The 133381-nt window shown below is 47.5% G+C and overlaps 3 protein-coding genes across 30 annotated transcripts; 1 reads left to right on the top strand and 2 right to left on the bottom strand.

Moving 5' to 3' along the window:
* Window positions 1-16266: 16266 nt before the first annotated feature.
* Olr36 (olfactory receptor 36) lies at window positions 16267-17247 on the bottom strand. The gene has a single exon (NM_001000935.1). It carries the CDS (start codon window positions 17245-17247, stop codon window positions 16267-16269), a length of 981 nt encoding a protein of 326 aa, NP_001000935.1.
* A 9480-nt stretch (window positions 17248-26727) lies between these two features.
* Olr35 (olfactory receptor 35) lies at window positions 26728-75531 on the bottom strand. 18 transcript variants are annotated; one of them, XM_063285076.1, is made up of 7 exons: window positions 59819-60164; window positions 50860-51021; window positions 32761-48752; window positions 31669-31748; window positions 30593-30675; window positions 28442-28643; window positions 26728-28075 (listed from the first exon to the last, which is right to left on the bottom strand). In XM_063285076.1, the coding sequence occupies exons 6-7, from the start codon at window positions 28503-28505 to the stop codon at window positions 27081-27083; spliced, it is 1059 nt and encodes a 352-aa protein (XP_063141146.1). In that variant the 5' UTR covers window positions 28506-28643; window positions 30593-30675; window positions 31669-31748; window positions 32761-48752; window positions 50860-51021; window positions 59819-60164; the 3' UTR covers window positions 26728-27080. The 18 variants fall into 18 exon arrangements, with proteins under 18 accessions (XP_063141146.1, XP_038961998.1, XP_063141184.1 ...); XM_039106070.2 differs by having other exon boundaries at window positions 28442-30675; window positions 31669-32979; window positions 47353-48752; window positions 59819-60177; XM_063285114.1 differs by having other exon boundaries at window positions 28442-30675; window positions 31669-32976; window positions 47353-48752; window positions 59819-60177.
* Window positions 62714-110716, top strand: Slco2b1 (solute carrier organic anion transporter family, member 2b1). 11 transcript variants are annotated; one of them, XM_063270894.1, is made up of 14 exons: window positions 62714-63061; window positions 77732-77868; window positions 79163-79300; window positions 80710-80872; window positions 83472-83702; window positions 84020-84118; window positions 86704-86894; window positions 98211-98304; window positions 101922-102279; window positions 104202-104367; window positions 106539-106702; window positions 107551-107615; window positions 107907-108027; window positions 108920-110716. In XM_063270894.1, the coding sequence occupies exons 1-14, from the start codon at window positions 63046-63048 to the stop codon at window positions 109053-109055; spliced, it is 2079 nt and encodes a 692-aa protein (XP_063126964.1). In that variant the 5' UTR covers window positions 62714-63045; the 3' UTR covers window positions 109056-110716. The 11 variants fall into 11 exon arrangements, 9 of the variants coding, with proteins under 9 accessions (XP_063126964.1, XP_006229783.1, XP_063127021.1 ...); XM_006229721.5 differs by having other exon boundaries at window positions 83469-83702; NM_080786.2 differs by lacking the exon at window positions 62714-63061 and adding an exon at window positions 74061-74382.
* The last annotated feature ends 22665 nt before the right edge of the window (window positions 110717-133381 follow it).

The following is a 133381-nucleotide window of genomic DNA, read 5'->3' as shown; positions in this document are numbered from 1 at the left end:
AGAGAGCATGCACTAGCAGCTTGACAGCACACCTGAAAGCTCTAGAACAAAAAGAAGCAAATACATGCAAGAGGAGTAGAAGGGAGGAAATAAACTCTGGGCTGAAATCAACCAAGTAGAAACAAAAAGAACTATACAAAGAATCAACAAAACCAGGAACTGGTTTTTGAGAAAATCAACAAAATAGATAAGCCCTTAACCAGACTAACCAGAGGGCACAGAAAGAACATCCAAATTAATGAAATCAGAAATGAAAAGGGAGACATAACAGCTGAATCTGCGGAAATTTTAAAAAATTATCAAATTCTACTATAAAAGCCTATACTCAAGAAAACTGGAAAATCTGGATGAAATGGACAATTTTCTAGACAGATATCAGGTACCAAAGTTAAATTATGATCATATAAACCATCTAAACAATCCCATAACTCCTAAAGAAATCATTTTAAATGACTCCTAGAAGCAGTCATTTAAAAGTCTCCCATCCAAAAAAAGCCTAGGACTAGATGGGTTTAGTGCAGAATTCTATCAGACCTTCATAGAAGACTAACACCATTACTGTCCAAAGTATTCTACAAAATAGAAACAGAAGAAACACTACCCAATTCCTTTTATGAAACCACAATTGTGCTTATACTTAAACCTCACAAAGACCCAACAAAGAAAGAGAACTTCAGACCAATTTCCCTAATGAATATGGATGCAAAAATACTCAATAAAATTCCCCAATAAAAAGACATAGAGTGACAGATTCGATTTCACAAACCGAATCCAAGAACACATCAAAATAATCATCTATCATGGTCAATAGGCTTTATCCAAGGGATTCAGGAATGGTTCAATATATGGAAATCCATCAGTGTAATCCACTATGTAAACAAACTCAAAGAGAAAAACCACATGATCATCTCATTAGATGCTGAGAAAGCATTTGTTAAAATTCAATACCCATTCATGTTAAGTCTTGTAAAGATCAAGAATTCAAGACCCATACCTAAACATAGTAAAAGCCATATACAGCAAAGCAGTAGCCAACATCAAACTAAATGGAGAGAAACTTGAAGCAATCCCACTAAAATCAGGGACTAGACAAGGCTGCCCTCTCTTATTCAATATAGTACTCGAAGTCCTAGCCAGAGCAATTAGACGACAAAAAGAGGTCAAAGGTATACAAATTGGAAAGGAAAAAGTCAAAATATCACTATTTGCAGATGATATAATAATATAATTAAGTGACCCCAAAAATTCCACCAGAGAACTCCTACAGCTGATAACTTCAGCAAAGTGGCTGGATATAAAATTAACTCAAACAAATCAGTAGCCTTCCTCTACTCAAAGGCTAAACATGCTGAGAAAGAAATTAGGGAAACTACACCCTTCACAGTAGTCACAAATAATATAAAATACCTTGGTGTGACTCTAATCAAGCAAGTGAAAGATCTGTATGACAAGAACTTCAAGTTTCTGAAGAAAGAAACTGATGATCTTAGAAGATGGAAAGATCCCTCATGCTCATGGATTGGCAGGATTATTATAGTAAAAATGGCCATTTTGTCGAAAGCAATCTACAGATTCAATGCAATCCCCATCAAAATCCCAACTCAATTCTTCATAGAGTTAGAAAGAGCAATTTGCTAATTCATTTTGGAATAACAACCACAACCACAACCACAACAACAACAACACAACAACAGAATTGAAGACCCAGAAATGAACCCACACACCCATGGTCACTTGATCTTTGACAAAGGAGCTAAAACCATCCAGTGAAAAAAAGACAGCATTTTCAACAAATGGTGCTGGTTCAACTGATGGTCAGCATGTAAAAGAATACAAATAGATCCATTCTTTTTTTTTTTTTATTAACTTGAGTGTTTCTTATTTACATTTTGAGTGTTATTCCCTTTCCCGGTTTCTGGGCAAACATCCCCCTAATCCCTCCCCCTCCCCTTCTTTATGGGTGTTCCCCTCCCCATCCTCCCCCCATTGCCGCCCTCCCCCCAACAATCTAATTCACTGGGGGTTCAGTCTTAGCAGGACCAAGGGCTTCCCCTTCCACTGGTGATCTTACTAGAATATTCATTGCTACCTATGAGGTCAGAGTCCAGGGTCAGTCCATGTATAGTCCTTAGGTAGTGGCTTAGTCCCTGGAAGCTCTGGTTGCTTGGCATTGTTGTTCATAAGGGGTCTCGAGCTCCTTCAAGCTCTTCCAGTTCTTTCTCTGATTCCTTCAACGGGGGTCCCGTTCTCAGTTCAGTGGTTTGCTGCTGGCATTCGCCTCTGTATTTGCTGTATTCTGGCTGTGTCTCTCAGAAGCGATCTACATCCGCCTTCTGTCGGCCTGCACTTCTTTGCTTCATCCATCTTGTCTAATTGGATGGCTGTATATGTATGGGCCACATGTGGGGCAGGCTCTGAATGTGTGTTCCTTCTGTGTCTGTTTTAATCTTTGCCTCTCTATTCCCTGCCAAGGGTATTCTTGTTCCCCTTTTAAAGAAGGAGTAAAGCATTCACATTTTGATCATCCGTCTTGAGTTTCATTTGTAAATAGATTCATTCTTATCTCCCTGTTCAAAGTTCAAGTCCAAGTGGATCAAGGACCTCAAGATAGAACCAGATACACTGAAACTAATAGAAGATAAATTGGAGAAGAATCTCAGAAACATGAGCCCATGGGAAAATCTCCTGAACAGAACAACAAAGGCTTATGCTGTAAGACCAAGAACCAACAAATAGGACCTCATAAACTTGCAGAGCTTCTGTAAGGCAAAGGACACTATCATTAAGACAAAATGGCAACTAAGAGGTTGAGAAAAGATCTTTACCAATCCTACATCTGATAACTAATATCCAATATATACAAAGAACTCAAGAAGTTAGACTCTAGAGAATCAAATAACCCTATTTTTAAAATGGGGTACAGAGCTAAACAACAATTCTCAACTGAGGAATATTGAATGGCTGAGAAGTACCTAAAGAAATGTTCAGCATCCTTAGTCATCAGGGAAATGCAAATCAAAACAACCCTGAGATTCCACCTCACACCAGTCAGAATGTCTAAGATAAATAACTTGGGTGACAACAGATGCTGGGGAGGACGTGGAGAAAGAGGAACACTTCTTCATTGTTGGTGGGACAGCAAGGGGTACAACCACTCTGGAAATCAACCTGGCGGTACCTCAGAAAATTGGACATAGTACTACCTAAGGACCCAGTTATACCACTCCTGGTCATATACCCAAAAGATGCTCCAACATTTAACAAAGCCACATGCTTCACTATGTTCATAGCAGCCTTATTTATAGTAGCCAGAAGCTGGAAAGAACATAGATGTCTTTTAACAGAGGAATGGATACAGAAAATGTACATTTACACAATGGAATACTACTCAGGTATTAAAAACAATGACTTCATGAAATTCTTAGGCAAATGGATAGAACTTGAAAATAACTTCCTGAATAAGGTAACCAAATCACAAAAGAACACATACAGTATGCACATATGGTATAAATGGATATTAGCCCAAAAACTTGGAATAGCCAAGATACAATCCACAGACCATATGAAGTTCAAGAAAAAGGAAGACCCAAGTGTGGATGCTTCAGTCCTTCTTAGAAGGAAGAACAAAAATACTCACAGGAGAAAATATGGAGACAAGTTGTGGAGCAGGGACTGAAGGAAAGGGACGCCCCAGCATCCAGAGACTGCCCCTCCTTGGAGATCCATCCCATATACAGTCACTGAACCCAGATAATATTGCAGATGCCAAGATGTGCAAGCTGACAGAAGCCTGATATAGCTGTCTCCTGAAAGGCTCTGCCAGAGCATGACAATTACAGAGGCAGATGCTCATACCCAACCATTGAACTGATAAGGGGGTCTCCAAATGGAGGAGTTAGAGAAAGGACTGGAGAAGTTGAAGGAATTGCAACCCCATAAGAACAACAATATTATCCAACCAGACCCCCGAGAGCTCTCGGGGACTAAACCACCATACCAAGAGAACACAGGGATGAAACTATGGCTTCATCTGCATATTTAGCAGAGGATGGCTTTGTCTGTCATAAATGGGAGGAGAGGCCCTTGGTCCTCTGAGGGCTCAATGCCCCAGTGTGAGGGAATGTCAGGGAGGGGAGGTGGGAGACAGTAGGTGGGTGGATAGGGGAGGACCCTCATAGAAGCAGAGGGAGATAGTGGGTTTCTAGAGCAGAAACCGGGAAAGAGGATAACGTTTGAAGTATAAATTAAAAAATAATCCAATAAAATAAAAAGTCTCAAAAAAGTAAAAAATGGCAGATGAAAATACCTGGCATACAATTTACTAAGCAAAAATCAATTTTGAAAAAGAGTTTGAGGGCCTACATTATATAACTACATATATTATATAGGTAGACTTGTTATAAAGCTACAGTAATCAAGATACTATGATATTTGCAGAAGAATCAATGCAACAGGAAAGAAAACTCAGAAATAAACCCACAATAATAGGCTTCAGTAATTTTGAAAAAGTACAAATGTGATTCAAAGCAGAAAAGACAGTCTTTTCAACAAATTGGACCTCCCCAAGTCCACAAAGTATATTCTAATAGTACCTCCAAATGTATCATGGATTTAAATCCAATATGGAAAACTTAGAAAAATTATTCAAGAAGAATTTTCAGGAGTTAAGTGCTTAATATTCAACTCAAAAGCAAAATTTCACAAGAAAAAAAAAGTATTGGACTTCATCAAAATTAAAACTCTCTATTCTGCAAAAAAATTAAGAGCAAACCATGTAATAACTGATCAGTGAAAAGGATTTGCTTAAGACTTAAAAATGAGCAATACCAGTAGAAAATGAAAAGAGACATAAACACTCACTACCGAGGGTATGTAGCTGACAAGTAATTATGTGAATATATATTGAATTCCATAGAGTGTCATACACTTATCAGGACTGCTATAAACATAGTGAAAATACCAAATGCTGTTGAGAATGCAAACTAGATTTCTCATACACCAATGACAGGAAAGCAAAAAGTACAGCTACTGGGTAGAAGAGTTTGGAAATTTTTAAAAGTTAAACATACACTTAACATGACCTACCCAGACATACTGTCTTGGCTCAAAAACTTTTACAAAAGTTTTCTTGGCAGCTTTACCTGTGATAGCTGCAAATGAGAAACGACCCAAATTTTCTACAGTGAGTGATTGGCTAAACAAACCATTCTTACTATGGAATACTAGTATGTAGTAGAAAAGAACATAGCGCTAATAGTTTGATCCTTGGGCTATTATAGTAAACGACAAAATGCTGGTCTTGAAAGATCACTTACTGTGTGGTTGCATTTCTAGAGCATTGTTTAAATATCAGAAAGTGATAAGAACAGATTAACGATTTCCAGAGTCAGGGAATAGACATTGTATAGCATATGTATTTTTACTACAGTGTGACATAAAAGTTAATTTAGGCTGATGAAACAGTTTTGTACCTTAAATTTAGTGTTTGGTATATAAGTCTGTTCCTGTATATTATATACATATAAATCAATACCTGTAAAAATCTAGACATGAGCAGGAAGTAAGATTCCATTTTATGATATAGTTAAAGTGATGCAGGGGCCACATGCCTGCAATCCCAGTGCTCAGGAGGCTGAGGCAGGGACATTACAATTAGAGCCATCCTGAGGTATATAGTTCCCAGCAGGTTGGGCTACAGTGTGAGACCTTGCTTCAGAAAAAAATGTTCAGGGAGGGTAGATGATAAAAAGAAAACATGGGAAAAGGGATAAAATGCTTTGAGTATTCTAATAGGCCAACTATGAATACAAGTCTGGGCTTCACTTTCATGAATAAAATGAGATTATAGTAGATGACTGTCTTATTCGGGGTTTTACTGCTACGGACAGACACCAGGACCAAGGCAGCTCTTTTAAGGACAGCATTTAATTGGAGCTGGCTTACAGGTTCAGAGGTTCAGGCCATTAGCATCAAGGTCAGAGCATGGCGGCATGTAGGATGATGTCATCACGCAGGTGTAGGCAGGTACAAGATAGAATGAGGTCTGTCGTTGGATGAGAAGGAAGGGTGGATGGGAAAAAAGTTTTAGAGAGAGGAGACTGGAGGAGTAAGGCAGAGAAGCAGCAGAGAGAACATGGAGGCTGCTGTTAAGATTCCTCTCTGCACATTTACAGGTTGTTATGAATGTTCTTAAGGGATCGATGTGTACAGGGCTTTGTGTGTTTATGTGGGTTCTTCCATATGGGGACTCAAGTTCAAGAGAGTTTGTGGCAGCCGGAGACACTAGGCTGCCTTGGAATTGGGATGTGTATTTCTGGCATGGCGGCGACCTACCTTGGGAACTAGATGGGTAGAGAGATTGTTGCCAGGCTCAGAAAAAAGCCATCGGCAGTGTGATATGGGATGGAGCAGAGCGGGTGAGACGCTTTGCTGACTGAGATGAAGGTACCTACCAGATATCTTGGGGCACTGTGGCGTCAGATCTAGTGCAGGATAAAAGACAGCGTTTTTTAAAAAATAAATGTATAGCAACAGCAGCATCCAGGCAGGCGTGATGCAGGAGTAGCTGAGAGTTCTGCATCTTTATCTGAAGGCTGCTAGTGGAAGACTGATTTCCAGGTAGCTAGGGGGAGGGTCTTAAGGCCACACCCACAGTGACACACCCACTCTAACAAGGCCACACCTCCAAATAGCACCGCTCCCTGGGCCAAGCATATTCAAACTGTGACACTGACCATCAAGTATACCATTTAAAAATGTTGATTGTCAGAAAGAACAGTGGTGGGCTGGAGAGATGGCTCAGCGGTTAAGAGCACTAACTGCTCTTCCAGAGAGCCTGAGTTCAGTTCCTAGCAACCACATGGTGGTTCACAACCATCTGTAATGTCTGAAGACAGCAACAGTGTTCTCATATATGTAAAATAAATAAATCTTTAAAAAAAGAAAAAAATCAGAGGGTAAATAATGATCTTCCAAGAGGAGCAATAGCCAACCATGAAAACAGCATTGCAAAAAAAAAAAAAATACTTAAAGGAATCCTGATTTCAGAAGAAGAAGAGGAAGAGGAGGAGGAGGAGGAAAAGGAAGAAGAGGAGGAGGAGGAAGAGGAGGAGGAGGAGGAAAAGGAAGAAGAGGAGGAGGAGGAAGAGGAGGAGGAGAGGAGGAGGAGGAGAGGAGGAGGAGAGGAGGAGGAGAGGAGGAGGAGGAGAGGAGGAGGAGGAGAGGAAGAGGAGAGGAGGAGGAGAGGAGAGGAGGAGGAGAGGAGGAGGAGAGGAGGAGGAGGAGAGGAGGAGGAGGAGAGGAGGAGAGGAGGAGGAGAGGAGGAGGATAATCGTAATTACAAAAGCATGAAAAATTTAAAAATTCACACCAGAAGAGTAGATGATCAAATGATAAGCAGGAGAGAATCAATCACTATTAATTCAGTAAACCTCCAAGATGAATAATGGAGAAAGAAATGGACAGAGACTCCTCAAAGCAGCCAGATAAAAACTGACCTGACTTCAGGAACTTGTCCATTCATTCGACAACAACGCTGAATGCCAATGGCCTTAATTATCCAATTAAAGATCGGACTGATTGAATTAGCCAACAAGATTTAACAATTTGCTTCCTGCAGGAAGTTTATCTCCCCAGTCAAGATGTGGCTATTATCGTGTGTTAAAAAAAGAACCAAACCAGATTTCATGCTAAAATCAGAAGAGATTAAGGTCACAATGCACCAATGAAAGAACAATCCACTAAGAAGAGTGCTGAATACTGAACAACCCAATCCTTTAAGGCAGATAGCCCTGGATTTAAGATAAAAATAGGCTCCCAAGATAATACTAAAAGGTAGTTTCAACTCCCTACTCTCATCAATAAAGATCAACAAAGAAATATTAGCATTAAGTTACTCTATAGATCAAATTAATTTAGCAGACGTTTCATTAAAAAATTTCACCTCAAAGTGGCATAATACACAATCTTCATATGAGTACATGCAACTTTTCTAAAAAGAGTCATATTAGTGTAAGCCTAAATTTTTCAAACCCTATTTTTAATAATGGTTCTTAAACGCTTTCACCTCTCTTCTAGCCCACCACCCACCAGAAGTAGTATTAGAGAAAGTTTATTAAGATACAAGGGAAGTGGACCTGTTTAGAACTTGTCCTTTAGAGCAAATCCCATCTGCATTGTCAGGAAATCAGCAGTTCAGTCCACATGATTCAGCAGAGGCAGCTCGATGCACTCACAAACACTCCACACATACACCAGCAATCCATCCAGTTCATAGGTCAGCAGTGGTGGCAGAACTTAGCAGGAACAGCCAGGCCTCAGCTGAATCAGCCTGGGTCAGCAGGAGGAAGCAGGACCAACAGGGACATCAGAAATTCTTTGCCATGCCTCTCTCAACTAAGTGAAGGAGAGTTGCAAAGCTAGCTCTGCAAGCCCCTGTCACTGTCTGTTGAGTCCTATTTATACTCCCTCCAAACATCATGTGTCCCATGAGGCCCATGCCTCACCATGTGTCTTGCCTTAGCACATGAGTCTTTCTTAGCAAAACTCCACATGAGTCTCCAGCTGACATCACTCTGCCAAGTGGCCTGAATCCAAGGAAATGGCAAGAAGCTGCAGAAACGTATCAAAACAATTTTTTGATGTGTTTCTCTCTATGGAGTCACGACAAATGGAGCTCAACAACACATGTTAAGGCAGACCGGTACATGCATGTCATTAGGGAAGAATCCTTCATCACGTGTCCTTTCATGTGTTTGCTTTAGCAGAACATCCTTTCTTCTGTGTCTGCTTTAGAAAAGTATCCTTTCACTTGTGTCCTCTTCAGGAAAACACTCCTTCACATATCTGCCCCAGCAAAACACAATCCAGCACAACAGCTTTTCAAAAGAAACCTTGTTTCCACTTCATACTTTAATCCATAAAATAAGTCTTAGCAGATATAAAAAAAGTGAAATAATGTCTTTCATTATGCCAGGCTCAATTCACATAAAGCATGAAGTTAACAGCAGGAGAAACTGTAGAAACTATACAAACACATGAAGACTAAATTGTGTACCATTGGATAAATAGTGTGTTGCTGGAGAAATTAAAGTGTTCACAGAGTCAAATGAAGATTCTATCCCTGCACAGCAGAATCTGTAGGGTATGACAAATGTGATGGGCATCTACATTAAAAAAACAAACAAGCAGAGAAGTCTCAAATGAATAGCTTAATGAAACAAGAGCAAACCAAACTCTAAGTTAGTGGAAGGGAGAAACAATAAAGAACAAAGGGAAAGAACTGTAATGCAGACTAGAAGTACAATACAAGAGAACAGTGAAACAAAGACTGTTCTTTCAAATATAAACAGAATTGATGCCCTTGGCCAGATTAACTAGAAGAAACATAGAAAGGACTCACAAGTAGAGAGGAAGGGGGGCATTACAACAGATACTACAGAAATTGAGATGATCATTAGGAAAGATTTTTATAACGATAGTACAATAAACCAGAAAACTTGAAAGAAATACATAACCTACCAAAATTATAAGAATATAAGAAATCTAAATATATCAGAAACAAACAATGAGACTGAAGAGGTAATTTTTTAAAAATTCCCTTGACGGGTTGGGGATTTAGCTCAGTGGTAGAGCGCTTGCCTAGCAAGCGCAAGGCCCTGGGTTCGGTCCCCAGCTCCGAAAAAAAGAAAAAAAATTCCCTTGACAAAGGATAGTGTATGACTAGCTTATTCACCGTTGAATTTTACTATGCATTCAATGAAAAATTAATACTGATGTTCCTCAAACTATTCCACAAAATAGAAATAAATGAACCCTTCCAAATACATTCTATGAATCCAAAATTATTCTGCTACCAAAAGGACTCTTCTACTAGATAGATTTCTGGCTTACCCATACTCTTTGCTGCTCTATTCACAGTATCTTGGGAATGGAATCAGCCCACTTGTCATCAACCGATGAAAGGAAAGTGAAAATATGATACATATACAGATGAAGTGTCATTCAACTAGGAAGAAAAATAAAATTTGCAAGAAAATGAGTGGAACTTGAAAATATATTGAATGAGATAGACTAGGTCCCTATAGACAAACCCATATGTCCTAACAGATCCTAACAATGAATCTTTAGATTTGTGTGTTTAATTTGAACTGCCTATAGTGGTCAGAAAGCTAGAAAAGACATACAGTGGGGGTATCCTTTAAGCAGAGGAAGGGAATATTAGAACACATGAAATATTAAAATAGAATGGGGAGTACTAGGGATGGGGAAAAATGGCAGCTGTAAGAGTTAATCCAAACAAAAGATATATGAAAAATGATTATACACATTTTGTATATGAAATTCATGTGGAAACCCACTCCTTTGTAAGTTAATTCAAACATGATTTTAAAAGTAGTTTCAATGCTGCTAGGGATTGGTAATAAATTTAAACAGACAACCAAAAACCCAATGCCATATCTGAGATACCTCCCTATGAGTTTTTAGTCAGGGACGTGCCTGAGACCCCAAAATATGATAGTCTATTGCCCTTGAGTTGTCCATTAAACTAGATAGTAAGACATTATTGCTGAAGACATCATAGATTTTGGTTGCATGGCAGAGAGAAATCAAGCTGAGACCTACTGGATATGTCCTCAGTGCTGGCTAGCCTTCAAGTGCTGTGAGATACTATGCAGGCTTCTTGAACAGAAAGTTATCAATGGTTTTACCTTATGGTCCCCTGCATGTCATAATTTAAACCTTTCATATTGCTTATTAGTGCAACAGTGGCACAATTGTTATAGAATTGTTTAAATTCAGCCTGAATTCAAAGCCTGTTCCACAGAAGGGAATTCATGCCTGGTGTTGGGAACATAGTCAAAAGTCCAAGACTGGGCTGAAGAGATGGCTCAGCTGTTAAAGGCCAGGCTCACGACCAAAAGCCCAAGACTGGGGAGGTCTTGGACACTATGAGGAACCTACTATTTTTGTTCTGCTAAATGGAAAAGTTTTCAAACTACATTTTGAATACTTATATTTGTTCCAGGTATTAATGTTTCTTTCAACCATGGTCAGAAAACCTTTTCGCAGTGGGAGTAGTGAATACAGAGACTTAACTGGTCAAAATGCTGAGAAGAAATGAGTGATGAGTATACGTGGCTCCTACATCACTACCACCCCCTTAGAGGTCAGGAAACATTGTAGAAGAGCTGACTAAAAAATAATTAAGAGCCAGAAATTGGGGAAAGTGCTACAAACTGCCATTTTCTGGTCATGAAATGTCCATTTCACTCATGAATTTATAGAAGCTATAGTTAGCTGCACAAGACCAGTCCACATTTCAGTGTGAATGGGAAAATTGCTGGTAAGACCTCTCCTACTAGCTGCAGAATTAACTAATGACTGCTAGGGCAGATATAACCCTACATACATACTCATGAAAGCAACTCTTATTAAGTTCAGTAGATCATAAAAATGTGAAAGTAGGAGTAGATTTTATTTAGGAGTATAATTTTCAAAACATTTGAACATGCACATACAAGAATAAGATATGATGGGACTGGAGAGATGGCTCAGCGGTTAAGAGCACCTGACTACTCTTCCAGAAGTCCTGAGTTCAATTCCCAGCAACCACATGGTGGCTCACAACCATCTGTAAGGAGATCCAATGCCCTCTTCTGGTGTATCTGGAGACAGCTACAGTGTACTTATATATAATAAATGAATAAATCTTAAAAAAAGAATAAGATATGATGAAGCCTAATGGACACATGAGAAGATAGTAAATGCTATCACTAAACACAGGAGTGCAAAAATCAAGCCACAGTGAAGCCGGGCACAAGGGGCTCAAACCTGCAACTCCTGTATTCAGGAGGCAGAAGCAAGAGAGTCCCAGGCTCTACATAACTTATCTCAAAAGCCAAAGCCAAACCAAATGAAGTCAGCACAAAGCTACTATGAGCTGTTACTCTGCAATCAATAGAATGGCTACAAGTCTGAGACGACACCAAGTACTGGGTATATGAAGTGACTGGAGCAACGCATTGTTTCTGGGAGTGAGGCACACTGGGAAGCTTTTGCAACATTGGTTTTAGATTAAACATACATTTACCACATGACCTACAACTTCCACTCTGAACTTATTTCCCAATAGAAATGAAGGTACATATTTACACATGTGTAAAACTGTCCTCAAAAGCTTTATTTCTAAAGCCAAGTATACCAAATAACCATAAACTTCAGAGTGAACAACTTCTCAGGCAACCCAGTGCACTTTGGAGTCACGCTCTTTTCAAGAGTGGACCTTTCAGTCAAGTTTATTCTTTCACACCCTAGAAACTGCAGTTGGTGGGGTCTGTACATTTTTTAAGATGAATTGAATGCATCTTTGCTATTGTTGAGACAGAACTCAATGTAGTCTACCCAGATCTGGAGCTTACCACATAGCTCAGGATAACCTTGAACTTACATTCTTCCCCTCTACTTCTGCCTGAGGGCCGAGATTTCTTTTAATACTGTTAAATCCTTTAGAAAGAATGCCTCCATTAACCTATTTTAGAGGGAATTTTCTGATCAAACTGCAAGCTTATCAAGTCTTTCTGCCGAGCTCCCTATTTCACTGTAAATCTGACTAAAACAAGCTATAACAACCATACCACAGCTTGAATTCTGGACTGCCTTGAAATTTCCTACTCCAGATTAATTCACCCATCATCTCTGAACTCAACCTCACAAAAAGTCTTAGACCATGAACAAAATCCAGAGAAAATCTGCCAGAATAGGACATGAATAATATCTAGAGTCCGGATCAATTGTGAAGAGACACCCCACTTGCAACCTCCTGAACACAGACTTTACCATCATCTACACTTCCATCCGGTTCTCCCATTAAACCCCTTTGCTGCATTTGAGCCTCTCCACAGCATGCTTCTCTGTGTTACCCCTTAATTAATCCTCTCTGAAACTGCCCTTACAGACATAATCAGGAGTTTACTAAAATCTTATAGCCCTCTCAGAGCAATCAACTTGTCAATTATTACTATCAAAAACAGCCAAAAGAAATGATAACATAGAGTCATACATTTAAAAATCTGGGGACTGGAGAGATGGCTTAGTGGTTAAGAACGTTGGCTGCTCTTCCTGTGGATCCAGGTTTGATTTCCAGTACCTACATGACAACTCAATCTTCTGGAACTCTACTCCTAAGGGATCCAATGTCCTCTTTTTGTCTCCACAGGCATTTCATGTGTGTGGTAATAGACATACATGTAGGTAAAACATGCCTATATGATAAAACAATGCATACACACAAAATTTTAAAAATTAGTAATATAAGAGAAGAGAGAAAAAGAAAATAAAAAAAAAACAGATTGACTAGGAAAAAACAGCTAGTAAGATGATGGACTGTAATCGGTAATTAGATTAATTGCCTCAACATACCAGTTAAAATGGAATGTTAGATTGGATAAAGAAGCAAGACCTAACTATATTCTTTGTGTAAGAAATCATTTTAATAGCCAGACGAGGTAGCATGCACTTTTTAATCCCAGCACTTGGGAGACAGAAACAGGCAGATCTCTGTGAGGTCTGGCCTACATATCAAGTTTCAGAATGGCCAAGTTTCAGAGTGAGACCTTGTCTAAAAAGCCACAAAAACAAAATCCCTTCAGGGCTAAGATAACATTGGATGCAGAGATGTAAAAATATTTATCATGTTGCAATAGGTGTATTAATGACAGAATAAAAACTATTTTCATAACCAAGGAAACTACCAGGCATTAAGAACGTGCCCTAAGTGAGCCCCTGAACATACAGGAAAAAAAACTGCAGAACTGAAGGAAAAGTGGGCAAATCTCTGATTAGGATTGGAGACTTTAAAACCCCTCTCTCAATAATTGCCAGCACAAGCTGACAGGAAATCACCTGAGGAACAGAAGGCACAGCATGAGTAGATGAGTAGATCTGAGTGAACGCTCCACAGAACAACAGCAGGACACATGTCCAAGCCACACAAACTGCCACGGGCAAACTGCTGCCAAGAGGGGCGGTACTTGGGGCTATTAAACAGAAGCATATTTTAAAAGTAGAAGGAAATTTTAAATGAGTATAAGACTAAGTTTATTATTCTCAAAGCACAATGGAATTCAGCTAGAAAACGCTAAGACATGGGGATGGAGATTGTAAAAGTATTCTAAACAAAACAGTCTTAAATAACCATGAACCAATTTGGAAATGTCAAGGAAAATTAAAAATCAGTTATGATGTGTGTGCATGTATGTTCATATGTGCATGTGTTTGCATGGGTGTGCATGTTTGTGTGTTTATATGCATGTGTGCGCATGTATTTACATGTGCCTGTGCATGTGTGTGTGTGTGTGTGTGTGTGTGTGTGTTATTTGTGTGCATATCTGTGTACAGGTTTTGAAGGCCAAAAGTCAGTGTCAGATTCCTTCATTCATTTCACCCTGTCTTTTGAGACAGATTCTCCCACTGCTGGATTTATTAAGTTTTCATCACCAAACCAAAGTTGCTTCCCTATGGAAAATAGTATGTTTCCAGAAATTTTTTTAGTTTTACATTTCCCATTTCAGTCTAATTTTGGATAAGATGTAAAGTTTGAGATTTTTTTTTTGCATATGGACATCCAATTGTTTTGTGGTCCAAAGTCTACTCTTTACTATTAAATGCCCTCAATTTTCTTAAATATCAATGTCAACTAATATTTGTTTGTATCTATTTATGAACTCTACTCAATTTTACTGATGTATATTTTCTCGGGTTTCTTAGTGCTAGGATTAAACTTTGTTAGACAGAAGGATCCCTGACATTTGTGGGTCAGTCAGTGTAGCGTACTCTGTAAGCTCTAGGCCAGTGAGAGGCCCTGACTCAAATCTGAGGTGGTTTGTGACTGGGAAGGACATTGAGGTTGACCTTTGGCCTCCTGTCTCTCTCTCACATACACACAAGCACACACACACACACACACACACACACACACACGCCTGCACCCACATGACATGAACATTCACGTACATGAGCACACCACACAAAATACAAAGATGAGTCACTGACTAGAAGAACCCTCTTGTTAATCCCATGTCTGAAAAGGGGCTTGTACATAGCACATGTAGAGAACTCTTAAAATTTAACATGAAAACAGGAAACCCAAAAGTTGAGAAGAGCCCTCACCAAACAGGAGAAGTGGACAAAAAAAAAAAAAATGAGCATGTGAAAAAATCAATCTCTTAACAATGTTTAAGAGTTCAGACACCATTTTTGTTTGTTTGAGACAGGCTCTCTCTCACTGAGTAGCTCTGACTGGTCTTGAGTTTACAGAGATCTGCCTGCTTCTGCTTTGTGAGGAACGGGATTAAAGTCCACAGTACCAGGCCAAAATCTCCTCCAATTTATTTCTCACCCATATGAATCTAATCTATATAGTCTCTTGCTTTAGGGATAAGAGTTGTCTAGAAACTAACTTTAGCACTACACATACCAAGAGAGTAACTCGGTGAGAGTCTCGGCAATGTCTGTGCTGGTTACAACCATGAGAGGCCATTGCATAGTTGTCAGACGTTCTAAAGTAAAAGACCACCAACAAGAGGGAAGGAAGGTGAGAATTCATCAGGCACACTCATTGCTAGTGGGAATACATACTCAGATGACCCCTCTCAAAGGCAGTCGGATGGCTTCTCCTTAAGCCAAACGCTAACAACACAACCAGTGTCACCACAGCCTTGGTGACTAGAGCAGATGGGTATCACTTCCACTCTGCTATGGCATGGTGAAACATCACCTACATAGATCTCTTCTATGGCACACGTCCACAGATGAGAAAATTACAAACTAAAGAATGCTAGACAAGACAGCCACTACTCTTAAATCAGCAAACTTTATGTTTCCATCAGTTTTAAGTTCACATCAAAATTAAGTTCTCATATGCAATCGATCTCCTCAGAAACATACCCCTCGCCACCCACTGCAGGCATCCGGTACCAGTGGATGGATTCTTTTGGTTACCTGTACTTATTGTCAGAATCTGCACAGTGCTGGTCTGTCTTTCTGTCCCAACACCCTACCACTTCCTTCCCCTTGTTGGTTTATAAGTTGAAGGGAGGATTTTTTCCAGAAATTTTAGGAAAACCTACTGCTTTTCCTAGGAAAATATATCTGCAGTTTGTTCTTAGTTAACAGAGACCAAGAATATTATCAACTTAGACGTTCAACAATATTTAATGAGTTTCTAGTCTGTGCTAAGCACCCCTGGTCAGTGTTCTGGGAATAGAACTAACTTGATTTAAAGGTTAATATCCCTATCACAGCCTGAATCTTGATATATATGATTTTAGTGATGGCTGCCTTGACATCTTTGTTCCTCAGGGTGTAGATGATAGGGTTGAGAACAGGTGTGAGAATGGCAAACACCACATTGCCCACAATGTGGAAGTCCAGGGCCAGGTCAGCCCTGTAGGCCACATAGGCTATGGCAATGGATGAGTAGTAGGTGCCCACCACCAGGAGGTGGGAGCTGCAGGTGGAGAAGGCTTTGGAACGCCCTTCCTTGGAGTTGATCCGAAGCACTGAGATCAGGATTCGCACATAGGAGAGGAGCACCAGGATGAGGGGGAGGAAGGACACCACCATGGCAATGCAGAAGCCCATGAGCGTCTGGGGACTGGTGTCTGAGCAGGAAGCCTGGACCACGGCCAGGTGGTCACAGAAGCAGTGGTAGATGTAGGCGATGTTGTCAAATGCCATGTGGGAAGTCTGTACCACTGCTGGGATGGGCAGGAGGAGGGCGGTGATCCAGGCACTGGCTGCCAGTGCAGTGTTTGTCTGTGGGGTCATGTGGACGGGGTAGTGCAGAGGGCAGCAGATAGCCACATAGCGGTCATAGGCCATGACCACCAGGATGAAAGCTTCTGAGCAGTTGAAACCATGGAACAGATACATCTGCAGGAAGCATGCTGGGAAACTGAGGAAGTGGTCTTCCAGCAAGAACAGAGCCAGCAACTTGGGGACAGTGGTTGTAGTTGAGAAGATGTCTAGAGCTGAGAGGTTGATTAGGAAGAAGTACATGGGCTTGTGGAGGCTGGGCTCGGCCACCACAGCCACCAGGATCAGGGTGTTCCCCACCAGGATGAGCAGGTAGAGGAGGAGAAAGATGAAGAAGACAGGAAGGAAGAGGGATTTTTGCAGAGAGGGGATGCCTATAAGGTAGAAGCTGGTCTGAGAGTCCCCTGACCCATTACAGGCTATGTTCTCCATGCTGTGTTAAAGCCAGATGCTCAGGCTGTAGAGAGCAGACATTGTGAAATCACACCCATCTGTAAACAGAAGGAGCAGAAATTCTGGCGTGAGAATTGCATAACAATCAGATCATTATTTAATAATTATATTAATAATAATATTACTATTACTATTTACTACCATTTCTAGTCCCTCAGTGGGTAGAAGCCCTACCCCAGCTCTCTAAAGGCTGGTTCTTTAAAGCCAGTATCACCTAGACCTGGTCAGCCCCCTAGAGCTGGAGCAAGAGAATCAGGAGTTAGAAATTGTCCCCAAATTCTTTCTCTGGCACCAAAATACACTCTTTGCTTTTAGAATCAAGTATAGACAAACTATCTGCACCACTAAGTGTGTGTGATGTTTTCGAGGGCATGTTCTATTATTCTGAAGTCTTAATGGTAAAGAAAGCCATTACCCAACCTGTCACATGACCATCTCACTATGTCGTGGAACTTAGGGTGGTTGTTTTCATGTATCATATGATGATGGGGGGGGCATTAAATCCCCTACGCCAGGACTCTTTTTCTTCTCTTCTGACAATACTTCAAGATTTTTTAAGAGACTGACACCCTTGTCACCATCTGCTTGTGGGAACCAGATGTTTCTGAGGTTTGCTAGAACACACTGCCTCCCATCGCAATCGCTAACCTGGGACTGACTTCTTTCTCTCTTGTTTGTCTGCTTCTAAGCTAAAACATCTACATTCTGACCCTGGGGTCCCTGTATCCGGCTCTAAGTCAGTGAGTGGGGGCACTCTGTCATTGTGACAGGGCAACGGTGACTCTGAGGATGTTCAGAACAGGGAAGAATCATTCTCGATGGTGCTCCTGATGACGGTCCTCATTGTCCACAATTCCTCAGGAAGAAAAAAGAAATCTTAGCAGCCTCACTGACTGATCCTGTCTGGAGGCTATCTCAGATCAGCAGGTTCTCTGACTGAACACTGTCCCCCACCTAGAAGAACTCTTGAACCCTACTCAGGGATGCCAGGATACCCTGGGATGGTTCGTGGGCACTGGGACATACAATGGTTCCAATTAAAAAGGAACTTCTCAAAGGAATCAGAAGCCAATTAGCCTCAAATTTGGAGATACTGAGATGAAGACAAAATAATGACTTATTCTCAATGTTGGGCTCATCTTTTGGATGAAATAGCTGTCCCCCTACCTGGTGATTTGCGAGTACAGTATTCTTACCTGCTTTAGAGCCAACCCAATTTCCCATTCATCTAAGGAAACATCTCTCACCCTTAAACCACTAATGCAATAACTGGAAAGCTTTTTTATAATTTTAAGCTGCCCACATAGGGCAGTGACTGTGCACACAGGACAGAGGTTTCCCAGATGCCACCACCAGCTAGCTGCTCCTGCAGGACGCCTCTGCTGTGCCTGTGACTCCTGGGAAAAGGCTCATTCATTCACTTGTCCTTCCCAGCAAACCTAGGTGGTCAAATTTCCAAAGTCTGTCTGTCTCTCTGTCTCACTCTCTCTCTCTCTCCCTCTCCCGCTCCTTCTCCCTCTCCCTCCCCCCTCCCTCTCTCTCGATAATACCAGATAAGACCAATTCTTCTGATATCTGAATGGTAGACAGTTAATTTGTGTCTGTCTCTTATGCTCATTTTCAGTTGAGGTTGTTTTATCCTGAAGTAAATGCTAAGCCTGAATCCTGGGCTTAGACCAGCAGGCCCTGCCCTAGAAGATCTTCCAGACAGTGGCTGCCTAGTTACCTGTTCCAGTGTTGGTGGGGAAAGAAGAACCATGCATCGGTCACCTGAATGGCCAACCTAAATGTCTTGCCATCTCCTCTTATTACACAGCACTGCCAGGGAGAAACCATCCCTCTTCAAAACACAGGATCTGAATGTAAGAGAAGGAGAGGCTGTGTCCAAGGACAAGGTGGTGATAAGGCAGAACAGAGAATCGTTTTGAATCCAGATTCCAAGGACTAAGCCACACCTGTCAATCAAGAGAGCTCAGTCTCTCTCAGGTGGAGTCTTGGAGCCTTGAGCCTTGTTTTGCTCATTTGCACAGTGATGTCTGTGAGATAAAGATTTCCAAAGGATTTCAAGTACAGTGATCCACCTGCTGCGCGTCCCCTATGTGTTTAGCAATGGAAGGGCTGCAGAGACAGATGTGACACAGTCTGTTCCAAGTGACAGAGCCCCTCTTCCCTTCACGAATCACTGGCTAAGAGTCAAGTGTGTGGACTTGGGAGATCGAAGAGTGACCAAGTGTGAATCCCTGTTGTACCCTCCATGCATGGGGCCTTTACGTCACTTCACATTCTGAACCTTGTTCCCCTCATCTGCAACCTAGAAGGTTTTAATTTTATTTTAATGGAGAGACTGCTTAGACAGACAATGCTTACTGAGGCTAAACCACATAAAAGCTCAATATTTGCTGCAGTTTCATTCCCCACGACTTCTGCTGTTATCCGTTTTCCTGTGGGAGGTCTGAATCTTACCTGCAGGCTTATCTCCTTGCCTGCTGCTGGTGTCGGGTCTACTCCAGCATCCCACAGCTCGTGATCACACATTGGTTCCGGATGCCGAGAGCTTCTGTCTTTTTATACTCAGTCTCTCTGGCTTAAGTCTATATTCCCTGGACCCTGGGGTCTGTCTCTCCACTTTACCACTCTCTTCATATCTTGGGCTTCGCCATCCCTAGCAATGCTTACCTGTTGGATCTGGGCCACAGTGATGTCTGCTGTGGTTCTCCACACCAGGCCTCAGCAGAAGTAGCAGGCTGGGATGCTCATTAAAACAGCCCTCTCCTTCGAGGTCTCCTGGGTACTTTTCAGTATGATGCCTCCTCCCTTGTACAACACTCCATACTCTCAGGAAATCACATGCTGGCGTCTCCTATAGCGTTCATCCCAGGGAGGCAAGATGTGTCCCTGGGCTTTGTTAATAATGAGAAGATTGTCACTAACAACACTCAAGGGCCCAGAATTTTACACTAGTGATATAGGTAGAATATTTGTTCTCATTATCTGGTTCTCACAACAAGAGAAGAGGCAGGAACAATGGGGCAGGACAGGAAGTTCAAAAGGACAGAGAGACTTAGGGGATGAAATAGCTTGTTCATTTTAACAGTGATGGATGGAGGCAGAGTTGGCTCTCTGACCCAAAGCTCTATCTATTTCTTGCCCAGGGCCTTGATCACTGTCGCATGGTGGCATACTGCTCAAGACTAAGCGACCTGGAGCTATTCAACATGAATTCCCCCCTGCCTTGGTTTGCTGGCTCTCCCTTAACTTTCATTGTGGCCATAGGAATAGGAATCTGCCTTCTAGACAAGCCTCTGGTTCCAGAAATAGTTCCCCTTCCTCTGTATTTCCTCTTCAGAGTAAGCTGCATTAGCTGTGTTTTTCTTGGCTTATTGATTCAGTGGCACAGGGCCTCCCAATCAATCCTACATGACAATCTCAGCTTCTAGGCCAGTGAAATTATTATTCTAATCTCGGTAGAAGTGTGCACTCTTGGGAATTGTGGTATTTAGAGACACAGAACCTAACTCTAAGGAGAAGGCAGGAACTCTTTTGGTTCTCAGGGCTAGGCAAAGAGGCCCTCCTATTTTCTTCCTCAAATTCTAGATCTGTATACTCTGCACAGACTGGAAACTGCTATGCCTATTGGCTGCTTGTGAAAAGTATAGGTTTTAGCTTATCAGGCAATATGGCTATGCCTTTCCAGCAACGGTCAGCTAGCCAGCACCCACACTGAGTCTTCAATCTGTTATTGGTCCCTTCGCCCAGGTTGCTTCCTTCTGAGTGATGGGGCTTCATTATAAGATCTGTGACTCTTAGGTGCATGAGACTTACCACTTCCCTTCTCTTGCTATGAATTGTATACCTTCATCAAATGCAAGGTCATGCAGGATATCATTATGATGGCTAAGTTATTATGCTTTGCATAGAAACCATTTCCAGAAGGCTCATGTGTTGAAGGCTTGGCTGCTGGTCATTGTGATTTGGGGAAGTGGTTGGCTAGTGACAGCTTGCTTTCACCTCCTCCGTGGATTCATTCATCAGTGGCCACATAACTTGATGGTGATATTGGGAAGTGATGTAAAGTAGGAAGTGGGGCCTAATTTCAGAAAGTAAAGCCACTGGAGGCACATCCTGTATGAGTTAAGCTTATTTGTCCACCATGAGGTGAACAGCTTGGCTGTGCTCTACACAACCCACAGAACCAAACCAAACCAAACCAAATTGTGCTGTAAGCCTGTCTAAAGCCCACAGAACCAAACCAAACCAAACCAAATTGTGGTGTAAGTCTGTTTAAAGCTGTAAGCCAAATAGGTGCTTAGGTTGACTCTAACAGTCATTTTGTCATGATTATGAGAAGTGACTAAGACTTTGGGCAATGGCAGGTACACTGTGAGCAAGAAGGGCAAATCCATATCCAGACTGGGTTTCAAGTCTGTAAAGACAAACAGTGCCTCTCCCTTTGTGAGGAAGGAGATCCAGTATCATCCACATCTGACCGACTTCCTTGAGTGCTGGCCATTCATATCCTGTGTGCAGTGCTGGCCATTCATATCCTGTGTGCAGTGCTGGCCATTCATATCCTGTGTGCAGTGCTGGCCATTCATATCCTGGGTGCAGTGCTGGCCATTCATATCCTAGGTGCAGTGCTGGCCATTCATATCCTGCATGTGGTGCTGGCCTTTGCTGTTGGCATTTTGAGTTCTTAGCAGAAAATGAACCAATCAGCCTTGGTAGACCCATGTTCAGCCTCTCTCCATACTCCTGGAGCTTTTTATTCATGACCCCTTTTAAAATACATATACTTCATAAAATCTCCCATTATCCTTTCTCATCCCCCCACCACTAACTTCGAGTCCCTTTTTCCCAGCAAGTCCTCCTCTTACTTTCGTGTATTTGTGTTTGTTTGTTTGTTTGTTTTCTCTTTTGTTTTTGTAACCCACTGAGTTTAGTTGGGGTTGTTTGCATGAGCATAGGTGCCATTGATCTCTTGTGTAAAACCGAGATGTTGGCAAATTATCAAGCCTTTAACCCTTCTGGGCCAGGGCCATTTCACCTACTTCACGCTGCCCCATCCTGCTTATGGTGACCTTTTTCTATCATGGCTACCCTTTAGAAGCCACATGGAGTGGAGCAGGAACCTACCAGTCCCCACCCTGGAAAGTTTCACCCCTAAGCTTTATAAATCTCCAACCCTATACAAAGCCTGCCTTCTGCTCAGTTCTTTGCTGCTTCTCATCTGAGCAGAGGCAGCCACCCTCTCATGTCTTTCCCCAAAACTCTCTTGGATGGGGCTTATTGTTCAGTGTGAGTTTGTGGTAGTCACAGCAATGTCCTTTGTATCCGAGATGCCGGCTGGAGAGTTAATTCCTGTGTATTAAGTAAGATTTTTAAAAGAGAAAATAGTGAGGGGGGTTTAAGTCTCACCGAATGGACCTTTTTTTACTCATAAATAGCATTGTTAAATCATATCACTTGTTATCAATGAAAACCTAAGAACTGATTGGTAGTGTGATGTTGATTAGCAGGGTTGCAGTATCTACCTCTCTTCTAGGGAGGGGCAAGTTCATGGGCACTGACAAATTTGTGCATGAAGGTAGTTTATGTGGTTTAAACATCGCTAGCTGAAGACTAGACAGTCTGTGGCTTGTGGTTCTAATTGTGATGGCAAATACATGGAACCACAATTCTTAAGCCAAAGCCAGTAGCAACCAGTACAGTTACTTCTCTGACCTCAGTCCCACTTCCGAACTGATCATGAAAGAGGCCAGCCAATAGTTCATGTTCCCTTTGGTACAGTATTTTCTAGCTTCCAAAACATTAAAAAGAAATGCATGACTTTTTCTTACAGAAGTTTCACCTTGGAGAATGAGAAAGGTAAGGTTCCAGCAAAGGGACTGGACCAATACTCCGACTTCTGAAGAGGTTATTTGAAATCCAGCTTTTCCACAGACGAAGCCGGTCCTGATAAATCTTCTTAGAAGTTCACCAGATGTGGGACAATATACCGATGATTTGTGGACCAAACCGTGCTTAAGTTAAAGGTGCTACTTAATAAATATATGGAAACCTTAGTTTCAAAAACACAACAGTCACATGGGACATAAATACATCCACATTTATTTGCTGTTGTTACTGGGGTCTCCTTTGACAAGATAGAGCAATGGATCGGTAAAGGGTTCAGAGATAAACCACTGTGCAGACAGATTCAGAGAACAATGTCTGCTTTATTGCACAGGAGAAACTACTTATGTGGTGGAAGTCTATCAACTGTGATTGGTTAGCACATTACCTGGGAATGAATGATGAGTTTTCTCCTACCATATGTGGTAGAGCTCTGAGGGGAAAGATAGAAATGTTGCAGCTCTGAAGGGAAAGGTCTTCTGACAGTTTGGAGCCGAGAAATACCATAAAGTCTCGCCACACATCATGGCTAAAGGCTCAACTACATCAGCACTAAAATAAGCCTAAAGACGGGAAAGTTGCCTAAACAGAAGCTCTGTTTTATAGATTTGTTTTTGACATTAACCCTAAACGGAGCAGCAGCATGATCTAATCCAGTGACTACCACCGTCCCCCGCGTGTGGGTGGAGATGCCGCTCTGAGCTCCGAATATCGAACAGCATTCAGTGCTTTGGCATCAGTGTGCGGGCAGGTCTTCCCCACGTCTCCAGAAGAGAAGTTTCTGTGGAGATGAACGTCCCCGCCTTTCACAACAGTTCATCTCCCTACTCTTCCATTCATTAGATGACGCTTGCTATTTGACAGTCTCTGGTGGTACGGATAACCCCCCTCTACCATGCCACGCTGGAATTCAACTCTCTGCTAAAGTTTCTTTTGTTGCTCTTTTGCCTCTCTTTTAAAAGAACAGAAAATCCAGGTTCTCATGAGGCAGCTCAGGCTGGTCTGGAATTCCTGATCTCTGTTCTCCACCTTCCAAGTGCTGAGATTATAGGCTTCTTACAACAGCACTCAGCTTAGACATTTATATTGCCAGAGTTTTCTTTTGGAAGCTGGCTACTCATGATATCAATGGTTCCCTTACCTTCATCTTTATCCGTCTACACAACTTCTTCTAAAGGCATCTTTTGCTTCACTCTCCACTTCAGAGTCATCCAAGTATCCACAGAGTTGAGCCTGTAGCCTCCACAACAGGCTGCCTTCATCTTCTTCTGCATGACCATAAGACCAGGCACTGGCCCATAACATAGCGGGCTTCTTTTCCTCCAGCATCAGGTGAGGCCACAGAGGCAGCCAGCTACCTGATGCCGCCTTTACACTGCACAACAAACCTCACACAAGAGACTTATTGGGAAAGACACTAAAGGGTAGCGGCTGCCTCTGTTCAGGCAAGAAATAGCAAAGAACTGGGCAGGAAGGAAGCGTTATATAATAATGTTTCTTGGAGACAGAGATCTCCTGAGTGGGAGTTTCTAGGGTGGGGATTGGTGGGATTTCCAGCCCTGAGCTTGAGTGGTCTCTGTGGAGAGGAGGCACACTAAAGTACATGTGGAGAGTTCAGATCATCCACTGACCAGCTGCTCAGATCACGCTACTTCAGAATCCAGTGTTCTGACTTCTGGGAACACTCAGGAGCATGGTGGTGTGCCGTGCTTGTTATTTAGAAGCATAGAATGCCAAGCAGGCTAGCTGCCAGATCATGCCTGTGCTTTCTCCTACAATTATTGTCCATTCTGAGAGGTCACCACAGTAGCTCTTGTCTAGACCCTATGTTGTCATCAGTCCTTTCTCCCTGTTCTTTCCAGTGTCCTAAATATCCTAATGAAGCCATTAGCTGTTCCTGATAGACTGGCATGCATCCACATCTCCTTGGATATCACTTTTCAGGGGAACTAAACCTAGATGAAAAGTCAGAGAGCCTCTCATGGAATCTGCCCACTGATGGCATCCATTTTCTTTGTTGGTGACCTCCAGGACCCTCTTGCATAGAGTTGTAATGTGGCCCTAGGTCATTTTTTAAAAAGCCTCAGCATACCTCAAAGAAAGATTTGTAATTCCTTCCCCGAAGTCCACCAAAGTAATTGATTCTAGAGATTTTCCAATGAGGCCATAACTAGGCTGGTTGAAAACCATAAATGCCATGAGAGTGGATATCACCAGAGTCTGAGCTTCCTGCTCATGCAGCATATGCCTTCTGGGTCTGCCCGAGTCTAATATGACATGCATCCTACTTGATCATGTGATGATTTTGTACAGGTCCCATTTTAAAGTTTGTGTGTTCGAATTAATAACAAAATCACAGGCGACAGCTGGAGGCATGTTAGATTTGAATTTGAAATATGCCTTACAGCTTGTGTGCAAATTCTGTCGGTTGGGGGAAGTTCTAGAAACTTCCTTTTTGGAGGAGGAAGGTCATTGGATGTGCGCCTTTGAAGGTTGTATCTTGTCTTGATCCTTTCATGTTTCCCCTGTCTGCTAAGAGGTAAGCAACCTTGTTTTCCTCATATTGCCACTGCTCCGCTCTTTCACCTAAGTGCCCAGAGCAGAGTAAGCACAGACTGAGCCTTTGAAATCACGGGGAAGAGAAGTCTGCCCTTTGTGCTGTTCTCTCAGGTGTTTAGACTAATACAAATGCAGAGGATTTGCTCTACCTGAATATGATCATGTGGTTTTTAAGCCTTTGGAATAGATTGGTGGGAGGAGTTTGAAGAGTTTGGAGATGTGGATTAGAGAAACCATTGTGTGACAGAAGCTAAGCTTAATGGGTGATTTCTGCTCTTCCACTGACCTACATCCCCAGTAACATGTCTTTTCTTTTGTATTTTTCTGACAGGATGTCTTTTGCCATGCATATTTTTTAAATCTTTGTGTGTACCTGATCTATGTGCATTTTCATGTTTCTCTGTATGGTTGCAGGCTTGCCATGTCGCACCCGTGAAGGTCAGAGGACAATGGTCACATGTCAGGTTCACCTTCCCTTGACATGGGAGCTCTTGCTTGCTGTGTATGGCCTGCTCTAAGCTAGTTGGCCCCAAGGAATCTGCTGTCTCCACTTCTCATCTTGCTGTAGAAACACTGAGATTACAGATGGTGGCTACCACATTTGGACTTGTATAGATTCTGAGATTACAGATGGGGGCTACCACATCTGGACTTGTGTGGATTCTGGAGATCCAAACTCAGGTCCTTATGATTGGATGGCAAGTGATTTATACACTGGGCCATCTCTCTAGCTTCCAACTTTTAAAATATACTTTGCTTGGCTGGACCATGGTGGCATGTGCCTTTAATCACAGCTCAGGAGGCAGAGGAAGGTGAATCACTATGAGTTAAAGGCCACCCTCGTCTACAGAGTGAGTTCTAGGACACCCAGGGCTACTCAGTAAAGCCCTGTCTCAAAAACAAACAACCCAGAAACAACAACAATAAAACTCCAACAAATCACACACACACACACACACACACACACACACACACACACACACACACACAAACACACACACACATTACTTATACAGAATTTTTTTCTTTATTGGCTTGAAATTTTTTTCTTTAGTAAATGTTTTTGAATTATCCAGTAGTGAAATTTTTAGACAAGCTTAGATTCTTATAAAACATAAAGGTTAACATTATCTCACTGCACAGAGGAAAAGCCATGAACCAAGTTATGAAGATTGAAGAGAAGCCTGTTCGCTTGAGTGAATTTTTTATTATACAACATTACATTCATTAATTTGGCCATTTTGTAGTATTTACTGAGTTTCTACTCTGAGCGCTGGACCACTCCAAGTGTTTTTCTCTGAGTTAAACATAGCTAGTTGGAATCCTGGAGGCAGAGTTAGCTACATTGAGAGGTCAAATATTCACATCACACTTTTGAGATAAACAATTTTGGTAATGGCCGCTTTGACATCTTTGTTCCTCAAAGTATAGATAAGAGGGTTGAGGATTGGTGTGAGAATCGAATAGACCACATTCCCCATGATGTGGAAGTCCAGAGGCAGATCAGCCCTGTAGGCCACATAGGCTATGGCAATGGATGAGTAGTAGGTGCCCACCACCAGGAGGTGGGAGCTGCAGGTGGAGAAGGCTTTGGAACGCCCTTCCTTGGAGTTGATCCGAAGCACTGAGATCAGGATTCGCACATAGGAGAGGAGCACCAGGAGGAGGGGGAGGAAGGACACCACCATGGCAATGCAGAAGCCCATGAGTGTCTGGGGAGTGGTGTCAGAACAAGAGGACTGGACCAGAGCCAGGTGGTCACAGAAGCAGTGGTAGATGTAGGCGACGTCATTATATACCATCTGAGAGGTCTTTACTACTGCTGGAACAGGCAGGAGGAGGGCGGTGATCCAGGCACTGGCTGCCAGTGCAGTGTTTGTCTGTGGGGTCATGTGGACGGGGTAGTGCAGAGGGCGGCAGATAGCCACATAGCGGTCATAGGCCATGACCACCAGGATGAAAGCTTCTGAGCATGTAAAGCTCTGGAATAGATACATCTGCAATAAGCAGGAAGGGAAGCTGAGGAAGCGGTCTCCCAGCAGGAGTAGGGACAGCATCTTCGGGACAGTGGTGGTGGTGAAGAGGATGTCTAGAGCTGAGAGGTTGATTAGGAAAAAGTACATGGGCTTGTGGAGGCTGGGCTCGGCCACCACAGCCACCAGGATCAGGGTGTTCCCCATGAGGATGAGAAGGTAGAACAGAAGGAAAAGAAAGAAGACAGGGAGGTAGAAGGGCTCTGGCAGGGAGGGAATGCCCACCAGGTAGAAGACAGTAGAGCCATCTACTGACCCATTGCAGGTTGTAGTCTCCATAGTAGAACAGAACCTGAGGTCTGGGTCATGGGTGGCTGGAACATCTGAAAACCAGAAAAACAAAGAGCTCTGTGATAATAATTCCATAATGTCCATTCTTAATTAATTGCGTACAGTTATTTATAACCAACTTTGGAGGATTGGCTGTAGGCTGTGGGATTGGCTCCGCTGAGTACTAATCCACAGTCTACCAAACTGAAGTTAGCCGACAGCGCTAGTGAAGAAGGCAGGCCTAGACCTCAGGCTCCCCTGGGAAGGTCAGAGGTAAATGGTTGATCATTGATTCACTGTCACAAATGTTCTTTGGAAAGATGCCCTCCAGATGGTACCTCAGACTCCACACTATGTGATTCAGTTTGTTGGATCTCTGACATCAAGTTCTTCAACCTGTGCCCTACTTGTGCACTCACCTAGAGTTCCAGCACACGGCTTTGCAGGGACAAGGTTCTCGATAGCGTATTGCAGTTCACACATTCATCAGGCCTCCTTCTTTGTGCTCCTTGACCTGGGACTCTTAGACTTCATGCAAGCTGGGCATACTGAGCCTTTGCTCCTTAGTAAGGTACTGTAGACCATGGTAGACCAGCACCCCACTGTCACAACTAGGAAATCCTGGATAAGTGACATAAATCATCATTTCATTGAATACGGTCTCATGTAGGCTAGCCTGGCTTTGCATTCATCATGTAGCTGAGGCTGATCTTGAACTCCTGATCTTCCTGTCTCAGTTTACTAAGTGTTGAGATTACTACCAGCATGCACCACCACATTCTAAAAATCAAATAAAGAAGCACAGATGCTGAAAGGGTGGAAGGAACTGGACTTCCCCAGGCCGGGGGACCTTCCAGAGTGGAAGTGCAATCACTGGCTCTTTTTGTTTCTCCCTCAGAGTCACCTATTTGATTTGGTGACCATCATGGTGCTGGCTTGAACTAGGCAGGGAACTTTGATATGAGAGAAAGCAGTAAGCTTTTGTCAATCCAAAGAGGCTTACAACGTGGATTAGACAGTTAAACCACTCTGATTGTATAACTAGTGTTTCCATAAGTCATCTGGATTCTGGGTCTCTGCTAAGAAGCCTGGACGGGGGGGTGGGGGGGTGGCTAAGCTTCACTAAGATCTCCCAGGAACCATTGGTACTTAAAAGGCCACAGGAGAGGGCTTGCCTCACATGTACACTGCTCTTCTCTTAACATTTCCCAAAGATTTGAAGTTGTGTTTATATGGGAGAGCAGGATTTGTAGGTGGGTGGGAGGGACAGCTAAGAACCCTACCCATACCCTCCAAGATGGAGCAAATCTCCCACAGTCTGTCAGCACTGAGGTGATAAAGAACTATAACCCAGGGAAGGTTAGACTCTTACTGCGACCGAAGCGACCAGAAACCTAATTCCAAGACCAATTGGCCTGAAGTGCTCAGTACCTGACTCTACCTGCCTGAGAGAAAAATGGGAAGTGTGTCTGGTGAGACTGGTTATCCACAGTGTCCAATACATCTATTGTTATTAGTGTTCAGCCCACAATGAACGTTATTAGATATGCAAAGTTGGGAGAATATGACCAAAGGGGGAAATATACTGTAAATGATATACAAATGATCTAAGGTTGGGGAGGGGTAGCCTCATGGTAGAGCATTCACATTGTACAAGGCCCTGGATTCAATTCCCAATACTACAAAACAGAAGTAACATGTAAAAATAAATCAGTTAACTTTAAAAGTCTAGATCCCTAAGTGAGTAAATAAGGACATTAGTATGAAGGTTCACATTCTATAGCGGAAAATGCTGTGAAATGACTAGAGAATTCCAGCAGAAAATTGGAATCTATTTTTAAAAATACCCCAGAACTAAAGTGTCCAATATTTGAAATTAAGAACTTGAATATAGATCAGGCCTGATTCCAATGGACACCAATAGTCAGCCACAGAGTTAGGACAGAGCCTGGAGCCCTCCCCACCAACCCTGTGTTTTGTCTTGCTTTCCTTAGGGTGTCCGGAAGCCCAGGTGTCGTGAGAGAAGGGATGGGGTAAGGCTTTGCCTCACTTTTTCTATTTCTGTGGCTGACAGTGCCACCTCGTTGGCACCTCAGAGGACGTTTGTCAATCTCTTAAATGTGAAGTGAAGATGTGCCTGCATCTCCATTAACAGTGAAGGCTGGTGACATGTTTATCTGACCCTCCACCAACAGAGCAGAAAAACAAACAGCAGAGAATTAACTCACGATGACCCAACCTGCCGGTGCCCACCACCTCATTACCTAACTACGAAGACATACAAACTTCATTTCCCTGAATGTCTAGAAAGGTCAAAGAAGTCATTGTGCATTGAATGCCATGGGCTTGGATCGAACTGGGACTCGAAGGACAGAAGTTCAAAGCCATCAAATCCAATTGCATCCTCTTCCCCTCCTCTGCTTCATCTGTTAAACAGTGAGACAGGATGGTGTCGAGGCTCAAGGCCAGAAATAGAGAAGCCAGCAAACTCCTTGCAGAGATGGGTCTTGAACCCCAAATGTCCCAGCTCCTTGTTTTGGCTACCCGTAAGCTCCTCCTCTTGCCCGTACTTCTGTGATCCTCTCTCAGACGTTCCCTCCTCCGAGAAGATTTCTCCAGCTCTGCTTGGGTCATGAAGTCCCCATACTTCCTTCTGTAACCAACACATTACTAATGTGACTCTGGCTGCCCCAGCCAGGAGCACTTTCTGGGTAGTAATAGAGTCAGAGTGTTTCTATTGACTAACCCCCCTCCCTGCTCCCCAGTTCTCCCAGGAACTGTCACTTGCAGTCAGGAGACACCATGTGGCTTCTCCTTCAGCTTGCCTCACTCTGATGGTGACCATGGAACAGCAACATCATTAGTGATGAAGTCAATTAACTTGGTTTATCCCTTTCACCGTACAGAAGGGGACACAGAACGAGGCTCCAAAATGGGCTGTGATCGTCCCAAGGTCACAGGGGAAATGGACTCTCAGTATCAGAAATAAACTATCAGCAGCAGGTCTCAGTGGTCAGCCCCCCTGGGGCCAGGCATAAGTCTGTCATGAGCCTGGCTGCCCGACAGGCCTGGACCACTGTGGAGCCTAACATGGCTTTTGTGCTCACCCCCAAAGCACTGGATGTATTTGCTCCCCTAAGCTGCTGCTCCTGTGGAGTGTGCTGGAGCGATCACAAGGGCTGGGAGCTTTAGCCTAAGAGCAGCAAGACAACGCTTCTGAAAGAAGTCGGTATTTGATACTGTATTTTAGAAAGCCATGGCCCTGAGTTACAGCATTAGATTCCCTTCAACTTTTATTCTGTAACCCGGAGGTGAGCAATGTTATTCTGAATTACAATTTCGAAGGCATGTTGAATGCTTCCAGCTACTAAGGGTGTGAAGGGGCCTGGTAGGGTTTTTTCCTGTTGGAATGCCCTACCAGTCCAAGAGTGAGCCAGAGGGAGGAAAAGAGGAAGCGGTCACCCAAATGTCCAGGCTGAGGCTGCACTTTGCAGACAGCATCCCTACCACACAGTCCTGCCAGGGAGCAGTTACACTTCCTTAGCAAATGAAGGAACCGAGGGCCAGAAGAGATGAGGCCGTCATTCAAGTCCATGGCAGGAGAGACTGCTTCTGCAGCCAGTCAGCCACAAAGAACTGAACCCACCTGGCAAGCAAGAGTCCTGCCTGCTGGACCAGCCTTCTGCCTTGATTGCTGTGTTTGGGCCTCTGAGCTCATCTGCACATCTGTAAAATAGGACTTTATAAAAAAGACCATCTCCTCTAATCCAATACATATTTTCGAGGTCCTCTGTGCATCTGGCTGAAAAGGAGGTTTAGGGGTGGCTGTCTCATGGCCCACACCCCTAAAAATAGATATCAAGAACTGTCCCAGTTAGTGTGTGTGTGTGTGTGTGTGTGTGTGTCTGTCTGTCTGTCTGTCTGTCTGTCTGTCTGTGGCCAGAGGCCCTCAGTCACTCTCCTCATGTTTCTGAGGAAGGGTCTCTCACTGAATCTGGAGCTCACTGTTCAGCTGCCCTGGCTGCCCAGGGAGTTCTGGGGACCCAGCTGTCACCTCCTGCCCTTCCTCTAGCACAGGGGTTGTAGCTGAGTGCCTGGCTGCTACCATTCCCTGTTTTTATGTGGCTGCCGGGCATCTGAATTCAAGTCCTCATACTTATGCTGCAAGCACTTTACTGACAGAACATTTCCCAAGCCAGGTTCCATTTTTAAGCCCCAATGGCAAGCTTAATTCTGGGGCATTGCACTTCTCTGTAACCTGAAACTCCACACAAGCTCTCACAAGGCTGATTGCGCTATTCCCACAGAAAAGGTAGGCGTGTGTGAGGCTTGGAATGTAAGTATATTAGCTTCCAGCATAGACCTGGTTTCTATCTTGTCTCCATACCTAAGCCTCCCCCTCTCTGACCTGAAGTTTCCCTACCTTGACTCTGAATGTTGAAGGGTGTCTCTGTTAAGTAACTCCAGGTCTCTAGTGTCATAGGCTTTGCCTCTTGGCAAGTCCTTCTCCCAGACCTTCAGTCTCCTACAATCTCTGATTGGCCTACCACGATGTCTGATGCAGGGTCAGTCATGCAGACCAGGTACACAGCTTATGTGACTCCAGGAACCAGGACATCTCCCCTAAGGTGGGTGACCTCAGACTGCACTATGGCCCTACAAGTTCCCAGTGCCCTGGACCTTATCTTTCACCCTAGCCTTTGCCTGCTTCTGGGTCCTCCATCCACAGCCATCTTACCTGTCAGATCCGGTCTATCCAGTGATCTATAGAGGCATCCCACCTGGAGTTGGTAGAAAGAGCCAAAGAGGAATTGAACCATGGCTCATTAAAGCATCATCGCCTCCCTGGAGTCAGGCCCTCTGGGACTCATCCTTCAAGCTGGCTCTTGGGACCACAGAGCTGGCAGTCAGACAACAACTTTGTGGAGTAAAGCAGGAATCCTGGCTCTGAGGTCTGCTGATAATGAAAATGGATATCATTAACAAGCCTCGTGGGTTCCAGACTCCATCGCCTGAAACAGTTACATTCTTAATTTCCCATCTCAATTCCATAACCACCAGGGAAGACATCAAGACTGTCTGGCCCAAAGGAGGGAGTTGGCGATGGTTGTCTCATGGCCTAAGCCCCTAAAGACAGATAGCAGAACTACAGAAGAGGAATCATGCATGCAGGCTGTCATGGCAGTCTCATGGTCCAAGCCCCTAAAGATGGACGGCAGAACTACAGAAGACTCTGCAAAAGTACAGAGCGCTGAGGTCAGGGTTTGGACCAAGGCTCTCTGGGCCAGCAACTCTGTCTTCTATAGCTGAGACCTGAGCTCACTGAGTCTATAAATCAACGATTTCATGACTTTTACACTGGATTCCTTAGAACTAGAGTCATGTAGAGTTGTGAGACACCGTGTGGTGATGGGAATAGAAGCTAAGGCCACACAGAAGCACATCCAGTGCTCTTAACTGATGAGCCATCCTTTCAAATTGCCCTCATTGTAGACTAATCAGTGTGGAGCTTTGTCACGTGAAAACTCCCTCTTTCCCAGTCCCTTTTTTCCACACTTTTCTAGGCATTTTTGTGCCCCTTGTCTTTCTTTTAGCATAAATCAGATCAATTTGAACATATCATATAACATGCTTTGGCTTGTAGTAAGGCTTGGAAGCTTTTTTATACATATTTTAAGTTTTTATTAGATAATTTTTAGTTATCATACAAAATAACTAGTTGCATCGCGTAACCTCACACATGTGTGTCATTATTCTCTGCTCATAGCCACCCATTACCCTCTGCTGTGTCCCCTTTCACTGGCCGCTCTCCTTCCTCCAAATGTCCCTTCTCTGCTTTCATGGCACATGTAGATATGATTCTGCACGAAAGGGAGAATGCATACATGTGAGCCATGTCTTCCCTTTGTTCTCAGCGACTCTCCCACTTACTGCTCCTCCTCTACCCAGCCAACCAGTCCCCTTTTGACTTTCATGGCATTTACATATAATTTTTATATATGATAAAATATACTTATTTGAGTCTGGCTTGTTTTACTTAACCTGACAAACTCCATCTTCACCCATTTTCCTTTTGGTGGTGATGCTTGGTTTTGAGTGTTTTTTGAAACAGGGTCTCTCTACATTATCCTGGCTGTCCTGGAACTCACTCTGTGGATCAGGCTAGCCTCAAACTCAAGAGATCCACCTGCCTCTGCCTCCCAAGTGCTGGGATTTAAGGCATGCGCCGCCATGGAAGCTTCATCCATTTTCCTTAAACTGTGTGATTTCATTTGTTATTTATTGTCACATAAAACTTCAGTGTGTGTGTACCACATTTTCTCGTCGGCTTATGGACATCTAGGACAATCCCATATTTTAGCTTTTGCACATAGTGCTTCTATAAGCACGCACACACCGTTGTCTCCATGGTGTGGGATTCAGATTGCTTTGGGTACACAGCAAAAGTAGACTGTATGGTGGTTCTATTTTTAGTTTATATTTTCAGGAACCTCCTTACTAATTACTATATTAGCTGCACTAATTTCCATTCCTACCTTCAATGTACAAGGGTTCCTTTCCCAGAGTTCTTACCAGCACTTTTTTGTTTGATTTCTTCTCATTTTTAGTGTGTGGTGTGTGTGCACGCGTGTGTGCGCGCGCACGTGTGTGTGCGTGCGTGTGTGTGTTCGTGTGTGTGTATGCGTGTGCGTGCGTGCGTGTGTGTGTGTGTGTGTGTGTGTGTGTGTGTGTGCGTGCCATCGCGTGTATTGGTTCTCTCCTCCCCCATGTTTCGGGGGTCGAGCCTGGGTGGTGGACTTATATGGCAATCACTTTTGCAGGATGAAACATCTTGTTGGCTTCTGGATGATGTTCTGACAGGTGAGATGGATGGGCTCCCCAGGCTGTTTGCTCTGCATCTCCTTGATAGCTAGGGATGTGAACCCATTTTCATCTGTATTTCTGCTTCTGAGAACTGTCTGACCAATAAATTCATTTATTTTTATTGGATTATTGGAGATATTTGATTCTTTAATCATTTACAGATGCTAGCTATTGACTACAGCTGTATGCACAGCTGGCGGAAATCTCTCCCATTCTGAAACCTCTTTGCTCCACCAACACTTCCCTTTTCTGTCGTCACATGCAGTCTCACTTGACAATTCTTGCTGTTACTTCTCGATATTAGAATCTTTTTCAGAAAGATAAGCAAATTATTCCTGGACCTTGAAGTTTTTTCTCTAGTGGCTTCAGGATCTCTGAATTCCACTGAATTCTTCCATTCTTTTTAAATTGAGTTTTGTATAAAATGAGAGGTAGGAATCTAGTCCCATTCTTTGAGATATGAACACCACATTTTTCCTCCACCATTTGTTGAATAGGAAGTGTTTTTCTCATGTGTTTTTCTGGCCCTCTTATAGAAAACCAGATGGCTTCTATTCATTTGGTCTGTTGGCTATATCCTTTCCCTTTCTCTGTGTGTCTTTGCTAGTGAGGTGTGTTTCTTCTGGACAATGAACAAGTCTTTTCTTTTAAATTCAATCTCCTAGTTTGCGTTTTCCCACCACAGTGTTAAGATTCTTTGCATTAAGCATTATTACTGAAACCTCTGTAAGAAAGATTTGCCTGGCTCCTGTAACTCTGTTGATCGTCTCATTTCCTTGCATGATTAGAATGTTGTTTCTTCCTCTTCATGTTAAATCTGTGCCCTGCTGATTTAGACTCTTCTCCCCTGCCATACTTTTTAAAAAACTTATAATTTATTTTTAAAGACATTCATTTTAATCTTATACACATGGGGAGTTTTGCCTGCATGTATGTATATACCTCATGCATGCCTGGTCCCTGTATAGACCAGAAAAGGACATTGGATCTCTATATGCTCAGGCACAGGCAAACATACCTGTGCACTTGCATGTACCATTCACACTGAATAAGCAGGAACTGCAAACATTGCCTTATTCCATACATAGCAGCTCATGCTTCCATGAACAGAGATTCTTGGATTTGAGATAAATTCATGCACACAGCTATTTGTTTTAGTGTCACGAAGGTAAATACTGAGCCCTATTTCAGGAGAGTTTTAGTTACCCACAAGTTAAAAATAATTCCACAGATTTACCAGACTGATGATTCTCTCACTCTGTTTCTTGTTTCTCAGACACTACCACAAAGATCCTTAGTAAGCAGTAGAAAGCCACCAAGAACTGGAGGCTCTTTGGTATGATTTACTGAAACTAGAAAAATAGCACAGACTAGAAGACCCACAGGAAGGCAGCAATTGTAAGTAGAAAACAAATAAACAAAAACAAAGGTTTATACTGTCCTTTAAATGCTCCTTATTTTATTCTGTCTTTCATAAAATAGTAAAAACATTAGAATGATATTTTTTAAAAAAAGCCAACATCTTAACACTGACTGTTTTTAGATTTTGAAGGAGCTTAAAGAAGGCAGAATAGCCGAGAGACTGACTCCAACAGACTACAGTGTTTACTTCAAACATCAAGGGGCAGACACAGTGGAAAAGGGTGTCTGCCAAGGGAAAGGGCTACACTTGGGATTTATATGTGAGGTTTGGGAGACAGGAAGTTAATTAAGCAGCTTCAGGGAGCTATGTGCCAGTCCAGTTAGTCTCCTGAAGTTGTTCGTCCAGACAATCCCCTACAGATATACCCACATGCCAAACTGAGCTACAAGATTTCTCTCTTCTTGGGAGAGTCTAGATTGTAGCAACTTGTCTTTAAGACTAATGGCCACAAATAATGATAAATCCAGTCTTATTTCAGACACTGAACAATGGTACACATTTCTTATTTATTTTTATAGACTCAATAGTAATGCCTCTGTTTCACTTTTTATTGTAACACTCTTTCTTTTTTTTTTTTTTCTTGGTTAGTCTAACTAAACGTTGATGTATCCAAAGAGCCCTCCTAAGCTTTGTTTTCATTCTCTGTTTCATGTATTCCTGCTCTAATTTTTATGATGTGTTGATTATTGTATATTTGAGTTTAGTTTGCTCTGCCTTTCTAATTTCTTTTTTTAATTGAATATTTTTAATTATTTACATAGCAAATGTTATCCCCTCTCCTGGTCTCCCCTCTGCAAACCCTCTATCCCATCCCCCCTTGCCCTGCTTCTATGAGGGTACTCACCCACCCACCCACTTCCTCCTCACCACCCTAGCATTCCTCTACACTGAGGCATCAAGCCTTCATAAGGACCAACGGCCTCTCCTCCCATTGATACTAGATAAGACCCCTTCAGCTCCTTCAGTCCTTCCCCTAACTCCTCCATTGGGGTGCCTGTGATCAGTTTGATGGTTGGCTTTGAACATCCACATCTGGATTGGTCTGGATTGGTCAGGATCTGTATTGGCAGAGCCTCTCAGGAGGTTCCTGTCAGCAAGCACTTCTTGCCATCAGCAATAGTGTCTGGGTTTGGCATCTGCATGTAGGATGGACCCAGGTAGGGCAGTCTCTGGATGGCCTTTCCTTCAGTCTCTGCTCCACTCCTTGTCCCTGTATTTCCTTTAGACAGGAGAGAGTCTGGGCTAAAATTTTGGAGATTTTTGAGATGGGTGGGTGGCCCTATCCCTTAACTGGGAGCCATGCCTAACCTCTGGATATGGTGTTGGCAGGTTCTCCCTCCCCTTTATGGGAAATTTCAATTAATGTCATCCCTGTGGGGTCCTGGGAGGCTCTTGCCTTCCTGCCATCTGGTACTTTCTGGTTGCTACCCCCAATTTCCCATCCCTCATTGCCACACACCTCTGTTCAGTTTCCTGACCCTCTGTACATCTCCCCCATCTCTTCCCCCTCCTCTATTCCTCCCAAGTCCCTCTCACCCTCTATTTGATTATTTTGTCCCCTTCTAAGTAGGACTGAAGCATCCACTCTTTGGTCCTCCTTCCTGTGAGCTTCATGTGATCTGTGAATTGTATCATGGGTATTCCAAGCTCTTTGCTTAATATCTACTTATCCATGAGTATATACCATGTGTGTTCTTTGTGACTGAGTTTCTTCTAGTTAAAAGTCAAGCCATTTGAGTTTTTTCCTCATTTGAGTGTAAGCATGTCTTTCTCTGTATCCCATGAGTTTTGGCAGACTGTTCTCATTTTCATTCTTATTAAAATAGTCTCTAATTTCTTTGTGATTTTCTCTTTGATCCATCAATTGTTTAGGACTGCCTTGTCCAGTGCCCACATTTGTGAGTGCAGCATCTAATGACTGAGGTTTTATTACTTTGATGATACCATTCAACCCTGATGGTACACACATGTGTGGTCACAGCTACTTATGAGCTGAGCCAGGAGCACCATGAGTTCTGGACAACCAGAAAGTCGTCATCTCAAAAACCAAACAAAAACATACCAGCAACAAAACAAACAAAAAAAACAAGCTCCCCCAACCCCCGCAGAAAAAACCAAAACACCCCAAACCCTCAGAAACAGCGAACAAGTCGTTTAAAGCATATGTTTCTCAAAACCAAAGAAAGTGTTTGAAGTAATAGAGGTTTCAAAGGAGAAGCAAGATTTTCCTAGATACAAATCTGGGAGCATTTTATGGAGAAACAAAGGAGAGAGTAAAAATTAAAGTGAACCATACTATTTGAAGTAAAAAGAGAAAACGCGATATGAGAAAATCTGATATTTTCATCTGCTATGGAGAATACATACTAAAGAAACAGAATCACTACTGACATCATCCTTGTAATCGAGCAAAGCCTTGCAGCTTCAAAATGACTGATGAGCGTTTTAGCCAGATTCCCATTACTGAAAAACACCCGAGCAAATCAGTTTACAAGAGGAAAAGTCTCTTCCTGACTAACAGTTTCAGAGGCTTTGCTAGGAAGGTGTGGAAAGGAGAGGTGGGAACTGGCTGGAGCTGTGCTTTTGCAGGCACCATGTGAAGGGCGTACCTGTCAGCCCGCAGTCACTCTCTGCTTCCTGGCTTCCTTAGGCTGAGCAGCTTTGCTCCAATTTGTCTGTTCCCCTGCCACCATGATGGTCCACCACACAATAGTCTCATTACAATGGAGCCAGCTGGTCATAAACGTCTGAAATTGTGAATTGAAATAGATCTTCCTGCCTTTAAACTATTCCCCTCAGGCATTTATCACAGAGATGGGATGTCTGACATAGAATAAATAATGCAGTCACATATCACAGTGATGTAAGATAGCCATGGTTGGACTACTGGGACCGCAGCCTTTAAGCCAGTTTAATTATAAACACACAGAGAGAGACACAGACACACACTCACATACAGTGTGCACGTATGTAATATTCATTCTGTCAGTTCTGTTTCTTTAGAACCCTGACTAAAACACAGTATATGGCTGTAGTTTAGATCTGGAGTACAGGGCCCTGAAACCTGTATGTTTTAGGCTTGTTCCTCTGCCTAGAACCATCAAAGATTGTGGGAAACCTTAAGAATTAGAGCCTTAATGAGAGGATTTAGAGATCTGTCCTTGGTCTCTTCCTCTGCCTTCTCCTTTACCCTCCCTCCTTCTCTTTTTTTTTTTTTTTTTTTTTTTGAAACTCAAAAGTCAGGAGTTTATATAGGGAAAGCTAGGGGGTTTGGCGTGGTTACACACGATTGGCTAATTTCTGGCGTGGCTATAAGTGATTGACTCATTTAAACATAGCAGTGAGATTACAGCACAGCAGGAGAGTAAGTATTGACTGGAGCGTACAGGATTTTAGGAGCTAGGGGCGTATCAGGGTTTGAAGGACATCTGGTTAAGGTGTGACTCTGAGTAAGCTGGGGGAGGTGCCCTTCTGCCAGATGGTTTGAGTCAGTCCTGATAACTCGGGATGGTTCCTGCATTCCTTTTCTTTATCTTTATGGTCTGTTAGTCCTAGCGGCAGGGCGGGGCTGCCTGGACTTGCTTTTCACAGTGTTTAGTCCTGAGTCTGAATTTTCTTTTAACTTCATATTTTTAAACCTTAAATCTGTATAATTTTCCTTTCATTCCCCTCTTCTTCTACTAAGTAATTCTAATCTTAGAATTTTGATATCAAGTCTCGTATTTGGTCTCACCAGTTGTCCTAACTGACTGGTACTGTTGTCTCAGAAGCATCAACCGCACAGCACCCACTCGATTTTTAACAAAAGCAATTAACCTGTTTGTCCCGCAGGGTCCAAAAACTAAAACCAAGAAAATTACTAGTAATGGCCCAGCTATATAGCAGAAAGTAGGGTAGTCATCCAGGAAGACCGAGTGAACCAAGACTCAAACCAACCTTGTTGAGCGTCTCTATCTTTTTGTAGGAGTCAAACCTATTAACTAGTTTCTTTAACACACATGGACCTATAATCAGAAGCAGAAGCAAAACTAAGAAGGGAAGATATCAGAGTAGTCATCCAAGGAGATCTACTAAACCAGCTCTCGAACCATCCCTGATGTGCTTCTCTGTCTCTCTGTCTTTTGTCTAACCTTTCTCTAAGTTTATTCATGGAGTCTTTAATTACTCCTGAATGGTCTACATAGAAGCAACATTCTTCTTTCAGTGTAGCACACAGACTCCTTTAAGGAATATCAGGTCTAATCTTCTATTCTGAAGGACTACTTCTGAGAGGGAGGTTAGGTATTCTTGGAGGTCAGCTAAAAAGTCTTTCACTCTTTTTATATCTGAGTCAATGGCAGTTCTGAATTCTCTATAAGCCTTGCATTGCAGGGCAAGGGCAGATGTCCTTGTGCTGCCCTTGTAGCACCTAGATAGCCTTAAGTAATTCTCAACTCTTTTTTTTTTTACTAAGTCTTTAGCATCAGGATTCCAATCTGGACACTATCTAAGCCTACACACCAAGGTCATGACTAGCTTTTAGAACTTCTAAACTTATACAGATTGTGATCCCTGAGGCACAGTCCCAAGAAGTGTTAGGAGTACTAACATATGCAATGTTACATCATTTGTAATGGAAATCAAGCCTATCCCACACCTATCTTGATAGAACCCAGGACAAACATGACTGAATTTCCCTCTAGGTCCTAGCTCTCAGCCCCAACAGCTAGTACACAGCTGGTGAGGGCTGAGAATTGATGGCTGTCAGGGTGGTCAGCAGCACCAGGTACAATCCTTTCCAGCGAGGCTCGAGTGTCTGGGCTCAGTGTATCTGCAATCTCCGACCTGGAACTGATGGGATGTCTCAGGGGTCTACGGGGCATAGGCTGCTGTCAGCTGTGAGCAGATTTCTTTCTGTATCACCTGTAGGTCTTTTAGCCTGGCACACAAATCATTATTACTATAGCACTATGACATGTTGGTTCAGTAACATCATCTAATACAGTCAGGGGAGCTGAGGCCCCATATAAGATCTCAAAGGGGGTAAGGCTGAATCTGGAAGGGGTATTTCTTGCTCTGAAGAGAGCAAGAGGGAAGGAGTGTCACCCAGTCTGCGCCAGTCTCCATGGTTAATTTAATTTGGTCAGGGTCTCTCTTAGAGTTTTATTTACTCTACCTGTCCTGAACTTTGAGGTCTGTAAATACAATGTAATTTCCAATCGACCTCTAAATACTTGGCCACACCCTGGCTTACCTTGACAACGAAAGTAGGGCCATTTTTTTGACCAGATTACCTTGGGCATTCCAGACCTGGGGAAGATTTCTTCCAGTATCTTCTTGATGATTGCAGAGGCCATCTCTCGTTTGGTGAGGAAAGCTTCTATCTATTCCTGAAAAAGTATCTACAAGCACTAGGAGATACTTGTGATTATATTTTTCTGGTTTTATCTCAGTGAAGTTCACTTCGACTTTTCACTAAACTCTCTAGGTCTCTTTGCTCTGTTTGCTTGCTAAGCATTCACTTATTGACATACCTTATACTTTTTACTGTCTCTCTGGCTAAAATCTTAAAGTCTATTACATACACCTTAACTATTTGGACAAACTTTTTATCTAAGTGAGTCCATATCTGTATTTGGCAAAGTGAGTCCCCCCCCCCCCCCGGGGAGTATAGCTTTCCCCTCAAGTGTGCCATTGTCTTTTTTTTTATTTCATTTAAGCAATTTGGGCCTTTTCTTCTGTTGTACATTCTAAGTGAGGCCATCCCTTAGTCCAATCCCAGTTCCCAGTGGCTGTCTCTTGCAGGCCTGTAACCAGGATAGGCTCCTGCATAGCCATTTCCCAAGCCACTTTATCTGCTTTGTTATTGTCCAATGCCACTGAATCTCTTCCCTCCTGATATCCTGAGCAATGAATAGTACTCACAGTTGTTGGCTTCACCAGGGCATCCAAGAGATGGCAAAGGCATCTGCAGCACTGATGTGCTGGGGGGTTGAGGTTCAGCCATCCCAGATGACATTGTGTTGTCCACCATGACAGCACCCACTTATCTCTGACCTTCATGAAGAGAACTGTTCCCGTCTGTAGACAAGGTAGCCTCGGCTTTCAGCAGCGGTCAATCAGCCAGTTGCAGAGGTCTTTCCTCCACCCATGGGCTTCTGCCAGTGCTTGACACTCATGCTGTGGCTCCAGGTCCGGATTGGGCAGCAAGGTGACCAAATTGTCCCCAACCGGTGGAGAATCTAGTCCATGGCAGTGGTCCCATCTTTTGGGACACTCTATTATCACAGTTTAAGTCCTTCAGGGGTATTGAAGTCAACAGTCAGGAGTGAGGGCCTTCCACCCATGTCTGGAACATTCTTTCTGGCCTCTAGTAGGATCCCGCCTTTCCTCAGTGGTAAAGAAGACCTCTAACAGTTACTAACAAGCATCTCAAACGGGATGGTGAGAAAACAAGAGAATCTCGTGAAGAGGGCAAACAGCATTTAGTCACACAGCTAAACCAGGAGGCCTTCTTGGACCAAAAAGGCCATTGTACAAATAAGCACAAGCTTAGATTTTCCCTCAAGGAGTATCTCTCTTCAGTGTCAGCTCCATGGCTTTGCCTCTCAAGAGAACCAGCTTCCAAATGACACTAGGCTTTTAGTAACAACTCCAAGTGGCATTCGGGGTTCCGGGGGGTCACGCTCCGATCCCGGACAAGCCCCCAAATGAAAGAGCGTACCCCAAAACGGGGAACTGCGTCTCTCGCTCCGATCGCGGGGTGGGGTGCCCCCAGGAATCATGAGTAGCCATTCTTGATGTAAAAGCACGAGGTAGCTTTATTAACGAGATCCCGGGTCTTAGCGGGATCCCGGGTCGACACGTATCTCACATAGGAGACAGAGGAATCGACCACCCTCCCTCCTTCTTTCTGAGATGGGGTTTCACATAGTCCAGGGTATCCTAGAACTGAGGATGACCTTGAATTCCTGACCCCCCCATTCTTTACCTTCCAAATTCTATGATTACAAGAGTGTATTGTCACACTAGGCTCCTGTCTTAGACACTATTCTATTGCTATAAAAAGACACCATGGTCAAGGCAACTCTTTTAGGGAAAACATTTAATTGAAACTGATATTCAGAAGCTTAGTCCATTATCAGCATAGCAAAAAACATGGCAGCACACAAGCAGACATGGTGCTGGGGACAGAGTTGAGAGTTCTACATCTGGATCCACAGGCAACAGGAAGAGCAAAGACTCTGGGCTTGACATGGGCTTTTTGAAACCTTGAAGCCCACCCCCAGTGACACACTTCCTCCAACAAAGCCACACCTCCTAATCCTTTCAAATGATGTCACTCCCTGGTGACCAAGTATTCAAATCTGTGGGTGCCACTCTCATTCAAACCACCACAGCTACTCTTTTCTTTTCAGCTCCTGGCCTTATTTAAAGTGAACAATTTTCTCTTCCCGTGACCTTAAGTGTTGTTGCAGACCCAGAGCAATTGAGTGAACCCATTATGGAATCAATTTCCAAGTACTGTTAAGTAAAACTAAGGCCTTCCTCTTAGTAAGTTACTTACCTCCAGTTTTTGTTATAGTAACATAAAGCTAACAAGCACACATCATTCTGAGTCTTATTTCTTTTATGAAACACTGTAAGACTGGTCCATGCTTGAAGTATGTAATTACTTCATTTAAAATCATTATAATTGTGTGTATGTTCATGAGAGTGCAGGTGTCCATGGAGGCCAGAGATGTCATATCCCCTGGAGCCAAAGTTACATTATAGTTGGTTATGCTGCTCATCATGGGCAACAAGAACCAAACCAGGATCCTCTAGAAGATCAGCAAATGCTCATGACTTCAGAGCCTGCCCAATGTTTTAACTGGTGTGTTTTGTGAACATCTGATAAGTTGAAAAAGTTCTATTATACTGGATCAAAGAGTACCTGACTTCAACATGACAGAATCATGTTCTCTCACGTGATTGGACCAATTACGTCTTTCAGAAGCATCGCCCTGAGGATCAAGTCTTTAATACATGGGCTTTTCAGGGACACTCAACAGCTCAACTATTTAAAAAAAATGCCCACTACTGGAAGGTGGTAGGTGCAGGTGGAGAAGATTTTCAAACACCCTGGACTGGAACTGATGCAGTCACCAAGGCTGGGATTCAGACATTCGAGAGCAACACCAGGAGGAGGAGAAAGAACCGTCATGGTGATACAAGGCTCATGAGGTTCTGGAAAGTTCCTAAGCAGGAGACTCAGGGCAGAGCTAAATGGTCACAGAAGCAGTGGTAGGTGTAGGTGACGTTAACCATATACTTGGGAATCTGAGAATTCCAGAGTGGGCAAGGGGAGGATGAGGTTCTGGGCATGGCTTCCACTGCAGTGTTGGTTTGTGGGGTCATATGCATAGCAGAGAATCACAAAGCAGTCATGGGCCATGGCCACCAGGAGAAAGGCAGAAGGAACTGTAGGTATGCCAGAAGAGGAAGTGGAGCCCAAGCATGGCCCCACTGTCTTTAGAGAGCAATTTTAGCACAGAATGGTCTAGCTCTGAGAAGTTGATGATAAAGAATTGTGTGGGTGTCTTCGGGTTTCCATTGCTTTAACAAAACATCATGAGTAAGTAAGTTGGGTAGGAAGGGGTTTATTCAGCTTACACTTTGTATTGCTGTTCATCAACAAAGAAAGTAGGGACAGGAAAGCAAACAGGAGAGGAATCTGGAGGCAGGAGCTGATGCAGAGGCCATGGAGGGGTGCTGCTTACCGGTTTGCTCCCTGTGGCTTGCTTAGCCTGCTTTCTTATAGAACCCAGGACCACCAGCCCAGGGATGGTGCCACCCACAATAGGCTGGGTCCTCTCCTATCAATCACTAATTTTAAAAATGCCTTACAGTTGGATCCTATGGAGGCACCTTCTCATTTGAGGTTCCCTCTTCTCAGGTAGCTCTAGTTTGCCTGTCAAGTTGACATAAGAGCAGCCATCACAGTGGGCTTGTGAACTGGGCTCTATGAACAAGATCAAGTATTACTCACCAGGAATTATAGGTAGGTATGGAACGAGTAGATGGAGTATGTGGCACTGGCCTGAAAACTCAATGCTTGGGAGGCTGAGGCTGTAGGACAGCAGGTAGATTAGGAGTCCTCTGGTCTGTCACGGTTCTGCTGTTGCATGAGCTCTTTCATAGCTGATCAAAAAGGACTCAGGTAGTTTGTTAGGGCTTGCAGTCTCAAGGTGCCAGCCCATCACTGCTGAGATCTTTGTGCTTAAATAGGGTGACATGGTGGTGGGAGCAAAGTCTTGAGCTCCTTACCCCCTGGAGGACTGGAAGCGCAGGAGATAGGACAGCGGGCCATGTGCAATCTCTAAGGCACCCTCCTCATCACCTGCTTTCTCCAACAAGACCCCTCCTCCTAAAACAGCACCACTAGCCCATGACCAAGCATTGAGGAAGTGACCCTTTGCTCAACCCATAATAGCCTTCCATAGTGTGTCAGAGCTGGGTGTCAGCAGGTAGAATTAGGAAATCAGGACAAATATGGAAATCAGAACAACGGGGGATGCTTGAAGGCTTTGAGTAGAGTACACATTGGTTTGTTTTGTTTTTTTTTCACCCAGCATTCACTGTTATCCCAACATTTTCTTTGTGTGTGATGGGGTGGTGTGTGTGTGTGTGTGTGTGTGTGTGTGTGTGTGTGTGTGTGTGTTTGTGCAAAGAGACCATAGGTTAATGGTGGGAAGCTTCTGCAATTGCTCTCCACCTTAGTTTTTGAGGCCTAGTCTGTCACTAAACCTAGAGAACCTAGAGCTCACCACTTAGGCTACACTGGCTGGCCAGCAACCTCCAAAGGTCTCCTTCTCTCCACCTCCCCAGTGCAGGGGTTAGAGGCACATGCACTGCATGGCTTTGTACAGGGTTGCTGGGGATCTAAACTCAGCTCTCACACTTGCATGGAAGCAGTTCTCCAAATGAGAATGAAATGAAATGTTATCACACAATGAAGACTGTAATGTTTATGGAAAACCTAACAGCAATGATTGAAAATACTGGTCCTATTTAGTGGAAAAGAACAACATTTGCAAATATCTGGGCCTATTAGCAGCAGCCTCAGGGGCCTGAAATTCAGTTCCATGGAGGGAAAAAGTATTTCAATCAGCTTATCTCATAATGCAAAAGGTAGGCTTGAAACTTAGCCACTTTCTTTGAATAATATGTATGTAATAGTGTGGTCCTCTTAGACAGAATGACCAGAGATTTAGGCGTTAGACTGACAACTTCAGAACAGCTTTCTAACCCTACATCCTTTGGTTCTAAAGAAAGAAAAGTAGCAGTCAAAAACCAAACCAAGAGTTCAAGGTCAGAGGGTAGATGGCATCTGTCTGAGAGAAAATAGAAGCTCCTGGTCAATTGCTCAGACGCCCATAAAGAACTCAAGTCATTTCTTTAAGGACATAGCTAGGCTTTCTGCTAGTTCCTGCTGCCATGGAGGAAGGGACATTCTGGGCATAGCTATGTGGACAGATCCATCCTTTATACATAGTTCCTGGCCCATCCAGTCTACGTACTTCCTGAAGAGGAATCTTCAAGCTGGGGTTTTCTGAAGGCAACAGTCACTGGGTAAGAGTGAATGAAGTAAGTGTGCATGCGTGCGTGTGCGTGCATATGTGTGTGTGTGTGTGTGTTGATGTTCTCTCTCTCTCTCTCTCTCTCTCTCTCTCTCTCTCTCTCTCTCTCTCTGTCTCCCTCCCTCTCTAGTTTTTCAAGATAGGGTTTTTCTGTGTGGCCCTGGTACTTACTCTGTAGACCGGGCTGACTTTGAACTCACAGAGATCCGCCTGCCTCCCCAAGTGCTGGGATTAAAGGTGTGAGCCACCACTGCCTGGCAGTCTCTGAGGTCTTCTTAACCATATCTATGAGCCCAGAGGAGTGGCAGTGGCCTCAGTAAGGACTCAGTTCAGGAGATATAAGTGACACGTTCCCCTCTGCTCCACACTGGATTCCAATTCTCTTCTGACCTAACTTTCCTCTCCCTCCATCTGGGTGGGAAGATGCTAGCCTGGCCTTTACCTTGGACTTGTCCCCTTGGCCGCTGTCCAGGGTAGGTGATGCTGGCATGTGGAGCACGGCTCCTTCCTCTTCGGTGATGTTAGAGCTGCCTCGTGGCTTCTCCAGCATGGCCGCCAGCTTCCTCTCTTCTGATGAAGCCTTTACAGCGTAAGAGTGGAAATGACCCTGCAGGGAGTTGTGTCTGTGCCCTCTCCCATGACTGTAGAAATCAGACTGCGACAGGGCGGCAGAGATGTGTCACCTCTGGGTGAGAGTTGGGTCAATGTCAGATCTTGGCTAGAAACCAGACTTCCCAGCAACATCACTGGCTCCTTCTCCAGCGAACCAGTCTGCCTGAACAACACAGATGTTGTCTCTGGTGTCTACCCAGAGAGAAATGAGGCCGAAGGTTTTATTTTTTTCTCAGTCTCTCGGGCTGGAACCCGAGACAGGTATAAATTTCAGTTTTGCTCTGAGAGAATTTAAAACAGGTTCAGATGGCCTGGGTGATAAAGAGAGATGCTCTAAATAGTTAGGGGAAAAAATGTTCTCAAATGTGACTTAAAGAAGAGAGAGACTAGTCACGTCTTCCTGAAGAAAAGTCCCGGCAGCAGCTGCTTCACATCTGGAAGGTGAAAGCTTGGCAGCCGCGGCCCAGGTCACCATGAACCTGTGGCAATAGTTTTGATTGGTGAGTGCATTGATAAAAATATCTGACAGGAGTTTAGCTGAGCTCTCCCACAATGAACCAGTCAGCGGAGTTGTTGCATCTTCTTAAATTTCCTCTTTTGCTGTTCTCATCCCAGGAAACACAAATTGGTATTTTCTCCAAACGTGGCAACAATTCTGGAAAGCAGCTCCCACCGACGGAACCATGTGCCAAGTTTTCTGGGAGATCCTGGAACACCAGTGCCAGGGTTTTTGGTTTGGTTTTCATAAGCAAACAGTTTTGTATAATATACAGCTGGCATTTTTCCCTCTACCCAGCGCCCTCCTTTCTCTCAAATAAAAACGGTTCAGAGAAGGGAGTGACTTGGTTGAGGTCACGCAGGCAGTTGATGGCAGATAAATCTGAAGGCTTCTGCCTGCCCTGTCTCCCTGCGGCCCACTGTGGAAGAGGTGCTGAAGCCCATATATCTGGGGATAGCTATGCATCCATTGCTCTTGCCGTCCTTGGAGGTTCTGGAACAGTCTCCTATAAAGTCAGCCTGTCAGTGGCGCTCAAGCCTCTAACTTCTCACAGCAGCAAATGGGCAGTGCCGTCTTAATGACTTTAGAGCTGCAGGGCAGTTTTGCTATAGAATTGGTGGTCACTAAACTCTGTAGAGAGCCTCTGGTCTGTTCCCTTGTTGCCAAATGGATAAGGAGGCCCCAAAGAGGCTAAGACACTTGATGGACAACTTCAGAACAGAGCCAGGCACCTGAAATAAATCAGAACAGGAGAGAGTAGCCATCTCGCTCCTCTGAGAGTCCAGATCCCTCACTTTCTGCCTCCCTAGACATGTTCTTGCTGGCTCTTCCTTGAACTATATATTCACCCAGCCCTGGACACGTTATTTTGTTTGTGTGTATGTCTCTTGCCTGCATGTGTGTATGTGTACCATGTGAATGCCTGGGCTCAGGGAAACTGGGAGAAGCCATCAGATTCCCCGGAACTGGAGTCCTGGGTGGTAGCACACCATTTTTTAGACGCTGTGTAACTGAGCCTGAGTCCTCTGCAAGAGCAACAAGCCCTGAGACACCTCTTCAGCCCTAGAGAATTTTAATTCTAGCTTTCCCGTCTGGGACCTCTGTAGCTTGTCCTAGGGCAGCCCCCACCCAGGGTGCTGTAGCTGATTCTCTCCCGTCCAGTGCTGCCTCACTACAAATGGACCGCTTGAGGCAGAGCCGGACACCACCAGTCTCCTAAGCGCTAACCCCAGTGGCTCCTGGGATTTGGGTCAAGAGGGTTCTCTTTTCCTGAGGCTCTGGTTTGTTTGGGGGGCCATTCTCGAGTGGCTTGTTAGCTGCTACTCCTGGGCTCTGTGTGAAGAACAACAAGATTAAGCGTCCTCACTGGGGCACAACATAGTGTCCTCTGGGGCTCCCCCACCCACGGAGCAATGCTGGTGTCATTACCTAAGGACACCGTAGGTCTGAAGTCCCACGTTCGTAATTCTCTGGGTAGTGTCCGTGTCACACAGTGATGCCATGAGCAACAGTGAGAGAATTCATTCTGAGGGTGTAAAGTACCTGCGCCCTTGGTCCATGAGGACCCTTGGGTGTTCTGAAGCTACACACGTGTGACAGACTAGAGGGTCACTCGGTCCCCAGGCTACGCTTTCTTCCACTCACTTGCCTGTTCTCTCTTGCCCACTCCTGCTCTTTCTCGCCTACGGCATGAGTAAGTTCAGCCTCTGCCAGGGAGCCCTCCGTGACCTCATCTTCCTCCAGCTGCCAGTGTGCTTCTCTTCCCTGGAGTAACCAGGCCCAGCTGTGGATGCTGCCATTTTAAATCACAGAGAACTCTGGTTCCCAATCATGCTGTCCTGAGAGAAGCTGGCTTGATCATGAACTGGCAGTAGAGTGGAGTGGTCGGTGTCAAACCTGGCCACTGTGACCTGTGCTCTGGGGACAGTGCACGGTTGCCTCCTGGAAGACATAGTTCCAAAGCAGAAAGTATAAGCAGATGTGGGGAGCTTGGCCAGAAAGAGATCAGCAAAGCCAGAGGGCAGAAGCTTAGAGGTGAGTTAGAGAGATGAGGAAGCGTTTGGGATGCAATGTATGTGTATTTTATTACCACGTGTGGCCTCATGTGGACCGGGCTGGCCTCCAAATGACTACACAGCTGAAGATGACCTTAAACTGCTGACTTAATCTGCCATCACCTACCCAAGTGCTGGGGTTATAGACGTGTGTTTCCTCCCTCCCTTTCTTCCTTCTTTCTTTCCCTCTATATTCTCTCTCTCTCTCTCTCTCTCTCTCTCTCTCTCTCTCTCTCTCTCTCTCTTTCTCCCCTCTCTCTCTCATGACAGAGTGGCCCTGTATAGCTCAGGCTTGCCTGGTACTTGCTACTGTAGCCCAGTCTAGCCTCACTCCATCCTCTTGCCTCAACCTCCCCGGGCCTGAAGTTGGAGGCCTGCACTAGCATAGCTGGCTATCTGTTATGCAGTTGAGGGACGGGGGAGAATCTGAAAAGATGAGAAGCTAAACAAGCCAAAGAGAGAACGGTCTCTGATTCCAGGCTCAGGATGAGAACTCAGCATGGGGCTGTTGGGAGCCAGTCCCATCTTTAGTGAAACTGACACGGCCAGCCGCAGATACCAAAAACTCTTGGCCTCTGCCACAAGGAGAGTGGCTGGAACAGGAGAGGTTCCAAGCAGGAAGACTGGCAGGATGCGTGGTAGTGAAGAGTGGGACAGGAACACGAATGGCCCCCTGTGTGCTTGCTACAGTTCCCCAGTACTCGCGTACATAATTTAATACGAGACTTTGTTGTATAATATGATTTCTGGGGTGGGCTGAAAGCTTCATTGGTAAAATGCTTACCATGCAAGCATGAGGAGCTGGATCCCCAGTGCCATGTAAGAGCTGAGCACAGGAGAGCGTGTCTGCAATCCCCTCCACTGATGTGGTGAAGAACACAGAGACAGGTGGATCCCGTATGTCATTGACAGAATTCAGTGCTACAGGTTCAGTCAAAGTTCTCATCTGAAAAAAAAAAATAAAGTGGAGAATGGCCTAAGGAGGTACCCAGCATCAACCTCTGACCTCTATATGCAAACACACAAACATGCATTTGTGCACTATGTGTTGGTAGTCTGTATACCCCCACACACACGTATATACATTTAATATACCCACACACACACACATACATGCACACATGCAATAAACACATGTACATGGCAAGAGAGACACAGAATGTTATGTTTTCTGTGTGACATGTTCCACAAAAAGGGTCATGTGTGGCAGGCTTGTATCTCCATTGGTGGCACTTATAGGAAGTCAGTGGATCACAAGGGTGCCAACCTCATCAACAGATTAGTCCATTGGCACTCTTGTGGTTGAATAGGCTTTTAGGAGCCACCTCCTAGTAGGAGGAAGAAGATCACTGGGGTTGGGGTAGGGGCAGTTAACATGCCTTCGATGGGAAGATCTTATCCCCAGATCATCCACCCTTCTGTCCTGGATACAGTGAAGTGAGCAGTTTTGCTCTGCCACATCTTTCTCCCATGATGCTCTCTGCCTTGCCATGGTGATGAACAAAATGACCATGAACCTTTGAAGTCACAAGCCAAAATACGGAGTTATTGTGTCACAGTGATGGAAAGTTGTTTCAGAGATGATGTCAGAGAGGTGGAGTGGCCAAGCCTGGTCCTCCTGGTAGGTCAATAGTGTGTTGTTAGAGCTCAATCCATCAAGAAAGTCTAAGCCAGTGGTTCTCAACCTTCCTAATGCAGTGACCCTTTAATACAATTCCTCAAACTATGGTGATCCCCAACCATAAAATTATTTTGTTGCTATTTCACTGCTATAATTTTCTACTGTTATGAATCATAAAGTAATATCTAATATGAAGATTATCTGACATGTGACCCCCCCAAAGTGGTTGCAACCTACAGGCTGAGAACCACTTATCTTTGCCCTTCAACCATCAAGGATTAGAGACAGCATGAAGAAATGGGAGAGCTGATCATGGAAGACTTCAATATGATGTGTTTGGGTTTGGATGGAAAGACAGACAATATTGACAGTGAGTGAGACAAAGAACATGGTAGTGTAGCAGGCAGATAAAGAGAGATAACATTTTAGAAAAAGATGGTGAGGACTGGAGAGATGGCTCATGGTTAACAGCATCAGCTGCCCTTTCAGAAGTCCTGAGTTTGATTCCCTGCAGCATGGTGACTCACAACCATTTATAATGGGATCTGATGCCCTTTTCTGTCTGATGCCCTCTTCTCTCGTGCAGGCATACATGCAAATAGAGCACTCACATATATAAACTAACAAACAAGTAAGGAAAAAAAGAAAGGAAGGAAGGAAGGAAGGAAGGAAGGAAGGAAGGAAGAAAGATGAAAATTATGATGAGTTAAGCTTGGGACACATTGTATTTGACAAGCCTGAGGGATATCCACGGGGAGGCTCTGGATCTAGAACTCAGGAGAGAGCACTGAGGTGTAGGTGGAAAGGACAGAACCCTGGGGAAGCCAACTCGAGGCTGAGACAAGGCAAGAAGCATCCGCACACAACAGTGAGAAACACTGGGGCCAGAGAGGCTGCTGTAAGTGAAGAGGGTGCTAGCTGAGCTGAATGCCAGCGGACAGCTGTGCTAACAACACTGCACAGCACAGATAGAGACAACCATGCGGGCACACGGTTGTAATCCCAGTACCGAGGAAGCTGACTCAAGAGAGTTTAGAGTTCAAAGCCAGCCTGGCTACACATCAAATTCAAGGCCATCTTGAGCTACATACCAAGACCCTTAACCAGCAACCAACCAATAAACAAAACACTACTAGCGACGGAATCTGAATGTGCTTGTGAGATTCAGCCGAGAGGTCCCTGGTGACCTCAGTGTGTGTGGGTAGAGTAGAACAGAAGCTGTGAAGGTTCATCAGGTGGAGAGGGAGTAGGTAACAGCTTCTAGATATCTAAGGTAAGTATCTACCTGGGATCAGAAGTATCTAAGTGCACTCCAGTTTCGATATCAAAAGACTTCAACCAAGGTAACAGACAGATGACAGATCTGAGATGTTCAAGATCAAGGTGCCTGTGGACTCCTCAGCTTCTGAGGATTCACTCTGCTACATAAATGGCCTCTATTCACTGAGCCCTTGCATGACGGGGCCAGACAAGCTCTCCCTGGCATCTCTTATAAGGCCACTAGTCCCATGTGTAAGGGCTCTGCTCTTCACGCTGACACACTGGAGGCTGGCTTCCAGTGTCTGATTTTGTGGGGAATACTTTGGGGTTGAAGGTTGATGTAATGGCTATTCATGGTTGTCAACTTGACAGCATCTGGAATTAACTAAAGTCCAAGTGGCTGGACAAACCTCTAAGGGATTTTTTTTTTCTTAATTAAATCCTTGCAAGTGGGAAGACCCACATTTAATTAGGATCTCTGGGGTGGAAAGACATTTCTTTAATCCAGACCTTTTGAGGTAGGAAGATCTACCTTTAATCCGGGCCACACTTTCAGCTGGCAGCCTATATAAAGGACATAGAAGGAAGCTGCTCTCTGCCTGTTTGCTCTCAATAGCAAGTCCATTCCTTCACAGGCAATAGAGTCCATTTTCTCAGTATACTCTGAAGACCAGTTGAGACATCCAGCCTTGTAAACTGAACAACTACTGGATTCTTGAATGGTCTTCTGGTGGTCAGCCATTGTTGGACTAGCTGGACCACAGCCTGTAAGCCATCTTTAAAAAAAAATCCCCTTTCTGCTGTTTGTTGGTGGGGAACCATGAGCAGAGGGTGAAGGGGAATACAGAGGGGTGCCAGTTGCTTTTCTCGTTGCTGTGAAGAATACCTTAATATGTTAAAGAAGGAAGGGTTTATCTGGGCTCTCAGCTTGTGGGTGCAGTCCTCCATGGAGGGGAAGGAAGGTGTGGTATCAGGAGCCTGAGGTAACCAGTCATTCTGCATCCACTGTCGGGAAGCAGAGAGCAACGGATGCTGGTGCTCAGTTCACTCTCTCTGTTTCAATCAGTCTGAGACCCTAGGCCATGGGATGGTATTGCCATATTTAGGGTGGGGTCTTCCCATGTGAGTTAACTCAGTCCAGGCTCCAGGCGCAGGAGAGACAGACAAAAACAGAGAGAACTAAAGGATTCTCATGTAGGTTGGGGTGAGGGTTGAGAAACAAGGCCCCCTTAAGACCTGAGTGGGCTCAGGTCTTACACTTACTTGATCACCACTCAGTGGGCCTGAGGACAACAGAGTAGACCAGGCTTAGATCTCGGTGCTGGGCTGATTTAGACCCAGGCCTTGCACATCTGACAATCTGTTTCCCTTACTGTAAAACAAAGGACTGTTCATCGGGTGAGGATTTCTTAAGTGTTATCTCTATGCTGATATAGTTTGGGTTAAAAAGAGGTGGAAGGTGCCAGCAGGCACCACAAACACATCTCAGCCATGTGGCGTAACCATATCTCCCCCTGTCCAGGACCATAGGAGGTCCACATGCTCACTGTCCCTTCTCTCCCGAACTGTGAAATAGAGAGGTCCCAAAATGTCTCCAGGAGGAGTCCACACATCTCAGGAGCACATACATGCTCATATCAGGAAATAACCGGGGGGGGGGGGAAGGGTCAGCAGAGAGAGAAATCAAAGTATAAAGGGACCTGCTGCTGCTAAGCCTGGTGACCTGGGTTCAAACACTGGGACCCTAATGTAGGAAAAGAACCAAGTCCCATGAGTTTTCCTTTGTCTTCCACATGTCACAACACACACACACACACACACACACAAATGAAGAAGAGAAAGGAAGGAAGGAAAGAAAGAAAGAAAGAAAGAAAGAAAGAAAGAAAGAAAGAAAGAAAAAAGAAAAGAGAAGAGAAGAGAAGAGAAAAGAGAAAAAATAGAACAGCCCTCAGCCCAAACAGAGGCCAGCTGGCCAGCTGCCCATGCCCTGCGCCTGGACACCACTCTGCTCTGGGAGAGGGAGCTGAGGATGGTGACAGGCTGTCTCTCTCCGTCTGGCTCCCACCGCTCCTCTCCATCACCTCCACCCCCTTAGAGGTGTGAGGCTCTGACAGACGTGACAGGGGAAAAGGAAAGTGTCAAGGAAGAGGAGTTAAAATTACATCTCAGGAGAGAGCCTGGGCCCCTTCCCGGCCGGGGCAGGAGGTCCTCGGTGCTCTGTGGAGCAGATCAAGCTCAGCACCTCATGTCAGGGCCTCTAGTGTGACTGTCCTTGTCATCCTAGCTTCCACCAAGAGACAGTGTGACCAGAGCAGAAGCCCATTTGTCTCTGTGGCTAAATGTACCTGGGTTTGGATGTGAACACCACCAAGCAGCTGTGCGTCCTGGATAGGTGGCTGTGCTTCTCTCTGCCTTGGTTCACCTTTCAATGAGGGTGATGAGACAATCCATGTTGGCTTAAGTGACAATGTAGTGAGGCGCTGTGTGTGAATAACTGAACAGCCAACCGGCAGCCCTCATACCACCATGCATATGCAAATGAACATGCACACCCCTCCCTCTGAGGTTTTGTTCTAGAGAGCTGAGATTCCCCACTTGTTTTTCTTTAGGATTATGCTGCTCTGTGGTAAGTGACCCTGGGGTTCCTCTATCCTTAGCCTATGGTCGTAGATGAGGAAGAGTCATGAGAACCCTATTGGACCCAGACGGAAGGCAGAGGAATTGGCTCAGGAGGCTCTTTAGTCAAGGACCTTGGAACAGAACAAGAGCCTGGTCACATCCATGTTCTTTCAGAAGCTTAGAAAACATTAGGTGTCTGGAAGTTTTTTTTTTTTTTTTTTTTTTTTTTTGGAGCTGGGGACCGAACCCAGGGCCTTGCGCTTCCTAGGTAAGCGCTCTACCACTGAGCTAAATCCCCAGCCCCAGGTGTCTGGAAGTTTAGAAGGATTTGGGAAGGCCATTTGACCAGAGGAAACGTTCAGACTCAGGCGTGGAGACTGGGGTGCGTGGAGCTTCAGTGAGTCCAGGAGGGAGGTTTTGCTTTGGACGTGGTGAACATTGGGTGTTGGCTTATGGAACGGGCTTTGCTCCATGGAGAAGACTAGGCACGGGAAGCTGGGGGTTTGGAAGGGTCTTCGGCAGGGGTGGAGGATAGACTGGGATCAGGGACAATGGAATTAACGAGAAGGGAGATGGTAAAACAAGGGTCCAGGAAGCAGTTGGAGTGGGCACTGGTTAAAAGGTGAGGCAGGAACAGACAGGAAGGGGAAGGACGTTGCCGCACAGGCTGAGGGGAGAGACACTGGTGAGAGATAAGTTCTGATTGGACTTGGTGCTTCATTTGTAAAGATCAGTCTCCACGTGAGCCTCCTGTACCTGAGGTCTCCTCAGAGTGAATGCACAGTTCAGGAAGGGTCTGAGCTGGAGCAAGAAACTTGGAGTCATTAGCTGGGGTTCGAATGGTTTCTGTCATATGGGGAGAACTGAGATTTAACAAGCCAAGCGACTAGTCACAACCACCCAGACAGTCTGCAGTGGATCAAGTGGTCCCCTGTCAACAGCATTAACTCAGTACCCAGCCCAAGACCCGGGGACTAGCGGCTGGGGACCTAGTTCATGACTGGCCTCTGACTCAGTTAGAGATCTGACTAGGGATGCGGCCACACTGCCTGGGCTTTGATCCTGGCCTGTCCCTTGCCGGTTCTGTGACCTTGAGCAAATGCTTTCTCTGTGCTTCGACTTCCTCATCTAGAAACTGGAGATTCTAGGAGGTGGTTGGGAGCATTAGCTGAGCCAATCCCTGTACTGAGAACAGAGGGTGATGTACTGTTAAGTAAGTCTTCATCAATGTGTCCGCTTTTATTATTTTGCTTATTTGGGTGATTTTTTGAAGCAGGACCTCACAATGTAGCCCAGGCTTCCCTCAAACTTGTTATGTAGCCTAGACTGGCCTCGAACTCAAAGTGGGAGTCTTGGCTCAATCTCCTGAGAGCTGGGATTTCAGGTGTATACAGAGACATCTGGCAACACATCTACTTTATAGTCAAGGAGACAGAAGCTTAAGAAAAATTTAAGAAAAATTAAATAACTGCCTGATTCCAGGCAGCTAGGCATTGGCTGATCTCAGGCCTAAACTGCTCCAAAGACTACATTGGCTTGTTTATGTGAGACCATCTCCCCTTGCTACCCAGTTCTAAAAGGTAGTTTCCCATCTTTAATTCAAGAGACTTTGTGGCTAGGGAGATGGCTCAGTGGCTAAGATACTCGTGATGCTAGCACAAGGACCTGAATGTGGATCCCCAGTGCACGTGTAAAGCTTGGCACAATGGGGCACATCTGTAATCCCAGCACTTCTATGGTGACCTGAGTGCAGAAAGCAGAGCATCCTGGAAAGCTCTCAGGCCAGCTAGCCTGATATACTGGCATATGCTGTAGTGAATGAGAGACCCCATCTCAAACAAAGAGGAAGCTAAGGATTAACAGTCCACCACTAACACACACACACACACACACACACACACACACACACACACAGATAAATAGGAGTCCCTCATCCAAAGGCAGAATTCTGAGACCCAGTAAACCCCCGTTTTGGACGCAGCTCTCATCCTACCACCACCCTCAATCCTGTTTTCTGGGGGAAATCTACCCTGCCCTTGACTTTGGGAGGCCACTCCATTCGAAAGACTTGAGATCTGGTCTCTTCCCTTGCTAGCACACCCAGATTGCTCTTCCTAAATATCGAAGGAAGCATAGCATTTGCATAAGGCCAGCATTACCCAGACATGCGTTCTAGAACCCAAAGAGACCTTGTGTGCTCAATGGAGGGCATGTTCTGGAGTGACGGCTGTGGGGCAATCTCCAGACGCAAGCTGACAGAACCCTGGCTAGACAGCTGTGATGGATACAAGAATGCTGGTCCAGGTTCTCTCCTTCTCCCCCTGTAATGTTGGCAGCAGCCAACAGGAATCCTAACTAGCCCAGCCTTAGCCCTGATGCCAGGCCAGCCCTTCCAGAAGTGCCATGTGAGCCAGGTCCTCTGAATGAGCATCCCAGAAGCCTCTGCAGCTGTGGGTCACGGGTATTCCTGCCTTCCACACTCAGACTCAGTCCATGCGGGAGGAAGTGACTCATCTTCCAGAGGAAGCTGGTGGTGTGCTTCCCTGAAGTTGTCATAACTTCTAAAAGCTGGTGGTAAGTGGGCAGCATCATGGCCATGGGTTTCTGGAGCTCACTGCTTGCTTTTAGAGAGGAACTCGGTGTGGGATTGGATAGACACCCACCCCTTGACAGTTCCACACACAGAAAATTTACTCAGTGTCACCCAGTCATCCCCCTAAAAGTGAGCAAGGTGAGACCAGCATGGCACACCCGAAACCCCAGCATTTGGGAGATAGAACTGAGAGTTCATTCTCAGCTACATACTGAGACCAAGGCCAGCCTGGGCTACACAAGACCCTGCCTCAAGTAAATAATACTGACAACAAAAAGGTGGGGAGCAGGGAATCATGGTAAGCTAGATGTGGAAGTTCAAGTTCACACTTGTAATCTCATCCCTTGGAAGTCTGAGACAGAAGACTGGTTGTGAGTTCTGGGCCAACAAGGCTACAATATGAGACTGTCTCTAAAGATGAAAGTTAATTAACCCTGTGTGTCCTTCTACTATAAAAATGAAGTAAAACGCCTGGCAAATAGAAAAGCCAGGACTCACACAAACAAAGCACCCTTGTTTGTTTAGCATGGGTCCTTCCAAAGGCCCCTTCAGTCCTTACTGGGATCTGGGAGCCAAGTCCAGGGTGCAGATCTCCTCTCTGCCTCCAGGGGGCAATGTTGAAAAATCTTTCAGGGAGCCAGGATTTTCCTCCAAACTGTTCCCTCCTGATCTACTCTGGTTCCCACTGTTCACCTGACTGTCTGCACCCTCACTCCCACCTTGTGTTCCCTCCAGCTTCGCTGTGCCCGTCAGTGTCACCTCCCCAAGGACATCCGGTATTTATAACTGTAACCCCATTTGAACACTTCAGCTTATGCCGCCCTTCCAAAGAATGGGACCTGTCCAGCCATCTCCCCATTTTATTATGAGGAAACTAACAAACCAGGCAGAGGCAGGACCTGACCAATGCCAGCATAGAGTTGGCACAGTGACAGCTGGGGGCTCCCAGGCTAGCCAGTACCCAGCCTGAGTCCCATAAGAGACCCCCTAAAGTACCCACAGAGCTTTAGCTCTCAACAGTGATCACCCAGCCTGTCTGCTAAGCTCCCAGTTTGCCCTTGAGCTTCCTCCTGTCGGGGAGAGGGGTTTTTCTGGTGATTTATTGCCTTGGGGCTGTCAGTCAGGTCAGGCTGACCCGATGCTCACCTGCTGTGATTGACTTCCTCCCCTTCCTCTGCTCTCAGAATCACAAGTCATCATCATCACCATGGCTGCCGTATTAATAACGGGCCGGTGTCTGCTCAGCTCTCAGAACTTAGCAAGCACTAATCCATCCATCAGCTCATCCCTGCCTTGACAGCTCTAGAGAGGTGTTTCACAGACAAGGGCACGGAGGATCAGAGAGGGCAATCGACTGACTCCAAGTCATCCAGAGAGTTCTCTCTAGAAAGGGAGTTCTGTCTCCTTGGAGAGAAGCTACCCACCCTCTAAGAGATGGACCAAGACAATGATGGTCTGTGTGGTCCTCTATTCTACGGAGATGGACCAAGACAATGATGGTCTGTGCGGTCCTGCCAGGAGGTTCCTTATCTTTTTAACTACAGAGGACACTGGGCCCCAGAGAATTCCGACTGTGTCAGGATTGAAGCATCCCGTGAGTGAAAAGCATCAGGTGATGAAAGTCCAGCTCTCTGGGAAACAGGTCTGTACCTTCCAGAGGAGGATGCTGTTTCTAGCCCAACATGGAGTCAGTGAGAGCCGGGGGACAGCTGTGGAGACAACAGAACCTGGTGTGAGTGCCACCGCCATACCACAGTCTGTCAGGTAGAAGGAACCGAGTTCCTGCGGCAGCAGTGAGCCTAAGTGGTTGAGCCAAAGGGTTCGTGGCACAGCCCCTCCTAGAGAGGTGCCTCCTAGAAAGGTGACAGAGAGGACCAGCGAAAAGGGAAAGCCCTGGCTCTTAGCAGGACAGAGGCCATTTCTTCTCTACTGGCCAGGGTAAGAAACCCAGGGCGAGGTAGACAGCCACTCCCACACTCTACATAAAACTTCAGTCTCACAATCTGAGGAAGAGACATTTAATTAAATGTCCCACACTTCCCTCATTGACCACAGTACAACATATCTGACTTTGATGTCCTTAACTCATAGCCTCCCTCCTGCTGTAGAGAAACGTGTGTGTGTGTGTGTGTGTGTGTGTGTGTTCGTGCGTGCGTGCACACACACATGCACACGCAGGATGGGATGGGTTAGGTGGGTTCAGGCAGGGGTGGAGGGAGGAAGGGCTCTGAGCAAGTCACCTTTCTGAGTGGCAGTGCGAGGCATGGCAGTGAGAAGAAACAAGCAGGGTGTTGCCTTCCCTGGACAGAGCTAATGATCTTGCAAGGAGCCATCTGTACAGCAAGGATCTGAGCCCAAGGCAGTGGCCCAGGCTAGAACCACCCAGGCTCACCGAAGACCCTCATTTGCCACCCAGCGAGCCCAGAGCCCATTTACAGATATCCGCTCCCTGACTGACAAGCCAGAGGGAAGTGAGACTGGAAGTGCTGAGGGCGCAGTTTGAAGTGTTTGGGGGGGAAGATGTCTCTGACTACCCCTTCTTTATCTGCTGAGCAAGGTCACAGTGACCAGCAGGCCCTCCCTGCAGGTTGGTGGTTTAATGCCATGATCACTTAACAGATGGTAAGACTGAGTCCTAAGGAGCAGAGGATTTGCCCAGTGTCCTGCAGCGGGGTTGTGACAGACAGAGTCGGGACCAGCATGGAGCTCAGCGATCTAGTTCCCTGCATTCTTCTTGCAACCTGAAACAGATGGCTCCTCAGATGAAGTCTCCTGCTGTGTCAGGCTTACAGAAAGGCCCAGTCTCTGCGTGGGCTACTCAGAGAGAAGGGCTCCTGCTCTGCCAAAAGCTCAGGGTTTTACAACAGCGTCAGGCTTGGCGTGAACCATAGGACTATGAGGATATCAGGGATGCTGGGAGCCGCAGAGCTTTGCAAACTATGCCAACAGCAGGAGACAGACACTAAAAAAGGCATCAAGTTTCGCAAACAATGGGAATCTGCAGATGGTGTTGGGATCCACACAGCCCATGGGGCTGTGCGGAGTGCACAGGCTGCAGCAAACACCAGCGCTCTTGGGCCACTAGGCCAAGGAGCAAGGCCAAGGTCACAAAGCTTAGGGCTCCTGCAGATGGGACCCTGCTGAACTCCTAGTTCGGGAACTGGTCTGAGGACCTGTGAGCTCAAATTTCATAGGCTGACCTTTGCTCCGCCGAAACACGTCAAAGTCCATGAACATTCTGGTTTCACACAAAGAAGCTCTGCTCCTGAGGCTAAGCCAGTGATCAGAGAGTTTCTAGGAGTCTAAAGGGATGCTCTGTCTTGCAACTGTGCTCCTGCGATTTCATATCTTGAAGGTTCTCTGTCTTCCAGTCTCTAGGAAGACTCACTGCTGACTTTGGACTGAAGGGCTGAGAGCCCAGGTCTACTCTGGCTTCCCAATTAGGACTAGTGTCTTCTTTCTGTCCATCTGCCACAATTGCTGGCCTTCATCCATTGTCACGTGCTCATATTGCTGGTCCTCCAATGACACCTTCACTCAAAAGGTGTTGGGCATCCGACTGAATGCCTAAGTTCCAGTCAGATCTGTATCTCAGATGTCCCAGCATTCTACAGCCACGTGGACTAAAGGAAGCTCTCTATCATTCCAGAGGAAGCTAGACTCTAAACCCACATCCCCATTCTCTCTGTGCAAAGGTCCTCTTCTGGAGATGAGGTTGGGCTCCTTTCTGTATCAAATTGGGGCAAACGGAGCTATCCCCTGAGAAGACAGGCTGGGTTGAAGGGCATACCTGGTTCTAGCACGGTGGGGGTGGGGAGCGGCAAGACATGCTTCCCCAACGAGGGTGCTCTGTGGCAAATGACTCAGACTCTGCCTCCTCTGTGAAATGGAGGGCTCCAGAATGGGCCCTAGGGTGCCTCATGCAGGCTCTGCAGTTTTCTCCCCAGCTTGGTGAAGGCCCCACCTCTTGCCACTCCCTCCCATTCAGCCTCTGGGCCCCAGGCTTGGCTTCTTTATTGCCTTACTATTCACACAGCAGGGACTCTAGTCACCCACCTCCCTTGGCTAGGGCCAGCACTGGGACAATCTTCCAGCTGTTTAGAAGGCCTCGGTCCAGACATTTCTTAAGAATTTCAAATTTACTGTTTTGTTTTGCTTCTTTTCTCCCTCCTTTCCTTCCTCTACCCTCTAGGTGGCACAGACAGGAAGGGACAGATATTGGTGAGGGATGAAGGGAACAGGGGACAAAGGCTCAGAGGAAAGCAAGGACTTGCTTCTGAGCTCCTAGGGGCCTGGGAGACAACAGCCCCATAGGAAAAGTGATCGGGACCGCAGCAGAGACCGAACATTCTAGATTATTTGTCTCTAGGATGGTTCTGAACTTAAGAGTCATAAACAACTTCTCACTCTAGCCTCTGCTGCTCACACAGGGAAATCTGGAGGCTAGGAAATACCATCAGCCTCAGGAAGGGACCAGCCTCCTCGCAGCATGGGGGCTGGACCTAAACAAACCCGCCTCCTTTGCAACTCCTGGCCCTGGGTTGTCCCAACCAGAGATCAGAGGGATTCATGGAGCCAAAGAAACAGACACTGCACTGCAAGCGTTGGGGGCCCTAAAGCCAGACAAAGAAGCAAGTGCCTAGAAAAATCCTCAGGGAGGGGTCAGTTTGAGCAGGGCCTCTACCACACCTGACTTGAGGGCAGCTGCTGTTCAGTGTGGCCAAATAAACAGCCTAGTGAGAGACGGTCCTACCTTGACCCTCCCTCTGCTGCTGCTCTCTCAGAAGCTGTCTCCAGTTGTCCACTGACAGGCTCACTTCCTCTCTGCTAAGCTCCAGGTTGGACTGGGGGCCACGACTCTCTGCATTCCCCAAGCCATGGGGCCCAGAATAGGTAAGTCTAGGGGAAGGAACGGGAAGGAATTGGGAGGGAGCCTGGGGACCTCTACAGCCACAGGAAAGGGGAGATTAGACATAGCGCCTCTGTGGTGTGCTGGGGAGACAGAGGCTCAGTTTTGCACAGAGCAAGCCCCTCTCTCCTTGTCTGTGGAACTCAGAGAGGGTATATGAGTTAATGAGAGGGGCAGAAAGGGAAGCCAGCTTACTTGGCTGGAGCCAGGGAGCCAAGTCAAACCACTCTGCTGAGCTAGAGACCCAAGACCTTAGAAAGGCCAGCCTGGCCTGCCTGCCCAGCTGTCATCAAGCTAAGCCCCAACCCTCATCCCCCAGACCCAGTGTGAGGGAGGCAATGTAAAAGTGGGTGGACAGAGTAGAGAACCACAGAGGAGAGAGAGAGAGAGAGAGAGAGAGAGAGAGAGAGAGAGAGAGAGAGAAAGAGAGAGAGAGAGAGAGAGAAGACACAGGAACCAACAAGTGTCAGCAGGATAAAGGGACAGAGTAGGAACAGGACAGAGAGATAGACAGAGCATGGCTTTAAAGGAGGGCCACAGCAAGGACATGGAGGGACAGAGGGGAGTGTGAGTAAGGCAGGAAACCACCAACCCACAGGGACAAATGCCCAAGGGAACTGACTGACAGATTTCAGACATAGTCCACAGGATCCACACAGAGAGGGGACTCAGAGAGACCTGATGACACTTACCTGGAGCAGGTAGTGGTGGAGTCTGAGGAGGCTAGAGGTCTGGAGGCTTTCTGAAACTAAGTTCGGAATGGTAAGAGGAAAGCACCAAGTGGCCAGGTCGGAGTGACAAACCCACCTGTGACAGTGGTGGAACAGAAGGTTGTCTAGGCTGGATGCCCCACAGTAATAAACCTTGGCTCCCTTGCGCTGCCCGTCTGCTGCAGTGTTGGCTTCACACCCATCCAAGCAAGGCCAGGCTTGCTCACAGGCCAAACAGACTCAGCCGTGGGACAGATACAGCTTGGGGACCCTGGGACACCAGGAAGGGTGGGGATGGGTGCTTCCTCTAAGGAGGCCTTATAGGAGAGAGGAAGACGAGGTCAGGTTGAGGGGAGGGTTGGCGTTTATTTTGGGTTTGGTGCCACAGGATTTGCTTGTAGCCCAGGTTTGCTGTTCTCTGGCCTCTGCCTCCAGGGTGCAGGGACTACAGGCAGGCATCACTGAACCTGGCATAGTAGGATGATTTCGCTGGGTTTATGGGCTGTGGACAAACAAAATTCCTATTTGCCTTTTCTGTACGAATGTGGGGATTAGAGATCCCGTGGCAGAGGATAAACTCGCACCCTTAGTTCTGCACCAGCCTTCCCTCCCTGTGAAAGCTTGACACTGGGTTCTCCAATTGATCTCTGACATGTGTATAACAGGGAGCTGGTACGAGTTCTTGCACTGAGACGCCACCAGAAGCCACCTCGAGCTGTGCTTCCTCAGCCTCCCTCTTGCTGTCAGGCTGTCAGGCTCAGCACAGTGGACAAGATAAGGGATGCAGATGACTCTCCATCTTCCAAGAGTCCAGAGCCAGCTGTGGACAGCTGTACTAGAGACAGACACCCAGGGGCTGAGAGTCAGATGTGTCTCCCACAGCGCTAGCCTGACAATGTGCATGTGCCCTTAGATAACAGAGTTCCCTTGTCTGTGCAGAGAGGAAACTAATGTCCCCAAATGGTCCCTACAGTGAGATCCAGGGAAACCACTCTCTGGCCTCTACACTCTGGTTCAGGGAGTCCTTGCCCATTGCTTTTTCTTGAGAAAGTTGACATTTCCGACACCCCCAAATGAAGCCTACCTGGGGGCCTTCATCCAAACTAGAGGAAGCCCCTGTCAGCCACCAAGCACAATGTTAGCCACGGGACACACACCCCAGTTCATCCTTACTTACTCTAGGTGTGGCCAGTGTGGCTAGCTGGCTGTGGCCCTCTGTTTAAATGAGGTCTTTCCAGGGCAGACAGAGTTAAGGGAAAGAACCATCAGCCACCTCATGTCCAAATCCCAGCTCCACCCCATGGACTGTATGAGAACTCATTAAAATCTTCCCTCCTTTTTAATAAACAGGCAAGGGCAGACTTGTCCAAGGTCACCCAGCACCTAACCTGTAAAGTGAGGCCAGAACACTGATCTTCCTAATATTAGCAATCTCTCCTCTTTGTCACTTGCCTGGGGCTTTCTCTTCCTCACTCTGTACTGATGGACTCTGGTCTATCTTGTGTACTTCTCCACTGGCTCTTCACAAAACAAATTATTTTCTGGGTACCACTGACTGGGGAGCAGACATGGAGGTGTTACTTCTCCCATGACTGTTCTAGGAAGTGTCAGATGGCGAGGCGGCCTTGACCTTAGCATAGGATCATGTAGTCAGTACCCAGTCTGCCTGCCTCTATTCCTTTCAGGGGCTCCATTTCTCTACTTTCATAGTAAGTGACATGAATGGTCCCTTGGTCCCCTGTTGTGTTTATAAACTTGGTCTGTGGATGGAGCAGCAGGGCAGAGGCCTCTCTGCAGGGACTGACTGGGCCCTTACATCAGTATGAGGTATTGAAGCATATGGGAGTCGTGAGAATGGTGTTGCACCTTATAGGCTGCAGTCGAGGCCTGGCAATTCCTGAGGCCTAGGACCCAGCCGGGACCAGACAGAGCAGGGATGATGGGACCATCTAGTGAGTATATGGTTCTGTGTCCCAGGTTCCAGCCCTGTGACACCCATCTGGGGAGTCAGAAACACAAGCTGTATCCAGGAAATGCTAAAGCTTCTGAAGCCCATGGTACAAGCCCGCCATGCCAGCATCCAGTTGGCTGAGTCAGAAAGATTGACAGCTCAGCGTGGTGAAATATCTCAGTGGTAGAGCTCAAGCCTGGCATGCTCAAGGCCCTAAGTTCAATGCCCAGGATCCCAGAAAAGAAAAAAGCAACAAGAGAGAGAGAGAGAGAGAGAGAGAGAGAGAGAGAGAGAGAGAGAGAGAGGTGTCAAACTGAAATATAATCCTCATGGAAGAGAAGATGAAGCTACCTTATTTTCTTTTTTTTTTTTTTTTCAGAGCTGGGGACCGAACCCAGGGCCTTGCGCTTGCTAGGCAAGCGCTCTACCACTGAGCTAAGTCCCCAACCCGCTACCTGATTTTCTAATTTTGACTGCCATGTTTTTCTTTTCTTTTTCTTGTGGTGGAAAGGGCATCAAAAGTGTAATTGGTAGTAACTGTGTAAAACCCCAAGTGAAGCTCCACGACTTCAGAATAGCCACCTTCAAACCACGTAGACGCTCGCTGAGATGTACAGGTTGGGATCGGGCAGTGTTTGAGCAACTTCTTTAATCTCTGTGATACGTCTATTTATAATTTCACCACAATAAAGGCATTTTTGGTTAAAGGGAAATAATAATGAGAAGAAGAAGAAGCCAAGGTTTGAAATAAGTTTTATAAAAAAGCTGACCAGCATTGGGGGAAGGGGTATTTACAACCAGAGAGGGTAGAGGGCTGGATTCTAGGGGAAGGAATACCGACTGTCAAGGTGCAAACAGAAGGTACATTCTAGAAGGGCAAAAGAGCTCGACACGTTTGTAAGCTCAGCGAGCAATCAGGTTAAGGGAGGAGGCTGCTGGGAGATAACTGAGAAAATTAGGCCAAAGCCAACAGACTCTGTCACAAGGAGCCTACAAGGTTCCTTGAGCATAAAGACCAGCTTAGAGTCCACTGGGGCTCTAGAAGGATGTGAAGGGCTAAATGGCCAGGCCTCAGTGTTCTGTGCCCTGGGAATACTCATTGGCATCCTACTTGTGTATCTCGGCTTTGTGAGTTCAAGTCAGATTTCTGTCCAGTTTACAAAAAAGAAAAGTAAGCCCAGAGGGTCCAATGACCTGTGACCTCAGGCCACACATCTGAGGCAGACCCAGCCACGCCCAAGCCCCTTGTGGAGTCTGAGCTCTTAGTGGCTTTCCTTTGTTCTCTTTCTTCAGAATCACCCTGAAGGTGCCCAGGGTCCAGCCTCTGCCTGGTGTCTCCCCCGGGGTGACAGCTGAGCCTTACTAAGGCCCCCAGACTCACACTGTGATGTAAAAATGAGAAAACCAGTGACTTGTGACAACAGTTTAAACATAGAGAAACTGATGAGCTCTCTTCCAGTGCAGAGGAAGGCAGCGTGGCCTTAGGTCAATGGCTTCTTGTTTGGATCTAAGGAGACTGTCCTGCTTTCCCAAGGCTCAGGACCCCTCCCCCACCCAGCCTCCCCCATCCCCCGCCCCGTACTGTCTAGTCTTTATTTTTAAGGTTATCTTGGGTTTAGATGGGGTAGTCAGGGCCAGAACTGGGAACAGAAAGTCCCAGCACTTGGCCCCTGACACAACTGGGAAACTACCAGAGTGCCTGCCCCCACCCTCCATCCTAACAGAGCTCCATCAAAACACAACTAGACCTTGAGGTCATTTTCCTGCTAGCAGACCACCCAAGGGTCCTTCCAAAAGGAATTTCCCAAAAATGACAGCCAAGCCCAGTTGCTGTCTGGAGACTCCCTCTGCACTTTCTGCCTCGGACTCTTTCTCCTTCACCATGCTAGACTAGGTCACACTAGGAACTGGAGCTTGAGGCCCCACGGTCTCTCTCTGTCACCATGGCCACCCCCAACTATAGCCCAGGCTCCAGTCTTGTCTGCTATCTCACTTGGAAGAGCTCTCCTCAGTCAGCAAGCTTGTTCTTCAGCTCGCTGAGCTGAGACTTGAGAAGCAATGGCTGGGGGAGGAAGGACAGTTGGTCAAGGGTATGGCATGGATGAAGGCTGAGAGGCATGATTAATTTGAGGAATGGCTGGGGTCCATTGGGGCTAGAGGACTATGTTCTACAGGAATGGATAGATGAAGCCAGAGGCTCTCAGGGGCCTTGAACTTGAGGCTGGGAGTCTAGACCCCTGGTGCAAAGGAGTATAGGGAGAAGGAAGGGACTTCGCCACTGAGGTCTGCAAAATATCAGGTCCAGGGCATTTCCTATGAGACTGGTTGATATGTTTCATAATGCAGTGGCATGATGTGGAGGGAGAGGGTGCCCTGGTGGGCCCATACTCAGGCATGCACACACACAAGGGTACACACACACACACACACACACACACACACACACACACACACACCCGAGGTACCAGTCTAGTAGAAAGTGACATTTATTGAGGGAATGAGAAGGAAGGTTGAGAAGAGGCAGAGAAAGAGAGGAGACAGAGGAGGACAGAGAAGGAGGGAGAGAGAAGGAAGCCAGAAAGAGAGAGGCCAGAGGAGAGAGAGAAGCCAAACAGTTCTTTTATAGCAAGCCAGGCTGGTACCTGGTTGTTGCTAGGGCAGAGTCTAGAAGAAATGCTAAGACTGGCAGAGAAGGAAACTGAGGCTTAGGGGGGAAAAAGCCATCTAAGGTCAGGCCATGCTAATGCTGTGCTGCACAAATGTTTGTATCTGAATCTGGAGCGATTCAGCAGATTTACAACCTGCTCTATCTGGAAAGGCCACAGCCAGCAACTGCTCTGGATTTGTTTACCAAGTCAGGCTGATAAGAAGGAGGGCGTGAGTAGCAAGACAGTGGCCAACTGACTACGACTCAAGGGCTGTGGGAACTGCCTCGTGAAGGAAAGGGCTCCCGAAGGAGAGAGACCAACCAGTCTGGAGGAGGCCGGGACATCTTAGGAGGTAGGGCTCAGGAGATGCTCCCAGCTCACACCTCTGGAAAGGGTGACAGCACCATCTCAGTCACTATCTGCCACCTAGATGTCACCCTCCCCAGGCTTAGACACTGCCTTTGGTATTGGGAGCTAGTAGTTTTCCCAGTGACATCAATCCATTATCCTCGAAGGTCTATGGTGGCGGTCTCCTTTCTCTCTGCTCTCAGTTTGGACACAGGGTAGGACAGGGTCAGACACCGGATGGTTAACATCAGCCTCACCTGCCTCTTGGACCCCTGGATGTGTCTTTACCCGGAGGCATGATCTCCTAGGGAGCCCCCTCCCCCACCCCGTTCAGGCGGCTATAGTACTCACCCAACCTTACGTCCAATACTGAGCACAGTCTTTCTGTCCTCCTGGCTCTCAGTGGCCAAATTTACCATGACAGTACACCAAGATTGGAGTCAGAGCTGCCCCCAGCTTCTCCCGCCCCATCACTGGGTCCCTCCAACCTCTCTAGCCCTACGCCTCTTCTGTGCCTCAGCCTTGCCATTCATCTCCTATCAACCTGTATACTTTCACAGCACTGCTGCCTTCCTCCTCTTCTTCCTCCCCCCCTCCTCCCCCCCCCCTCCTTTAAGAAGCCTTCTACTCCAGGCTAGGTTATCTCTGCTGTTTGCCAGACTCACTGTCATAATACTGGGGCACCATCCCCTACTTGGAGTTTAAGGATCTTCTTTTATTACATTTTATTAGTGTGTGTGTGTGTGTGTGTGTGTGTGTGTGTGTGTGCAGGTCTTTATGCATGTGTGCACACACACCATGGTACATTTGACTGGGCACTTCTGGAGATCGGAAGACAGCTTGGAGGAGCCGGTTTTCTTCTCCCAACAAGTGGATCCTGGAAATAGAAAGGCAAGGGCTTTCTGTACGGAGCCTTCTGCCTGGCCCTCGAACGAATCATTACTCTCATTTCCAGAACCAAAGGAACACCAGATCTGTGCCTGCCATGGTGGTTCTGGGTATGCTTGGGTCTCCTTTGGCCTGTTTCCTCACCTTCCAAGTGTTTTACCTAACCCAGGAATCCTGTCCAGGTGGCTCCCAGGCCCTTTGTTCTGGGGCAGATAAGGAAACCCACAATCAGGTGAAAGGGGCCCAGGAAATGTGCCCTGGACACCCCCTGCTGAGGCTCCACGGGCAAACCGCTCTGAGCAGGCGCAGTATCAGGGACAGCTGAATCTGTGCCAGATCTGCTGATTTTTCAAGACAAAAACAAAAATCTGCAGTTTGATGTGAAAGTTTCTGGTTCTTAAAAAAATGCTGGCAACTAATTGGAAAACATTCAGCAAGCCAGCATTTTTCAGGCTTCAAAACAAATCCCAGGGCCAGAAGCGCCTCCAGGCAGGACAAGTCCAAAGGATGCCTTTTGCTTCAAGAACAGTGTTGAATGGAAGCCCTGGGCTAGGGTTTCCCTGTCACAGCCTCTGCCTTTTCTGTGTTGTGTGGGGGTCCTTTTACGACCTGACAGAGTGTGTATGTGAAAGTGGCACTGTGTGTGTGGAGAGTGTAAGGGCTGGGTGTGGCATTTCTTCTTATACACCGAAGTTAGGAGGAAAAATAAGCAAAAACAAACAAATCCTGGGATGTAGCTGAAGAACACCGGAACTTGGGGTTAAAGGCAGTGCGGAGACTGTGCAGTGGGGAGAGACAAAGATTCTGGTGGGGGTGAGGGTAGGGGGTGGGGGTGGCTTCCAGTGGGGTCTGTGCTGCTTCCCAGAACAGACAAAAGTAACTAAACTGGGCCTCCCATAAGCAGGAAATAAGTTATTCTGAGGCCTGAAGCCACACTTGCAAACACACTCAGGGGTGAGTTTGGGGCCAAGGCTGTGAACCTTTAAAGTTGGCCAAGCCCTTAGCCCACACATCCTCCTGGCAGGCAGGGTGGGAAGCAAGGTTCACTGTTCTTACAGAGGCCAGGGGGAGCTGTCTGATTGCCAGCCATAAAGCCATGGTCCTAGGTTTTGCTTTCTGAAAGGTACTGGCTAGAACATTCTACATAGAGTATCGCGTCTTGACTCTTTCAGATACTGCCTTGGTATTTCTTGACAGCTGTTGCTGTAGTTTTCCAGAAGGTTCCAACCCAGGCTTTGGTTGTGGGTCCCAGAACTTATCATACTGTGTATTGGATCCCTGGGCTGAGGCCCTCTCAACTTTCTCCCCACTTTTCCTTTCTTAGCCCCTTCAGGCCACAGAAAGAAACACCTGACTGACCAGTGAGGTGATCCACAAGCTACAGAAAGCTACAGAATGGGCTAGTAAAATGACAGCAATATGGCCACCTTTGACAACTCACAGAAGAGAAGCTGGGCCAGAATAAGAAATGACCACCCAAGGACTGTCACTATATTTGTTCCAAGGCCATCAGTGTAGATCTGATGGCTGACATCAGGAGCCCAGCAGTCAGACAAGTCTGAGCTCATGTCTAATCTCGTCCATTCCCCAGCTCTGGGATTCTGGATGCCATTTCTTCTCCAAGCTTGTTTGCTCCACAGGCACCCCAAGCCCTGGTAGCAGACTCTGAGGATGTGAGGAAACATGGGCACCCACTAAAGTCCTGCATTCGGTGAAGACCGCTCTCCAGTAGCCCCTGCTTCCCCAGGATCGAGATGGAGCACACTAGCTGTGTGTGTTGACACATGTCGAAGCTCTCAGGAAGCAGAGACAGCAGATCTCTGTGAATTTGAGACCAGTCTGGTTTACATTCTAAGTTTCAGGCCAGTCAGGTCTACATAGTGACACCATGTTTCAAAAAATAAAGGACACAAGGAAGGAAGGAAGGAAGGAAGGAAGGAAGGAAGGAAGGCAGGAAAGCAGGCAGGCAGGCAGGCAGAGTCCAGAGACCACTGTTTAGTGGGGCCCTCAATGACAACCCCACCACTGCCCAGAGAGAACTTTCACCCAGCTTCCTGGTTCTGGTTCTATATGCAGCAATAACCCATGGCTTCATCTAAGCAGACTTCAGTAGAAGCTGGACAAAGCTGATAGCAGGGTGGACTCTCCACCGGGGAAAAGAGTGCCATTTAGAGAGCAGCACTGTAGATTCTCAATGAGGTAGTATTTATCGTGAGCCCCAGCCGAGCAGTGAGTGCTTCTCTGTGCTTTGTCTGATCACAGACGAGCTGAAAAACTGGAAATCTGTTTCGAAACCTTTCACTGCGGTAGGGAAGGGTGGCCAGAGACCTGAGGTACGAGCCATAGTGTGGCAGGGCAGGAGGGGGGTGGGAAACTATATAAAGGCGTGGACCTTGGGCAGGAGGGACCAAAGACTGAAGACGATAGGCATGAGAGTGCATGCAGGTAATTCCGGAACTCAGGAGGCTGAGGCAGGAGGCTTGCAAATTGGAGATCATCTTGGACTACATAGTGAGACTCTGTGGATAGGAAAGAAAAGGGAAGGGAAAGGGAGGCAGGGGAAGGAGAAGATAGAGAGAGGAACAGGAGGGAAGGAAGAAAGGGAGGCAGAGAGGGAGGGAAGAAGAGAGGAGGGACTGGGGTAGGGAGCAGGATGGGAGAGAAGACCCTGAGGGCCACTGTTCTGTTGATGGTTCCCTTCGCAGAATGGATTGGATTAAGGAAGTCCCATTTTGAACAGTTTAACCACTTGTTTGGACTGAACAAACTAAGGAGAGGGAAAGCCATGCATGAAGAACAGTAGACTAACCTGCAGGGCCACGCGAGTGGGGACAGGCGGTGACTCTAGAGGCTCTGGTGTGCAGGTCCAACGTGCAGGTAGGCACACTGGACAAATAGGTAGGTTGGGCTCTCGTGGGTGCCTTCTGCACCAGGGAGGAGGGGCTTCTGTCCCTGTGCTGGATGTGAGAAGCCAAAGGGTCCTGAATCGTAGCCTGTGTGACCGAACTACATCTTGTGCTCTGTCTTAGCTGGGGTTACCATTGCTGTGACAAAACAGCGTGACCGAAAGGCAAGTTGTGGAGGAAAGGGTTTATTTGTCTGACACTTCCATATTGCTGTTTACCATCGAAGGAAATCAGGAGTTCACACAGGACAAGAAATCAAATAGGACAGGAATCTGGGGGGCGGGAGCCAATGCAGAGGCCATGGAGGGATGCTCCCGACTGACTTGTTTCTCATAGCTTGCTTGGCCTGCTTTCTTATAGAACCCAGGGCCACCAATTCAAGGAAGACACCACCCACAATGATCTGGGACCTCAGTCGTCAATCACTGATTAAGAAAATGTCTCCCAGCTAGATCGTATGGAGTCATTTTCTTAATTGAGGCTCCCTCCTTTCAGTTTGTGTGTCAAGTTGTCATAAAACCAGCCGGCACACACTGCAAACCTGGGTCATTGCCTCTAGGGCCATTGAGTGTATTTAGGGAGAAGAATTAGGTTCTCAGGGTCTTGTGATTGACTGGAGCTTAGATGTAGGAAGGAAAAAGGTGATCTAGAGACAGTCCATGGATCTGCCAGGACCAAGAAGAGAATTTGGAAGCAGGAGATAGCTCCAGCTAGGATGTGTTGTCTAGGACATTTTGGAAGGTTTATCTGGAACTAATGGAAAACGGCTCTTGGAGGGTGTCAGTCAGAAGGCCAGTCCTGGTAGATACTTGCCTCGTGGGCCTAAGACAATGGAACAGAGATTTTCTGTCCCTCACTGATTCTGGCTTCATTCCTGAAACCCTCTGATAAAAGACTGATTTGCAAGATAAGAAACACACAGCATTATTTAGTCTAAAGTTCATAAGACATGGGAGTCTCCAGTAGAAAACGCGGAGAAACTGCGTGTGTTTTTATGCTGGATCTGATGAAGTATCTGATTGTGGAGGGGCACAAGTGGATAAATGGGGAATGACCTGGTGGTGACAAACTGAGGGAGGGCGACTTAGCCAAGCCTGTTTTGAAATGCTTCGAGGAGAGGGTCATTGAGTAACTGCTTAGGTCACTGACCTGCCGCAGGGGAGGGGGAGGGGAAAAGTACACAGACTTCTGCTGTTTTCTCCATCACTAACATGCCATATGGAGGACCAGTGTGTCCTAGGCCCCGACTGTAAATATCGTTACCCATAGCTGTAAGCTGAGGGAGATGGGGCTCAGAACGATCAAGAGACATGTTCAGGCTCACCCTGGAGGCTCGCGGGAGGCTAGGTCCACTCTGGCTTGAGAAAACCTGTATCCAGCTCTACATTCGCATGCACTGCCTTTTGCAATCTGACCCTGGGAGGTACTCTGGGTTGGAACGTGGTACTGGGCCTTTCCGGGAAAGAATGATCAGAGAGGGAAGGGCCAAGCCAGTCTCTGAAGTATTCCCCCCTTGCCATGTGGCTGCGGCTAGACTGAGCGCCAGCTCTTACTCGTGAGGGGCAGCCTTGTACCACAGGCTCTCACTGACCAGCTCCTAAGGAGCCATTTTGGATGGCAGATGTTCAGATGTTCTCAAAGCCCAGAGCATATTGCTGGGTTTCTTCCCCCACCCAAAGAGTAGAGCTTTGGACTTTGTGCACCAGAAACAGACATTTCACTAACGGACAGAATGAGCCAGGAAGACTTTGAGCCTTGGAAGAGGAGGCTGAGGTGAAAACATCGGGAAGGACCAAGAGTGAAGCCGCAAGTAAGCTCACCTGAGGCAAGTGTGTGACCCTTTGGGAAGAGCAGGTGAGAGGGGATGTGACTGTCATCTAGGGAGGATTGTCCCCAGTGTGCTCAGGAACCCAGGCTGAGAGTCCAGGGTCTAGCCTTGGGCTGGGGGATGCATGTTCTGAGCTGGCCCACACTGACTTTTCTTCCCGTCCCTCATCCATTCCTTGCATTTCTCTCTGAGAAATTCCTTCAAGTCAGTTACTTCAGACCTTCCAGCTGGAGCTCCAGACCTGCTGTCTGGTTGACCAGGTTCTGGGGTATGCTGGCACTGCTGCCAAGGTGACCTGGCTAGGTTAGAGTGCGCCAAGACAGGAAAAGACATGTGTGCTTTCTCTCCCTGTTTGGATCTATTCAAGGAGGGCTGTTGAGTTTAACATCTGGATTGGGCTTCCAGGATTCCTTCTCAGAGGCTTGGAGATGCAAAGGACTTAGGACACAGAGCTCTGAAAATCATTCGTGTGCTGTGGATTATCAAGACCTAGACCAGGTGACAGGCTTCTGCTGGTGAGAGGCACTGAGGTTCAGAAGTGGTCCCCTCCGTGTCTCTGGGGGCTTTTGCTTTGCAGGCCCACAACCCCTCTTCTTCAGTGATCTTAACAGTCTCCTCTTTTCCCTTCCCAGTGGTGCCCCTACCCCCATCTCCTCCCTGCCAGGTGTTGCTCTCCTCTATTTCCTCTGGATGTTTGTGCCCCAAAAGGAACTCCTCCCAGACACACGCACTTCCGTTTCCTCAAAACTTTCCAATTACTGTCTACACAGTTCTCTGGAGAGTTATAGAAATAATAAATATGAACATAAAAAGATGCCCGCCATGATAATCAAACCACCCACACCCCATCACGCCTACCTGGGTGGCCATCACTGAAAAGGCTGACCGTGACATATCAGAGAAGGTATAGAGAGAGACTGGGATGTTGCTGGTGGGCTTGTGAAATGGTTCATCTCCCCATGGTCTTTGAACAAGTCTGACAAGGGGAGGAAACACAGTGGCCTTCTCCATTTGGACAAGCTCAAACTTAGCCAATCACCCCTGCAGCAGTGCCAGCATGCCCTAGGTCTGGGCCAACCAGATGACGGGACTGGAGCTAAGCCCAGAAGAGCTGCAGCAAACAGTCAGATGGTTTCTCAAATAGGCAAACACAGACCTGTCACAGGACTCGGCAATTCCACTCCCAGACGTGTGCCCAAGTGAACTGACAGTGCAGGTCACGTGAAACACTGCACTGACTGTTCACAATACTCCAAACCGCCCAAGTGTTTATCGGTTGGTGAAGGTGTAAACAATGTAATCTACACTTACGAAGGAGTGCCATTCATCCGTAGAAAGGGGCGGAGAGTTGACAGAAGCTACAGTGTTCAGCACCCTTGAAGATATTACAGAATTTAAAAAATTAGTTACAGGTGACCAACTACATATTAGATTATTTCGTCTAGGTAACGTGTCCAGAATAGGAAACCCACAAAGCCAGGGAGTAAATTGGGGTTTCCAGAACCCTGCTAAGGAGGAATAGGAAGTGATTGCTTATAGTGCCAGGCTTCCTGCCACGGAATGAAAGAGTTGTGGAACTGGACAGTGGTGATGGCTGTACGATTTTGTAAACATACAAAAACCAAAACGTACTTTATCCCTTGGCGCTGGATCGTGAGCTTTGAGAGTTTTATGGTATGTGGATTATATGTCTTATCGGTCATTTCACTAGCTGGAGTCAGATACCTGATCATAAAACAACCTAAAGTGTTTGGACTCATAGTTTGTGGGTACAATCTGTCACCATGGAGACACAGGACGTCCGATTACGTTCCATCTACGTTCAGCAGACGTGGAGAGGTGAATGCTGGTGTCCTGGCGCTTCACTCGCTTTGTCCGTTGTATTTAGTGAGAGGCTACAGGCCAGCGGATGGTGCCACATCGTTCTAAGTGGCCCTTCCTCAGTTAAACCTCTCTGGAACCTACCCTCCAACGTGACCAAAGATATGTTTCTCAGGTAGTTGTAAATCCCATTAAGCTGACAATCGCAGTGAACCATGATATGTGTTGATAGGTCCCTAGGCAGGAGGGGTGGCTTTTAGTGGTTAAGGGAGTGTCCTGTTCATATGGGAGACCTGAGTTCATTCACATCCCCCACACCTGTGGCTCACAAATGTTTGGAGCTCCAGCTGCAGGAGATCCAGTGCCTCTGACCTCTATGGACATTTGTGCACACACCACACACACATTTTACAAAACAATCTTTGGAATGTGAAGGGCGGGGGGAGAGGATTCTGGAGAGATGGCTGGGTGGTTAAGAGTATGCACTGCCCTTCCAAAGGCCCTGAGTTCAGCTCCCGGTACCCACATGGCACCTTACAACCGTCTGATGCCGTCTTCTGGTGTGCAGATATACATGGGGACAAAGGACCCATATACATAAAATCATAAATGAGTAAATCTTAAAAACAAAAACAAAATAGACCTCAAGCTCAGAGGCATCTCATGTGAGGAGCACAAAACCTTGGCTTGTGGAGGTTCAGGGTCTCAGTCGCCCTTTTTGAGTTTTCCTACGGGAATGGAGATGGAATCCGTGGCCTCAGAGGTGTTCTTAGGTCTCCAGCAGGCCGTGAAAGGAGGGGAAACTAGCCTGTGGTGAGGGGGACAAGGAACAATAGAGGACACTTCCCACAGGAAGTGGAGGAGGGTCACGCAGGGGAAGCTCTGGTCTCCAGCTGAAGTGTGCTGTAAGCGGTACTTCTGGGGTTTCCACTGGGCAGGAGGTCCCAGGAGATAACAAGGGATGTGTTACCATAGTTACTATGTGAGGATGCTACCATGGTACTGACATCAGGGGTCCCAAACAGAGTCTATTTGTCTAGGCAAAGGTTCTGTGACATGCGTTCTGAGTAGCTGTGGGCTTTGATGTATGACTTGCAGACATGACTGCTTGGCTCTGTGGCCATGTGCATGATGTTGGCCTCTCAGGGCAAGAGGTGTCTGTTTGATAAAAGGAAAGCCTTTATCCCTTACCTCTAAAGTCAATCCTGACCCAACCCTAGTCTAAAGCCCACTCATACTTAACATGTGAGTGGTTGTTCCAGAGCTTGCTGTAGGGGAATGGGAACTGCTTCTCTTTCAGAGGCGTGTGCCTGGACCAAGCAAAAGTCTCCAGCAGGAACACAGGGGACCCATGGTCTCATAAGAAAGTCCCTCCCTGGCGGGGGGGGGGGGTCTCAGAATCAGAAAGGCTGATGAGACTGACTCTCAAACCCCCATAACCACCCAGGTCACATTTCCTAGAAACAGTTTGCTACTGAAGTCAACATGGGTCAAGGGCTGCTATTATCTGGATTTTATCTCATCACTGGGTTGGATGTCCTACTGGGCCCACAGGTGAGGGGCCCCAGATGCCAGACAGGAGCACCAAGGCCACAATGGGTGCAGAAGACATACATGAAAGGAAAGTCAGCATGGAGCCTCGGGACTCACACCAGGATGCACAACCCCGAGGGATGTTCCAGAACATCAAGGTATACACTGTCAGGGAAGGGCAGGGCAGAGCAGGGCACTGTCAGGGAAGGGCAGGGCAAGGCACTGTCAGGAAAAGGCAGGGCAGAGCAGGGCAGGGAACCCCCAAGCCTGACCTGGTACCACAGACCAAGTGTCTGCCTTCTTACTTCTTTTCCTTGAGGTTGAGTCTGTGGGATAACTCAAGGAAGCTCTGAGCTTGGTTCTGGGCACAAAGAAGGCAACCAGGCTCTCCTTGCAGAGGCTGATAATGTTAGCCTACAGACGATGGGGGTTGGAGGATGACTCCCCTTGCTCTCATTCCCTTGGCGAAATGGAGACAAACCCCACAATCCTAAACCTGTGTAAATACTGAAGTTCTGGCTTCACAACAAGGGCCCCAAAGACTCACCCAGTTGGTGTCAGACCCTGTGTAAGGTGCTACACATTGAGTCTTCTCTGTTATAGCTTTAGTGACAAGGATGAATGTCTAGACCTTACACTTACTAGGCAAGTCTTCTTCCACTGAGCACCACCTCAGCCCTCAAGATCTGAATCATCTCAGTGATCCTAGGAGGTTGGGCCCTTGCCCTTGTACTAATGATGAAATTGAGGCTCCAAAGTACTGAGAAAATATGTTAAGCTCTGGCCTAAATTCTCCTGGATTTTGGTTCTTAGAAGCAGGCTTTTCTCCCTCTAGGAGATTTGCCAGAATTTTCCCGGAAGGCTAGGTTGTTTGGGGTGAGGTGGGGTGGGACAGCTTGGAGAAGTCAGAAAAGGGAGTGTCCCCAGAGCATCCCTGGGAAAATGGGTGCAAGTGGGCAGAGAGCTTTCTGGGAGAGGCGGGTAGTGCTATATAGAGAGCAGAAAGGAAGGTCTGGCCCAACCCCTGGGGAGATCAGAGGGTCTGAAGGGCTCTGATGCTTCTGTGGTTTTAGTCAAGTGTGTCTCTGGTAGCCCCCACATCCCCAAGTTCTACCTTAGCTTGTTAACCTGAGTGAGACTCCATGGGTTACTCCAGTTAACTCTCTCTCTCTCTCTCCCTTTCTCTCTCTCTCTCTCTCTCTCTCTCTCTCTCTCTCTCTCTCTCCCCCCTCCTCTCCCCTCTCCCTCCCTCTCTCTCCCTCACCTCTCTCTCCTTTTCTCCCCTTCCTCTCTTCCCTCCCTCTTGTTCTCTCCTCTCACATCTGCCTCCCCTGACTCTGTTTACCCATCTTCTATTCCTTGCTTATCTTTTGGCCACACTCTCCTCTCCCTCTGTCTCTCCGACTTCTGATGGTGTCCGTTCACCTGCCACCATCACTGCCTCTCCTATAGTTCTTTGTCCTGTGTCACAGTATACTGCAGCTGGCACAGCTCATGATCTCTGGCTACCTCAAGAGCTCCATCTCCACAGTGGAAAAGCGCTTTGGGCTGTCCAGCCAGACCTCAGGGCTGCTAGCTGCTTTCAATGAGGTATTGTTCCTACAACCCCCATCAGGAATGCATGCTGAGGAAGCCCTACACACTACCTCCACTAGCCCCCTTTCTTATACCCATAAATATTTCCTCCCCATGCCCACATGCAGCCCCCAACACTGCCTGCCCCCCACATCTTTCACAGCATCCTGGCCCAGGGTCAAAGCCCAGAAAACCCTCCTCATGCCTTCATCATCCTAGTAGGAAAAAGAGACCCAGCCATCATGCCCTTAGAAGCCCTTTGCTAGAGAACATGAGACTTTTTCTCACTTGCCAGAGTTGGGTAAACACCCACCCTTCTTTTGGCTTATTTGTGTCTTGGGCCCTGTAGCTATTGTCTGTCCCAGGAAGGATTCACAGAGTCACTTCTGTCCCTGAGAGAGGCTCAGGTTATCTCCAGGACACCCTCTAACTAACCTTGAAGTGACAACAGGGAGGGGTGACACTGCAGTGGAGGTCTGGCCCCAGGATGCCCAGGATCCACAGGCCCCGTCTGTGGCCCTCAGCCAGTCAGGGAGAAGCTAAGCGATGCACTTGGATTCAGTGGGAATCAGTTCTGCTGGACTTCAGCCATCTCCCACCAGATGTTGCCTCTCTCAGGGAAGGGAAGGCTCTTCTCTCTCAAGCCCATCAGACTTCTGTGAAATGCTTTTCCTGGGTAATAAGCCACACCCCCTAGATAATGTGCCCACCAGCTGCACAGCGCCTCTTCCCAGATGGGTCTCAGAATGATGCTACTCTTAGATCTCACATGTGGGAAGGGAAAGTCAGTCCATTTAGTAGATGGGAAGAGTCCCTCTACTCCACAGTCAGTTCCCCACAAAACCCTCCCTATTGATACAGCCCACTCCCTTTGTGGACCCTGGAGCTCACCCACTCTACCCTGAGCTCCCTGAGATTCTGAGTCTAAAACTTGAAATTCCAAGCCTTAAAACCCCCTGTTTTCAGACTGTATTTGTATCTTGCATTCTTGAGGCCCGTGAAGCTCTGAGTCCCCTCTCTGACCCCTCCTCCAAAGTGAACTTGACCAGACAGCTCTATTCTCATTTTTCTCCTCTAAAAAAGGCAATGAGATCTTCCCCTTCCTAGGAAGACTCAAAATCTGCATGCTGTTGTCAGTTTTGCATTCCGGTTGTTGTTGAGATGGGTCCTCTCTACATAGCACAGGCTGGCCTTGAATTCCCAGCTATTCTCTAGCCACACTTATTCTCTGGAGTACTGGAATGGCAGGCGTGAGCCAACACGCCTGGCTTAGAATCTCCATTCAAAACATATCCAGATGGTTCTTGCTCAAACCAGCCATCCCAATGTACAAACAGCAACACTGAAGGTAGCCACAGAGGGGATGGTAGAGGCCCTCGGTTTCGGACTCTGCCATGTTTTAATTGTCATTTCACCCTTTCCAGGTAGGGAACATATCCTTGATTTTATTTGTGAGCTACTTCGGCAGCCGAGTGCACAGACCCCGGATGATCGGCTGTGGGGCTATCCTGGTGGCAGTGGCGGGCCTGCTCATGGCACTCCCTCACTTCATCTCAGAACCATACCGCTACGACCACAGCAGCCCCGGTAAGAGTCTGGGCAGGAGATGACTGAGGGATTCCAATCCTGAGCATGGAGCCCATCCCAAGCCTGCATCCAAGATGGGCATCACCGTCTAGAGTACCCGATGGTCCACCCTAGTTCACCCCAGTCTCTCTGATCCCAGTTCATGTTAGGAAGGGTGACTGAAGGGCAGAGGTGAAATCTAGTCTTCCCTGGGCGAGAATCTGCTCTTATGTCTCTGTGGGGTTTCTCGGTGGGAATGAATTTATAATCCAGCCTGCTTTAGGGCCTGGCACACAGAAGCTTCTTGGGAGAAGTCTACAGAATAAATTAACGGCATCCTACGGTGGTTCCTGGATGCCACACATAGTTTGAAGCATTTTGTTTGTATTTGTGCATTTAATTGGGAGGTAGAAACAGGAAGATAAGTTCTAGGCTCTCCTTGGCTACATATTGAGCCAAGGGCCAGCCTAGGATGCATGAGACTATGTCTCATAAAAGAGGGGGAGGAGGAGAACCAATACTTGAATGGGTAGATGAATATAGCAAAAAAATAAAATAAGAGGTAACAGGATTTTGCTGAGGGCCCAGTTGTCTCTTAGAGCAAGCAGCCCAAGTGATCATTTTCCTCTCCTCTTGCATCCATCCATCCATCCACTCATCCATCCATCCACTAATTCATCCACCCAATGATTCATGAAACACATCTACAATTCTGCCCACTCTGTACCCAACCCCTCAGAGCACTCAGCCTTCTCTCCAGGAGGCTCCCAGCCCTGGAGAGGAGGCAAACAGACAGAAACCTTAGCATGCCAGGTTCATCTCTGAAGTGCTAAGACCTGGAGGTGAGATCATGAAGCAAACATCCTGGAAATTATGGGCGGAGTGAACACGGCTGCTCTACACAGCACCTGACTGCTTAGAAGACCGGGAGAGGAAGCCACAGGAGCCCTGGGTAGGGGATGTACAGCAATAGCTGGAAGGAGCTACCGAGGCATAGGGGGAGAAAAGATGAACATTGCAGGGAGTGGGGTGGGGCATGAACAGGGTCCCCCAAAGTGACAAAGTATAGAGAACATGGAGAAGGAAGAGAACCATGCTTGGTGGTTCATGCCTAAGGTCCTAGCACTCAGAGGCAGAGGCATATGGATGACCACACATTTGAGGTCACCCTGGGATAGGTTGCCCAGGCCACCTTGTGAGCTCTTGTCTCTTAAAAAATAAACAAAACCAAAAAACTGCTGAGTAGGTTTCTAGAGGTGAGAGGACAGTTGTCAACAGGGCATCTTAGGATGCTGCAAAGAAGTGCCGTCCTCATGGCTTCTGCTCAGAACTTCCACTTCAGCAGAGATTTTTCTGTGCAAGGTTACACTTTGTCATCCTACTGGCTCCGAGCTCTTCTCATGTCTGAGCCTTGGTGTTCACAAGATCGGCTCAAAGGTGGCCACGACTGGAAGCTCCAAGCCCTCCTCCTGCTCTGACAACCACAGCTCTCCTCAGTTTATATGTTCTGCAGTAATTGTACAGCCATGTCACAGGCTAGGCCATCTCCAAGATCCTGGAGACCCAGGAATAGTAAATGTGACCTCTAGGGTGACTATCTACTGGGAACTAGACAGGGACACCTCTCACCACCTTGTCAATGCCCCCATAGGGTAGAGATTACCACAATTGCCTCAGGACCCGGAGGCCAAAGAGGGAGATACAAAGGCCAGGCCCACAGCTGGAACCATACCTAGACCCCACCCAGAACTGTTCTGCATTCGAACTTCTAATGTCTAGAGAACATCTGTTCTGGGAGACTCATTGGAGGGGTGAGGACCAGAGAGGCAAGGGTTACACAGGATGAGGGACAGCCACTGAGGACAGTGGGACAGTCAGTGATGACTTTGGTTGCATGGCTCTTTCCAATAGCTGGGTGTGGCTCTCTTGGTTGGTTTGGCAGCTCTGGGTCCCTGCTGTCACAAAGAGAAGGCCACTTCACCATGTTGGGGATAATAATAGAACAAGGGTCTCCTTGTTTGCTCACCAAATATTGGTCAAGGAGTAAATGTCTGGAGCTAAATTAAGAAAACACCCTTTTCTGCACCCTGTGTACTGAACTGACACAGCTTCTTCCCCAAATGAATGTCAAGGTCACCAGAGCCCTCCATGGTCTGGGGTCTTTCTGCTCCTCCCAGCCCTGCCTGCTCCTACTCTGTGACTTGCTGTTTGGAACATCTCCTTCCAGCTCTGTGCCCTTCTGAGGCCCCAAGTTTGCTCTACTGTGACTCTTCCAGGAATATCCTCTCCTCCCCTCCTTTCTGGAAAAATCTTATTTGTTATTCTCCACCCAGTTCAAATTCTACCTATGCTGGTCACCCCTGCTCCTCCACCCAAGAGCCACCACTGTCATGACCCTTCTGAATGCCCCTGCTCAGAAAGGTGAACCATGGCAAGCTAAGAGCAGGGACTGTGTGGTTAGACGGTAGGGCCGAGCTGGTTGGCGTGTTTCTGTGTCTGTGAACCCTAGGTTTGAGGAGATCGAGTGACTTACACCCAAGCACTCAGAACATTTCCTTACGTTCAGTGAGTATTGTTTACCTTAGTTATGGTCATAGTTCTTATCCTCTTCTCTCAGAAGATAGGTCACAGGACTTTGAAGCATCCCTGTGCCTGCCCACGACTATGGCTCCAGCCTCTGCCCTGTCCAATGACAGCTGTTCCAGTCGCACAGAAACCAAGCATCTGACTATGGTGGGGATCATGTTCACAGCACAGACCCTGCTTGGCATTGGCGGTGTGCCCATACAGCCCTTTGGGATCTCCTACATCGACGACTTTGCCCACCATAGCAACTCACCCCTCTACCTGGGTAAGGATGGTCTCTTCCCTTAAGCTCTGAGAGGGGAGCCAGGCCCAGGAAGGGGGAAGAAAGGCCAGGTAGAAGGATGGGCCAAATAAATCTGGAGAATCCTAGAGAGCTCCCCAGTCCTGACTAGGAGACACGATGCTATTGCCATGTAAGATTGGGTAGTGAGAGGCCCACTCAGGGTGGTCCAGACCTGCTGAGGTAGCTAGGGACCCACTAGGTGAGGAATGCAGGGTATGCAGGGAATCTACTGATGGTCAGTGGTGAGATTCTGATGGTAGATGGTACCACTGGATTCTCACCAAGGCTTTGTATTACAGGAATCCTGTTTGCAATAACCATGATGGGGCCCGGCCTGGCCTATGGGCTGGGTAGCCTCATGCTACGCCTTTACGTGGACATTGACCGGATGCCCGAAGGTGAGCCTCTGGGGGCTCAGGGGTGCATCAGGGGCACGCATGCACACTCTAACTGATCCCTAAACTTTCAGGAGGCACAAAACCAGGAACCCATAAGGCAGCCTCAGCAGAAACACTGACCATGAATGAGTCTTTTCCTTCGACTCTCTGGGTCTCAGTTTCCACATGCTTGAGACAATCTCTATCCTCCTGTCCCCCGAGGCTATCACCAGAATCTGGTGAAATATCAGAGATAAAATGTAAAATGCCATCTTTTGAGGCATTGTGCCCTTTGTCACCACCAGACCTTACCTGATACCCTCCCTCCCCCAGGCACAGACACACTGTTGACAGATAATAAGATATACCCTCTTAGCCTGTAAGGAGCACTATCCCCAGTGGGGAAACTTCCTAAGACCCGGGCCATAGCATCTGAGAATTTAGAGCAGAGTTCGGTCACTTGTGCTTTTCCTTGGACCTCTCCCTGCTGAGACATGGCCTGGGGGAGCTGAAGGACCCTTTTAGCGAAGCAACTACCTCAGAACCTGAGAAACTCCTGGAGGTCCCATTTGGGAAACTGTATTCTCAAAATCAACTAGAGGTCAGAGTGGGCCAAAGAGTCTGGGTAAACGTTGGTCTGAAGGTGGCCAGGAAGGTCTGTAAGGGCCCAAGAGCCCTAGATCCCTGCATGTGCAGGGGGATGGAGGGTGGGGGATGGTATCCTGTTAGAGCAGGTTACTGTGGCTTCTCAGTTGCCTGCTTGTCATACCAACATATGAGTGCCAGGTGTGCCTTCAGCCTTCTGCTGCTCAGAAGTCCCTCACTTGGAGATTTTTCTAGCAGGTCCTAGAAGCCACCAACACCACATGTCCTCTAGCTTTCTCTCTTGGGTTCCCTGAGCCAGGACAGGTCTGGACAGTTCTGTAAAACCATCACAAGTGGCAATACTGCCTATCTCTCTTCTTTCTAGAACACTGGGCTCCAACACCAGTGACTAAGGGGCTCTGGTAGCAGCCTCTTGATGCTCTGAGGGAAAGACCCTGAGAGTCGGGGTAGCCTAGGTTTTCCCAGATGCCTCTATTTGGGAGGGATTATATGTTTTCTATCTGTTGATATCATCTTGGCACACAGGGTGAATGTTGCCTCCCAGGTCATTTCTTCATGGGGGATTTGAAGGGTGGGCGGTTCCTGCCTGCTGCAGGCATGGACTAGCATATGCTTGAAGAGGAACTAGACTCTCTGGCCCGGCATGAGGCCAAGGCAGACGAGAAACAAGGAAGGCATTGAATTCCATCAGTGGAGAAACCACACCTATCCACGACCTGGAACCGAATCTGCTAAGTGCCAACTGTGCACCCTAACCCCTGCCCAGAGAAGCTCAGGACCCAACACCCGGAGAACAGGCTGTGAGAGCTGCCGCTGGTGCTAGTGGGGACTTGTATTTTTATAAAGTGCCTGTGATGCTGGGGTGTTGTGTGACTTCTCCTGGAGAGAAGTGAGTAAACGTCTTTTCACCCCAGATAGGGCAACGATGACAGACCAAAGAAACAATTCCACCTGACACTGCTGGTGTCACTCTCAGGAGCCTGGGGGACTCAAGGGCACCACTGAGTCCCACTGCATCATGAGTGACAGCACACAGAAGCTGCACCCCTAGAAGTTCCTACACAATGATCCCACCAGAGAGGCTTCTCCTGCCCAAAATTGCTTACTGCTGTTGTAACCTTAGAGAGGGGCTCTTTGGATCTGGTTAAGTTTCTCAGCCTCCTGATGATTCAGTTCAGAGAAATAGCTACCCAGCACGGGGAGGCTAAGGGAAGGTGTCCGCTCTTTAACCTTTTGTTTTAGAAGCTTTATGTGCAGTTGAGCATTGTGTTCTAATTAAAATGCATAAGGACCACACCCACAGGATAGGACTTGTGAAAGGAACACATTTGTTAAGCGCCTTCCCACACAACTCTATGGGCATTTGAAGCAGGTCTTCGATAACTCCAAACGGTTCTACTAAACATGGTCTAAAGACAGCAGCAACCCCACCTTCATTCGATTCAGTAATAATGCTTTGTCTAATAGTGGAAAATGCAATGGGACTAGAAATGGGAGAGGAGGAACACAGGACGATAAAACTCACATCCCTTGAAGTGCATCTCCTGTCTGTCTTTCATAGACTTTGTGTTTTTGAGACAGGGTCTCCTGTAGCCCAGACTGGCTTCAAACTTAGTGGTTACTTAGCCAGGGTGACCTTGGATTTTTTGATTATATTACTTCCACTTCCCAAGTGCTCAGCTTAGATGTTTAAATTTTTAATTAAATTTACTTGTTTTAGCTATATATATATAATGTTTACTGTAACATATTTTTTCTGTAATTCTCTCAACAACCCTATGACATATAAAACCTTGATTCCCGATGCTACTAATATCTATGTGTCACAGTGGAAGAAACTAAGTCACAGAGACTAAGAAGCTGGCCTGACGTTGTAGGTTATCACAGGCTTCCGGGCATCCCCCCGCCCCAGTACTGCATTGGCCCCTTGGTTGAAGGTTCTCAGAGCCAGAGATGACGGCCAACCGTGACACTAACATCATCATGGTTTTCTCTTCCAGGAGGCATCAACCTCACTACAAAAGACCCCCGATGGGTGGGTGCCTGGTGGCTGGGCTTCCTCATCTCTGCAGGCCTGGTGGTTCTGGCTGCCAGCCCCTACTTCTTCTTCCCCAGAGAGATGCCCAAAGAGAAATATGAGCTTCACTTCAGGCAGAAGGTCTTGGCAGGAGGGGCCTCGATTGGCAGCAAGGTAATTACCCTCTGTGTACCAGCCCCAAATCAGGCTCCAGAACCCATCGTAATGCTTCTGAGGGAGGCTTTATCCTTCCTGAGCAAACTTCACTGCCTCCTCTTAACAGGCATCCACAGTCTGAGGCTATCATGGGTCCCTCCCATGATCCAGGAGCTGGGGGGTCCAGAGGGAGGATGAAGTGATTTGCTCAAACTCAATGAATAAGTCCAGGAGCATCGGTCACTTAGCAATGTTGGGGATCCTGACCATGCGAGAAGATGCTGATGAGTGGAAGGTATAGAACTTGGGTGTAGGGAGAGCTCCTGAGACTCTTCCAGGGATCTGAGAGAGACATGAGGACACTGGCAAATACAGAGAGGACAGCTGAGGAGGATGCTGGGTGCAAACGACCTCAGCATAGTGTTCCCCAGCAGACATGAAGCTGGCCTTGCCAGGCCCAGTGATGGAGCTGAGTGTACATTGAATACTCTGAGTCAGGCTGGTGGGAGGCTTTGCCCAAGATCACATGACTGAGAGGCCAGGAAGCATAAACCACAGGGCAGGATAGATGATTCTAAGACAGTAAGTTGCTTCCAAATTGAAAAAAAGAAGACAGACAATAACCTTATATATTTATATAACCTTATATATTTATTATATATATTATTATCATATTATTACTACTATTATTATTATTAGGGTCTGAACCTCTCAGAGGTGGCACATGCAGTGGCAGGGGCTCTACAACTAACCTATGTATGTCTGGCCCTGGAAAGGAGTCTGAAAAGTCTATTTTGACAATGTAATTTCAATTTCACTCATAATTTCTATTTGACGGCTACTTTTAATACATTCAAACTGGACCACAGCATGAAGCTTTATGCATTATGTTTTCTCTTTTCCCAAGTACGTGAGCTGCTTGTTAAGGGCTCAGCTTAAAAGTTAAGTAAGGTGCTTGTTGTTATGTAATTCTTTTTTTTTTTTTTTGGTTCTTTTTTTCGGAGCTGGGGACTGAACCCAGGGCCTTGGGCTTCCTAGGTAAGCGCTCTACCACTGAGCTAAATCCCCAGCCCCACTATGTAATTCTAATAGCAAAAGAACAATTCATTTAAAAACAATAATCCTTGCCGGATGTTCTTGCAGCGAAAGGAATCTACTTCCTGCATTGGCCTAGTGCTTCTGAGCCTGTTTACTGGCATGTGGGAGAGCGCCTCCTCCTTAGAACAAAGTTTGACCTAGCACAGTAGACCTGAAAAGGTCATTTCTTTTTTTTTTTTTTTTTTTTTGTCGTTTTTTTTTTTTTTAAATCGAGGGTCAATTTATTAGAATATGTGAGTTCAAGTTTGTCTAAGCTCCAGGTCCATCTGCCCTACTGAGCCTTCTCAACCACCTCACCCCAGGGCCAAAGACACCTCAGGTTGGGACAGCCATCAGGGGCCAGAATCACAAAACCTTTGCTGGCTTCAAAACTCAAGGGCATACTTGGAGGGACAGGAAGCAAGGCTCTTCAGCAACTTTACCAGGTGCTGGGTGAGTGGAAGCCAGGAAGAAGCCATGTTGCCCGTGCTGGGGGCAGGCAGCAGAGCACCAGTGGGCAGGAAATGGTATAGGCACTGGCTCTGCTGTCCTGGGGTAGGGCTTGCCCAGGAGTGATAACTTACTCTGCAGTGTGGTTCTCAGCGGATGGCTGGGCTAACAATGCCTGTGTTCGCTCTGGAGGCAGGGCGCGGGCTTGGAATCTCATTTCTGCCTAGCTTGGGCAAGATTCAAATTCCCAGAACCTGAAGAGGAGTCCTTGGAAATAGGAACTGTCACTTAGGAGGATAAGAGGCTGTGTGTCTGGTGACAGATACTCGGAGTTGGGCTCTATATTTGGACAGAGAACAATAGGCGTGGGTGGCTGTCTACTGGACTGGGTAACAGGTCGGCCATGAACCTTTGCAGCAAGTCACTTCCCTACACTTGCTGCTGTGTTTGGGGCATATATAGTGCAGAGGTCAGATTCCCGGAGCACTACCCAATTTCCTTGGGTTCTGAGAATGTGCAGTCCTGCCTGCCACGGTTCCTGGAGTCGGCTTTTGAGAACTATATGCCATGAAGCCTTGTGACACTGGTCGAGATTGTGTGCCTGTCTGGCTGTCTGCGTCTACCCCGTCAGCTCGTACAGTTCTGGGAGGAGGGGAGCTAAGAGGTTCTTAAGAAAAGACTGAAGGCTGAGAACATGGTGATCTGCTTCCAGCAGCTCTTGGGCAATAAATATTGATGTGGGATCTTCCGCCTCCGCCTCTGCCTCTGCCTCTGCCTCTGCCTCTGCCTCTGCCTCTGCCTCTGCCTCTGCCTCTGCCTCTGCCTCTGCCTCTGCCTCTGCCTCTGCCTCTCTGCCTCTGCCTCTCTGCCTCTGCCTCTCTGCCTCTGCCTCTCTGCCTCTGCCTCTGCCTCTGCCTCTGCCTCTGCCTCTGCCTCTGCCTCTGCCTCTGCCTCTGCCTCTGCCTCTGCCTCTGCCTCTGCCTCTGCCTTCTCGAGGCTTCCAGGACCAGCCAAGCTCTTGCAGTAAGGTTGGCTGGCCTGGCCCACTGGGGTCACTAGTGAAGAAGCCTGGAGAAGGGGTCCCACTGGGTGAGATTGGCTGCCACATCCTGCATGTGTCTCTCCTGCAGGGAGGGGGATGGGTAAGAAAGAAACAGTCAAAGTCAGTCTGGGAAATCTTTTCAAACATCTTCTCCCAGACTTAGGGGGAACTCCCTGAGTACCCTAAAAGTAAATGCAGCCATTAAAGCCAATCTCTATGAGACAAAAAGATCGTAGCACATAAAATAAGGCTTGTCTGATCTTGAGTGGGTCTAGCCAGTGGATCCATGTGTGGGCAGCAGATTAGACAAGAGCAGCCAGATCTGCAGATTGAGGCTGTGTCCTCTAACTGGCTTCACGCCGCTCTGTTGTTTGTTCGGGGGAGTTGAAGGAGACATCCCACACACCCTGCCTTGAGGAGTGAAGGGAGGCCAGGTGTGGGGAGACACAGGTACCTTTGCAGAGTCTCTTAAGGGAGGGCTCTCTGACAGATTCCTGGGTGCATTGCCCATGGGGTGGTGGTGCCACCCACGGCACTTCTGTAGTGTTCACTGGCCCCCCAGAGAACCCGTTCTTGGAGCTGAGCCAGGAACTGGAAGAGGCCTGGCCACCTGCTTCCTGACAGGCCTCTTGCCTCTTGCATCAAGAATGCTGGCCATGCCCAGCCTCTGAGTGCCAGTGGGTGCCATGGCCTTCTATTGAGTCTGTTATTCCTAGAATAATTCTAATATTCCATAGGTCTCATCTTAGTGTCTGTTTCTTTGTGTTTGCTGTTGACTGAGCGGGGTTTAATTCCTTAGACACTTGGGCCTCAATCTGGGCCAGACTGTAATTTACTATGTAGCTCAGGCTGTTCTCAAATTCATGATGATCCTCCTGCCTCACCCTCCCAAGTGCTTTATTGACAAGTATGAGCTACCACGCCCAGCTAAAGTTCAAATAGCTGGGTATTTTTAAGTACTTCTCTTCTCTTCTAGAATCATGTGTGTGAGTGTGTGTGTGTGAGTGTGTGTGTGTGTGTGTGTGTGTGTGTGCGTGCGCGATGTGCTTATGTGTGTGTTTGTGTGCCTGTACATGTGTGCTTCATCTATATGGCCTGTGAAAGCACGTATGAGTTTGTGCCTGTGCATGTATGGGCACCTGAGCATCTGTGTGTGCCTGTGCAATCATGTGTGTGCATACACTAGCATGTATGTGTGTGTGGGGGTATATGCAGATGTAAGCACATGTGTATGTGCATGACAGTGGAGGGCCAGCCTAGGGTGGGTTTTTTTTTTCGTGACTTTTGAGATAGATCCTCTGTAGCTAGAGGACTTGGCCAGAGAGACCTCGGTGCCTACCTGTCCCTACCTCCTCTGTGCTGGGACTACATGTGAATGCCACTGTACCCTTGGACTTCTTGGAGCTGTAGCTTCTTGGAGTACACGGCAACACAGACTTTCCTTGTCATCTGTGTCTCCTCTAGAAGCCCCCTGTGTCTCCCTTCTCACCCTGGCAGTGCAGGACTGAGGCTCCAGTCTCACATTCCCCCTAAACTTCAAGGCTTGAGTGATCATGCAGTCCCTTTCCCATCTCACAGAAGGAGGGACTGAGGCCTGTAGAGGGGCCCAAAGGTGTCCAGAGTGTGCTGGCCCTGCATCTGTCTACAAGCCCAGTATCTGTTCTAATAAGAATCTCACTTTCCTCACACCAGAACCAGAATTCTTTGTGGGGTGTACTTGAGTGGACTTCAAACTGTTCCCCCTCACAGCAATCTGACTTTTCTGTTTTTATAGCAGCATTATTTGTTTCCATTTGTTCAGTGCTGGTCCTGGTCTCATGCACACTAGGCAAGTGTTGTAACTGAGGGTGTCACGGTCTTGTATCAGACATCACGATGGGATTTCAAATCGGTTCAAGGTCTCTTTCTGTTGCTAAGTCTAGACATACCACAGCTAGGCAGAGAAAAGGACCCTGGCTAAAAAAGAGATGGAATACTTATGGCATCCAAGCACTTGAGAAGCTGAGGCAGGAGAATGACCACAAGTCTGAGTCCCAATCCTTACTGGGCTATAGAAGTAAAACTGTCTCCAGACAGACAGACACATACAGACACACACACACACACACACACACACACACACACACACACACACACACACACACACTCTGAACAACAGAGAGGAAGAAAGAAGAGGGGGTGTGGAGAGAGAGAGAGACAGAGAGAGAGAGAGAGAGAGAGAGAGAGAGAGAGAGAGAGAGAGAGAGAGAGTGTCTGTGTCTGCTTTGGTCAAGCAGGCCCCATGAAAGTTTCCCTGGTATCTGAGTGGCTGGGGGACACCCGTGACGTCTGTGCCATACTGCCTCAGCTCTGTACTTACTAATGCTGGCACCTACCCAGCATCTACATTTTTGGACTTGCATTAGAATAAATGAGGCAGAGTGTAGAGTTAGGAAGCTCCGGGCGTGATGCAGGATCAGTTAGCAGGGGCCTAATTCTCATTCTCAGTCCTTTTCTTTTTCAGGACAGATTTTAAGGGGGAGAAGAAAAAAGCAAACAGAAAACTACCTTTTCTAACATTCTTAAATACTTTGTTTCCTAATTTAAAGAAATTAGTTGGGTTTTTTTCCCTTCAAATTCATCTCTTAACAGGCAAATAAAATGTGTGCACAAACATTTTGACCTATGTGTACAGGAGGCCCTGGCAACATCAAACATCCAGCTGATGCGTTATCTCACGTGATCGCTTTCTATTCTTTCAGCGGTTCCTGTTTCCGGGACCAGGTTAGCTCGCTGATGACATCACAGGGTAGAGTAGTCCTCTTGAACCTGTTCCTCCTGTGGAGCTGTAGTTCGTATGTCCCCTGTAGCAGCTCCCTAGTTTCCCACCAGCCCCTGGGAAGCAGCACTGCACCCTTGCCTTCCTGAGTTTCAATTCCTTAGACTCCACCCACAAGCATGTCTCCTCTTAGACTCCACCCACAAGCATCTGTCTCATCTTAGACTCCACCCACAAGCATCTGTCTCATCTGGCACTTACACTTAGCATAGTGTACTTATTCATCCACGGTCCTGAGAAATGAAAGATGTCTGTCTGGTCCTTGTTAAGAATAGTACTCACTACCTGGAGAGATGGCTCAGCAGTTAAGAGCACTGACTGCTCTTTCATCGGATCCAGGTTCGATTCCCAGCACCCATAGGCCAGTGCACAACTATCTGTAACTCCAGTTCCAGAGGCTCGAACACTCTCGCACAGACATACATGCAGGCAAAACACCAATGTGTGTGTGTGTGTGTGTGTGTGTGTGTGAGAGAGAGAGAGAGAGAGAGAGAGAGAGAGAGAGAGAATAGCTCTTACATGGTGTTCATCCATTCACCTGCTAATGACTGTTGTGAGACACTTAGGTTGCCTGTGAATCTCAGTAACTGTGAGTAATGCTTCAGTGAACGCAGGCGCTCAGCTTTCTCTAACGCTAGACATCGTCGATGCTCCTGCCTGTTTACTTTTGTGATTGTAGGAGTTAAACCTAGGCTGTCCCATGCTAGGCAAGCACTGTACCTCTCAGCCAGATCTCCAACCTTATTCTCACCTTTCTCTTTTTGAGACAGGGCTCCGTGTATAGCCAAAGAGGATTGTGAGCTCCTGATCCTCCTACCCCAACTTGCTGTGTGCTAGGAAGACAGGCTTGGGCCACCGTACCCATTTTATGTGTGGTGGGGATTGAACCCAGGACTTCATGAATGTTCTACAAGCACTGCATTAACTGAGCTGCATCTCCGGCCATTTTTAGTTTTGGGGAAGCACCTCCATACTTTCTGACTTAACGACGGCATGAATTCACATTCCCACTAGTGGTGTGCAAGGGTTCAATCTCCTACACAGCCTCACCAGCGTTTGCTGCCTTGTTTTCTTTTCACCAGCCATTCTGACCACTGTGTTTCTTATTTGTTCTTCAAAAACCTTCCTTCCATTTTATCCTGAAGAGAGTTGCGGTAGCTCTCACCAAACCCAGGTCTGGTACTAAGTAAAATAGAAGGAATTAAGCTAGCGTGTATTATGTTCTTCCTGTCCCTCTGCTGGGTCCTAAGTGTGTATTATCTCACTTAATCCCTACTGCCTGTGTGGCAGATACAGTTTCTCTGTTCTGCTTGTGCCTGCGGGATTTGAGTTGCAGAGATTGGATAGCATGATCACATGGTTTATAAATGTCACTGAGGCTCAGTTCCAGGAAAACCCATTCCCCAGGCACTCTCCCAATTGATCAATCAATCAATCAAGGTGAAAGAATGGCAGAAACATGAATAGGATCGATGAATAATGAGAGAGCAGCATGTCAATACCTGAGTGGAAAGATTCAGGGAAGGACAAGTGAGACACTCATCTGACTCAGCGCTTCTGATGGCCTGCTGCAGGACCCCTCACCAGGAGAAGCTGCAGGCCAAAATGCCCTAGCTCTCTGCTCTAACCCTCTGCCCCGCCCCCTTAGACGGCCACCAGCTCTCAGAGATGTAGTGTCTGTGACTACTCTATGATGACAGAGGGTAGGGACTGAGAGCTGGCAAGGAGTCCTTATGAGCTGGCAGTCCAGCTGTGGCTTCAAAGACTGGGACTCAGCCCCAGGATGAAGCTGTCTAGGTCCTCAGCTGTGCCCAAAGATAGCTTCAGGATGGCTAGACGCCCACAGAAAGTCCTGTTTCACAGCATGCATGTCCTGTGGGCTTGCAGATGTCAGCACCAAGCCCCCAAGGGAGGAAGTTCTACCAGGCTTGCTGACCTGGGCAAACCGCAGGCCAGATGGGCCACCCCAAGCCTTGCTTTGAACAGCACAGTGCTTCCTGCCTGAAGAACCCACTATTAGTCAGCGGCCTTCAAAACAGATGAGGGATGAAAGGTAGAAACAACTTGGGGTATAAGAACCTAGGGCAAAGAGGACTCTTGATACCCAGAATTAAGTCTCCATCCCTTCATCTGGCCATTTACCTCCAAGGTCTGGCCACGGTCTGTCACTTGTCCCCAGTTGCTTCCCCTGGGAGTACTGGCTGTAGTCAGGTTGCAGTAGTGCCCACAGTCTGTCCCCGATGCTGGCTCTGTCTACCTCTATGCTTCAGGTCATGCTGTACCCTGCTCAGTCCTCTCCTTCCCAGCCACACTCCTCTCCTGACAGCCTCTTCCCTGACAGCCCCTGTAGATCTGTCTCTTCTCTCCTGTTCCCAAACCCCATGTCCTTTTGCACAGCATGCCGGGGTACCGAGGAACCTGACTGTGATGGCCTCCTCTATCATGGAGATGTTTCCCACTCTGTTGTTCCCCTGAGTGCACTCAGACGGCACCTGAACTGAACCACCAGGGCAGAGGTGAAAGAGCACCAAACTGACAGGGATGTGCATGCAAGGGGAAGGTCACACTGGGACCTGGACACGAAGCTCACCAGATTCTGCTTGCTCTCAAGGGCAAGACTGCCCCTCCCTGGTGAGAAATGTGAAGAAGTTGTTAGCCCATCTGTGACATCTGGCTTCTCCTACTTTCTTCAACTCCTACCCTGTTTCCCTCAACTGTCCAGGCTTTTACCCTAACCACTGTGGCTAGGGCTAAGACCAAGTACCATGGTCTATGACATCATGTCCAGAAGAGGTGTCAGCCAAGTCATGCCGGTGATGCCAAATCTCTAGTAGCTACACTCAAAAGTCAATTAAATTTATTTTAATGATAGATTTAGATTGGGCATCATGTCACGGACTTGAAACCTCAGCCCTTGAGAGGCAGGAGGATTAGCAGTTTGGAGTCAGCTGTATGTGATAGCTCATGCCTGTAATCCCAGCACCCTGGCAGCTGAGGCAGGAGGACAACCATGAACTTAAGGAATGATAAGCTCTAGGCCAGCCTGAGCTACACAGTGAGATTCTGTTTCAGAAATTTTAAAAGGATTTGGAGGTTACCTTCAGTCAGCGTGGACCTCATGAGACCTGTTTCGTAAACAAAATAAAATAAAATAAAAAAATAAATCCAATTTGGGAATATAATAATGTAAATGTTTATTTATCCTGAAAATAGAGTAGATATTTTCCAAGTGTGACATATTTTGGTTGGACTAGCCATATTTTGAGTGTTTAGTTGCTACATGTGACTGGCGGCTGCTGCATTAGGTCACAGAGCTCTGGCAAGCGTGATGCACTTGCAGCCCGAAGGTCACACTACCTCTGGATAGCTGTGAACGCAAACAACGGAATCCTTGGGTCTGAGTTGTGCCACTTCTAGCTGTGTGTCGCCCACCCTCGCATGTGAAGAAGCTCAGGACTCCCCACCCACTGCTCTCTGCAGGTCCTGAGGAGGATAGCACAAGCTCACACATGCTCATCCGAGGCCCCTCATCTTCTGGCCTCTCTCTCGGCTCTCCCAGCCCCTGAGGAGCTCCGTAATTCACTGCCTGACTGAACCATCCTGGCCTGAGGGCTGCCTCCTACTGCAACGACATTTCTTGCTGTTCTGGCTTTTCTTCCAAGAGCTTGGTGTCGGCTTCAGTAGACGCCCAGAGCCATTTCCAGTTCTTCCTTCAGTGAAGATTTATCAGATACGATTTTGCTTCAGGCTCCTGTAATGAGCGCTGTAGTTCAAACAGAGAAGGAGACAAACGCAGTGCCTGCTTCTGCAGAGCCCTGTACAGCAATGAGCAAGACAGACCCAGAAAAAGTCTTGACTCAGACCTATGTGTTTGTAAAATAGATATTTTATTTCATTTCTATTTATAAAAATCTATTTAACTTCCATTCTGAATTCCCAGTCTCTGAAATAACTCCGAAAGCCTACCTTATTCTTTCTTAGGGCTCCACCAAGGTAAAAACAAATCCTGATATAGGCTTTGACTATGCATCAGAAGCCCCAGCTCTGCCTACAAGGCAAAGCATCCGCCAAGCCTGTCCACTAGGGCCCATATAATTCCCTTGGCATGCTTGAAACAGAGGCTTCCTGGTATGGCCAGGAGTTTGGGAAGCCTTCCTCTATGTGCCAGGTCTCTGAGATACATGGCTCCCTGCTACTGACAGAAGCCAAAGGCTGCTTGTTATCTGCCTCAGACTTATTTCCTGCCACAGTCTTGTTTCTGTTCTTTACCTGTTGGTGCTTTCTGCCCTGTCACCAGCCCACCCCAGGCCAGGAAACCCAAAGCTGTGCCCAGCTATGATGTAAGGAGTTAGAAAGGCAAAGCCCAGGGGAGAAGCCATGCCTGGGTTAACATCTGAATGAACTGCCTGCCGAGACAGGTCAGGCTTTGGCAGCCAGTGCAGGGAGCAAACTGTGGGAACCTGAACAAGGGTTCTGTGATAGAGGGCCAGCAAGGTTCTGAAATGTGGAGAGAAGAGTCTCCACATTTTAGTCTCGTGGAAACTGAGATGGGAAGCCGGGCACAGTGGCTCTGGCCTGTGATCTTAGCACTCGGAAGCGGAGCAGGAGGTCAGCTTGGTATATGAGGCAAGATCCTGTTTCAAAAGGAAGAAAAGAATTGAATTGAGAAAGGGGTGTTTATAGCAACCACTCAGACACCTACTCTCTCCATCCACATAGTTCCAGGGAACTGGTTAATCCTGACAGTGGTCCAAAGTCTTTTCCTCTGAAGTTGCTGGCTGCTGACTCTGGCCTCAGGCTGCATAGAAAAATGTAATAACGTCAGACCCACAGGCACCATAGAGTGCTTATCATGTTGGGTAATAGGAGTGGCAAAGATGTTGCTAAAGGTGATGGTGACATTGATAATGGATGATAGTGGTGGTGGGATCAATACCTTTGGTGATCTGCTCCAATTTACTTTCCTGTTGATGTGATAAACACCTCAAACAAAAGCAACTTGGAAAGGTCACAGCCCATCCTTGAGGGAAGTCAGAGCAGAAAACCCAAGGAGCTCAGTTCCAATGGGAGAACTTCCTGAAGAGATGTCATGAAGAATGCAGCTCGTGGGGCTTGCTTCTAGGCTCGTGTTCAACTACGTTCTTATGCAGCCTTGGCTCACTTGCCTAGGGAGAGTGCCGCCCACAGTGGGCTGGGCCCTCCTACATCAATTGGCACTAAAGAACATGACCCACAGACAGGTCCATAGGCCAATCAGATGGAGACATTTCTTCAGCTGGAATTCCCAGGTGTGTCAAGTTGATAACCAAGATTAGTCATCACATAGTGTCAGTGATAACGATGTCAGCCACGGAAATATTACTGGCGGCTGCGGTGGTGGTAGGACTGTGAGTTGATGTCCCTTTTGGTGACAATTGTCATGTGTCGATACAGATGAGGTTGGTGACATTGATGAAGATGATTGTATTAAAGATAAGGGTGATGATATTATAATCACAATGTTGACAATGATTCTGAAGATACAAGTAACAACAATAATAACAGATTATTGGCTAGGACAGAGGCAATGGTAATGGTATTAGGATAGTATCACCATGAATAAATTGGTCATCTAACTGGTTGTGAAGAAAGTGCTGAAATGCATAGGATGACAGCACTGATAATAGCTGTATCTGTAATAATAATTCTCAGTGACATCCTGTTTAATTATGTGGCCTGAGGTCAGAGTATGTGAATGGCAACATGTTACAGTTTAACCTCAAGAGTTTCATTCAATCTTTAAATCCTCTGGAGTACCTAGAGGGCCAAGAACCAGTGAGATACCAGTAGTCTATGTTCCCGATGGGGCGCCAGAGCTTAGCCCAGAGTGCCTCTGCCTATCCCACTGCCATGTCTGAACAGGCTGTCTTGCATCCAGCTGACCAGGCCTGGCTATATGTCTTCTCAGGGTGAGGAGCTCTCCTCCCAGCATGAGCCTTTAAAGAAACAGGCTGGATTGCCCCAGATTGCCCCAGACTTGACTGTGGTCCAGTTTATTAAAGGTAAGTGAGCCCAGATGAAAATGGAGGGAGGAAACCAGAGGTGATTTTGAGACCATCCAGAATGCAGTCCTCTTAAAGCCTTTCCGTATTACTTAGTCTGCTTCCACAGGCCTCTGGTGAGCTCAGACAATCCTGATAAGGTTGGTCACAGACCCCTCTCCTCAGGGGTTCTGATGTTCATCACCATCTTTCCTGTCCTGCTAGCTCATGTCCTAGAGCCCTTCTGTCCTTATGTGCCTGGATCCCACCAGGATCCCTCCATCCTCTGGGCTCTCAGCATCCTTGGAGCTTCTGCTCAGCTCTGCCTGTCTTTGCCCATCCCCCGCCATAAGTAGTGAACCCCTAAAGGACAAAGCTTGTGTTCCACTTTCCCCTAAGCCTGCAAGCAGGAAGCCCTGAGTAAATTCTCATTAAATCTCCCGGATGTGGCAAGGGTAGAAAGCCAGGAGCCTTTTTAGTTCTTGGTCCTGGCTTCTCTGTGGGCCTTGGTTTCCCAGGTCACTTTCTCAGTATAGTAAAAAATAGACTCACTGACAGAAACTTCATGCTAACCTGATCCTGACACAAGGAAATCAATCAGTCAGTTACGGGAGCCCACAGTGGGACTAGGCAGAATTTTCTAAAGAACTCGATCCTGTGGACATTGATTGAGTACCAGCTGTGCCCAAGCAAGTCGAATGGCCCTGATGTAGCAGTCCTGCCGTCATACAGTCTTAGGAAGTTATTTTCTGCCTCTAACCCGAGCTTCCACTTATAAAGATTGGGTTGGTGATATTTGTTTGCCTTTCTTGAGGATTAGCATGTGAAGTAGGACGAGGCACGCACAGGCAGCACCTGTCTACAGTTTTAAAAACCGCCTACGTAGGTGTAGTTTTTTTTCCTTACGATCGCACCTACCTTTTTGTTCTTGTTCGTGTTTGAACAGTAAGTGGATCTGCTGTTTAATTCCATTTAGAAAGGCGTTATTCAAAGGGATCCTTTACCCTTCACCAAAGACATGTAGAGCAGAAAAAAAAATTGAATCCAATTTTTCTGCCAGTTTTCTAAGATTTGGTGTTGGGCATATGTATAATCTAGCTCCCAAATTTCCAGGATTCCCAGGAGAAGGGAATGTCTAAATTCCACGGGGCTGGGCCTAGAGACAGTGGCCTACACTGACAACCTCAGGTCACCCTCAGTTGCTGGAAGGCCTCAGCACACTATAGCATGGAAGGACATATTAATCCCCACTCTGCCTCCTGCTCAGGGAGCAGCTGGGGCTGGTTGTGCAGCTTAAATCCCAGAACTGGTGGTCTGGGCCAGCTCATCTCCGGACCTTCAGCTTCTGTAGGCCTTGTGGCTGGTTAGCCAACTTGGCCTCTGAGCAGCAATGCTCTACAAGAACCTGACTTTGAGCACCTGTAATCATGGGGAGGCCGGGGGGTGAGGGGGCATGAAGGAGAAGAAATTCTTGGAGAAGACAATCCCTGGCAGAGGAGGTTCTTATCTGATGGGGGGAGGCACATTCTCTCACAGTCTACAAATGGAGGAGGGAGCTATTTGATGAAAGAGAGCAGCCCAACATGATAGAGGAGGTCCTCATTTGATGGGAGTTAGGAGAGGGAGGAAGCAGCCCTAAGCTGGGGGGCACGCTTGGCCAGTGCCTGGCCTCTGAGCTGGGCAAGGCTGTGGAGGGAGACAGTCCCTGAGTTGAGGAAGGTCCGTTGGCTGACAGGGAGACCTTGTGCTGAGTGAGGAAAGCCCTGTGTTAAGAGGAGGCTGAACCTGAGCAGGAGACAGGCCCTGGAATTCCCCTTCAGGTAGCTAAGGGAAAGGCATGGCCCTGCCCTCCAGGAATTTTCCATCCCTGGTGGAGAAGGCTGTAGCTGCTGAGAAGTGGGGGATGGGCTCACCGTCTGCTGCAGTGGTGAGTGAGTACAGCAGAATGAGCAGGGTGGAGAGAGGAGCCCTCTGGAGCCAGGCTGCCAGAGAGAAAGAACAGGATCCGAATGGGAGGGGCAGAAGGGAGACCATTCTGTGCCAGAAGTGAAGAGAGCCTGGCCTGGCCTGGCCTGCCCCACCCTCAGGGGGTCTCTGCGGTGAAGACCAAGTAATATAAAAGACCGGTTCCTAGGGAGCTTCAGATGCCCTGGGCAATGCACGGAGGGAGGGAGGAGGAGAAGAGAAGGAAGGGAAGTCAGGAGGAGGGAGAGAGAGTGGGAGGGACAGAGGAAAAGGGCTGCAACAGCTACTTGGAGTGAGGTCTAGGGCCACCTAACTCAGCCCAAATACTAGCTGAAGAGGTGGTCTGGAGGTGAAGGACCAGGCACTTGAAGGAGGCATTCCATGGCTGTAGGCCCTTCTCACCCCTCCTGAGCTGACTTTATTTTCTGACTCTTAAGGAAGCAGGTTCAGGCCTTGAAGATAGGGACCACACTAGTCTGACTATGCTCTGAAGGCAGATAGAGTGTGTCTCCTATAACACAGGGATGCAGGCTTTGGTCTGACAGAACTCGAAGGTTCTCTCGCCTGACCTCTGTGGCTGTCTCTCCTAACTAGCTCTTGCTCACACTGTCTGATGGTGGAGAACCCCATATGTCAGAGAAGAGTGTGCCCTCAGACATCCCTGGTCACCCTACTCACTGGAACACTGAACCCAGGAGGGAAGGGACTAACATACAATTCTGAGCTCAAAGGTTTAGCGCTTTCAGGGAGGGCAGCCTGACCTAGGCACTGAGGTAGGAGTCAGGATCTACCCAGAGCCTGGGGAGGTCCCCAATGCCAGAACAGCCATAACCACTGCCTGTCTCCAGCCTGGTCTCCTGCCCACACCCCATTGGAATTCCTTTCCAAGTCCCCTCGCTCTCTAGCTCCTAGCTCTGTCCTACATCGAGGAAGCCTCCTGGCCCACGGCTGCCCTGGGGTTCATTTTCTCTGGAGACCTGAGATTCTTCTGCCCCAGGCGTTTGGACATTTGATCTGGTCCTCATTCATTAAACAGTATTTACAACGTTTTTACAAAATGACTAGTGTGCCCTGGGCTCTAGAGATAAAGCAACTGATAATGTAAAAATTACTACCCTGAAATAAAATGAGGATGAGCTGGCAATAAAACGGCTAAGTGAATAAAATGTGCAATTTGTTAGGTACAGTGCTCTCAGGAAACACACTAGCTGAGAGGCATCAGAGCAGCAGTGGGCATCTGAGTTAAGGACAAAGAAGGGAGGATCCAAGGCCAGGCTGCCATAGAAGGAGCAAGACAAGCTGGAAAGGACCCTGAGGGAATGGAGAGAGGGAGAACAATCCAATAGAAATGGGGGAGGGGGAGAAATCTGAAATGAGATGGAGTGAAAGAAATAGACTCAAATGAGATGGTGTGAAATAGACTCGACTCCAACAGACCTGAACAGAAATAAACGCGTTAAATAAACCCCCATGCAACTCAGTGAACTGAAAGACATGAAGAGAATTTCAGAACTGGAGCAGGACAGAAAGGAGTCAAATGTAATGCGATAGCATGGGACGCGCTAGAATTAAACGGAATGGAAGAGAGAGAACGGAACAAAAGGGGCGGGGTAGACAGCCATGGATGCTGTGGCTGGCTGCCCACGCTGACCTTCTTCCTGCTTGTCCGACAGTCTTCCCCAGGGTGCTGCTGCGGACGCTGCGCCACCCCATCTTCTTGCTGGTAGTCCTGTCCCAGGTGTGCACCTCATCCATGGTGGCGGGCACGGCCACCTTCCTGCCTAAGTTCCTGGAACGCCAGTTTTCCATCACAGCCTCCTTTGCCAACCTGCTCCTCGGCTGCCTCACTATCCCCCTGGCCATTGTGGGCATCGTGGTGGGAGGTGTCTTAGTCAAGCGACTCCACCTGAGTCCCATGCAGTGCAGTGCCCTCTGCCTGCTCGGGTCGCTGTTGTGTCTGCTACTCAGCTTGCCGCTCTTCTTCATTGGCTGCTCTACCCATCATATTGCAGGCATCACGCAGGACCTGGGGTGAGTGGGCATGCGCATGGGAAGGTGCGTGGTGAGGGTAGGTCAGTGAGCCACCTACTTCTCCCTCACCTGTGGGAACTGTCTCCCCCCCCCCTCCAATGCCTACAAAGCCCTATGCAAACCCCTCCCTGGGCTCATGTACATGCAAGCGGTGGTCACTGGAAGGCACCAAATGCCACAGAAGAGACATGAATGGAACATCAAGGACAGGAGGCCTAGAAAGAGTCAGAAGTTGAGTCAGGGTGCAGTCAGCTGCGGGATGGTATTTCGGGGGGCGGGGAGGAGGCTGAGACCTGTGGGCCCACGGAAGTGGTATGGAGGCCACGCACAGAAGGCAGGATCCAGCATAGCCTGAGGGAGGCGTTTGCTCCCAGCTGAAGTTAGGTCTGCCCAAGAAGGGACAAGCTCTATGCCATAGAGAAAGAAAGTGAACACGGAGCTGGGCAGTCCTCCTCAAGGAGACAGAAGAGATTAAAAACCCTGTCTCTTCCTACAATTGCCTCATTTTAATTGGAAGATGTACTGAGTTTTGTTTGGCCCAGCACCCAGCTAGAATTCCCCCTTGGCACAGCCTTCCTCATTCAAGTGCCAGGTTCCCCGACCCAGGCTCTTACACATGCCGTGTCGAAGCTCAGGGCCAAGGCACCTGGGGCCCCACCCTCAACACTCAGCTCCCTTCCTTCTCCTTTCTCTCTCCTTTTCTCAAACAGCCAGAATGTCTGGAGTAGGGCCTTCCGTGTGCAGGATGTGTCCTGTGTGTCCTAAGGAAGTCCCAAGCCTGAGCAGTGATGTTTCAAGTGAAGGCAGTGGGGATTTTAATCCACAGGGCCGTGATAGAACCCATTACAGAGGAGATCACATGGAGACTTTCGGAAGCACCCAGGGGGTGGAGTGGGGGAGTCAGCTGGGTGTGTAAGAGACCCTGGCTCTGGTTGTACAGGAAAAGGGAATTTCCCCCCAGTCACTCAATTGGTTTCAGGCCATCCTGCCTGCCTATGTCTCCTTTCTCCCCTTCTCCCTTGACATGGCATCTCACCCATATTCTCACAAAAATCTTATAATTGATGAGTTCTGAGTTCTAGTTCACTGAAGCTTTCTTGAGGTCAATGGAGTTTCCCTTTTGGGTTCCACTGAGTCTCTATGAGATCTCTAGAGTGGGCTGGTAGCTAGACCCACTTTACTGATGATGCAATGTTGCCTGGCAGGGGTGCTGTGTTTCCTCTTGGCAAGAAGCCAGGTCACAGCCTAGGCCCCAACACCATCCTCTTGCCCACAATCCAGGGTATTCATCCCTTTAGACTCAGTCTCTCTTCTAGCTCCAACTCCTATCCACCCTCAGTTCTCCAGCTAGGGCAAGAGCACCCCTGGAATCCTGGGGTAGGTCCTCTGGTGGGGGCGCTTGACAGGGTAAGCAGGACAGGAGAATGACCACAGAGGTCATGAGACTTCAGGAAAGCAACAGTGAGAAGGAAGCCCCAACCCAGATTACAAAGAAATTAAGGTCCCAGAGGGAGGAAGGCATGGGTTAGAGGCCCCACAGCTGGTCCGACTCCTTGCCAGGGCCGCACCACAGCTGTACTTTGCTGAGACAAAGTAGCAATTCAGCTCAAAGAGAAAATGGTCCCTGCATCACTCACTCACTTCTGGGAGGGATTTCTCTTGTGTTCCATCCAAAGACAGGAATATTTGCAGAAGTTCCCAGACGTGTAAAATCCAGGGTTGAAGGGCACTCCACAGCCTCTGGCCCAGACTTCTCACTCCCCCATTAGAAAGTTCATTGAGCATCAGCATCAGCGTTTCTCCCTCAGGGAACAGCTGCAGCTGAAATCACTGGCCACTCCTCTCTGAGTAGGAGCCAGGCTTCATCAGAGGGCCTGAGAGAGGAGAGCCCAGCCAAACACATTTGCCTCCTCTCTGTCTAGTGCCCAGCCAGGGCCAAGCCTGTTTCCTGGCTGCTCAGAGCCCTGCTCCTGCCAATCAGATGACTTTAACCCTGTTTGTGATACCAGTGCCTATGTGGAGTACACCACACCCTGCCATGCAGGCTGCACAGGTCGTGTGGTCCAGGAAGCTCTGGACAAAAGCCAGGTAAGGCCAACCTCCCATGCAATCCCCACTCCAAACCCCTACCCCTCCTCGCATGTGCCGCCTGTCACTCTGAACCTCTCAGCTCTCACTCTTCCCTCTGTCACTGCCTTGTTCCTCTGCTTTGGCAGGTGCAGAGCACCATTCTGTCAACAAGTTTCATGGCCAGCTAGGGCTCAGGGAGGTGAGCCAGAGCGCCCAGCTGCTGGTCTGCTCAAGGAAATGACCCACAGGAATTCCAGGCTGAAGATGGACAGACGTGGTCCCTACTAGTACACACAAGAGTGGAGGGGACACAGCCCATCTGGGAGGGTCCAGAAAGGTCCAGAAGAAGCATCATCTGTGACAGATCTTCCAGGATCATTAGGCAAATAAGGGCTTGGGATGGGAGGGTAGGCAGGATAACAGCAGAGGCAGAGATTTAAAGCACACACGCGCGCGCACACACACACACACACACACACACACACACACACACACACACACCAGGCCCCGTAGTGAATGGTTTACTGGGTGAGTTACTAACCCAGGAAGCAAAGATCCACAGTTCCTGGGAGATGTTAAACAGTCACTTTTATTATGCCCATTGTACAGATAAGAAGTGAAGGCCTGGGAAAGGAATAAGCAGTGCCCAGAGTTTTACACCAAAGCTGGGACTAGAATCCAGGTCTCTGATCCCAAGCCCAGCCTGCCCTAGATAGAGGATCCACCACTTAGAGGAGGGATTCTTTCCAGCCTGGGATTGGTTGTCTCCTGCTATGCCTGCCTCCTTGGTTCATTATGAGAACCTGGGTCTATGCCCGAGGTGCTCTCAGGTAGTGACAGAGTAAGACAGGGGATCTAGGTCTGACTGTACCTCAGGTTTATAAGGCAAGATCAGCCCTGTGGGAAAGACTGGGGACATCTGTGAGCACTTCTCACCATGGACATTGATGCCTATGAGGGAAGCTTGAGGAGGAATCTAGAAAGCAGTGTCCAGCCTTGGTGTCCATCCACCCCAGCTACCCCTGCAAGTAAAGAAGCAGCATTGGTACTGCCTGCCAGTCCTCTGCTTTGGCCTCACTCCAGGGTGTCTGCAGCTCAGTGGGCTACTTGGGGTCACTGAAGCCTAAAGGACACGTGTTAGCAATGTGCAGTGCTGTGAGGGCTTAGGGTTCTGACAGTACGGCCTGGTCATACCCAGCAGCTCTGCGTGGCAATAGGTAGATGTCTTGGATACCCATCGATCCAAGATGCGGTGCCCCCCCCCCCTGCCATCCTATCTTTCTTCTTCCACTGATTCTATCGCCTAAATACTTCACCTCAGCGCTCTTTTCCCACGCACCCTGGAGATCGGAACTTCTGCTTGCTCATCCCAGGAGCCACTGAGCTTAAATCCTTCCAAGTGGTCGCCCTGGGTTTCTCGGCCCTTCTCATATTGGGAATTATCAGGGTGTGGGTTTTTTTTCTGTAGTAAGAAGTAAGAGGTCCAGGGGGCTCCAGGTACCCCAGCCAGCAGTACCAATCTGTGCACACCTGGCTGAGGCTTTCAGTAACTGTCATCCGTTTGTCAAGGTCTGACCTGGTACTGCAAAGATGGATCCATGTTGAAGAGTGCATTGTTCTGGCAGGGGACCTGGGTTCAGTTCCCAGCATCCACAGCTGGCAGCTTGCAATCACCTGTAACTCCACTCTGGAATCTGACACATTCTTCTGGTCTCTGAGCATACCTACACTCACATATGCATGCATGTGCATGCGTGTGCGCATGCACACACAGACACACAGACACACAGACACACACACAGACACAGACACACACACACACACACACACACACACACACACACACACACACACACTGAACAATAGGAAAGGGAAAAGAAGCCATAACTTGCTGGCTTGGACTTACTCATGACAGGTACCAAAGGACAGTGGTAGTCAGACCACCTCTTAGTTGATCCCTGGCTGGAATTTCTGCAGGCTGCCCTCAAACACACAAGTACTGGCCCAGGGACAGTGAATCCAAGCACAGCCAGTCTGCCTCCAGGCACCTTACTTGACTCAAATGATCACAGATCATCCAATGGTCAGAGCTTGGGACTCCAGTCAGTTCTGCCTTGTTGGCTGTAGAAACTTGGTGGGCCACTACCCTTGGAGGCCCCTGAAGGCTCTTCTCCTTCTCCTCACCCCAGGTCTTCTACACCAACTGCAGCTGTGTGGCAGGGAATGGCACCATATCTGCAGGTTCCTGTGAGTCAGCCTGCAGCCGCCTGGTGCTGCCCTTCATTCTCCTCATCAGCCTGGGAGCAGCAGTGGCCAGCATCACCCACACACCTTCCTTCATGCTCATCCTGAGGTGACAGCAGAGCAGGCAGGGTGGATGGGTATCCAGGAGCTCCTACGGACAGCCAGGATAGGACATTCGAGGGAAGAGGTGAAGGAATGAGGTCACTCAAGTGTCCTAGGTCCCCAAGACAGCCAGGACTACATGGAAAAGACCTTGTCTCAAAAAAGAAAAGAAAGGAAGGAAGGGAGGGAGGAGGGAAGGGAGGAAAAAACAAAAATAAGAGAAAAGAGAAAAGAAGAAGGAAAGAAAGAAGGAAGGAAAGAGACAGACAGACAGATATTAGAAGTTAGAAGATAGAGATCATAAAACAGGTTGGCATGAGGGAGAATGTAGAAGGAACAGATGCTTACAAGGAGTTGGGTGTGTGGGCTGTGGTAATTTGATTCTTCAACAGTTGCCAGTCCCCTTATCTGCAGAATAGGGCTGGGGACATGCCCACCTCACAGGGGTGAAGTGAGCTGAATGTAGGACTGATTTATAGGGAGCTTCCCTTAAGTGCCAGCTGTGGGCACTGTTCAGAAGCCAGTCACTGCTGGATATCCCAGGTCACAGGGTTCCAGTGCTGGGGAAGCAAGACTCTGAGTGTAAGACTTGGAAAATTCAGTGGAATTACAGGAGGTGGGGCGAGCAGTGCCTGCGACCCCGGTAGTCAGTATGTGGGCCTGGGATGTAGGAAAGTGGTGTCTGTAGGTTGTGGAGTGACAGATGTAGGCTCTGAGCCTTCCCCACCGCCTGGCCTTCAGCCTGGGAGGAGATTGGCATAGAAGGTGGAACCCACCTGTTGAGACCCTGCTGCTGCTTGGTGCTGGGGCTGAGTCTCTCAGTCCATCCTCACACAACCATGTCTTTCCTGGCAGAGGTGTGAAGAAAGAAGATAAGACCCTGGCAGTGGGAATGCAATTCATGCTCCTGCGAGTGTTGGGTAAAGTGCTTGCCCAGGGACCTCAGTGGTGGTGGTGGGCATGCCGATATCTTCTGTGTGCCAGTCCTGGGATACACAGGCATGCGTGGGACCTTAGGATTTCTAAGTGGGGGTGGGGGTAACAAGACCTCACCCTGTGTTTGGAGGTGGTGTGTCTTGGCAACACCAAGCTGTGATGGAGGCTCCCTCTAAGAGACCCAACACCCTTGTGGCTTGCATGTGTTGAGTGTGGGGATTGGGGAATGGTGACCCTCTGCCCTCCTCTGAGCCTTCTGCTATCTCCTTCCCTAGCCTGGATGCCCAGTCCTGTGATCCATGGCAGTGCCATCGATACTACCTGTGTGCACTGGGCCCTGACCTGTGGACGGCGAGCTGTCTGCCGCTACTATGACCATGATCTGCTCCGAAACCGGTAAGCACCAGGGTGGGAAGTCCATGACAGGACACACCTGTCCTACAAACCAGAGACTGCCTCTAGAGAGGTCTCATCTAGCTGGTCTGGAACTCACTATATAACTGAAGCTGGTCTTGAATTCCCAACCTTCCTGCCTCTGCCTCCCAAGCACTGGGATTACAGACTTGTGTCACTAAACCCTGGATTTTTTTTTGAGTCATAACTTTATTTTATGCCTAAGCTGTTCTTGAACTCACTAGAGCAGCCAGGCTGGCCTTGAACTCATGACAATCCTCCCACCTCAGCATTTGAAGTAGGGACTTCCTATATAAGTTTCCACACTGGATAGCTCCCCTATGAGGAAAATGACAGCTAAAGAGGCCCCAGGCTCTTAGAAATGACAAAGCCATATCTCTCCTCTAAGCTATCAGACAGCAGAGTCCTGACCCCTCCCCTGGGGCTCAGTCTTCCTATCTGTACAATGTAGAGCTAAGAGGAGACCGCAGGCAGACATGGATAACATAGGTTGGGTGGGTGTGGAAGAACTTGCAACAGGACAAGGGCCAGCCAGGGAGTGGTTGCCTCTGTCTCTGAGCCACAAGACACAGTTCCTGTAGTCTGGGGCTGTCTAGGGAGGCTTCCCTGCAAAAGGAAAGCTGAACAGGGGCCTTCAGGAGTTAGGTGGGAGAGGGCAGTCATGCTTTCAGATAGGATATGCAGGGCTAGCCTGGGTTATCCACCTGTCAGTGACAGAATAAGAGGGATATTTAGTTTCTCCCTGCAGAACTTCCTCTCCCCAAGCCTCAGTGTGTAATTCCACCCCATCAACTGACTCTACCATCACCACCCTGGGGCTAACCAGACCTGGGGTGTGGGCTCCTGAGTTCAAGGTTTCTCGTTCTTCCCTCAGATTCATAGGCCTCCAGTTCTTCTTCAAAAGCGGATCCCTGGTGTGCTTTGCCTTAGTTTTGGCCATCTTGAGGCAGCAGAGCAGAGAGGCCAGCACCAAGGCCACTGTAAAGAGCTCAGACCTACAAGAACTGTAAGCGTCAGGACCAGAGAAGGATTCCAGGAGGTCGACAGTCCCAGCCCCACCAGGAAGGCAGCCACAGCCATGCATCTTCTGAGCCTTTGCCAATGATGGGTAAAGCAGCAGCCACAGATAACAGAAGTACCACAGTCCAATGCCGGGTCATCTGCTAAATCGTGAAGTGACTCTGAAGGAACTTCTGGCTTTGCTTGCTCTTTGGAACCAAGGAGTCACTGTGTTGGCCATTTCTCAAGCAAGAGGGTCATCCTCCTTCCTCCCCTAGCCAGATGGCCAACCCAGAACCACGCTTAAGTGGCGGGGTGGAGCTGTACAGCATCTCTCTCCCCTGATTCTAGAAGAGGGAGTTAGGCTGACTAGATAATGCTGCACCCCACACAGAGCCTCAGCCTAGCTCTGCCACTTGTGGAGACCCTCTCCATGCTTAAGCAGAAGGGGGTTCCAGCTCTCTGGCTCCAGCTGTGCACATCAGTGCAGTCAAGGTAGGTATAGGCCTCCTCCCCAGGCCCAGGTGGCCTTTGAGTAGTGTCTATTTGGCGCCCCCTGGAGGCAGAATCCAGAGACGAGATTAAGGAGATCTCCAAATGCAGGAGGGAGCAGGACACCACAGTTGATGAAGGGTGTGGGAGAGGGGCTCTTTGATTCAGAATGTTGCAGTTTTTATGGTTGGGGAGCCACGGCTGGGAAAGGAAGGTTTATCCTTTCCTTCAAAGGCCTTGTAACTTCAGAGACCACATTATATTCAGACCCATTCCTACTTAATGTGTATTGTCAAGATCTCGTACATTTGACCAGGGACCACCAAAGCCACTCTAGCTTTTGAGAATAGAATCCTAGTCCATATTCCCGGGGCTTTGTAGCTAAGACCTGATACTGTCATAGCCAAGTCATGGGTGACCTCTGTTTCTCTGAGGTCTTTGGACCAATGTGAGGTCTCTGGGCGGAGAAGAGCAAAGCCAACCCAATTCCTCACAGTGAGCTGTGGTGTAGTATTCTAGGGTCAGATTCCCTGGAACCCCAGTCTTTTCCAAGACAGACCTGGTCCTGCTTTCTAGACAATTCTGTCTGGCCTAGTTGCTTCCGGGCAGCAGAAGAGAAACCCCTGATCTGCTCCCAGGCTGGCCTGTTAACGCTACTCCTCCCTGTGTAGCCATGAAGGGAGGTGAGGAACTACCAGCAGCCTTCCAACCTGTGTGCCAGCTCTTAGCTAAGGGACCAGGTATTTGTCCTCGGTGCAGAAGAAGGGACTACAGAAGCTCTCATTCCTGTCAGGCATGGTGGCTTGGCACACATCTGTCACCTAGCATTTAGAGGCTAGATCAGAAGTTCAATCAGTGAGTCTCAGCTCCATAGTGAGTTTGAGTCTAACCTGGACTACATGAGAATGTCTTGAAAAATCTAAAAAGAATAAAGAGAAGGAAAGAGGAGAAGGGGAGGAGGATGAGGAGAAGATCCTGGTCGACGATGTCAGTCCTACAGTTGAGTAGTTTAACCAGTGCCTGATCCTACACTAATCAGTGCCAAGACTTTTGAAAATCACTTTCATCAAGATGAGTCTGTTAGCGGGTTTCCATTCTGTCTGTTCTCCTGCTCCCCGGGCTGTACAGGAATAGCCTGGCCGTATACATACAGCTTATTATTAAATTTGTCTCTGCATAATGCCTCTCCCACGACAAAAATTTATCCTTCTAAACTGCATTAGAGGTTTGCGTCAGCCACACCGCTTCCAGTTATTTCGGCTTCAGCCTTACCCGGCTAATTCACTCTGGCATCTTGCATTGTCTTCCGCCTTTATATTCTGCTCTAATTTTTCCTTTGACTGGCTTGTTTCCTCTTGTAATTGTTTCGAAAATGGAATGCAGTCACGAGGCTGTCCAGGTCCTCACCTGTCCCAATTGTCACTCACATTTTACAGAAGAGAAAGTGCCTCAGAAAGGTTAAGTGACTTGCTTGGGACTATAATAATTTATGTGTGTGTGTGTGTGTGTGTGTGTGTGTGTGTGTGTGTGTGTGTGTGTGTGTATCCATACACTCAATGGTAGGGCCAGAGCTGGATCCAGATTTGTGGGAAGCGAAGCTAACAGATCTCACGAGTTCTCTTAATGAAAAACAAGCACAGAAGACTGAGGCAGGTTGAATGTGTAGACCACATTTTATCAAAATACCTGAGAACAGAGTATTTTGGACTTGAGATCTTTTCATATTCTAAAGTATTCGTATCATAATCATGAGTTCTCTTGGGGATGAGACTGTAATCTAAACACAAATTCCCCTGGGTTTCATACACACCTTATCCATGCAGCCTGAAAGCCATCTTATGCCATGTTTAGTGTTCCTGCGCGTTCTGCGAACGTGACACCTGAAATCAGGTCTGAAGTATCCCCTGCATGTCACATTAGCGCTCAGGAGGTTTGCACATTGGCACCTTTCAGAGAGTGGCTCTCGTATGAGGAGTGACCAGTCTTTACAAAATTAAATAAGGAAGTAAACACCTAGAATGAGGAAAAAACACTCCATCTAGAGAAAATGGCATATTTTTAAAAATTAAATAATTACACTGCATACCTGTAATCCAGCCATACACGCCTACCTTTATGATTGGAACTTTCCAGACTGGCCTCTGCTCTGTATGCATTCATATTTCTCTTTTTCCTCCTCCACTTCCTTCATGTTTCCAAGGCCACAGGCCACAAACAGAAGCCATTGCCAAATGAGGTGGGCAGTGGCTAGGAGGCTCCCCAGATGCCATTCTTTATGTAGAGATGACCACAGTGACTTTCCTCTGCTTAGCAGTACATGATGGGGAATCCCGGTTCCCCCTTGACCAGGCTCTAGAAGCCAGAAGCCACTTTCTGAGCCTCAAAGGAGGCTGCAGAAGGAAGAAGTGGGTTCAAGTGTCTTCCCTCTGCAGGCTTCCCACGCTGAGAATGGGCAACATTGCTGGACTACCTTATTGGGCCTGAGGAGAGGCTCAGATGCCCGCCAAGCACCCACCTCAGTCAGAGCTGGGCTGTGGGGGAACTGAGGGAGGAGACAAAGCCTTCATTCCACTCTGGGACCCGGCCTTGGGGAAGCTGAGAGATGGAAGCCAAGCCTTTGTCTGTGAATGAACGCTTCTGTCTGGTCAGGTGAAGAGGCTTAGGCATCCCTGCAAGAGGGATGTACAGCCACATGCCAAGAGTAGAGCAAAGAGGGCAAGAAAGGCCTCTCCAGACTGTGAGAGACAATGCAAACACACAAATATAAACAGGCATGCATACACATGGTGCAGACATGTACATGCTCACAAATACATGCATACATATTTATACATGCAGGTACATACCTCCTAACACACATGCATTTAGCCAAATGTGCATACATGCAAACATGTATGCATGCACAGACATTAAAAGCTCCTACAAGTGCCTTTGCATCCACTTACATGCACACGTAATAATTCACAAGATTATGTGCACATATACTCACATGTACATTTACATATTCACATATCAGACACAGATTCTCACACACATGCATACACTCAGAAAACACAAACATGAACATACACAGAAGCTACACATTCCTACACACATGCATTTGCATACTCCATACACTCACATGCACACTTGCAAACACATAATCTTGGGCTGGAGAGATGGCTCAGAGGTTAAGAGCACTGTCTGCTCTTCCAGAGGTCCTGAATTCAATTCCCAGCAATCACATGGTGGCTCACAAACACATAATCTTGTATGTACATACAATTGTGCACACTCGCACTCCTGCACACACCAGCTCACACTTAGAGTAAAACGCATACACATTCATGCACACATGCAGGCATTATGTATAGCAGGCACACACAAAAATGCATATACACACATTCCCATGACCATATACACACGCATGCAGGCACACAAGCATGCCTGCAAATTCACACACATGCACACCCGCAAACTCATGCACAGAAAATCAAATAAACACATAAGCACATGCCTAGTCTCCTGTCAGTGAAGAGCCACGAGCATCTGTGTGTGCCAGCCACCGGCTCTGCCCTGCACCAGGCTCTACCGCGCATCACTGCTGGTGAAGAGCAGCAGCAGATGGGGCAGGCACCAGAAATAGCATCTCAGTGTTTGGCCTTCCGTTCCTTTTGCTGGAGAAGCTGGAAAGCTCCAGGGCCAGCAGATGCCCCTTGGGACCTGGCTCCAGGAGCCACGGTCAACACACACCACGCTTACCATTCGTCACCTGCACATGCCGAGCATTTCCCCTGGCACACCCAGCTGCCTCCTGGTCCCGAGTCCAGCCCTCTTCATTAAGTCCTCTCTCCCATCAAAACCCAGCTCAAAGCCACTACCTCCAGGAAGGCAGTGCAACATGACAGTGAGGGGCAAGTTGGGGAAGTCACTTCATTAGAGACATAGACACCATTTTAAAAAGTTATAAACTAAAGCAGATGTGGAGTGCATGCCTGGAATCCTATCCCTTGGGAAACAGAAGCAGGAGGATGGTGAGTTTTAGGGCAGTCTGGGCTACACAGCCTCAAAATCCAAAATAAATAAAATCCAACCCCACTCATCTCTTCACACACATACAAAGATACACAGTTGTGCATGTGTGTGTGTGCACAGTTGTGTGTGTGTGTGTGTGTGTGTGTGTGTAATTTCAGAGGTGGGGAACCCTCTAAAGCACAGTACAATCTTCCTAAGAGGCCAATGTCTCGGGTCAAATCCCTTTATAGAGGAGCTGCAGAGACATCAGACTCAAGTTCAGAATTAAGGCTTAAATTTAGAATACATGGAGTCTGCCATGTATTCGCAGTGTGACCCCTGAACAACTGACCACTTCCCTCCACTCCCAGCTCCTTACCTGTAAGGCAGGTAGATTTGCCCTGCCTCATTTCCCACGGTTGTGGAGACAGGTAAGAGACCAACCACCCTGGGCTCACAGGCTCAGCACCTGATGATTCATAGTTTCCTTCCCTTCTCCTGTCTGGAAGGATTTAATAAGCACCTGGAGCAGAGCGCAGGAGGGGCCAGCGGGACAGACAAGGCTCACCTATGCTCTGGCCGGGCTGCAGTTCCCTTGCTCTCTAATCTCTTCCCCACTGTCAGTGAGGATTCAGCTGGCCCAGTCTTATCTCTCCCCACAGCCAGCTTGGGACAGCTTTTCACCTCCAGATTTACATTTTTATTGATTTTCTTCTCCCTTCAGAGCTGCCCTTCCCTTCTGCCTCCCTTTTGGCTATAAAATGGGTCTACTGTGGGAAATAACAGTTCCGGGGCCAAGCAGAACTGTGTGATGGCTCAAGTACGCTTCGGCCCCATTCACTTACTCAAATCACCCACCCACCCAACCAACCAATTTATCCCGCGGGGATCTGGGGACACAGCCAGGGGCAACGCAGCCTGCCCTTAGGAGAACGCCCGAGGGCACCATGGGTGCAGGGCAATCAGGCTTTGAATGTCTTCCTGGAGGGCAAGGAGGAGCCCTTGAAACATTGATTGATGGATTACTCCATTGACTGGTTATTTTAAGCAGAGAATAACAAAATTGTATTTTACAAAGGGCCGGGGCTGCCGAGTGGGGCTTTAGGGTGGGAAACAGAGAGAAGCTAAGTTTCAGAGCTCAGGCAAGAGGCTAGAGCGGTAACCAGGAGAAGCCCTCCAGCTGCGTCAGAAGCAGCGCTCTAGAAGTGGGACAGCCAGGATGGGTTTTGAAAGATGAGCAGGGACTAGGTAGAGCCGGGGAAGGGTGCTGGGCGGAAGAAGCTGCAGAGATAAGGGGAAGGTCGGGAGAAAGCTCCTGACAGGCTGAGGAAATTTCCACTCGTTCTGAATTCTCAGCAGGACCTAAATGGGCACCCAGAGGGGCAGGGGCAGAAAAGCGGGTCAGGGCCCTCGGCCTCTCATGCTCGCTGTCCCCTGAGCCTGGACACAGCTGGAGGTGAGAGGACACAGAGGGAGCTGGGCTGGGCTCTGAGTCTCAAGTTGGGGATCTCCTTCCTCAAAACAAACCGTCCCTGCCCACAACACTGCACGTTTTGTAGAAAGGAGGATAGGTAAGGGTTGTTCTCATGGAATAGTTAAAGGAAACAGGCCCGGGGCGAGCACTAATTTGTCAAACCAAGGACCATTACATACGCCTGTTGGTCCCTGCACGTGGAAGGTAAAGGCAGGAGGATCGGAAGTTCAAGATCATTCAGATCATTCTCTGCTATGGAGACTTTGTGGCCAGCTTGAGCCTAGATGAGACACTGGCTCCACCAAAGAGAGGGGGGAGGGGAGGGAGAGAGAGAAGGAGAGGAGGAGGGAGGGAAGAAGAGAGACAGAGAAGGAGGAGGAGGGAGAGGGGGATGAGGAGGGGAAGTAGGGAGGGAGGGAGGGAGGGATCAGCAGTTAGGACCCAAGTTCTGTGCCCAGCACATATGCTGGGCAACTCACAGCTGCCTCTAAGTCCAGTTCCAGGGAATCTGACGCCCTCTTGTGGTCCCCTTGGGCACTTACACACACACACACACACACACACACACACACACACACACACACACACACACAAATAAAAATAAAATCAAAAGGCTTTAAAGAAAGGAAGCGGAGGAGTTTGTCCCGGTCATTCAAGAGCCCAGGTGCCCCATTTTAAATCCCCATGTATGTTTCTGAATCTCCACACATGGTAAGTGGCAGAAAAGGCAGAGGAGAGAAAACCACATCAAACAGAGTTGGGGTCTTTGTTGGGTTTCATTGTTTTGATTTTTTTAGTCCCCATATTTTCTTCTACTTTTATACTGGATATGAGCAAACTAGCCAGTGCCGTCTGTACTTTGGAGAGCACCTCCCAGCTCTGTCACTGGATAAGTTAAGCCACCACACACAGCTGTGTCTTATTTTTCCCCACCTTGTGAATAATAAACTCCAATCATCAAAACAACTGAGGAGGGAATACTAAGTTGTAGCAGCATAGTGCTTATATCTATTACTGGGCAGTGAACAGCCCCAAAATGTATCAGCTTAAAGCAACAAGTACTTTTTATCTTATACATGTTGCGGACATCAAGATTAATGAGTTAAGTGGAAGCTGCAGCTCAGGGCCCTCACTGAAACTGTAGGTAAGTATCTGAGTGCATTCCTGAAATCTCAGCCATCAGGAGGCAAAGGCAGGGAGACTGCCACAAGTCGGAGAGAGGCTACAGAACCAGGCCCTTCCTCGAAAATAGATATAAAGAACAGGTTTGGTGCACACATCTTCAAGAACAGCTCTTAGGAGGCAAAGACAGGAGGATCTCTGTGAGTTTGGTTTATGTAGCTAACTCCAGGCTAGCCAGAGCTACAGAGTAAGACAGACAGACAGAGAGACAGACAGACAGACAGACAGACACACACACACACACACACACACACACACAGCCAGTCAGCAAAGTTGCTCAGCGGATACAGACACTTGCTGCCATGCCTGATGACATCAATTGCATCCCTGGGGCCCACGTGGTGGAAGGAGAGAAACTTTTCCGACAACTTGTCCTCTGGCCTCTGTATGTATGAGCCATGGCAAGTGTGCGCCCACATACATGTGCACACAAGACAAACAGACAAGCAGTCTCAACTGAGGTTGGAAGATTCATTCTAAACCCAGCAGTTGGATAAAGGCTTCTGTTCTTTGTACATGGCCCTCTCTCCCGAGGGTGCTCATCCCACGTAAGCCAAGTAAGCTTCCCCGTCTGTGTGCTATGTAGGTGGAAGCCTTGGTGCTCTGGAGGTGACACGCTGCAACCTTTGCCATATTCTTTTGGCTACCAGACTAATCCTACTACAGTGTAGGCAGAGAAGACAAAAATATAGGACTATCAGGAGGTGTTGTGTGTGTGTGCTGCCGGGGCCATTTCAAAGGTGTCACCCATGTGCCCAGAATGACAGATGGCACGCAGTAGGTGCTTATTCCTTAGTCTCACAGTTGTCACAGCTGGGCTGAGAGGACAAGATTGACATGAGAAAGGAGAAAGCAGGGCAATGGGGAAACACTCTAATTAGACGATGCTCAGTTGCAGTAAGAAAGGATGTCTACATGAAGGGGTACGGCAGGGGAGACTTCCTAGCAGAGGTAAAGAGCAGTCCTGAGGGAAGAGAGGTGAGCAGGGCAGGCCGGTCGCCACGTGCCACGGCTTGGGTGTGAAACCCTCTCCCACACACAGCTCGTGTGTTTGAATACTTGGTACTGTAAGGTGGCACTGCTTTAAGGAGCCTGCGGAATTTGTGAGAAGTAGCACTTCCTAGAGGAGGCAGCCCACTGGAGGCTGAGCCTTGAGCTTTGGAACCCAGCTCCAGTTCCACATGGACTTCTCTGCTTCTTGACAGCTGATGTGACGCAGACTTTTCACGTGCCTGCCACAGACACGAGCCAAGTACGTCTGCCTCCGTGTCTTCCCCACCATGGTGGATGGGATCCCTTCAAACTGTGAGCCAAACAAATGCTCTCCTCTCTTTAGTAGCTTCTTTTCAGGTACTTGGTTACGGTGATGAGGAAAGACACCAGCTCACCATCAGACTCCTCTTTGATCCAGTAGCCCAGCCACAGGGATGACCCAGGTCCTCAGAGAACATAACATGCCTTCCTGTCTGCCAGAGTGAAAGGTCACGTGACTCGCTTTGATGGACAGGATGAAACGATGGTCTATGGGAAATCTGTGTTCCTGGGTGAGAGATCAGGTGGGATAGGAAACTACCTTCCTTACCTTCCTGACTCCCATACTCTTCCTTTGGTTGATGCCACATCAGACATTTGTGACCACAGGGGGTGGGAGCTCCCACACAGGGCAGAAGAGGAAAGCCTACGTCATCAGAGAGGCGGTTCAATCACCAGGACAACCCCAGGACCATTTCCCTCTGGGCTCTTTGTTAAATAAGCATGCTTCTGTAGGGCAGGTTCTTCTATTCCTTCTAACTGATCCTGCCTCCCTCTGGGGTTTTCTTTATCCAAGGCAGATATAGTGAGGAGTGGGGCAGTGAAGGACCCTGGACTGGGAGACAGAAGTCCTTGGTCTAACCCCAGCCCTGCATTTGAGATGTTCTGCAATCCTGAGTAAGCCCCTACCCCCCCCCGCCTCCAATAATTATAGCTAATATTTATCGACTGCCTGCTGCGTGCCAAGCACTCTGCTAAGAGCTCCCCTTGCATTATCCTGCTCATCCTCCCAGCAGCCCTTATGCTCACATTGCTCTCTTTATCTCGTGGATAAGGAGGCTGGAGGCTGAGACCTGAGATTGCATGGAAAGTTCATGGCAGATGTCAGGATTTCAAATCCAGGTTTGCCTCTCTGAAACCTCAGGCTCCCAACCATACACACTATGCTTCCTAGCAGTAAAAGGACATCCATGTTCAAGGTGACCTCTGAGGGACTTTCCAGCCCAGATATCATTTGATTTGTTGTCCCATTTGTAGCTAGATGATCAACAACCCCGCTTAGCCTAACAGAGGAGAGAAATAAAGGCTGCCTTTAACCATCCCAACAGCTGTCATGTGAGTGGGGATTAGATTTGCTCAGTGTGGATCAGAGGACATGATTGGGGCCAGTGTGGAGATGAGAGAGAGAGAGAGAGAGAGAGAGAGAGAGAGAGAGAGAGACAGAGAGAGAGACAGAGAGAGAGACAGAGAGAGAGACAGAGACAGAGAGACAGAGACACAGAGACAGAGACACAGAGACAGAGACACAGAGACACACAGAGACACACAGAGAGACAGAGAGACAGAGAGAGCAACTTGCATATGGGGAATCTCTCCAGCAGCCCTTTGGCAATGGCTAAAGCTGTACCCAGAGGTAATGGCTCCCCTGTCAAGGAAGTTATGCAAAGCTTTGTCAGAAGTCTGGCACGGAGTGGAGACAGAAGTGAATGACTTAGGGTTTATTGGAGTTAAACAAGACAACATGCTCTCAGCACCTCAGTATATAGAGTTAAAAGAGGGGATGGGGATCAATAAACTGGTTTCTCCTTTTGACACTGAAACTCTTACACTTTTAAGATTCTCTAGTATTTTTTTTTTCCGTTATGGCTCTAACACCCTGTAGTTCTGTAATTTTTAAAATGCCCCAATTCTTCCCTGTAAGATGCTATGGATTTTAATACTTTAGCCTGCTGTGACTGGGACTCGAAAAGCTGAGAAGCCTGTGATTTTTTGATTTAATAGCCTCTAGCTTTAACGATTCATTAAAGTGCCTCTCGTCAGTTCCAGACACTAGAGGGAATTGCTCCAGATGCTGTGTTTTGGCAGCCTGGACACGGGCTGAGCTGCTCTCCCCACCACCCACCCTGTCACCCCCACCCCAGCCTCAGCTCTCTCTCCCAACCAAGAAATGGTATCCCCAATCCCTGCCCCGATCCCTGCTCTGCTGCTGTGTCATATTTGACCAGATGGGTACTTCACTCCCTTCATCCTGGATGGCTTGTTAGACAAGGAGCCTTCACTGAAAACAAGTTTATATTCCAAAGGGGACTAAAGAGAACAAGGGGACTTAGCAAATAACCCAAATCAGGAGTGTGAAGCTCCATCCTCTCTGATTAGTTGCTGTGCAGGCTGGACATTTATCTGACTGTTTTGTCTCCCTATCAATGTATGAAATTTCTCTCTCGGCCCTCAGCTAGGTGGGGAACTTATCTTCCTATCAGAATGGAGGCTCCAGATAACCAGAGCTACACCTCCCTTATATTATACCTGAACTATAATGAAAGGTTGATTCCTTTCACTATATTGAAAAGTTCTCCCCCAGTTCAATACATTGCCAAAGGCAAGCTGTATCTCTGCCATTGAACTGAGGACTACATAAAATTAGAAAGCATGGGTCCCTTTAAGATAAGGAAGTCCCCAAGGTCAAGGGCTGTGTCTCCACCCTCAGACTGCACCAGAAGTCTAACTGACAGCAGGAAATCTAGGACTCTTCCAAACACTACATAGTCCTTCCATCTCAGCCCAGAACTGGACACAAGAAGGGGTGCTTTTCTTAAAGCAAACAGACATAATTTTTAACTGAAGATTTAGGAAGTAATATAGGAACTCAGCATCTTTAGACCCTTTCTAGGGTCTTTTCTGCACCCTCTTTTCTAGAAGTTGGGGTAGTCCTCTCCCGACTCCTCCCAGGAACTCGGAGCGAGTGAGATGTCAGCACGTTGGACAGCGCCCAAGCCATTACAGGCCTCCTGTGCCAGAGGAAGCAGAGCTCTCCAACTCCCTCCGCCTGTGGGTGATGGATTTCCTCATTCCTCAATTTGATTAAAGCCCAGTAGATAACCAGAGCGCCTTGTTCCTTTCTCTTCTCCCTTCCTGATGAACATAATTAACTCCGTTAAGCTGGGGATACTTGCTCTCAAACGCTGCCTCCCAGCCCCCTCCCAAGATGAATCAGTAGGACACAGCCAGGACACTTGAAAGGTTCACAGGCTTCTACCTGGGCAGTGCAGTGGGAAGAGGAAGCTTGCCTGAAGATATACAGAAGCTGCATGTAGAGGTTGGGATGTGGTGGTTGGATAAAGGTGTCCCTAAACAGGATGTCTGAAAATTAGGGGTTTGGCCCTGACTTTATCACAATCCTAGCTAGGGCTAACCATGTGTCTGTTCTTTTTGAGAAGACATTGGACTTGACAACATAAAATATTACATTTGATGCTAAGATGCTATGAAAGGAAGCCTTTAAAATAGAAGAAAAGAGGCTTGTCAAGGTCACATGGAAGCTCATGACAAAACTGGACTCCTGGCTTCTTTCTACCCCAACAGAATTTCTCATGAATAGAACTCATTTCTTTATCTGCATCACAGACTTCCTTGCCAGAAAATGGAAGCTTATAAAATTGAAGACAGGTAAGAAAAAGAAAGTAACACTAAGATGTATAGAAATACCAATGTCTCTAAAGAGAATAGAGTACCCCAAGTCAATAAGATTGAGAAGAAATGGTAACCCGAGGTTCAGACATTCAACCTTAGGCGTATATCAACCCAGAAGTGTTTGGGATTTGCCAAGGCCATCCAGAGAGGCAGTTGTAGACTGTAGAATTCCCTTCTATATCTTCTTCTCCTTCTCCTCCTCTTCCTCCTCCTCTTCTTCCTCCTCCTCCTTCTCTATCCCTCCCTCCCACTTTCTCTCCCCCTCCCTCTTTATTTTCTTCTCTCTGTTTTATGCATTGCCTCACGTATGCCAGGCTAGCAACAAACTGACTCTGTAAACAAAGGTGACCTTGAACTGATGATTCTCCTGCCTCCACCTCCATCATGCTGGACTACAGATATGCATCACTCACCCTGTTTATAGAGTGCTGAGGACCAAAGCCAGGGCTTCAAGCATGCTAGGAAAGCCCTATCAAGCCAGCCATTTCTCATCCCCTGGTGAATCCTCTACAAAAAAAATTATCCCAATTAAACATCAGGATTTCCATCAGAGAAAAGGGAGAAGATATAAGCCAATATGCAAATGCAGCTTAGGTGTCCGTACTGTGCCCAGCTGCTTAACTGTCAGGTATAGATAGAATGACACATGACTCATGTTCTCTAAGGACACATCTTTGATGTGTCACTTCTGCTTGGAATTATACTCGGTGCACCTATGCATCTAAACTGCTGTCCCATCAAAGCCAAAACCAAATGTCTCCATAGAGAAGACATCCATAGACTCATTCTGATGGTACTTCTTCCTCTGACTCTCCAATGCCTTTAGTTTCTGTTTTATTATTCAGCACCATTTCTGTTATCTACTTCTACGAGAGAGAGAGAGAGAGAGAGAGAGAGAGAGAGAGAGATAGAGAGAGAGAGGCAGAGAGACAGAGAGAGACAGAGAGAGGGGGAGACTCTAAGATGAATGTATTTCATTCAACATTGAATTCCTCAGGATCCTCAACACAATATTTGACATGTAGTGGGATCTCAATGAGTACAGGAGGGAAGGAGAATGCATTGACAGATAAAGTTCAGGTAGATAGATGATGGGGTGGATACATACATGATGGGTGGATAGATGAGTAATGGAGAGATGAACAGAAGGTACTGTGTGGGCACACAGATAATGGATGGATAGGTAATATGTGGGCAGATAGATGATGGATGGATAGGTAATATGTGGGCAGATAGATGATGGATGGATGCAAGACAGACAGATCAGTAGGCAGATGGATGATGAATGCATAGGACACAAGAAAGTAGAGACATTGAAGAGCTAAGTATGCAGATTGGATGCGTGAGTATTTGAATAGGTTTGTGGGTGAACAGATGGATAATTGGGTAAGGTGGAAAATGGGCTGAGAGTAAACTCTTCGGTAGATGGTTGGTGGAAAGATGGCTGGCATCTGGGCGAGTCTGTGGGTAGATTTAGAGAAGGGTGTTCATACAGCAGATGGAAAGGCTGCTGTGATGGTTGGGTCTTGTCAACTTGACACAAACCTAGACATAGCTAGGAATAAGAAACCTCAGTTACAGAATTTAGCCCGTGGGCACATCTGTGAGGGCCTTCCTCTGATTAATAATTGATGTGAGAGAACCCAGCCTCGTATGGGTTGTTCTCTTTGGGTCTGGTGGTCCTGGGTGGCAAAAGAAAGCAAGCTGAACACGCCATGGAGAGCAAGCCAGTAAGCAGCACCCCTCCATGGTTCCTGCCTCCACTCTTGCCTTGAGTTCCTGCCCTGCCTTCCTTCCCTCAAAGATGGATTGCAACTGGAATTTATAAGCCAAACAAGCCCTCCCTCCCCCAACTCAGGTTTGGTCAGTGTCTTATCACAGTAACAGTAACCTAACTACACCAACTGCTAGATAGATGGAGTCGTAGATAGCTGGACGGCTAAGTAGATAATCACATGCTACACAAGGAGATAAATGTTAGGGTATGTGGAGAGTTAGATATACAGAAAACATATAGATGTACTTAATGTCACAAAAGTCTTTTTTATTAAATTTAGTGTGTGTGTTTGTGTGTGTGTGTGTGTGTGTGTGTGTGTGTAACTGTGCACCTGCATGCCACAGCACTGAGAGTTGCTTCTTTCCTTCTACCATGTGGGTTCTAGGAATCAGACTCAGGTCGTCAGGCCTGGTGGCAGTCACCTTTACCCACGGAGCCATTTTGACAGCCCACAGAGGTCTTTTTCCTGGAGAGTTTCCTTTGCTATTCCAAAATGATGATGGGAGTTTCTGACTCTGCTTTGCTGAGTCAGGAGTGGAAAGTTCGCAGGTACCAATGGTCTCAGGCTGTATCAATGGGAATGTAATAATGAGATTAAAAAATAATAAGACAGATGGTCCTGCCATGCCCTGCACTGTTCACACTGCCCTGGAGTCTGTTGTGACACCCATGGGAGAGACAGGAGGGAGTAACTGAGAAAGATCACCAACTAGAGCGCTGATAAATGAGACAGGAGTGTTCGTCCCAGAGGGGAACAAACTCAGGAGAGGCAATAACCTTGTCCCAAGCTCTGGCTGTCCTAGGACCCGTGGGGGTGTGTCCTGTGTCTTCAGAGACAGAGTTAATTTCAAAGAGAAACCCAAGACTGATGTCTCTGCCCCATATGAGAAAGAACTTCTCCTAGGTGGTTCCCACATAGAGAAGGACTGTCCTAGGGGTGAACTTCCCGTCCCTGAAGGCATCTAGGGAGGTCTGAACATCCTCTTTCAAGGAAGCCACAGAGTGCAGATGTACTCATTGCAGAAGGTAAATTAAGGTCTCCCCCCCTCCTACACCCCCTAAATTAAACATCTGTTCATCTCTTCATTCCTCAACAAATTAGGTTTCTCTGTATCCCATGCTCAGAGCAGAATGCAAGGAATTTCTGTCCAGGACTGGAGGAGATCTGAGAGGGAGACAAGAGTCTTATGGGATCGCAGCTTCTCTCCATGGAAGCCTGGGACTTGAGGAACGAGGAGTTGCTGAAAATGCCCTTTCATGCACCCCAAATGACTAGAGAGGAGGATCAGCGCTACTAAGAGCCAATCCATGACCCAGTTTCCCTGTAATGAGTGTGCCCATGTCACTGACGTGTTGGCTCCTGATCAGTGCTATCTCTTCAACCCCGGCCTCGCTCTCTGTATGAGGAGATTAAATCAATTAGAAGGAGATCTGGCTGGCTCTGGTTAGGGACAGGGGATAATTCACTTACATAACAGGGGATTGGGGTTTGGGCTTGGCACTTGAGGGGAGGGGTGGGGACCTCAGATGCCATGGCTTCACTGGGGGCACTTCTGGACCTGGTAACCAACACAGACGGAAGAAGTCCAGGGGGAGAAAAATAGTGAATCCACACCCACCTCCATCTTCCTTCTGGGAACTAACCCTCCATTCCCTGGATGCTTCTCTCTCTCTCTCTCTTTTTTTCTTTTTCTTTTTTCTTTTTTTCGGAGCTAGGGACCGAACCCAGGGCCTTGCGCTTGCTAGGCAAGCGCTCTACCACTGAGCTAAATCCCCAACCCCGATGCTTCTCTCTTTAGCTATGTATCAAAGCCCTGTGACCTCTCCAGCTTCATCTTCTGCCTCTGTGGCTTGGAAGGACAGAGAAGCAAGCACCATGTCCTGCTATGCTCTGTGTCTAGTGGTGTAACAGAGTTTTTTATGGGCAGAGCACAGAGCAAGTAACAAGCCAGGGAAGTCTCTAAGCCCAGTTCTGGAAGGTTCTCCAGAGGAGGCAGTGACATCTTTATAGCTGTAAAGGAAGAATGAATTCGTGAAAGATAACTAGGCTGACAGGGTGGAGAGTGGTCATTGGGTGGAGAACACAGAGTACATCATAGTTGTGAGGTAATAGTTATGGTGGGTGGAGCCTCAAGCGACGCAGGAAATGGGGAATTGAAGCAGGAGGCCTTGCTGGGTCCAGGTCTGACTTGGATGGTGTGTCAAGATAAGACTAAGGCAGGTATGGCAGTGTCTCAGATCAGTAGCCACCTCTTGGGCATAGACAGCATACTGGAATCATGGGCGTGATGTGAACAGAGATCAGTCTGACTAGAGTTCTGACCCCAAGAGTTTTAAAAATGGTGAGCCAACATTCTCCCTTATGAAGCTGGCTAAGTTCAGTTAACTCTGCGAGACTAGGTGCTTCTGTAGTTCCCCTTAGCTGGGCCTGCCTGAAACCCTTTGCCAAATGCCTGAAATGCCCAACAAGAAGACTTGCTGGTCGAAAAGAGCTGCCCTCTGGGGGCTCCTGCCATGTCACTGACCACCACTAGGACAATGTGGTGAAAAGGGGGCTCATCACAAAAGCGGGACAGAGTGGTGCCCTGCAGGTGGGAGGGGAAAGGTGTTTAGGTGTGCACTCCTCAAGTCTACCATGGAAGAGAAAGCCAGGCAGCACCATGGGAGAAGGTTGGGATTTTGTCTTGGGTTGTGCCATGAGATAACAAAGATGACGGGTGTTGCTGGACATTTGGATCCTGGGATGAATCAGCTGAGGTCTGCAAACCTGAGTTTGACTAACCCACCCAGAAGTTGCTGCAGGGACATACCGCCTCATCCCCAAACCCAATTTTACTCCCGAGTCTCTCTAATTCTTTTCTTTGGTTGCTTTCTCTGAAACCTTCTCTTCGGGCTAGCTCAGTGGAGCAGGGTGGCAAAGTACCTGAGGGCTGCCCTGTTCTTTGTCCAGAGGCCCAGCACCAAACACAGTACATCCAGGGTTCTTCTGCATAAACGCTTGAGCTGGGAGATGAATCACATGCTTCCAATTTATTCTCTTGTTGAAAAGATTTCAGAACTAACCTTTGGGGTTGCAACAGCTGGTCCCTGTGCTGGGAAGAAAGGGGAGAGAGATGGAGGGGAGGGGAGAGGGAAGGAGTGGAGGGGAGAGGAGAGGAGGGGAGGGGAGAGGGGAGGAAGGGAGGGGAGAGGAAGGATGTGAAACACAGAAAATTGTTCACATAACTATTCCAGTGTTTTCACATGCTGATTGATGGGATAATGAAACAGAGGGTAATATTTTCCTTTATTTCGTCTAATCTTTCTGTACTTTCTCTGTTTGAAACAAAAGGCGTAGAAAGCAAAGCCAATCAGTTAAAAAGAGCAGCATTAGCACAGTTAAGAGATAAAGATGACTAGGAAGAAAAGACTAGACAGACACTGGTCAAACAAATGTGGTCCTATTGCCTTCTGATTCTATTCCTCAAGTTTCCTGTGGTGAGCACACTTGAAAAAAAAAAGAAAAAGAAACATATATTCAAAACAAGCCTGTGGAGTACTGTGGTGCAGGCCTTTTGTCCCAGAACTTGGGAGACAGAGGTGGGGGATTACTGTGACTCTGGAGCTAGCCTGGTTTGCATAGCAAGTTGCAAACTAACCTGGGCTACATGGGATCCTGTAGAAAGAAAGGAAGAAAGAAAGGAAGAAATAAAGAAAGAAAGAAAGAAAGAAAGAAAGAAAGAAAGAAAGGAAGGAAGAAATGAAGGAAGAAAAAAAGAGGTTGGGGATTTAGCTCAGTGGTAGAGTGCTTGCCTAGCAAGCGCAAGGCCCTGGGTTCAGTCCCCAGTTCCAAAAGAAAGAAAGAAAGAAAGAAAGAAAGAAAGAAAGAAAGGAAGAAAGAAAGAAAGAAAGAAAGAAAGAAAGAAAGAAAGAAAGAAAGAGAGGAAAGAAGGAAGGAAAGGAAGGAAGGAAGAAAGAAAGAGGTTGGGGATTTAGCTCAGTGGTAGAGTGCTTGCCTAGCAAGCGCAAGGCCCTGGGTTCAGTCCCCAGTTCCAAAAGAAAGAAAGAAAGAAAGAAAGAAAGAAAGAAAGAAAGAGAGAGAGAGAGAGAGAGAGAGAGAGAGAAAGAAAGAAAGAAAGAAAGAAAGAAAGAGGAAAGAAGGAAGGAAGAAAGAAAGGAAGGAAGGAAGGAAGGAAGGAAGGAAGGAAGGAAGGAAGAAAAAAAAAACCACGTAATGAAATTAACAAGAGGCTTGGTTCTCTACTTCCAGAGCAGCCTCAGGATGCAAAGGCCACTGGGAGTTTTCTGGGGCTGCCAGCTCCGAGCTGTGGGCCAGTGGCAGAGCTGATGCAGCCGCAGCACATCCTAGTAACCATCCTTATCTTGGGCTGGGCACTGAGCCTAGATGGGAACAGCCCCGAGCTCCCACATCTCATAAGGATGAGCACGTTATCAGTCTGGTCTGTGCTGAGAGGTTTCCAGCTCTGAGGAGGGGCTGGCCTCCTCTCTACTGCCTTTATCTCCCATTTCCCAGGCTTTGAGGTTTAACCTCCCTCTCCAAGTGGGGCAGGGCTGCTCTGTTGTGGAATTTGGGCCCCTCTGAGGCTCTTCTGTGTCTCTCTTATCTGCATTGTAAGCCTCAACCCCTTGCTTCCCATTTACTCTATTCTGCAAGCTCATTCGCTTGGATAGACAGATGGTAGAGATTCGGGGCCGACCTGCAGCCTCCCAGGACTCCACGCTAATGGAAAGCCTATTCCCTTTCCTACAGATTCCCTAATCAGATGGACGAAGGCAGGACTCCTCAATGGTGGGAAGTTGGTTATGTACAGAAAAGTCTACCTCAACCAGGTTGGACTCCCCAAAACATCCCCAGACCCTAGGCCTCCCTACACCCTCTCACAACATCCTCAGAACCCCTTTCCACCCCTTCTAACGTACAAGGAGTCTACTTCGAGTGCTGTGCATCCTTTAGCAATTTGCTCCCCCTCTCTGTGCCTTGGCATATTTCCTCAGCAAATCTATAAAACTGACTAATCTGGAGGTTGTGCAGCCCAATAAGGACATTCTATGTCTCTTTTGCCTCTTCCCCAACTCCCTTTCCTCCCCCTTCCAGGGGCACCCCTAATTCTGTGTGCCCCTAGACTCTCCAGGCTGGGCCACTGGATGTCCTATGGCTGAGAGCTGCAGAGAGAGAGGGATGCAGTGGAGTGGGGGCTGCTGGGAAGAGGAAGGCCCAGGCCAAGGCTGGAGTGCAGGAGTCTGAGCAGGGCAGCCAGCCAGCTTAGCAGTCCATGCCAGCACTACCTCAGCAGCTTCTGCTGGACTCTAGTCCAGCATCTACACTTGGGTGGCAGCCGCAGGGCTGGAGAGGCTGGGTGGGGCATGTATCCTGCTGAGGTCAGCAGCCTCCAGAACCCTCTCTGTGGGAGGAGGAGGAGGCTGCAGAGAGCCAGGGATGAAGGCTGGACTCAGGAATAGTTGGAAAAGATGCTTTTACTACTCCCTAGGGGTGGGTGACTCAGATCACCTAGACTGTAGGCATGGGCAGGCTCCCAAAGGATAGCTAATGAATACAGAAGTCTCCTCTAGCGAGCTGAGGATATAGCTCAGTGGTAAAGTACTTGCCGAGTATGTATGAAGGGCTTGGATTCATTCCCAGCACCCATTCTCACCAAAAGAAGTCTTTTTCTCTACCCCACATGAACTTAGGAGTCTTCTGGGGCAAACTTACTTGTTCCTGCGGCAGCTGTTCCAAGAGTTCATGTGTCAGTTGTCAGGTTCCGAGATGTCCAATTACTCAGCCTTACTTCATCAGTACCAAGCTAAGTTCACCCTTCCCACTCGCCAGATACCTCACCTTGTTTCTCCACAAAAGTCCCCGCCATCCACAAACCAGGAACCAAGACCTCGGGCTGTGACTCCCTGTATGCAGTCTGTCTCCCATCCCCAGCACCCCCAATTCTCTGCATCTCCACACCACTTCCCCCACCCCCAGAATCCCAGTCTTTCGTTCTCCCATACTCTTCTGAGTTTTGAGTTACTCTTGTACCTTGCCCCGTCAATCAAGCCGTGAAAGTGGTCTTTACGAAATGCAATAAACTGGCAGCACCTCTCAGCCCACCTCTCCTCAGTTCTTTCTGACCTCTGGGATAAAGGTCAACTCCTTTGGGGGGAGGGGTAAGTTGGGGGAGCAGGGTCTCCTGTAGTAGCCCAGGCTGGCCTTGTACCTGATGTGTAGACCAGGATGGTTTTGAGCACCTGATGCAAGTTTTTACACTGTTTGGCTAAGGTCAACATCTTGAAGAAGGTCTTTGTTTGAGTAGGGTATAAGTCAACAACTACACATAGACACACACACACACACACACACACACACACACACACACACCACCTCTTCCCAGTTTCCAGCCCACTGGGCCTCATCTCCCACCTTAGAAACCTTTGTCCGAGGGTTGGGGATTTAGCTCAGTGGTAGAGCGCTTGCCTAGGAAGCGCAAGGCCCTGGGTTCGGTCCCCAGCTCCGAAAAAAGAAGAAAAAAAAAAAAGAAACCTTTGTCCGTGTTTCACCTTTTCTCCCTTGTGGCCCCTAAGCTTGGGCTGGTCCCTTTCTTTGCTCCACATGATTGCTAGGACATCTGTTCCTAGAATATCACCTGGCCCTGAACACGGGTCCCCAGCCCATTTCACCTGCAGGGACAGCTGCAGGGCTCAGCAGGAGAGTTATGGAGGAAAAGTGTTCAGAGTCAAAACCCTGAAGCCACCTACTGCACCAAAGGGCACCACCTCCACTGATTCCCAAGGGCCTTCCAGGACTCCCACCCAACCCCTGCTATTGCCTCCCATTTATGAGAAGGGGACAAAGGGGAGACTGTCAAGCCTCCTCTCAAGGTCTGCTCCTCCTGGGACTTTGCAGTGGGCCTCAGTGCCCCTGAGCACTGGGGAGCAGAGGTGAGGTGTCAGAACTGTGGTCTACTCTGCCTGCCTGGACTCCTAGACAAGCCTAAGGACTGGGTGCTCAGGCCAGGAACTGCTTAAGCAGATTTTAGGGAGACCCTGAAACCCTGGCTTCCCCTGGGTCCCGACAGCATCCTGTGGCCCCCAGTGCTGTCACATTCATCTCTTGTGGCATGGGATCGGGGTTCTCCTCCCAGACCAGGAGCTCAGCTTGCCCCAGGACTTGGAGTTTCCATGTCAGCATCGCAAGCTTGGCTCAAGGACAGGCCCAGAAAAGAAGCCAGGAAAGGCTCTTTCTACTCATTCAGGAGCTGTAGCACTGACACAAGAATTTTTTTTTGTTGTTTTCTTTTCCAACAAATCATATTGAGTGCTATTTCCTATGTCCAGAACTTTCCATGAAGAAATGAAGCATCTACCCAAGAATACAATGAACCTGGATTTAAAAACACAAACACAAACACAAACACACACACACACACACACACACACACACACACACACACACACACACACTACCACCACCACCACCAGCAGCAGCAGCAGCAGCAGCAGCAGCAGCAGCAGCAGCAACAGCAACAACAACAACAAGAGGGTCTCACAAAAACAGGAGCATCTCACTATGTCACTCCGGCTGTCCTTGAACTCACACAGATCCACCTGCTTCTGTGTTGAGTGCTAGGGTTAAAGGTGTGCTGTAGGCTGATGTCATTATGCAGGTGAAGACAGACAAGATAAACAAGCCTGTCATTAGTCAAGAAGAAAGGGGGGCGGGAACAGGTTTTAGAAGGAGCTAGGAGAAAATGGCTGCAGATGTTAAGATTCTGTTCTGCGCATAGATACAGGTTGTTACGACTACTTTCAAGGGATGGGTATGTACAGGATTTTGTGCTGTCTAGATGGGCAAATTATATCTCATCAATTGGATCAGAGGTAATTGTGTGTGGTGTGTTCTTTCACGTGACGACTTAATTGAGCTCAAGAGAAGGTGCGGTGGTAGGATGCACCAAGCCTGCCATGGACTTGGGACATATATGCTTGACATGGTAACAACCCACCAAGAGAACTGTGAGTGAAAGCAAAACAGTGTAGCAAGGTGCCATACTGGAACGACCTGCACTGCCGGGGTTAGAGGGTACCATGGGCCAGCGTGGAGCTGCTGAGATAAATTAGCGCTAGTTCCTATGGCCCAACAGAGCTGGAACTAGCAAGAGAGTGGACGCCGGGTCAGAGGGAGCCTGGGAGAGAAGCTCGGAGTGGTACGTGCAGGACCGGGTCACACCAGGGTTTTTTTGTTTGTTTTGGTTTGATTTGTTTTGGTTTGTTTGTTTTGTTTTGTTTTAATATTTATCGCAACAGTGTGCAGCACCACACCCGGCAGAACCTGAATTCTGATATAAACTCCACCCATCTCTTGCTTTGCTTAGGGTTTTCACAATTAAGCGAGCTATGGAGAACAGTGCTTCCTTCTCATCTCCCTCATCCGAGCCTTGAGTCCTAATGGAAACTTGAAATTTACTACCATGCCTTTGAGCCCTATTGGCCTTCCCTGTGGACCACTTTGGAAGTCTGTGCTTCTGTGCAGTATCACCACTATCCCACCACGACCTCATGGGTGTGCTTTATTAACCTTACCCAGATCCCTCGCAATGCATCCGACTGAGTGAGAGAGCACGAGGCTATGCACCACTGTCCTCCATCTAGCTGTCACTGGATCTTGACACTGTCCATACAGCAAGGTAGCTCCGTGCATCACAGTTTGGTCCAGCATCTGGACTCCTATTGAAGGACTGTGTCTGAAATGCAAAGGTCTTTTGCAAAGGTTCAAATTTCTATCATGGGAGAGGAGAGGCTAGCTTGATTACATTTTTAGGGGGGAGAGGGTCTTTTGCAGCCCAAGCTAGCCCCTAATTCAAATCTTGCCAAATGCAGCCTTAAATTCCTTGGAGAGGGGGTACATGCCTGCATCTAGTGTGGTATATGCATGTGTGTGGGTGTGTGTGTGCGCGCGCACGAGTGTGTACTCATGTGATGTCTTTGTCACTCTCATTTATTCTCTTCAGACAGGGTCTATAACTGAGCCTCAAGTTTCCTCGTTTGGCCAGGTTGGCTCACCAGTGAGCCTCAGGTATCCCCCCATTTTCACCCCCCAACACTGGTGTTATAAACATGCACGCTGGCGCTGAGGGTTCAACCTCAGTTCCTCATGCTTGCCCAAGTGAGCTTACTCAGCGAGCCCTCGCCCCAGCCCGACCTCAGTCTTCCTGGCTCCACTCCCCAAGTACCGAGACCAGAAGCACGTGCCACCATACCCAGTTTACCCCCTGGTTTTTCTGCAGTCTGTGCTAATGGTACCAAATCTGAAGACTTTTCAATGAGCCGTGAAGAGCAGCACCCAGAAAGGTTGCTGTCAACACAGACTACTTGCCTGTCATAGGCAGTCATTGGCTGGAAGCGAGTTAAAACAGAAGTGAAACCCTGCCCCTACGGGATTTTTGTTTGTTTGTTTGTTTTTCAGTTTTTCAAGACATGCTGTCTCTGTGTAGCCTTGACCGTCCTGGAACTTGATCTGGCCTCAAACTCAGAGATCCACCTGCCTCTGCCTCTTGAGTGATGAAAGGTGTGTACCATCACCACGGAAAACCCACCTTTTTAAATGAACGTGATCTCTGAGAGGATGATAAATGTCTGTTCTGCTCTGAGTCCCTGTACTTGGGGAACGGTGGAATTCAAGTAGTTTATGCCATGTATTAATAACACTGCACAAGGCACTCGCTTGACAATACTGTGTCTTAATAAAAGCTTGGCTGCCTATTTTTAAGACCTAGAAAATAAACTTAGCTAACCACAGCTCTCAGATTTTTGTATGATTATTGAGAACACACACAAAAGCCAGCACAGGAGGAAGCTTAATGGGATCCAGCAGGAGTAATTTGTGATTAGAAACCCCAACGCAACATCTCAGCCAAGGATGACGGTGATCTGTCTTAAGTGCACACATGTCCCACGCTGGGCGCTGACGAGTCTAATCAGACACACTTCACAACACCAAGGGGCCCCTAATGGCCAGTGGGTGTGGAGAGCTGGGCTTCTTGCTGCAACTTTAAGGGTGATCGTAAGGATGAAGAGCCCGAGTCAACAGCCCAGTGGTGGGACCCCAGCTTCCCGGAACCTTAGCTGCATCTCTCCACCCCTGTTTCTTTGTCTTTATGTTGTCTCAGCTTATTTTGATTTTGTAGACAGGCTCTCCTACTATAGCCCAGGGGGGCTTGGAACTCAACGTGACCCTGCCTTGGCCTCTAGTGTGCTGGGGTTATAAGAGCGCCCTACAACCTGAGTTAGTTTTCTTGTCTTTAAACAGGGCTGATCCCTTTCAGGGCAATGTTGGTTTGATTTTTATTTTATTTGTTTTGGGTCTCATGCATCTGAGGCTGGTGTCAAACTCACTACATAGTCCACCATGAACTCCGAATTCCTGATCTTCCTGACTCTACATCCTGACTGCTGGGATTGCAGGCATACACTACCACGCTCGGCTTCTGAAGAGCTGGAAGATAGAGCCCCAAGGCTTTGCGAATGCAAGGCAAGCAGTCTGCCCACTGATCCACATCCCCAGCCTGTGGAGTTTGTGAAGATTAAACCCGGCTCTGTTCACTATGGCCCCCCACATGTCTGTCTTATTTCCTGTCTTATTTCCCATTGCTACTCCAGAGTGGCTACAGGCAGGGACAGCTAAGGGCTGGCTTTCCTATGCCTAACGT

This window comes from Rattus norvegicus, chromosome 1 (genome assembly GCF_036323735.1).
Source record: "Rattus norvegicus strain BN/NHsdMcwi chromosome 1, GRCr8, whole genome shotgun sequence".
Lineage (NCBI taxonomy): Eukaryota > Metazoa > Chordata > Mammalia > Rodentia > Muridae > Rattus > Rattus norvegicus.
The sequence above is the reverse complement of the archived record's forward strand: the minus strand, read 5'-3'. Positions and strand labels throughout refer to the sequence as shown.

Excerpts from the sequence above, each read along its gene's own strand:
- Olr36 (NM_001000935.1), bottom strand. The coding sequence starts at position 17,247 with ATGGAGAACATAGCCTGTAATGGGTCAGGGGACTCTCAGACCAGCTTC.
- Olr35 (XM_063285103.1), bottom strand. The coding sequence starts at position 28,505 with ATGTGTGAACTGCAATACGCTATCGAGAACCTTGTCCCTGCAAAGCCG. Across the intron at positions 28,076-28,441 it reads GCCGTGTGCTGGAACTCTAG|ATGTTCCAGCCACCCATGAC; the intron begins GTGAGTGCACAA and ends TCTGGTTTTCAG.
- Slco2b1 (XM_006229721.5), top strand. Across the intron at positions 84,119-86,703 it reads CATTGACCGGATGCCCGAAG|GAGGCATCAACCTCACTACA; the intron begins GTGAGCCTCTGG and ends TTTCTCTTCCAG. Across the intron at positions 98,305-101,921 it reads TGTGGTCCAGTTTATTAAAG|TCTTCCCCAGGGTGCTGCTG; the intron begins GTAAGTGAGCCC and ends CTTGTCCGACAG.